At 49.0% G+C, this 129,560-nt stretch overlaps 1 protein-coding gene across 1 annotated transcript; it reads left to right on the top strand.

Annotated features, from left to right (window-relative positions):
* Positions 1-32,354: 32,354 nt before the first annotated feature.
* NOS1 (nitric oxide synthase 1) lies at positions 32,355-115,551 on the top strand. The gene is made up of 29 exons (XM_035017092.1): positions 32,355-33,397; positions 46,626-46,752; positions 63,475-63,603; positions 64,968-65,113; positions 66,325-66,487; positions 67,218-67,309; positions 70,049-70,190; positions 72,933-73,072; positions 74,935-75,109; positions 78,549-78,650; positions 80,143-80,337; positions 80,753-80,838; positions 83,093-83,237; positions 84,541-84,645; positions 85,210-85,268; positions 86,123-86,224; positions 87,940-88,056; positions 91,815-91,989; positions 95,193-95,331; positions 95,698-95,776; positions 102,154-102,347; positions 103,805-103,974; positions 107,070-107,280; positions 107,947-108,034; positions 109,785-109,906; positions 110,995-111,143; positions 112,394-112,588; positions 113,168-113,286; positions 114,296-115,551. Exons 1-29 carry the CDS (start codon positions 32,676-32,678, stop codon positions 114,309-114,311), a joined length of 4,404 nt encoding a protein of 1,467 aa, XP_034872983.1. The 5' UTR covers positions 32,355-32,675; the 3' UTR covers positions 114,312-115,551.
* Positions 115,552-129,560: the final 14,009 nt, after the last annotated feature.

Here is a 129,560-nt window from a genome sequence, read left to right as displayed (position 1 = left end):
TGGATGGATGGATGGATGGATGGATGGATGGATGGATGGATTGGTGGATGGATGGATAGCTGGATGGATAGATGGAAGGATGGGTGGATGTATGTATGGATTGGTGGGTGGGTGGATGGATGGATGGGTGGATGCTTGGATGGGTAGATGGGTAGGAGAATTAAAAATTGCAAGGCAATGCTTTTTAAGCTGTGTTCCTAGAAGTCATAAGGTTTCAGGGGTCCCCTTGAGGAGGAAAGAGGCGCCAGGGGTCTTGCCCCCTCCCCAGTGATTTCTCAGAAGCTCCTCCTTCACTTATTTTATATATTGGCTTCTGCATACAATTCTATTTGGAAATATAAATATGTATATATATATGTATATACATATACATATATATATATTACGACAGCTAAAACAAATTTGGAAATCACTGGTGTAGGAAAGTGATTCTCAAACTTAAAAATGTGTCAGAATCACTGGAGGTTTGTTGAAACCCAGATTGCCAGACCCCACCCCCAGAGTTGCTCATTCAATGGGGCTGGGGTCTAGAAAATCTGCATTTCTAACTAGTTCCCGGGTGCTGCTGATGCTGGTCTGGGGGCCACACTTTGAGAACCACTTACAGTTGTAGAGAAACTATCCTGATCCTACCATGCAATGAAATTCAATTATTGAGTGCCTGGGATGTACTAGCAAACTGCTAGGCATATTGAAGTCCATAAAAATGGATTCAGGCATGACCCTTACTTCTCAGAGATCTTCTAATCTCGAAGCAGAGACAAGAACCCCATATAAATTAATAATAATAATAATAATAATAATAATAATAATAATAATAATAATAATAAGATGAGGAGCTATCACTGAGCAAATACTATATGCCAAAGACCATGCTGAGGGCTTCACGTGCATTGTCTCAGTTAATGAGCACAATCCTAGGAGGTAAGGACTACCGTCATCCCCATTTTGACAGATGAGAAAGCTGAGGTTCAGAAAGGGTAATTAACTTGCCTAAGGTCACACAGCTAGAAAGTGGCAAAATCCAGGACTGACTCCAGAGCTTTTAAATCACACCATATCCTTGCACACTCCCCTCTGCCACACGATTAGAGAAGAGTGTAAGACAGTTTGCTTGAGTGTCAGATTAAATAAATCAAATGCCAAAACATATGAAGCTAATGGTGCTCTAGGCTGTCAGGCTGAGAAGAAGAAAGTGGGTTCTCTCATTAGGGTTTTAAAAGTCAGGGTGAGGCCAGCAGAATTGCTTTCTGGGGTTCAGGGTGGTATAGACTGCAAAGTGTTGCACACTAGCAGTCCGGACTTTGAGCTTGTCTGACTTGATCATTGCACTGAGTCCTTCAGAAGCCAGAAATCCTGCCTGGGGTGTTGGTTGCCCCAGCCCCTGGCACAGTGCCTGGTACATAGCCCATCAAAAAAGAGGGGATGGCAGATGATTAAATGCACAGTACAAGATGTCACAGAGAATTCCCAGACCAGTTGCTCTCAAGTTTGTTTTTCAAATGAAAGCTAAATGAGGAAGCCAGATATACAGACAAAGAACAGATCAACTCAGAATGGAGGGGGAGTCTAGGGGGTCCAGGGCACCCTTCCCCAGCCTTCTGCCTCCACCTACAGCCCCCAAGACACTGCTGTAGGACCCAAGGAGGTCCTAGGACAGAGAAGGAAGCTATGCTCCAGTCTAACCCCCTTAATTTTATAGATGGGAAAACAGAGACCCAGAGAGGGGAGGGGCCTGCCGCAGGTTGCACAGTGAATGGAGGACAGAGTCAGATGAGAAATCACTGCGGCCCTAGGTTGGTAGCTTTCCGGAATAATGAGCTGGAATTTCACCTGCTCCTCTCTCTACCACCTCCCCGTTACTGTCTCCCAGGGATTAGTCTCAGAATTTTCTTAACTCTTAGAAATAAGTTCCAGTGTATCATCTTTTCTGTGCATGTCTCTGGTATGGGGTGGGGAGGAGAATTGCAAGAGATTGCTGCTTTGATAGGGGAGGGGGGGGAGCTGTCATTGTTGCTGAGAAGCTGTGTCATTGAACTCCAAGTATCAGCAAGCTGAGGGTAAGGACCCAACCCAGCTCACCGGGGTGGTCTTACTGGCACGGAGTAGCCAACCTGAGACCAGCTTCAGTTTCCCCTGAGGAGCTTGCTAAAAATGCAGCCTCTTGGGTCCTCTCCCCCACACCAAGACCTACAGAATCAAAATCTATGGAGGCACAGTCCAGGAACTGGTATTCTCCCTCTCAGGCAATTCTTAGGCACCTAGAAGTTTAAGGGCCTCGGCTTTATGTTCTGATTAAGATCTCCCTTGCACTCAAACACTTCCACTCCCAGGCACTGAAAACCATGTCCTTGGTCAGAGTTCTTACACTGGTGGCTACCACCTGCTTCATTCCTAGTGAATGCCTTTAGGTGGGCCATGCTCTCCAGTTAGCCACAAGCCCCACTACTCCCTGATGTCTCAAAGCCAGCCCGCTTCATCTGTTCCCTGGAAGTCCTGCCTTCTCCCTGCCATTGCCTTCAAAATGCAAATACTTTGGTTCGTCACAGCCCAGTGGGACAGGCCATCAAACACTCCAGGTTTAGAGAATTCTAAGATACAGCACCTTGAGTTGAGATGGGGGAGTTCAAGAGGGCATCCTGTATTGGGGGTGCAGGAGAGAAGGAAAGGACTAAATCAGGAGTATGAACAGCAAGCTTAGGGCTCCTTCCGAGTTTGCAGTTGATTCTCTGGGGTGCTCAAGACCCCCCATATCCTAATGCCCCCCACCCTCATTTGATGTCTCCTCTATGGACACACATTGCAAGACTGGAGGGCAGCCACAAGATACAGACAGTCCCCAGGGAGGCCCAACACTCTCATCCCATTCAAGTCAGGGCAGCACAGAGGGGACCCAGGCCCAGAGGTCTCCAAAGCTGAGTAAATAGGAGCAGGAGGTACCTGATGAGTCTCAGGAAAACGGGAAAGCTACAGTGAAGGTTTAGCGCCATCTGTCGGTCATTCCGGGAACTGCATCTCTGCCGAGTACGCCGCGTAGAGCAAAGGGCACCTGCAAATTTGCCCTGCGGGGGTTTCTCAAGCAAGAAGTTGCCTCCTTTTTGCCCATTAAAGCACCCTGGAAGACCACTGGTTCAGTAGCTCCTGGCCTTTTCAAGGTCTCAGACTCCTTTTAAAAAAGACTACTGAATACTACAAACCCTCTACCCCAGAAAAGCACACCTGGACTCGATTTTGCATATAATTCCAGGGGCCATCTTCAGGTTCGGATTACTTTCTGAGACCCAGGGATGCCAAGGGGTTTGTCCAGGCTCACACAACCCATTCGTAGCAGAACCAGGTCTGGAAGCCAGATGTTCCAGCTTCAAATCTAGTGCTTCCTGTGCCCAGGCTGCCTCTTTAAGCCTTAAAGGGCTCCTCCCTCATTCTTCCCTTTAAGAATCATATGAATGTCTGCCAGGGGTGTTTAACAAGTCAGTAACCATCCCAGGGACTGTGGCACCTCCACCTCTCCCAGCGGTTCCAGGCTCTCAGACAACCCTTTTCCTTGCTCCTTGGCCCTGCTGCCCTGCCATCCCCCAGATGCCCCTAGGGCCACTACAGTGACCCACCCCTCTTAGGGACCGCCGAACTAGCATCTTGAGCTGGGAGCCAGGACAGGGATCTGATAAGTCATTGAAAGGCTGTTGCCCTTGGATCAATCACCAAACCTCCCTAGACATTGGCCGTCCCATGTGTAAAAGCCACGGCTGGGGACAGTCATCTCCATGGTCCCTTCCTGTGTGCTATCCCTTTCACTCTGTGCAAGACTGCCCCACAGGCATGATCCTTCATAAGCATATCTAAGTGACTTCCCTAGCCAGGCATTCCGGGACAGGGTCAAATTCTTTTCCAGAATCAGAGACCCTGGGTGGGTGGGGTGGAAGACTACTTACAGGAAGGGGGATCTATGTGCAATGGGAGCCGGGGGTGGGGGGTACACAGAGGAGGCACCCCTGGGGACCCTCAACTCAGGGGACCTTCAACTCAGGACAGAGAGGCAGACCAAGGGGCATTGCTGGGGAATGGAGGAGCGAGGGGGATTGTGAGTGGCAGATAAGGGGGTAGCCAGGAGGTGCACAGGGTTTGGTATACAGTTGATGGCTAATTAGGGAGCTACAGTCATTACAGAGCTGGGCCCCTGTAAGCTCTTCATTCATTTATTCAACAAACGTTAATTTGGTTTTTGGTTGGAGCAGAAGCTCTCAAACTTGAGTGTGGACCGGGATCTCCTGGAGAACTTGTATAAAGCACAGATTCCTGGGCCTCCACCTCAGTGTGTGATTCAGCAAGTCTGGGGCAGGGCCCCAGACCTGGTACTGCTAATGAATTCTGAGGGGATGCTGAAGCCTCTGGTCCAGGGAACATGCTTTGAGAAGCACTGACTTAGAGTAAGAGATGAGACAGACCCTCCCCCCCGCACTGCCCCCCACCACGCCCTTGTGGAGCTCCTAGCATGCAGCATTAAACAAGTAAATATCCTAAAGTGTGTTGCCTTAAGAAAGGGGAAGCCCAGGGCATTAGGGGAGCTCAGGGCAGGGGTTTCCCCAAAGAGGAGACATTTACACTGAGACCTAAAGGCTAAGTAGAACTGGCCCGGCAAAGCGGCAAAAGGCGGAGATTTTAGTTAAACACTTAGTAGCTGCCAGAACCCCTCTCACATTCCTCATCTATTCTTCCCAGTCAATGGGAGGGAGGCAGGATTGATCCCATTTTACAGATGAGGAAGCTGAGGCTCAGAGAGGCAGAAGACTAGCCCAAGATCACGCAGCGAGAAAGCAGCCCCAGCCTGTCTGCGCACAGGCCACCTCTCAGTAGCTGCCCCTCTGCAGCTTCTGCCCAACAACCCCCCCGCCTCCTCCCCTGGGGGAGCCACTGCCTAGACACAGCTGCAGAGTGGCCAGCCACACTCTGCCTCTCCCCCCTCTCCGCCCAAGCCCTTCAAGTGTTTTCGCTGCTGGGTGAATTCAACAGATGCCTTTCGATCGCAGCCTATTAAATTAGCCCCTCTCTGCAGCCAAAAGAAGATAATTATGTTTTCATTAGCCCTGGATAATGTATTACCCCCCTCAGTGGCAGCCACATCAGCAAACCTCCTCCTTCCCCCTCCTTCTCTTGGTTCCACTGGAGCACCGTGCTCCCCTAGGCCCACCTCTAAGCTGCTGCGTGGGGACTGGTTAGGGTCCAGGGTGGCAGAGAGGGGGGACAGAAGGCAGCCTCCCTTTGGCTGGGAGAGGCCTTTTGCACACCCACCATCCACACAGGGATGGAGAACGTGGGCCCCAGAGAAGATCCCAGAATAATTGTTCTCCTGTTGACCATTGATGGGGAGCTTGCTCTGAGCTGACCCCTGGATGTGTCTCAGCTGCTTGAATCCTACAGCAGTCAGGGAGAAGGGTGGCTTTACCGACATCTTCCTCTGAACACCAAGGGGGTCCCACTGGAATCAGAGTGAATGTCCAAGCAGCCTCGGAGAGGGGGCACCACACCTGGCTGGGAAGCTTTGGGGGACCATCATTCTGCATAGTCCTAGGGCCGCCACATGGCTGTGAGTCTCTGGTCTCAGCACCAGTCGCCAGTCGGTGAAGCCCCCTGGGGTCTATGCCCAGCACAAACAAGGGGAGCCCCCCAACACACACACCAGACACTCCCCTGCCACCAGAAAGACAGCTCTGACCTAGTGACTCTCTCCTCAAGGTGGCGGTGGGGAGGCAGGAAGGGCCTCACTTTAGGGTCAGTAGGACCTGAGTTCTAATAGTTGCTTTTACCACCAATTAACTGGGTGACCTGGAACAAGTCACTCTGCCCCTCAGAGCCTCTGCTTTCCCCCCTGTACGATGGGAACAAGAAAATGAATAATCTCTTACCATTTTTATGGTGATTCAATGAGAGCCCTATAAAACGCTTAGTTCAGACTGACAAAATGATTAAGTGCTCAATACAAGATAGCTGTTATTCTTTCTACTATGACCAGGATTGTCCTAGTCCCCCAACCTGATGGAAACAAGCAGAGTAAGGGAAGGGAAGTCTCTGTCTCTCTCTTTCTCCTTTTTCTCTCTCTCTTTTGCTCTCACACCCACACACAGGACCCCTCGTGATGACAGGCTCCTACCTTGGGCTCAGAGGCCCTGTCTTCCCCAATCTCTGTCTGGAGAGCTCCCATTTCCATGCTTTACTCTCAATTGCACCAGGATACCCGGTGGCGAGGACAGACTTGGGGGAGTGGGGTTTCTGTCTCCCTCTTCCCAAACCCAGGCCAACCCTGCCTCTTGCAGACACAGCTCAGCCTTGGCTCTGACCCCACGATCTTATGGCTGCCTATTCCCTACCAACCACCCTTCTCCCCAGATCAGAACAGCAGGTGCTCCAGGAGAGGGGATGCCCCGCCTGAGGCCTATTCTGGTCCCAGCACGCACACAGGCAGGTGAGGTAGCTGTTCTGAGCAGGTGAACGGCCAGCCCAGTGGAAAAGTGGCTTCCCTTCCCCTGGCTTCCTGATTTTCCCCAGTTGCCATGGTAATTGAGGGGAACAGCATTCTGAGTCTGACACCACTGAAACCCAGTGCTCAACTTTGAAATGGTTCAGGCAGGGGAAGCTGGAAGGACTCAGATGCAGCCCCACTTCCCTGGGATGCCCCATCCACCCTTTATGTCACCATTATTCTCAGCATTGTTATTATTTTTTCTGGCTACTGTTTACTAAGCATTTACTACACGCCGGGCACTATGCCAAGAGCTTCGCCAGCGTCATCCCATCGTACACATCTTCCCAACGACCCCAGACCCATTTCACCACTAGGGAAACTGAGGCTCCGGAACTTGCCCCATGCGGCACAGTTAGGAAGTGGCAGCAGAGCCCTGGGGCCCAGAGGGAATTCCTGGTGTCTTCCTTCCAGCATGCTGAAGAAAACACAGAACTCCATGCCCCCGCCAGCTTACTCTTTATTGAGTCCTCCCCTCCTCATCCCCCACACCTCTCTTCCTGCCCCCCAAGTCACACCCCTTTCTCCCGTGCTGGATGTGCAAGATGATCTGAAAAGCATTTATTAGTGACAAGTGGGAGGGAGGGTCCTCTTTGCCTCTTCTCTGCACAACTCAGAACCTGAATAGGCTTGTTTCCCTCTGCAAGGCTGGGGAGGAGGTCAGATTCAAGCCAACCAGGAGCCAAGTGCTCAGTGTGTCTGTATGTGTCTGTGTGTGTGTGTCTGTGTGTGTACGAAGTCTCCTCTCTTTCCTTGATTTTCCCCATTTCCCCAAGAGTGTGTGAGCAGCAGTAACAGTGAAATGCAAAATCCTTTGCAATCTGCCCAGGAAAAGACAGCTTTCGAGATGGGTTTATATGGTTACCCATATGTTAGAGCCCCTAAGAAAGGAAGGAAAGCTTGGATCTCTATCTTCTCCTCCCCCAGCCCAGCCCTAGGCCTCTCCCCACCTGCAGGTCTACCAGGCCACAGGTGAGCTGCGCCCCTCCCCGGCTGCCAGGCCTAAGAGTTGCTCCAGGGAAAACCAGAAGAAGGCAACATTTCCAGATCTGGCTGCCTGTCTCCCAAGAGCCAGGGCCAGAACTCAGGCTGCAACCTCCTTGAGGACTCCTGGGGGCTTCCGACCCTGCCCAGCGTGGGGGACTGCAGGGCCCACTGTCCCATTAAGGAATCCTCTTCCAACACTGATGTAGAGACGAAAGAACCATCCCTGCCTCCCATGGGGCCTTGTCTGCCCAGAGAGCTGCCCTGTGGCCACCACATTCAGCCCCCTCCAGGCTCCCAGAAATTGTCGTGGTGTATTTCCTGATAGGGGGAAAAAAAATGGAAATTAGGTTATATAAAAGATGTATGCTTTGGAGCCCAGAGCGGCTCTTTTAATGAGGGTTGCGACGTCTCCCTCCCCGCACCCATAAACCAGCCGGGTTGGACGTCACCGCTAATTCGTTTCAGCGATGATAGGATAAAGGAGGGACATTAAGAAATAAATTCCCCCTCACGACCCTCGCTGAGCTCACGGCTCAGTCCCTACATATTTATGCCGCGTTCCCAGCCGCCGGGCGAGGAGCCACTTAGCGCCGCGGCTCCTCGGAGGGGCGGCCAGGCGGCGAGCGGCGGCCGGGCGGACCCGGTGAGCCAGGGGCGCGCGCGGGGAAGCCCGCAGCCTCCGTCCCGAACTTGGGTTCGCTGGGGCGGAGGGAGGGGAGGGGACGCGGGAGGGGTGGGGGCTCGGCGAGAGGGGGCGGGGAAGGATCAGAGAGGCACAAAGCGGAGGGGAAGGGGAGGGACGCGCGCGGCTCCCATCCGGAGGTGAGTGGGTGCGACTGGCGCCCTCCAGCCGCGCGGGGCTGCGGACCCGCAGGATTCGGAACCCGGAGCGCGGCGGCCGCGGGCGCCCGGGAGGAGGAGGTGGAGGAGGAGGAGGAGGAGGAGGAGGCGGCGGCGGGCAGGCGAGCGGACGAGCGGACCAGCGGGCGGGCGGGCGGGTGCGCAGCGCGGAGAGGCAGCCCCGGCGCTGCCCGACTTGGCGGCAGGTGAGTTCTCGGCCCAGCCGTCCCGCGTCCCCTCCCTGTGCCCTGGGGCTCCCAGCTCCGGCGCCAGCCCCCGGTGCGCACCGGAGGCGCGGGGCTTGCCGCGCGTCCCAACTTGGTTCGGGCGACCCGGTTCTCCTCGCAGCGGGCGGCGCCAGGCTGGGGGCTCCGGGCCGGGGGTCGACGCGCCCGCCGCGCTCCAACTTTGCAGGGACCCGCGTCCCTCTCGAGCCGCGCGCTCGGCTCCGAGCTGCGCGCCCGCGGTAATGGCGGACCCCTTGGCACCGCTCGCTACCCACGGCGGGCGGCCCGCGGCTGGGGGCCGCGGGTCCCCGAGGATCGCCGCACCTGCCCAGCCTCAACTTTAAGCTTCCCTGCGTGCCCGGCCCCCCCCGGAGGCATGGCACCTGCGCGCCCGCGGTAATGGCGGACTCTTTGGCATTGCTAGCCACCCGCGGCGGGGGCCCGGAGGCTGGGAGGGCTCTGCTCTTGGGAAGCGTTGCTCCTGCCTGGCTTCCAACTTTGCGAGGATCCTCGTTGCGCTCCCGCGGTCATGGCGGGGCCGCCTGCGCCTCTTACTTCATCAGCCCGGGCGGGATTGGGGTGTCAGAGCGCCGGCTCCCAGACCTGGGAAAGTTGTGCCTCCCGCTCGAAAGAGGCTCTAGGGCTCCCGGCGCGGCCCCCGGACCGAGGAAGGGCGTGCTCCGCTGGGATTTGGGGCCAGGCAGTGCCCTGCGCGCGATGGCTTTGCTTCCAGGTGATCAAGGGTCAGGGCAGGGTCCCCGTGAAATCCAACTTCCAGGGCCACCCTAAGGACCCTTGGGCCCGAGGGTCCGGATAGGGCTCTCTGGACCGCGCCCTAGAACCATAAGACCCTCGCCTCCACCCCAGGAGCACTGCGGCCAGAGCGTCCCCCGGCTCTCCGCAAGCTGGAGACCGCGCTTTCTGGGGTGGGCACCCGGAGAAGAGGCACCCACTGAGAAGGCTGTAGAGCGAGGGCAGGGAGCTTTCGAGTGAGGTAGCGAGCTTGGGTTCTAATCCTAGACTTACCCTTTACTGGGTGTGTGGCCTCAGTTCTCTTGTCTGTAAAATGGGGAAAACGATTCCTTCCTCATGGGGCTGTCCTGGGGACATTAAAAAATTATGGATGTGAACGTAAGGTGTAGGGCAGGTGCTCAGTATGCGGGAAGTGTTGCTGAGATTTTATTATTGTAACATCCCGAACCAGATCCAGGAGGCTCAAGGATCAAGTGTTTCCTGCTAGTAGGAACTGGGGAGCCCCTTAAGGTCCCCAAGCTGTGGTGGGTTGCACTTACCGCTAGTGGAAATGAGTAGCCCAGGAAAAGATGCACAGGGCTCTTCCTGGCAGATGAGACACTCCCCCGCCAATCCCATAGTTTAGCTCAAATCCTTCACGGAAGACCCCTGAAGAATGGACAAGTGGCTGGGGAGGGAGCACCCCCCAAGGCCGGGGGGGGGGCGGTCCCTGAGCAGAGAAGTGGTGCTGGTGAGCCAGCCCAGGGCACACGGTAGACCAGGACCTTGGCCAGGACCTTGGAAGCGTGGAAGAAGGAACTGACCCCTCAGGCCAGTCCCACAGAGGAATGTGAAAAATCTCCCTTTCTTCTAGCCCTTTCTCTAATTGGCGTTGGGGCCAATGCTGCCCTTTTGCAGACTCAAGAGAACACTGATTTTCCCCATTGTTATTTTGAACTTAAAACAGGGAAGGGGCCTTTCGTGCCCCAGCTGGCAGGGTGGTGTCAATTCTTTTCTGCCCCTGGGCATCTCAGCAGACAGATTTGAGAAGCCTTGGCAAGAATCCTAAGGGAGGCATTCTGTCTCCCCACTTGCACCCCACTTAGGACACCACCCTAATCCTTATGACCAATCCAGAAGCCCCTGAAAGAGTGCACAGTTTTGCGCCATCTCCAAGGCACTGTCACACAAAAGGTTTCCCTGGAATGTGCCCGGAATGCTCCCCAAAACTCCCCACAGGTCACCAGTGCAGCAATCAGAATCCCATTTTGCAGATATGGAAGCAGAGACAGGTTAAGCCAAGCAACCTGCCCATAGTCGCCTCCCTGGTAAGTGGCACAGCTGGAGACCATAGTCCCAGGTTTGGGCTTTTTAACCTGAGGGGTTTTGCCCAGGTCTGGACACCTAGGCAGTGTAAGAAGGTCATGCTCCTGCCCTAGCCCCCACAGCCTCATTTCCTGATACATCTGCTCCCCCAGAGGCCACCCCAGTGGTCAAGGGCACGACTGTGTCTCCAGAAATTGTAATTTCCCCCCCAAAATCCCAGACGGCATAGGGAAAGTGCAAGCAGCAGGGTAGAGAGATCCGGGAAGGATCTTTGCTCGAGGCCACACCACTTGACCTCTTCGAGGTTTAGTTTCATTATCAGCAAAATGAGAACATAACTCCCACAGGGTTGTTTTGAAGATTTTCTTCATCAAGTATGTGAAAGATAGTCAGGAAACAATAGGTTTATGCCCAGATTGGTGACTGGGGAAGAAAGGGAACCCCAAGAAGGAAGTCTTCTGTGCCACAGTAGTGTAGATGTGGTTTCCAGACCTGTCTGCCCTGTGCTTTTCCTGCCTCTTCTTTGTTTTCCCCCAAAAGGCCAAAGCAAGCTGTCTGGGAGGCTGTCATCCACAGAGAAAGACCTTGCTGGAAAGGGTGAGAGGCTAGGAGTGGTGTGGTGGGGTAGTCTGCTCCCTGAGGGTCTCTGCATTTGAGTCTCAAGACGCTGTCCAAGGTACCAATTGGACAGTTGTCCCAAAACTTTCCTACTAGTGGGGATGCCGGTTTCCTAGGACATGGGAAGACCTAGGGGTTGGTTCACCTGGGTATTGTGAGCACACACAGGTTTGGCTGTGCTACCTTCTTGGGGGTATGTCTGGGGGTGTCTTATGACAAGACTCTGTATATTGCCCGTCATTCAGTTTCTGTGGGTCTCTGCATGTCTTGGTGAGCTTTGGAATGTGGTTGAGAGTTACTGGCAACAATCTGTACACATTAGAACTGGGGGCCTTTTCCTATTGGAAACTGGAATGTGCAGAAGTTGAATTTGGCATTTTGGGACCAATTTTCACCTGGCCTGTTTGAACAAAGGGGCATGCTTCCCACCACACAGGTCAGTGTGGGTTTGTATGTTTAACCACACAGTGGTTGCAATGACTGTAGACTTGACCATTTTTCTCATTCTCATATGTGATAGCACTTAGACATCATCTAATCCAGAAGATGCCAAACATCAGCCCGGTGGCCTATCTCCATCAGAACCCACCAAGGTGCTAGTTAAAAGCAGAGATGCCAAATCCCAACCCAGATCTAACAAGTCAGTGTTTCCAAGGGAGACCTGAAGTTCCTGTATTCTTAACAAGACTTCTCCAGCAGATTCTAATGCCCTCCACTCTTGTCCATCACTCACATTTTAGAGATGGAGAAACTGAGCTCAGAAAAGGTGAGTGCCTTGCTGAAAGTCACACAGCACTGTATTGACAAAGCTGGGCTAGAACCTCAGTGTCTTGACTCTTTGCCCAGGGCTCCATTATGATAACAACATGTTTACTCCAGGAGAGAGAAGCCCCATAGATTCCAAACTAAAAGGAATTTAATTACCTCTCTCTCTCTCCCAGTTATTGTCAGATTGTTCAGGAGGAACTGAGCAGGACCCCTTCCACTTTAACCTTGCTGCGCATCATCCCTGTGTCCCCGTGTAATGTTGGGCATTAGTCCCATTGGCTGATCCATCTGTCCTTAGAGAGGGAATTTCATTTAAAAGTGACCTATTGGTTAGAACTCTAGGCACCAAGTAACCACAGACACTAATAAACCCTGTCTAACTACCATTGATTTTACCAAAACAATTGGCTTGAGCTCTTTGACAGCCGAGTCAGCCCCCCCACCAACACTTGCAAGTCCTGCGTCTTTATGTCACTCACATGCCTGTTCCTCTGAGCAGTACCCAGCAATGCAGGAAAATTGAGTCTACTTGAATCTATTAAATAAAAATGATCCAACAACAGAAATTACCCCTAAGTCCCCAGTACAAGTGTAGCTAACGGGGTAAAACAGGCACAGGCGTATTTAGTGACGAGAAGCCGAAGACGAGCAGCAGTTATGTGTGGCTCTGCGGCAGACGTCAGCACGTTTGTCAAATGTGTAACGATGAGTGTCAAATGGCAGACTCAGTGCCGGACCCCAAGGGCAGATGCCCAGGGCAAGGCGGCGTGAGCCCTGCTCTGACCAAGCCTGCGGTCTGGCCGGGCAGTGGGCGCCAAACAAGCCTTGTTACCAGGTGTGGTGGTTGTGCGGACAGATAGCAGTGCAATGTGGCATCCGGTATGGATGACTGGGGATATCAGCGTCGGGCTTCTAGGAGGAGGCAGCATCGCCGCTGGGAGGCTTCTGATTTGTAGCAACCCGCCCCACTGCAGTGACAGGGTCTCCAGGGTCTCCAGTGCCAAACTGGGTCAAGTGCAGCCAGGTTGAAAGGCAGAGTGCCACACTGAGAATCAAAAGAGGATGTCCTCTGGGGAAGCATCTACACCAGGCCCTAGCACTTGTGGATTCTGCGACTCAGGGGTGAGTGAGTTAACCTCTCTGAACCGCAGGTGTCGTCATCCATAAGATGGGGTTTCTAACTACTGCATGGGGCTGGTCAGAGGACGCACACAGCGTGAGCTAGTATATATGGAACTCTGGAATGGGGACAGCATCAGGCTCGTGGTAATGGTCAGCACAAAGCAAAGAAATGCACAAAAGAGAGACCCCTCCATTTAGCCAGCTGATGTGGACCCTGCGTTTTGCCCTCACTCGGCCCCGATTTTCTCATCTGTGAAACGATTGTTAGCATTCAAAGGCAGCTCCATCTGGAAACCTGCAGATACGTTCTGTCTGGCTGGGACTCCTACAGGGTTTCATTTTGGTCTGGTTTTCCTTTTTTTTTTTTTTTAACCTTTAGGTCACAAACCCCCACCATTAAATATTGTTTATGTCACCTGCCCGGCCCTTGAAGACATTTTCCATTTACAACCCCTCAAAGAGCTTTTCCACTTTAACATTCTGTGGCTATCCAGACACACACATTTGTCCGATTCTCATCCATCAATTGGCATTCCTGATTTCTGCTGACAATCCCTGAAGAAAGCCTGCTCTGTGAGCACTGGAAACACAGGGCCGTCTGCAGGGGTCAGGTTCCCATTTCCAGCCTGGGCTGATTTTCCATGTCCTGTCCCCTCCCGTCACAAGATCACCTCTTCTCAGTTGGGGTTCCCAGGAAACACAGGTCTTCTTTTTGGCCACTCGAGCTGCTTTAGGAGTCTTGCCCTAAAGGCACCTAAAAGAAATTCCACAGATTATCAGGGGCGTCCCTAAAAGTGTCTCTGCTTCTGCTGGGAAATGTGGCCCACCAGCATTAAATAATACTCCGGAATCCCTTCCTTATTCAAGGAGAGCTAAATTGGGGATTTAAAAGGTGGGCCTTTCTGGAACCTGTTTCCAGGTTGAAATGAAGAAGGGAGCGTGGCAACTTTCAGATGCTGTGGGCGAGCAGTCGGTGCTTCTCAGCTAGAGGATTTCTTGATCATGAAAGAGAGTCTAGACAGCTGCTTTTTCATCGAACAAACAAGCCCTGAGCTCCCAGCACTGTGCCAGAACCCGTGAGAGAAGTTAGGGCATAAAGAAGCGGAAGACACTGTCCCTACCCTCCAGTAGCTCAGGTGTCCAAGAAAGGGGCCAACTTGCCATTAACTAGAACGCAATGGGTTACATGGTGTGGGCAGTCCATCCTATTTGGTCATTAAAATAGCCATGTGGATCTCATTGTACTGTATTTCATTACAGGAATTTTAAGCACAAAAATGGAACCCAGAGGGATAAATCAAAATACTACTCAATAGCAACTGACATATTTGGGCATGTTTTTTCCTTTGGATTTTTAAGGCAGTCTCATAACTCTGAATATTCAATATCCAGTAAGGAAAATGAAAGAAATTATGTTGATGTAACCAGAATGCAGGTAATGAAAAGAGTCAATAACATCTATGTACTAGTTTATTAAGATAAGTCTTAGCTGGAAAAACCTTCATTTGTCATTTCTTTCCTAGTATCACTGTAGTCACTAAAATAAAATCCTTTTGTTTCTCGCCAGGCAAGGTATAAAACAATGAGACAGGATGGATGTTTTGGGTTGATATTTTTATTGGTTTTGATTATTTTTTTTTAACAAGCATGCAAAATGCCTATGTGTAGGTAAATGTTTCCTTAACTACTGTCTTCAATGCACAGGATTTCTGGGAGGAGGGAGGGTACCTCCTTCAAGACTTGCCTTCCGAAATTATAGATTTCTTTCTGACTCTCCTGCCCGGTGATAGCTCAGTGGGCTTTTAGGATGCATTTGCATTTCAGAAACAACAAGAAGTCCTTGGGAGCCACATTCTGTAGTTAGAATGGGTGATTACATGGGATGAAATCATGTGGAGATTTTGTTTTGAGGAGGGGCTCTTTTTCAAAACAAAATGGCGTAAACAGACTGGCTTTTTTTTTTTTTTTTGGGGGGGGGTCTGGTTGCAAACTGGTGTCTAAGTCAAGCATTGTGCCCTGTGCACTTCATCTTGAGACTCTGATGACAAGAACCAGCCCCATGAAGCCAAAAATCTTCCTGCTCAAGAACCTCTTGACGGCCTCTTGCCATGTGGCAGATTGGCTTCTCTCTCCTGAGCAGTAGGGATTAGATTTACTACTTCAATTGCCGTTGTTTAAAACACAACATTAACTGAATATTTGGGGACATTTTGCAAAGGATGGTTAATTTCCTTAGGCACAACAATGGTACTGTGGGGTTTTGTGGGAGACTGTCTCTATTCTAAGATATGCATGTTTAAGAATTTAGGGCTGAAGCATCACAACATCTGCAACTTATTTTCAAATGGTTCAGCGAAAGAGAGTTACAGATAGTAGCATAGATAGATAGATGAAGTCAGAGAGAGGTGACAGATGGATGGGTAGATGGATAGATAGACAGAACAGACAGACAGATAGAACAAGCAGGGTGAATATGGCCAATGCCAAGAGTCGTCAACTCTAGTTGGAAGTTCATAGTTGTTATTGTACTATTCTTTTCAATTCGCTGTGCTTAAATATTTCATAATAAGTTGGGTGGCAAGAATAGCTTTAGGCTTTCCTCCGGGTTAAATTTTCCCAAGTTTCTTACGAGAATAACATTCAGCCTCCTGATCTCCGTCCCCCTCCCCACACACGCAAACGCACACACGCACACACACACATACACACGCTCATGAGCACTGCTTTTCCTGGAAGAAATAATCCTGCAGTTTAGCAGAATGTCACTGTTTTCCATGGCAGCCTTTCTTTACATTTTTCCCTCAGCATTTTAATTAGGGCTGTGAGTCACTGTGTTTTATGAAGGCTGGTGACAATGTCATTTACGGCTGCTTAGCATCCCAATCGAGCCTTCTTCTGCGGTGCTCATTACATCAGGGGCATTGAGCAGTGAGCAGGCGACACTTCTCTCTGTCAGCAACAGAACAGGCTCCGGGCCTCTTGAGGAATTCAGAAATGAGCTTGAGGTTCATCCCTGGAATATCTTCCTGGGTCCCGTTTTCCACTGCCGGGCTTTATAGCCCTGGTGTGGTTTGAATGCATCTCAGCTCCAGAAGGTGATCCAAAACTGAGGATTTGACATCCTTCTTGGAGACAGCAGGCTTTTCTCCCAGGCACAGGGGTCTGACTTGCCCTGACATCGGCTCATGGATGAGCGAGACTCCTCTGGATATGAGGTGACAGCAAGGAGGCAGGATTCTGGAGCCCATCCAAGCCTGATTCAAATCCAGCCACTGCTACTCATTCACCCTGTGACCTGGGGCAAGCTATTTCATCTCTCTTTAAACCTCCTTTCCCTCTTCTGTAAACATGAGGATAACTCCACTTCACTGGGTTATCGGGACCCTTACATACTTGGTGCCTATTGGGTGCTCCATACATTTATTCCTAAGAATGAGAATCACCGTTAGGATCATCCGTGTAGACGTGCTACACCCTTGACCATTGGGGTTGCTTCTGCTATTTCCTCGTCCCTAGACCCAAGGTGTAGTGGAGGTGAAAATTTGTCAGCCAGGGTCCAAGCAGGACATGGGAGACACCGTAGCTGTGATGCTTTGATTCCAAGATAGGGTAACGGAAACGTTATTTAAGGATACAGTTTAAGATGCCAACAAGGGAGAGTGAAGCATCCAGGGACAAGCAAGGGGAGCAGGGAGTGATGACCACCACAGGACTGATGGAGCAGGGGGAGGGAGCCTGTTACTGAAGCCCTCTGGGCTATAGGATGGGGTGTGGGGAGCTCTCAGCAGAAGCTGTGCTAGGAGGAATGCAGACCTCTCCAGACCACAGCACGGAGCCCCCTCTCTCTCCTCCTTCTCATCTCCTTTGTGCCTCCCATTGGCCAAACCCAATCAGAAGCCAGAGGACAAGGAGCCTATTGATATCCATAGAGGTTAGCCTCCTCCTGGGGCCCAGAGAAGTTCAGAGAATGGTGGAGAATGGACGTGGGGGCAGAGGATGGAGAATATCCATCCCCACACAGACAAGGAAAAGAGGAAGACCTCGCTGATTATCAGGAAGAAAACCAACCCCAACTCGTCAGCCCCGAGCAGAAACATGCTTCCCTCATCTGGGATGTGCTAGAGTGTCTCCAGTTTTCTGTAGGATCCTCATGAAAATCTCAAAACAAATCGGGCCTTTCGCTTTCATTTCAAACACCAAAACGCATCCCAAGGTACTTTGAGGAAATGGGAGTGAGCATTATAAAATCAAATGAACAATTTCAAGGCATTGCGACTTAACCAGCAAATTGTAGGGTAGAATCTCGGGTAAATAAAGCCTCCAGTCTACTGAGGAGATAAGGCTTATTGGAGAAGCTGCTGATGCAGGTTTGGTGTTCAGTCAACAAGTAACCAGTTTAGTGTCTGTTGAATGTCCACTCCGTGTGGCTCTGAGCACGTAGCTGGAGGTGATGGCCAGGTGTGTCATACCTGCCAGGTGCACACCTCGTGAAGCAGGGGTTCTTGGATGCCAAAGCAAGGCATTCTAGTGGTGCTATCCCAGGGACCTTAAAACTTCATTGCTGAGGAGTGGATCAAACTTGGAGGAACTTTCTTGGTGAAACCCATGTGATGGTGTAGAAAGACCCATGGAGTGGAAGACAGGAGGCTGATGGGGATGTCCAGCAATGATGATAGCATGGGCCAGCATTCTTCATACACCTGCTGAGGGCCAGGTGCTGTGCTAAGCGCTGGGCTCACCAAAGCACAGCTTCTCCAAAATAGTAAATTATGGTAAAACTCACATAGCATGAAATTTCTCATTTTCAAGTGTACAATTTAGTGGCATTGAGGACATTCATTGTGTTTTACAGCTGTCACCTCTATCCAGCTCCAAAACCTTCCATCACACCAGTGGGAAACCTTATCCCCACTAAAAATTGAAATCACGTGTTCAGGCAAAAACGTGTACACAAATGTTCACCTGTCATAGTCAACAGGTGGAAACAGCTCAAATGTCCACCAACAGATAAACACAATGTGGCTTGTCCATACAATAGAATAATATTCAGCCATACAAAGGAATGACTCACTGTTGCATGCCACAATGTGGATGATGCTTGAACACAGTATGCTAAGTGAGTGAACCCAGGCACACAAGGCCACATATTATAGGATTCCATTTATATGAAATGCCTGGAATGGGCAAATCCATAGAGACAGAAAGTGGTTGCCAGGCACTGAAGGGAGGGGGCAGAAAAGGCAGTAGGGAAAGAGTGCTTAACTTGTACCCATTTTTAAAAGCTTTTTATTTTAAAGGAGTTTTAGACTTACAGAAATGTTGCCAAATAGTGCAGTGAGTTTCTTTAGACCCCTTATCCAGCACCCCCTAATGTTAACGTCACGTCCAGTTTTAGTACAATTTAGTATTAACTAAACTACAGTTTATTTGAATTTCACTTTTCCCACGAATGACCATTTTCTGTTCCCAAATCTTATCCAGGATCCCGCACACTTTCAGTGCTCATTTCACCTTAGTTTCTTCTGATCTGTGACAGTCTGTCACACGGGCTTCTCTCATGAGTTTGACAATTGGGAAGATTACTGGTCGGTTACTTTGGAGAATGTCCCTCAATTTGAGTTTGTTCGGTGCTTTTCTAATGATTGGAACAAGATGGTATCCATTTTTTTTTAATTTGCTCATTAAATATTTGTTTTGATCCATAATAGAAAAACGTAGCTGACCGCTTTTGTACCGTGATTTCACGGATGTTATTCCTTAGGATGAGGCTATAGTAAGGATTTAAGGTAAAAAGTGAGTCAGCTCTAGGGAGAAATAGTAGCTAGATGATTGCCTAGGGTGAGACACAGGTACGGCACAAAGATATGAAGGTGGTTAAGACCGGTTGGGGAAACACAACACCATTTTATGTCATCTTCACAAGAGCCTTGCAAAGTAAATACTATTATTTGCCATTTTCCAGATGAGGAACCAGAGGCACAGAGATGCAAAATGTCTTGCCCAAGGCCAGCTAGTCAGTAAATGGCAGAGTCAGCATGTGCAGCCAGGACCTATAGTCTTGACCGTGACAACCCCCCGCAAGCGTTCCTTGCCACCTCTGTGATGTCAGCTTAGATGCTGCTCATGGTGGCGTCCTTCTCTTTGTGATTTTACTGTAGGGGGAAGTTTGCAGAGCTCTCTTCAGTAGGGCTGAATCAGAGGGAAAGGTGTCACTCAGAGCTGGGGGGGATATGTCTTTTTTTTTTCTTTTCTTTTTTTTATTCTTACGTTAATCCCCATACATTACATCATTAGTTTTAGATGAAGTGTTCCATGATTCATTGTTTATGCATAACACCCAGTGCTCCATGCAGAACATGCCCTCCTCAATACCCACCACCAGGCCAACCCATCCTCCCACCCCCCTCCCCTCTAGAACCCTCAGTTTGTTTTTCAGAGTCCATCATCTCTCATGGTTTGTCTACCCCTCCGATTTCCCCCGCTTCATTCTTCCCCTCCCGCTACCTTCTTCTTCTTCTTTTTTTTTTCTTAACATATATTGCATTATTTGTTTCAGAGGTACAGATCTGAGATTCAGCAGTCTTGCACAATTCACAGTGGGGGGGATATGTCTTGTAGGGGCTTAGCAGGTACACTGGTATAACGGAACAGGTCAGGTAACCCCAAGGTAGAGTCACTAAGGACAACAAACGGGGTCTTGGACTGTGTATTCCCTCTAAATGAAGAAGGGAAGCTGGTTTCCGTTCAGCTCTTGTTGGAATGAGTAGGCAGACTGGTTTGACATCAAAAGTGAAAGCTCCATTTACAGAGGAAGGTGTCACTCCGGGAAGGGTCTTTGTAAACGCACCAAGTTGAAGGAAGAAGTAGGTAAGGAGCTAAGGATGATGATTATGTGAAATGCCCTACCATTCTCGGTAGCTTTAACCCAGGGACAATGAGGCGGAATGAGCATCAGCCACAGGGCATAAGCTGGGACAGATGCAGAGGGCCCTCAGGAAGGTGGGCATCTGTCAAACACCTGGATCAACCAGGGTCACCTGTGGGAGGACCCAAGTCACTAAGCACATATGTCCTTCCACGGAGCAGCTTTTAAAGGTGACCTTCCTTGTTTCCCTTTAAAACTCACTACATAACAGGGGTCCCACAGGCAAATAAATACCTGCAGGTGCCTGTCAGGAAACACATGAGTGAGGGGGGCTGCATGGGGGCCCAGGGGAACTGGAGAACCCACGCCCTATCTAAGGAGGGGGCGCCACCACCCACTCCAGATGTTTGCTGACATTCAGGAATACAGACCCAGTCCTTGTGCTCCTTCCAGTGTTCCAAGAAAACCAGGAATTTGCATTTCACATGAAATTTCCAGTTTTTACATGGTGGTACCCAATTTGAAAAAAAAAAATGTTTTTAGCTGTGTTGACCAAATGAAACTCATGTGTCGTGCCTACGGGCTCTTGTTTGTAGCATCTAACCTGAGACTTTCTGAAGCAAGTGATATGCTGGGTCTAAAGCACTTTTGCACAGAACGGTTTCTAGTTTAGGTGAAAATGAAATTTCATTTGTGATGGCCATTTTTGCAGGTAGTTGGAAATCTGCAATTTTACTCAGTTCAGCCTAATATTATTGCTCCCTCAAAGCTTCATGGGACTGCAAAAAAAAGTAACACAAGCCTTTAGAGGCAAAGTGGACCAATGTTTCCCAAGTCATAATGTGCACACCAGTCACCTGGGGGTCTTCTGAAAATGCAGAGTCGAATTCGCAGGGCTGGGGTGGGGCCTGAGGCTCTGCATTCCTAACCAGCTCTCAGCTGATGTTGCTGGTCCGTGGACCACACCATGTATATCAGGCACTAGACCATGTCCATCACTGGTCATTTTACAAACTACACTGAGACCCTCCCTCTTTGCCTCTCCTTTTCCTGAATCCAGGTGTTCTTACCCAAATATGTGAGGTCTCATTTATTTGTTCTTTGATTTGTAATGGGCCATGTTATCACCTCCCTGCAGCTCCTCGACAGCAAGTGAGCTGATACCGACCCTGTCTTCCTGCATGGCAACCACCAGCCAGAATGGTGCTCTGGATGTGGCATGGATGCTCCAGTTCTCCACTCGTCCCCACTGCTTCCTCCCCACTCCCACCTGGGCTACTTCATTCAATAGCTATGGACTCAGAGATTGAGACTCTGATTTATTGAGCACCTACTATGCGCCGGGCACCTTGCTGTGCACTGAGGGCACAATAGTAAACAGAAAACCATGATCCCTGTCTTCAAGGAGCATAACAATGTCATAGTTCATTTAGGATGATATGGTTTTGGAACAAAGTCATTACTCAGTAAAAGCTGAGCAAATGAAGGAGTTGTGGCTGGGGTCCCTGATACTGTGATCCTTATTTTTATTTTATCTTTTATTTTAAAAACTACATTGATATTTATGGCTCTGTTAATCAATACTAAATAAGCATAATCAGGTTTTTATCCTAATTATGAATTTGACCTTTTAAATATTTACTTTGACAAGCAACTAGGTATGGGGTCTGTGGATCCCTACAGAGCTCTAGGATACCTGAAAATCCTGGCATTGCATGCCAGCTTTTGTGATGATTTTCCCCTCCCGTCACCTGTCATGGTGTCTTCACACCCCCGGTTATCAATCCTGGATAGGCAGCTAATAATTGGAGGAGGTTCATTAGGAAGGGCAGGATAAGGAGATACTGGACTGCTTGGGCTTATTTTGAATAATCAAGAAACAATATAACAGACATGAAAGGCATCTACCAAGAAGGCTTCACCTCACATCAAGAGATTAGCATTACCGTCAAATATAGGACCCTGAATAAATTTCCAAATTTCATGGGGGAAGCAAGGAACATGAGCCTGTAACTTGAGTTTGAGAAGAAATACAAGAGACCTGGATCCTGGCTCTGACTCCATCTCTAAGAACCTTTGGCAAATCCTTCCCTATCTGTAAGCCTTGAACTTCTCATCTGTAAAATGTAAGGTTGCTTACTGAGTTATGGAGTGCTTAGAAAATCATATTATGGACTATCTCCCCATATAAACATGCATATGCACACACACAAAATTGTGCACACAATTCCAGGATTGTCAGGAATCCCTGAGCCCTGCCAAGGGTCCATAGACTCCATATTGTAAACAATTGAAATAGAAAACCCTACGGTCCATTTCAGCCAGCAATTACTAACATCGTAAGTGGTGATCAGGCCAACTGAAATAAAAATACATAGTAGTATTTGAAAAGTGGCAACAGCAAAAACTTTGAACTGTCATTATTTGTAGGTGATAACAATTATCTGCTTAGAAAATCTGAGACTAAAATTTACTGGAGCTAATAAGAGTTCAGTAAGTAAAAAATAAAAAGCAAAGACTTTGAGCTCAGACACACTTGGTTTGAATCCCCATCATTGACAGTAGCTGGATAAACTTCTATGATATAATTAACCTCTTTGAGCCTCAGTTTCAACATCTGTAAAATGGGTATAATACAATCATGTCCTTCATATAGTTGTTGCAAGGATGCAATTAGATAGTTCAGTGAAGTGTTTGCATATATAAATGTTCAAAATATTAGGTTGAACTATAAGACAATGGTGAATTTGATCATTTGCAAACCTGCTAATTTAATAGTTCAACCTAATAAAAATTCAATGAAAGAAATTGCTGTGGATAGCTGATCATTTATTCAGCAAATATTTATTTTGTGCTTACCAAGTGCTAACATATTTTAAGAAGAGAGTGAATTATATCTTTCAAATCAAAGCAGACCTATGCTGCCTATGCAAATGTACATCAAGCCCATACCTGCCTTGGTGAGCTATTTTTCCTCCTGTCCTTTGCCCTTGTCCCCACATCCATGCTAATATAGAGCAGCTGCGAATGCATTTAGTCAATCTGAGAGTCTTGATCTTTTACTCAAGTTTAACCCATTTACATTTATTGTTTTTACTGATCTATCTGACATATGTGGTGTCATTCTCAGCATTGTCGTTTGTGTTTCCCATTTAATGTATTCTCTCTTCGCTGAAGTTCACTTGTAACTGATTCATACCTACATGGATGCTGTGATCTATTTGCAGGGAACTTTCAAGTTAAAGGAGCAGATATTATCACTCCTCCAATAAAATAACCATTCTTACTTCTTTTTTCTTTCCATGGGCACCTTTTGCCTAACGTGGCTTCCCTGCATCAGGGATACCCAAGGTTGCCAGGCATGAGAGGAGAAATTTGGTTGAGTCTCAAGTTAACACTGAGTGGCAATCTGAAGGGTACCATTCTTGATGTCCTCCTTGAAATAAAGACTCAACATTGTTACGACAGTTGACATTCACAGTTTACAGAGTGCTCTTTACAGCACCTGTCTTATTGAATCTTCACAAAAACCTTGGAAGTGGTTGTTATTACCTTTTCAATTCCGCAAAAAGAAATTGACATTCACAGTATTTAATGACTTGCCCAAAATCAAATGGCTGGGGAATGAGCCAAATCAAGTGTATATTTTCGGTAACCCCCCTTCATTCTCAAAATTATGGAAATAATGATACCAGGAAATGTTGGCTCTTGCAGTATACTAGACCACAGTTAAATTATCTATTACTACTCAGGAAGGACAGTTTTATCAAATTAGTTTCATTCGTTCTTATCCTTTCTTTTGCCCTGTTTTTACCCTGTCCTCCTATGCTCTCTTAGCCAGGAAATGGCATCATGATCCATCTACTTGTAGAAGCCAGAAGCTGGGAAGTCACCATGAACACCTCTTTCTCCTTTGCCCCTCCACCTGCTCAGTCACCACATCCTGTTGACTCAGCCTCCTAAATATCTCTTAAACCTACCCGCATCCCTACTTCCTCCCTTCACGATGCTAACCACTGTCATTTCTCATCTCTGGCCTGCAGCAGCCTCCTAACTGGGCTCCACATAGCCAGCCTTGCCTCCCCGCGCCCCCCCCCCCCCCGCATTTTCCAGGCAGCAGCCAGAGTGATCTTTCTAAAATCTAAATCTGACCACAGAACTTCTGTCCTCAAAACTCTTCAGTGCTTGTCATCGCTGTAAGAATAAAGTCCAAAATCTTTAACTTGGCTCTCAAGAGAGCTGCATGATCCAGCTTCTGAAGACCTCTCTGGCTTTATAAGACATTGGCTTCTCCTGCCACAGTGCAGAGGGCACAGGGGAGTGGCTCAAATGCCTGTTCTCTCCCTTCTCAGTGCCTTCTCTTCTCCACCCCTCCCTCCCACCATCCATCCTTTCAATCTGACTAACTCTATATTCTGACTTTTCCTCCAGGAAGCCTTCCCTGACCACCACAACCCAGACTGTTAGGCATCCTGTCCATACCCCTGTTAACACCCTGTATTTCCACTTTGTTCTACCTGCTGCACTTGTCACTAATATCTCTCTCTACCCTCCACCTTTCTGTCCCCCGCAGGCGGTAAGCTCTGAGGGCAGGGAAGCCTGTCTGTCTTATCCATCCCTGCATTTACAGTGCCCAGCTCCTTGCTGGCCCAGGTGGGAGCTGTATAAGTGTTCATAATGAGCAAATGGATGGTGTGAATGGGGAAAAAAGGAAGGAAGAGAGGAAGAGGAAGGGGAAAAAGGGAGGGGAGGAAGAAAGAGAAACGAGGGGAAGGTTAATTGGGGGTATGAAATATGCACTGTCTTTTTGCAATGATTCCTAAGAAGTGTTTCAGAGACCACTGGTAGTGTTTCGCTTTTACAGTAATGAGGCCATCCTCTTGGCTGTGATGTTGTTCACTTATCTGACCTGAGATCGTTCATTTTCCTTGAGGTGCAATCTAAAGCGACTTTAAAAAGAGTAGTTTCGTGGTGCCACACGTTTTACATAGATTATCCCATCAAATGTACTCCCACTTAATCATCCCATGTAATATATTGGTTTCTGCCTTTAAGGTAGAAACCATCATTGTTCCCATTTTACAGAGGACGAATCTGAGGCCAATAAGTAGTAGAAGTGGGTCACAAGCCCTTGTCTTTTGGCTCTAACACTCATGCCTTTAACCACCCCATGACACACCCAGCAATGGAGTATGTCTGGGTGGGGGGAAGAGAGGTGCATCTCTGGGGATTTTTGTACCACTGAGGGGTGATGGAAAGAATTTAATTACCTTAGCCCCAAACCCTGGAGTGTTCTGTCTATATGATGGATATAGTGCTCTCCAGCCAGCTGAACTCACTCATAAAAATGAGCTTTGCAAAATGAAGATAAAATGAAGACTCCATAATTCTGCAGATCTGTTCCAACATGGGGACAACAGCCCTATAGCTCTCTACTGATGATGGACTGGACCCATGACATCCCTATCCCACCCCAGAGGGGTTGACTCACCGCTCTCCCCCCCCCCCCTCGCCCCGTCCAAGGTCTAGGGTCTGAGTCTCTGGCTGTCTCTCTTGAGTTCCATGCTCCAACACACCAAATCCCACTCCTTTGGTGTTCTGAGGACTCGGTGACAGGCACCTACTCCACTGAAAAGTAAGACAAATCTGTGGGTCCACAGCTTTCTCTTGGTTCTTCAGCACAGAGTGCTTTAAGCAACATATGTTCACTTGATAGCATAGAAGACCAATAGAATAATGGCTGCTTGTATGATAATTATTAGTAATAGTAGTGGGAAGAGGGTTCTTCTGCTGAGCATGTATTGTGTAGTGTGTGGCATATTGTAAGAACTCAGAAAATATTAACTATTATTCCATCTTCACAGACACTCTGAAGAGATGCTGTTATCATCCCCATTTTATAGATGCAGGAACTACGACTCAGAGCAGTTAAGCAACTTGCCCACCATCACAAAGCCAAGTGGAGAAGCTAGAGTACACATTTGAGACAGTCTGACTTCAAAGACTGTGCTCTTTTTTTATATATATGATTAAAAAACATAGTAAAAGATGAATAAATAAGCATTACAAAGGAACATACAAAAAATAATAATATATAATAAATAAAAAGTAAGCTTTCCTCCCATCCCACCCTTAACCTTCCAGTCCCCTTTCCCAGAAGCAAGCACTGTTACCAGTATCTTAGATGTTTTTCCAGAGATACTCAGTACATCTCCAAACTTATATGAAAGTATGGATGAATACCTAGGATGGATATGTAACTATATTTGTATATCTGTGCTCTCCATCTTTTAAAATGTAAACAGTGTATCTTGAAGATCATTCCCCATTGGTCCTTTTAGATCTAATCCCCCCCTCATTTAATGCCTGCCCAGGAGTCCACTGTATGGATGTGCCATTGTTTATTTAATCTGTTGATATTCTGAACAACTCTGCAAGGAAGGGTCGTGTGTGTATCTGTGTGTAAGGATGTTCCTTCTAATTTATCTGCAGGAGAAAGTCCTAAAAATTGAATTGCCAGGACAAAGATCTGTGTATTTTAAATTGTAGGGTAGATACTGTCAAATTGCCATTCAAAGAGGTAATACAAAGCAGCAGTGTGAGAGAGCGAGGGTTTCCTGAAGCCTCACGACAAGGTGTACTACCAAACTGGAAACACCCGTGAATACTCATCCTGCTCACTCTGACTTATGCTCATGAGGTGTGAGCATTAGATCTGGGAAGATAAAGGTCATCATCAGCACACTGTAGCCATGAAACTGGGGGAGTTACATGTCTGGGGTACCCCGTGGGGCCAGGGCACCCCCTGTGTCTAGGATCCCCAAGACACAGAATGCCAACTTACCCCCCTGATTTGCAGAGGTTGGCGGGTTTGTAGCTATGACTTGCCAGCGTGGGAGAAAGCACGTCAGCTTGATTCCCTGGTGGTGTGATCTCTGGGGAAAGACTGCAAATTAGCAGTTCAGGAATGTAAGGAAGTTGGTTGCTTTGTCATGTTTTGTTGTTGTTGTTTTTTAAAGAGCACAGTTGGGTTACGGTGTGGGTCTTTTGTTTGCGTGGAGGGTGGCAGTATTTTGTTTTGTTTTTAAGACATGGAGACAGTAGCTCTCTACTGATGATGGCATAGAAGATCAGTAGAATAACGGCTGCTTGTATGATAATTATTAGTAATAGTAGTGGGAAGAGGATTTGTTTTTAAATATGATTGGAGGAAGATGCGAAACGGAGCTGTAACTCCATCGGAGATTTAGTGGGTGTGCAAACGGAAAACACCCAGGAGTTCACAGGCTGGGTGTTGTTTTTTCCTTCAATATTGTTCATTTAAAAGATAATATACATGTAATTAAAAACATAATTTAAATGATATTCAAATAGAAAAATAAGGTAGACAGTGCAAAGTATGTCTCCCTCCTATTTCTGACTTCTAATAGTCCTTGTCAGTTGCAGCCGATGATACCCATTCCTTCCAGAATATTCTCTGCATTTACACGTGCAGAATTTACATGTATCTTTATATCTTGGAGCTCATTTCATACCTCTGAGTAGAATCTGCCTCATTCTTTTTAACAAAACATTCATTGTATAAATGGATTAGACTTCAAATGACCTTTGGACAATGGGATGTTGTACGCTCTACTCTAGCCCGGGTGACATCCTACTATTACCTCTCTCTTCACATAGTTGTAGGTGGATTCTCTCCCCGTCCCCCACAATCCCCTCAAAAGTGGCAAGATCTTTGCTAACCCTCTGTGTCATCTTTCTGGTTTATTTAGAAAGAAGAATTATCTTCTGCCTGGTGAAGTTACCAGTAGATTCTCAAGGGGGCCTAAGGGACAGTGGGATACAGAGAGGAGGTCAGACTCTAGACCTACACTGTGCAATGGCAATACAATGAGGTCCACATGTGTGATTTTTAACTGTATAGTAGTCACTTTTTAAAAAAGAGTAAAAAAAAAAACCACAGGTGACATTAACTTTCATAACAATTTTGTTTAACCCACTATATCCAAAACATTATCAGTTCAACATGTAACCAATATTGAAAAATTATTGAGCTATTTTACGTTCTTTTTTTTTTTTCAAACTAGCCTTTGAAACCCCATGTGTGTTTTGCTCTTACAGCAGATCTCAGTGGAACCAGCCACAGTTCAGGGGTTTCAATGGCCGCATGTGGCTAGCCACTGCCCTACTGGAGAGCACAGCCCTAGACACCCCCACCTGTTGCTGATCCACGTGAATGAACCCCTGGCTTCTCCAGGCCTCTGTTTCCTCATTTTTGAATAGAAGTTGGGTTGGATGATCTCAAGAGCTCCCCTTCATCCTAATGTCCTCTGACTTTCAGTGCTAAAAATGGAAGGTCAAGGACAAGCCAAGCCAAGTAGGTCTTATATAGCAGCTTAACCTCACCATCTGTAAAATGGGGACAATCCACTGTCACCCTGATCAGAGTGAGGATGAAAAATATGGCAGCCAGTGAGGATGTGCTTTGGGGAGGAAGAGAAATGAGGCATGTTGTGGGGTTGGTATTAGGATTGGGATTGACCCCAGTGAGTGCTCAGAATCCACTCACTAGACCCAAGGTTGCTCCCTGGGTTCACTTCTCTGAACCCCACTCACCTCATCCATGGGTAATGTGGGGCTAGGAGTTTCTCCTAGATCCTGGAAGAGATCAAATAAGGCACCCATGTAGAGGGCTTGGTGCCATGCACACAGGAAACTCTCCGTTGCTAGAGACGGGCTGCCATCCCCACCGCTCTGGTTGCAGCCCAGAATGGGGAGTGGCTTGCCCAAGGTCGCAGGGTGAGATGGTAGCAGACGCTGGCCTCTTTTGGCTCCCTCCTTGTCGCTAGCAGCTGTCCCGAAAGTCAGCCACTCATTTCCTCATAGCAAGGTGAATGAGATAAATACACCCGAAACCGCTGAACTACTTGAATGAGGCCTGGGTCCAAGTATTGTTTCCATGGTATGTACACTGGTGTGCACGTATGTGATTTGTTTAAAATCACAGCTCCAAAGGGCGGAGGCTGGCTTGGCAGGATGTGCCGCCCAGCACCTGGCTCCCAATGTTCAGAGCCCCATGCCACGACCAGTGCCAGATTCCACCAGATTTCCAGCAAAGGGCCCCCTCGAGATGGCACATCAACTACCTTTGGCGAAACTAGGGTGGTGCAGAAAATTAAAATTAAAACCCAGGAAGCCCAAATCATTACATATTATATAACAATAACAGGAAGCCCTTTCTTCTGGGCTTTTGCTATGTGAGGTTGCTGAGTACCGTGCGTTCACCATTTTAATTAATCCTTCTGGTTACTCAGGGAAGTGGTCACTGCTTAACAACCCGCTTTTACAGATAAGGAAATGGAAGTTCCAAGAAAATAAAGAACTCACCTGGGAGCACACAGACAGAGCTAGAAGGGGCCTTAAAAATCTTCTCTGGGGCAGAAGGGTCACCAGCCACCCCCATTGACCCAGGAGCCTCCTGGACACTGGACATTCACAGACTGGGACAAATGGGTCTCCCTATAGTAGCTTAATTTATTCGTCTGTAAAATGGGGATATTCAAACCTGACCTTGGTGAGAGTGAGGACAAAAATATGGCAGCAGGGCGCCTGGGTGGCTCAGTTGGTTAAGCGACTGCCTTCGGCTCAGGTCATGATCCCGGAGTCCTGGGATCGAGTCCCATAGCGGGCTCCTTGCTCAGCAGGGGGTCTGCTTCTCCCTCTGACCCTCCCCCCTCTCATGTGCTCTCTCTTTCTCATTCTCTCTCTCAAATAAATAAATAAAATCTTTAAAAAAAAATATGGCAGCAGATGAGGATGTGCTCTGCGGAGGAAAAGGAGGGAGACAGAGTGTTGTGGGATTGTTATTAGGATCAAGGTAGACCCTGGTGAGTGGCCTCAGAATCTGTTGGCTGAGGCACAGGGCTTGTATCTCTCTCTCTCTCTCTCTTTCTCCCTCTCTCTCTCTCTCTCCCTCTCTCTCTCTCTCTCTTTCTCTCAGCAGACACTGAATATCCCTGCTTCTCCCAAGCCCAGCCTCTTTCCAGTTCCTTCCAAAGATCAAATTGCCTAAGGCCAAAGTGTGAGAAACAGCATCCCAGTTTCCCAAGCACCAGCCAACAGCCCTTCCTGATTTGAAAACCAACTGAGAAGGAGGAAAAGCTGAGCGTGACTAGGAAGGCTTGTGGATCACTTTATTCTTTTTCATTTTTCTTCAGCCAAGCCCAGGCTCTGTCCTTTTTAGGGTCTGGCCCAAGCCAGAAGTGGAAGGAAAGCCCTTGGAAGCCTTGCCTTCCCAAAAGCTCACCTGCAAGTCCCTTCTTTAATTAAAGAATGGAGTCCACTCAAGAGGGATCTAGAGGTCCCAGCTATCTCTGCCTCCAGCTAAACAACAGAATATCCTGGGTTCGGTACCCAGAAAAAATGGGGCTTGGGGAGTGTTAAGGAAGCAAAGGGGTCGGGGGAGGACCGATCCTCCCCAGTGAGGAAAGACACAGGGGTTCTGGATGGTTTTCTCCACAAACCGGACCCCCAGCAGCAAGATGCTGAAAGACACTCAGCCGGCCGACACACGGGCCACACACGCTTACACACACAGCAGAGAAATGACACAGCATGAGGGCAATGCATGAATACACAGAGAGAAACACTCATACACAGCGACGCCAGATGGAGAAGGCAGGCCAGGCCGGGCCTGGGTGTTCATTATTCCCTCACCCACACAGAGGGGCTGGCGGAGTTACATAATGCAAGCTGCAAAAGGGGGAGGCTCACTTACTAACCACCCCGCCTTGAGGGGATCCAGGAAGTGGCACCTCCTTCTTGGGGGGCGTCTGCACCCATCTCCTGCTCACAGAGGCAGTGGGAGCTTGTCAGCTGCCTCAGCCCCCGGATGACCCCGGGAGTTCGCTAAAAGGGAAATGAGGGAGTGAGTGTCACTTAGTTAATAGTGGCAAATGGGGGCTCCTTCCTTGCACTAAGCATGGTGAGGATGCGGGCAGGGAAGGGTGTTCGGGGTAGAGCTGGACCCTGGACTTGAACAGGGGGGTTAGAGCAAGATGGCGGGGTTCTCTGCTGCCTCCCACCTGCCCCCACTGCACCCACAACCCACAGATCACCTGCTCCAAGTCAGTCACATGCGACCCACGTCCATAGCTGCCCTCTGTGTTCGTCCCACACGTGTATATGCCTCGTCTGGGCCACAACATCCCCAGCTGGGCCCCCTGTGGCCCCTTGGCACCCCACCCATACCCCATTTCTCCAAGCCTGGGGGAGCCAGCGGGAGTTGAGAAAATAACCAGAATATGAGGTTTTTCCAACTGGAGTGTAAGCTTAAAAGCTTGGGCTCAAGAGTGGGGCAGACCTGAGCTCAAAGCCTCTCTTTGCCGTCATTTCTACGTGACTTTGGACAACTAACTAAACCCCTTCCCAGGCTTCTCATCTATTGAAGGGTAACCATGAGGATCAAAAGCAAGTATATATATATATATACGTGTGTGTGTATATATATATACACACACACACACACACACACATACATTAAGAGCATACTTGTTCAATAAGTGTCTTCTATGTTTAATCTTTTGGCATTTTTCTTCATTCAACAAATACTCATTGAGCACCTGCTGTGTGCTTATGATAACCCTGGGGTTTGTGTGGACCCATGTCTTCGGTATTTAATACACCACATTGGCTTTATAATGGTTTGTAATGTGGCCAAATCTGTCCTTTGGGGCCTGGAACTAGTCGATAGTTACAAAAATGGTCAGAAAGGGCAATTGACACCCTTGGTGGCATTCCCCTTCCAGTGGGTCTGTTGTGGGGACTCTGGGAGATCTGTGCTGGCTGAGCTCCTGACATGTGAATGGAAAATGTTTGTAAGACACAGAGAGCCAAAGGCCACGTGACAAGTTGAAATGGTGGCTTCTCAAGATGGGAGAGATAAGAGATGAGATTGTGCTTCTTGCCATTTGACTTCTAGGCTATCAGTGGTTTCCCCAGGGAGACCGTTGGTCTCGGGGTTCTTCGATCATGGGAGATGAAACCGGGCAATTTGCAGCTAACGGGGAAGTTACCCCCTCCCCTCGAGGAGGAAGGATTTCATTTCGAGGTTGGCTTCCAAACTCCAGGGTCTTGTGGCTAGAGTTCTCAGTTTGGCTGCATTTCCCACCTTGCTTTGGAAGGTGGCATTGGGCACTCCACATCAATCTCTCTTTTGTAACTTCACCCCCTCCCTTGTTCCTTCTCTCCAGCACAGGTCTGACGGGCTGGCGATGCCCAGAGAATAGTGTACAGGAGCTTGCGTCATCTCGAGACACATCTAGACACATCCACCAGACACTTCTCCACCCCAGTCGGCCTGACCTGTTGCTTAGGGACACGTCCCACTGCTTCTCCTGACGTCTGCCTGATCGACCATCACTTCCTAGAGAGAACAAGGAGGAAGGCAGACGCATGAAATCATGCCACCAATGGCCGGATGGCAGTGAGTGGGTGACGCCGAGTTGACGTCAAAGACGGAGAAGACGAACCCAAGAACAGCTCGCTCTTGAGACTCCCCGAGGCCCCAGCCCCCAGCTCTTCCTCTCAGCTCGGCGTGAAGCCTGGCTCCTCCTGGTGAAATCAGCTTGGCCTGACATATTTTAAGTCTTCGGACCCCTGGACACTAGACACCATGGAGAATCAGGTGTTCAATGTTCAGCAGATCCAACCCAACGTCATTTCTGTCCGCCTCTTCAAGCGCAAGGTTGGGGGCCTGGGCTTCCTGGTGAAGGAGCGGGTGAGCAAGCCACCCGTGATCATCTCCGACCTGATCCGAGGGGGTGCCGCGGAGCAGAGCGGCCTCATCCAGGCCGGCGACATCATCCTCGCCGTCAACGGCCAGCCCTTGGTGGATCTGAGCTATGACAGTGCCCTGGAGGTGCTCAGGGGCATTGCCTCTGAGACCCACGTGGTCCTCATTCTGAGGGGCCCTGAGGGCTTCACCACTCACCTGGAGACCACCTTCACTGGGGATGGGACCCCCAAGACCATCCGGGTGACACGGCCCCTGGGTCCCCCCACCGCAGCTGTCGATCTGTCTCACCAGTCATCGGCCAGCAAAGAGCACACACTGCCAGTGGACGGGACCCTGGGGCCTGGCAATGGGCCCCAGCATGCCCAAGACAGTGGGCAGGGAGCCAGCGCACTCTCGAATACCAACAGCCTGGCTCGCAGACCCCCTGGCCAGGACCCTACCAAGAAAAGCACCGGGGTGGCTCTCCAGGACAGCCAGAACAGTGAATTGCTCAAAGAGATAGAGCCTGTGCTGAGCCTTCTCACCAGTGGGAGCAAAGGGATCAATGGAGGGGGACCTTCCAAGGCAGAGACAAAGGATGCAGAAGTCCAGGTAGACAGGTAAGCTCTACAGATGCATGCGTGCATGCGTGCATATATGTGCTGAATGCAGACATGTTCTGCAGCTCGACATCAGACCCAGGAGACATCCTGAGCTGTTCCAGACACACACAATCACGTCCACTCGACCACTCTTGCCTCTTTCCCTTAAACCTGCAATTGTAAGAACGGAATGGGCGTAACTTGTAGCCTGTATCTCTAGCCATGAGAACCAGAGCTAAGAGTCATGGTAGCTGATGTCGTGTCTTCCAGCAACCCCTCAAGGTGGGTACTTTTGGGATCTACAATTCATGGGGCAGAAGACTGAGGCTAAGAGGGAAGGGGGCTCTCCCAAGTCATCCAGTGAGCGAGAGGTGCGTGTCCATGGTAGCCTTGGCATAGGGTGAATGCCAAGGTCCCGGGAAGAGATCGGGGATGAGCTGAGGCCTGAGTAACCCTCAGCCTAAACCAGCTGTCTCCTTGTGACAGCCACTTGGGAGCAAGGGAGGTTCTAAAGGAAGGGACTGGAATCAAAGTAGAGAACTGGCCCCAGCTCCCCCAAAACAGTGGTCTTGCTCATATTATATAGGAGCTAAAGCTAGAACATGAAGACCTGGGTCCCAGCCCCTCTGCATTTGCCAGATTGGCATTTTCTGATTCTGGAGAGGAAAAGAGCAGGCGATACAGTGGGTGATTCTAACTCCTTCTTTGGGGAGGAATTGGCAGCTGGGCTAGGGGGTCAGAGAGTAGTGGGTCCAGAGATATGAGAAGGAGGGAAGTTTCTCTCTGCCCCCTTCTGCTCTCATCTTAGATTAGCACTAACCCTACAGCTCTTACTTCTTATCCACCCCCCACTACAGAGGAGGCTCAGGTGTGGGGCCACCCCGAAACCCAGGTCAAGATTTCCCAACCCCCTCCCCAAAGACCCCTGAGTGTCTAGAGAGCCTTTAGAGGTCCCCATGATATCCCTCAGGGATCTGGATTAAAGCACCTCTCCACGCCCCTGCACTGATGCATTTAACAAATGTTCATTGAAGACCTACTGTGGCCAGGCACTGCTCTGGGCACCAGGGATGAAGCAATGAATGGAACAGACAAACCCTCTGACCTTGTGAGTGAATGAAATAGACAAGCCCCTTGACCTTGGGGAGCTTATGGTGTAGTGGGGAAGACGAAGAATAAATGAGATAAAGATGTTAAAATATGTGGGCCATCAGTGATATGTGCTAAGGAGATAAATGGAACAGGGAAAGGGTCAGGAGGTACTGGGGAGGGTGAATTTTAGAGAGAGAGGCTGGACAGGTCTCAAGGAAGGTGACATTGGAAGACCCTGAGGAAGGGGAAGAAGGGCACCTCAAAGCTTTATGGAGGAGGGACATTCCAGGCAGAGGGAATGGCAGGTGCCAAGGTCCTGAGGTAGGAGGGTGCCTGATGTGGTGGAGGAACTATATGGGTCCCAGTCTTCCTTCCTGATGAGTCAGCCCCCAAACTGCCCTTTGTGGGGGGGGGACCTCAGTCTGTGGCACCCCACCTCAGCCCACCATTGCTTCCTGGAGCTTTTCTAACTTTTCACACCTGGGCAAAAACCAAGCCAATTCCAGCAAGACCCCAAGAGGGAAGATGAGGCTGTGTCAGAAGCCCCCAGAGGTCCCCTGCTCCCCTTTGAGCTCCTGTCCCCCAACCTGCTCCCTTCTGTCTTCTGCGCATTCCTGGGGGCAGCTTGGAGTGTTCCCCGTACTTTTGGTCCCATCTCTGCAGGAGACAGAGAGTTTTGGCCCCATTACCCAGGACATGGTGTGACCCTCTTGGTGGGGCAAGTGGCTGGGAGCCCCTATCGTCCTGACCTTCCTTTCTGGAGCTGGAGGCCGGGATGGGTCCTCGGGGCTGTCCTGGCTTGCAGAGATTTGGGGCCCAGTTCACCCACGACTAGCATGGAGACCCCCACTCCAGGCACGAACCCAGTCCTCAGGGGAGCTGCCACCTCCCAGGACTCCCTAAGCAGCACACACTATAGAGATGACATAGTCTTGATGTAGCTTCTGGGAAGCCAGCAGCCTCCAAGTCTCATTCAGTGGCTTTAAATCCTAAAGCAGTTGTCGAGTCCAGATTCAATCATTGGTCTGGTTTTCCGGGAGACACCAGAAGTGCCTTCCTTCAAAGATTCCTGGGCATAACCCCTTCCTCAACAGCCCTTCTCCCAGGAATTGCAGCAGGACCCTGAGTAAGAGTGGCATTCCCTCCTGGGGGCTGGATCTAGTGTTCCGTACACTTGGTTCTGATTCTCAGCTGGGTGCGGGGCGGGCGTGGGGTCAGGAGCATAGGAATTCCATGGGGCTTTATTTCAGCCCTACCCCAGACCCAGGAGCCTGAATCTCCCTGTGTGATATGGACAAGTCCCTAGCAGGTCCCTCCCCCTCCCAGAAGCCAGGATGACCCTCTCCCAGCTGACAGGGTAGGACACACAAGCCCAGTGCAGGACACTAGGCTGGGGGGAGGTCATGAAATATGAAGGACTTGAACAGGAGCCCTCTTATCCGCCAGGCCTGAGGGGCCTCTCCAAACACCCAACTCAGAAAAGCAGCCTTCCTTTCCCCAAGGAGGAGGGGAGGGCACGCTGGTCTGACATGGGGTCTCCTCCGGCAGACCTATTCTCCCAAATTGGGAGGGTGCACCTGAGCTCTCGACCTGCCCTTATCCATGACAGCCTTCCCTCCAGTGACCAAAAGGAGCAGAAAACACTGCTTTGGAGGAGGTGCCGTTTGGGAGAAAGTGACTCAGGGCAAGTCCAGGGCTCCATGAACCCTGCTGAGGGAAACGGTTCTAAGGATGAGTATTCTCTAATACTAGTGCGTGTTCCCCTGGCTCAATCGCTCACACCTGTGCTGGACCCAGAACCCGCCCCTACCCTCCGCCACTTTAACAAATATTCTTAAATGCCCCCTTTACTAACCAGGAGCTAATTCGTGGATCATATAACCTACTCACGCTTTACATTTGTTAATAAATATAATGCCCTGACTATAAAATAAAGGAGACCAAGCATAAAAATAATTTACAGTAGGGGCGCCTGGGTGATATAGTCCCTTGGGGAGCTTATGGTGTAGGGTGAATTTTAGAGAGAGAGACTGGACAGGTCTCAAGGAAGGTGACATTGGAAGACCCTGAGGAAGGGGAAGAAGGGCACCTCGAAGCTTTATGGAGGAGGGACATTCCAGGCAGAGGGAATGGCAGGTGCCAAGGTCCTGAGGTAGGAGGGTGCCTGATGCGTCCGACTCTTGGTTTCGGCTCAGGTCATGATCTCAGGGTCGTGGGATCGAGCCCCGCATCAGGCTCCATGATCAGCGGGGAGTCTGCTTTGGTTTCTCTCTCCCTCTCCCTCTGCCCCAACCCCCTATGTGCGCTCTCTCTCTCAAATAAATAAATAAATCTTTAAAAGAAAAAAAGTAACTTACAGTATCAGAAGCTATGATGTAATATATCAGGGCTCGGATATCTGCCCCTACAGGTAGAATTAGCCCGCACGCAAGTGTCAAATGCAGATTTGGGGTGAGCGGGTGTCACAAGCATGTTGTTTAGGCAACTCAGACACCACCAGCAGCATCGCCTTACTGATGCGATGATGTGATTTTCCACAGTGGTGACCGGACTCCCAGTAAAACGATGTCCCGTCTTTACTTGCAAGTTGCAAGCACGGAAAATTCAGTATATTTTAAAGCCACGTTTATATGTAAAACCAAGTTGGGATCTTGGCTCAGGAATCTCAGCTTGGGTTGGATCTCGGTGGATGTCCAAAAGTTGCGTGGCAACCAGGCCCCTTCTTCCTAGTGTGGGTTTGTCCCGGGCATGACAGGATGTCGTTTTGGGGGTGGGGGTCAGAGCTGGCTTCTGGATGGCCAGGTGACGGTGAGGCCGGCCGCCCACCAGACTTGGAGCCCCACATCCTGGTCACAGGCAGCGGTCTGTGGCTTTTGGGGGTCCAAGCAGAGGCTGGGGCCATCCCTGGTTCTCAGCAGTGCCCTTGACTTTCCTGTTCTCTTGGCCTCATTTCCTTCCTTCCCTCTTTCCTCTTCTCCTGCTTCATCTAGTTCCTTTCCCTCGCAGGGCATCCTGGGTCCTGTCGTTCGGGGATGCTGGCCCTTCGCTGGGGGGAGACACGATGGTTAGTCTAGACGCAGCCTCACCCTGGATCCCAGGGGGAAGGTGGGCCTGGCGGGTGGTGGCAGCGTGTGGGGTGTGTAAGGAAGGGAAATCTGGGGGCTTCTGGGACCTTCTGCCCTTGGGAGCGGTCACTTTAAAATGCTGCGTGTCAGAGGATATCCAGGTTGTTCAGCTTGCTGCCCTGAAGGAGGGTTCTAAAGAGGCCAAGGTCCCTGGTCCAGCATCCATCTGGACCAGCCGGTCAGCCTCGCCCTGCACTGTGATCACTTCCCCTCCACCTGCAGGGTGCTCGGGTACTTACAGAGTACCTTCCCAACAGCCATGTCTTCAGAGCTGGGGTGAATTCCGCTCCCTAAGCGGGCTGTGTGGTTTGGGCCCCCTTATCGACAAGAAAACTGAAACTCCGAGAGGTGGAGCAGTTTGCCCAGAGTCACACAACACAGGCCATAGGGTGCTGTCTTGCTTCTACCTAGAAGTCTCTCTGTGGGCATCTACAGTTAAAGAGAAACCAGGCCAGAGAATGTGGTTGGAGGCACAGAAGTCAATTTCCACCCTAGAGAATGAGCTTAATTGGGGAGAGGAGCTCTTCCGTGACAAGCCTGTGTTTTATGATCATGTTGCGGGTCAGCATGTACTGAGCACTCCATGTGGGCCCGGCCCCATGCGAAGGTCTTGACATCGATGAATTCATTTGCTCCTCATAGCACCCCGTTTTCCTAATAAGCAAACCAAGGCTCAGAGAGGTGCAGTCACTTGTTCCAGGTCACACAGCTTGCAAGAGACAAAGCCAGGACTTGACCTCGAGCCCAAGCTCTTGGGCTCGAGACAGCACTGTTGGCCACCCCGTACTTGACCACTAGCCATCAAGTTGCTGAGGACATTGGAGTATTTTCTCGGTCTGGAAGGGAGAGAGCTATGAGACCTAGCACCCCTGGAGAACTGGTCTTAGACCGGCCAATGAGAGCATTGACTCCAGGACGGTCTGCAGTGGAGGAGCCCCTCTCTGGCTGCACTTGACTCATGGCTTTGAATCACTCTGTTGGCATTGACTCCAACAACCGCCTTCACGCTGAATGTCAGTGTGAGTTTTCATTCTCACCCTGACCGTTTGAACACGAGGGGCTTCCCCAGTCCATCCTTTCCTCGGGAAGGGAGAGAAGTCCTATTTATAGAGTTGTTACTCTTGCTTTGCCCTCTCCCATCTGTGTCCCCACCATTTTGTCAGGTGGGCTCCCAGCCCCTCATTCTGGGGAAGAGCTATGGAATAAGCCCACCCAGCCACCCGCTCACCCCAGACGGCCTGTAACCAGGGGGCTTCTCACCATCTTTCATTCAGCAAATATCTATTGAGCCTCTATTCTTCCCTGGATACTGTCCTCAGAACTGGACATCCACTGAGGAGCCTCTGCCATTATGGAGTCATAGGCAAGAAATGAATAATAAACAGGTAGACTCAGGCAATCGTTTTAAGTAGTGACACATGCATGAAAGAAATGAAATAGTGATTTGAAGAAACATGGCTTGGGGTTAGGTAAAAAAAAAAAAAAAAACTAGATCGGAGAGTCGGAGAAGGCCTCCCTAAAGAGGCAACATTTATACTGAGGCCAGAAGGTGCGAACCATGTGAAATCTAGGGAAGGGCATTCCTGGCAGAAGGCACAGCAGGAACAAAGGCCCTGAGGCAGGAACAAGGTTGGGATGTTCAAGGAATGGAAAGAAGGTCTGTGGGACGTGAGCGTAGTGAGTAGGAATAAAGAGCTAGGCAGTGACATCACACACGTGGGCCGGGCCACTAATCCCCCATCCCCCACACCATCCCTGCCCCCGCCACCAAATACTCACTGTCTCAGTCTCCCCTGCTCCTTGCTGCAGTAACAAAGACCACAAATGTGGTGGCCTAAAACAACACATATTTATTCTCTTACAGTTCCGGAGGTCTTAGGTCTGGAGGCTCTAGAGGTGAATCTGTTGCCTTACCTTTTGCAGCTGCTAGAGCTGCATTCCTTGCCTTTCTTGGCTGGTGGCCCCTTCCTGCCCCTTCAAAGCCAGCATGCAGCATCTTGCTTCCGGGCTCACAAGGCCTTCCTCTCTTATGGCAGATCTCCCTCTGCTTCCTTCTTAGAAGGACCCATGTGATGGCATTTAGGGCCCACCCAGTTAATCAAAGATAATCTCCCCATTTTCAAGATCCTTAACTTCATCACCCCTGCAAAGACCCTCTTTCCATGTAAGATAACATACATGGGTTCCATGGGTCAAGGCTTGATGTCTCTGGGGGCAGTTTTCATCCCACCACACACATCCAACAAGTCCCAGGGAGCAATACTATGGCCAGCTCCTGGACTGGCCATTATTATGCGGTCTCACTGGACTGGGTTCAGTGACCTTACTTCTAGTCCCTCCTTTGCCACTCACCAGCTACATATTTTAGGGAAGCCCCTAGACCTCTCTGGGCCTCAGCTTCCCCATCTGTAGAAATAGTATGTGAACCAGATAAGCCCTAAGATTCCTTCCAGAACTACCATTCAGGTTCCTCTCTAAGGTCAATAGTGAGCATGCTCATCACAGGCCAGGCAACTGACCAGTACCCCAAAAGTATACTGCTCCATTGGACCTCTCCAGAACATCATTCCAGGGGGAGGAGCTCAAACATCCTTTAGGTCACGGGTCACAAACTGGGGATTGAGGATCACACCCAGATCTCCTACGAGTTTTATTAGGAGGCCTACAGAGCTTTCTGAAAAATGATTTTGTGGCAAAATAGAGAAATAGAGAAATCAAGAGGTTTCACAATAAAACTGATTTCCAGCCTCTCAAAAATGAAGAGAATATCAGAAGAGCTATTAGCACCAAGTCTACTCGTGGGGAGACAGCCAGCCTAGGGAGCTGGGCGGGGCCTAGCATGGGCTCTCCACTTCCCCAGCATCCAAAATCAGCCAATCCGCTCAGCTTCAAGGAAGATGCTGTAAACACTGGAGTTTGAGGGTCCTGCCCAGTTTTTGTGATGTGAACAATTACAGTCCTGATTGTTGCTGAGCCCAGAGGCCCTCACCTCACTTCTCGGCTAGAGCATTGCGGTAAAATTGCAGCTCTCGAGAGCCTGCTTTTCTCTTTGGTCATCTTCCCCTACTCGAGCACGATGAGATCCAGAACAGAGCAGAGACCCCCAGACTCATTTTTCCACGCCCCTCAAGTCTTCCTGCTTTACCTTAGCTCCCAACATCCGAGACCAGGTGGAGGGCAGACGGGGATGAGAAGGGAGGGTCAGGGCGTAGTGTGGTATCTGAGGAGAGACGCAGCAGGCTTCCTGCCAGGATCAAGCTGCTCCTCAGTGGCTCCTTGCCTGGTTGGGGCGGAGCAGGTGGCCCCTACCTCCCAACTATACCCTACACACAGGCCTGGGCCACCTGCTCCCCATCCTGCGTACTCGCGGTTGGTTGGTGGCCAGCACTGGGCTGACCAGCAACTGTGCAAACTTCCTGTGGAGTTGGCCCAGGACCCCCACACCCCCTGCCTGAGGGTCCAAGGCCTGGCCCCCAGGAAGCCTCAGTTGGAAGGAGCTGGCAAAGGTTTTCAGAAGGTCTAGAGATGCCGAACTGACTGTTAGCTTGGGTATGATTGTCCCACTAGCGAAATGGAAGAAAAGGGGCTTTAGTTTAGTCCTTGCCAGAAAGCACAGAAAATGCTCGCCAAGTGGAAGGTAGAGCTCCATGCCTGGTCTTAGGAGGGGAAAGAAGAGAAGGAGCTGGGGGGACACTGACATTTCTAACCAGGAAGGAACCTTGCTGTTCACTGCTGGAGTCAGGCCCAGAGCCCTCCCAGGAAGACGAGTCTTCAAGGAAGTCCATGGACCACGTAGGGTGCTTTTGACAATGCAAATTCCAGGGTTCCCACCTAGACCCACTACTTCAGACTCTCTAGGGGGCAAGTTCAGGGGGATTTTAACAGGCCCCTCAGTTGATTTTGATGCCCCCTGAAGTGTGAGAACTGCCAAATGTGACCACACAATGGCTCTGGGGATCCTGGTCTACCTAGAATGCAAGCCCACTGGAGGGTGGCCTATCCAGGGGGCTGAGGATGCCTGAGAAGAGGTAGAAGCCACATAGTGAAGGCAGGTTCTTCAATCCCATCTGAGAACAAGGGGCAACTAGTGAATAAATCCTCGTAGACATAGAGATGGGCATAGAGCAAGGATGGGAGGGACTGTGGAGGAAGCATGAGATCGGGGTCTCAGCCACACCTAAGCCAGAGCTTCTCACTAAGGAGGAGTACATTTTGTTTCCTCCCCAAAGGGACATTGGACAATGTCTGGAGACATTTTGAATTGTCACAACTGGCAGGGACTGTGGAGGGGAGAAGCATGTTATTGGCATCTAATGGGTAGAGAGCAGGGATGCTGCTAAACATCCTACAGTGTCCAGGACAGCCCCCCGCAACAAAGAATGATCCAGCTCCCAAAATATCAATAGTTCCAGGTTGAGAAACCCTGATCTAAACTGAAACCACTCCAGGCAGCTGGGCAGGACCAACATTCATGAGTACTGACAAAGGAGAGTCACCCTCCAGGCTTCTAAGAAGTCAAGACAGACCCTATCCACCTCCATCTATGGGCTCCCAGTATATTTATTTAAATGAAGAAATGCTATATGAAAGTGACCAGGTTCTCATTCAACAGATAAATACATTCAACACCTCTACTTCATTTGGAGGGAAAGATCAATATCGAAATTTCAGGGTCTTCATCAATATGAGGTTCAACCAAATGGCTGCTCCACCACCCCCTTAAGCCCTGTTCTCAGTGACTCTCAGCTAGGGAACAAGAAGAAGGAAATATCTGACTTTCAGGCTTTCTTCACTACTCATTGGTGGTGTGACCTTTGACAAATTACCTAATCTCTCTGAGCTTCAGTTACCTTAGTTGTCAATGAAGACACACATGTTTAATTAGTTCTATGTGTTAGGCATTTATACACATGACCTCGTTTAACCCCCAGGAGAGGAGGGGTGTGAAGTGGGTGTTGAAGGTTGAGTAGGAGTTGGTTCCCAGCAGAGGGAAGATGAAAGGGCATGCCAGGGAGGTCAAGTATAAAGGTAGGTGAGGACAACAGGGTGCTCCTCGGGAGGAGGGAAGAGTGAAGATCAGGACTGAGAATGATGGGAAGTGGTAGTCTGGAAGGGAAGCAGAGAATTCCCAAAGTCCTGTGCGCTGTGAACATGACATGACATCTCAGAAAGGGTCTGAGTATCCCTGCCTGTGCCCTCCAGCCCCCAGAGAACGTGCTTTTTCTCGGCTAAGAGCTATGTACGCCTTCATTTCCCAGCCTTCGGAGACATTAAGGCTTTGAGGGGCACTGTCCAATGCTATAACCACCAGCCACATTTGGTTACTTAAACTTAATTAAAATTAGACAGAATTTCGGATTCGGTTTCTCATTGACCATGGGCACATTTCAAGTACTCAGTTGCCACATGGAACCAGTGGCTATAAAATTGGTCAACATAGATATAGGATGTTCTCATCATCACACAAAGTTCTATTAGACCATGCTGGCTTAGAGCAATCTTGGCTGTTTTATACAGAACCAGCATTTTTCCTTTTTCTGTTTCTGTCTTGTCTGATCAGCCCATAAACACATTAGTAGTAAGAGGAACAGCAGATGCCACGCAGCTAAGGGCTATAAACTTTACCTCATTTAACCATTGCTGCAACCCCATGAACTAGATATTACTAACCCTGCTTCAGAGATGAATAAATGGAGATTCAGAAAGCATAAGTATTCAAGATATCCAAGGTTGGCACAGCTTATAACCAGCAGAGCCAAGAGTTGAACCCAATGCCACCCAACCCATAGCCCACACTCTTAACCAGCAAGCTACCCTGCCCATAGGAACCCATCAAGCAGCTAGATCCCAGGGTGAGCAAATTCGCGGCAATAAGGCAGATATTTCTCTCAGAGCTGGTTATCACTGTCAGACTGGGAGCTGGGAATCTACTGAAATCTACTTCTGATTTTGCTCCTGGGTGAACAGAAGCAAAATAGCTCAACCTGGATGTTCCCCCTGGTCCCCTATTAAATATATTCTTTCCCAGCTCATCACACAGGACTCTTAAATAAGTTTGTGTTGACAAAACACTTCAGATGCATTATTTAAACAGAGGTGTTAAAACCTCTTAAAAAAGGAGGGGGGAGGGGGAGGATAAAAGCAGCTCTCCCTGAAGATTCACAACAGACATGCCATGTGAGCCATTTCGGAGTTGCCTAGGTAATTGTTCCCTGTAATTTTTGCAAACTGGCCTCATTCAGCAAGAGATGTTGGATTACTTGCTCTTTAGCCTCTGGCTTAGAGTAACTACTTTTTCCTGTCTCTGTTTAAAAAAGGAAGGATCTGGGCCAAGCATCAATCAGACCTAGTTTCAAATCCCAGCCCTTCTCTGTGCTTACTGTGGGACCCTGGGAAACTTACATAACCCCTCCGGGCTCAGTTTTTGCATCTGTAAAATAGGGCTTTTAATGTCTTTTGAGAGTAAATGAAGTCACTTCTGTGTCAGCACCTGGTATGTTACAGACGCTCGAAAAATATTAACCCCTCACCTCTGTTGAATCCCCATTTATAGTCGTGATATCACAGGATCAGGCGTTTCAGAGCTGAGAGGGAACTGAGTGGCATTTAGGGCAGACATCTCAACAGACAATCCCTCTGTTTATCATCACGTAGGTAAACCATTGGCTTGTGAAATGTCTAATCAAGAACCACTCCCTTGTGTTTTGGTGACATTTTCAAGAGGGTAAAACAGAATGACAGAATGTTCCCTCTGACAATTGCAGAACTCTCCACGCAGAAGAGTGGAGGTGGCTCTGACGCAGGCCACCAGTGCTTTATGACACAGCAGGGAGGGAGGTCTAGCTGGCCCTGAGGGAGCAGCCAGAGGGGCCACTCAGGGCCATGCCCTCAGAGCTGGAGCCCTGACTTCCAATTGATCCCAAATGATTATCAGCACCAGACTAGGGGTCGGGGAAAATGATGGGACCAGGATTATAAATCCCAAAAGCTGGGAATGTTAGAACAGAGGACTAGGTAAGGGTCAACCTCGACACCTGGGACTGAAACCAGGAGGGACCCCAGAGCAAGCCACGGTGCCCAAAGCTGGGGAACAGACAAATGCTATAGTCAGAGTAAAAGTGGATGGGAGGGTTAAAAAGAGGCCCGTTGTCATGAAGCAGGAGGGCAGAGCTCAGAGGGAGGAAAGACAAGTGAGGCGGGACTGGTCAGAAGGTCTGGATTTTGATGCAAAGTCAGTTCCATCACAGCCATGACTTCTCTCCATCTTAGAGGATGACCAGGCAGTGGAACCTAGCTGAGATTGTCTCCTCCTGAATCTGAGTTCAAGAGCAGAGAGCCAGGAAAGCTTTGCAGTTAAGAAAGCAGCATTTAGAGTCAGGAACAAGTCTGGGTTTGAATCCCAACTCCACTGTCCGTAGCTGTGTGACTTAGGCTAGTGATTTAACCTCTCTGAGCCTCAGTCTCCTTGTCTGATGATGATTATGAGGATTATGATTATAATAATGAAGATGCTAATGACGGCGACAGTGGAGGAGGATGGTGATGCTGGTAGTGATGGTGCTGATGATGAATAGGATAATGTAAGGAAACTGATGATGGTAATGATGAGAGTGATTATGGCCATGGTGATGGTGATAGTGATGGTTATGCTGATGAGGAGAAGCTGGATGGTGATGATCACAAGAATGATGGTGGTGGCAGTGGTGATAGCAATGGAAATTTGGGTGGTGATGGTGATGGTGGTGGTGGTGGTGGTGGCAGTGGTGATGATGGTGATCTTGGTGATGGTGGTGATGATGATGGTGATGGTGATGATAGTGATGTTGGTGGTGATGGTGATGATGGTGGTGATGATAGTGGTGTTGGTGGTGATGCTGGTGATGGTGATGATGGTGGTGGTGGTGGTGATGGTGGGGATGGTGGTGATGATAGTGATGTTGGTGGTGATGCTGGTGATGGTGATGATGGTGGTGATGGTGATGACGGTGATGCTGGTGGTGATGCTGGTGATGGTGATGATGGTGATGTTGGTGGTGATGCTGGTGATGGTGATGATGGTGGGGGTGGTGGTGATGATAGTGGTGTTGGTGGTGATGCTGGTGATGGTGATGATGGTGATGATGGTGGGGATGGTGGTGGTGGTGGTGATGGTGGTGATGGCAATGGTGATGGTGGTGATGATGATGGTGGGGGTGGTGGTGATGATAGTGATGTTGGTGGTGATGCTGGTAATGGTGATGGTGATGGTGGTGATGCTGGTGGTGGTGGTGGTGATGATGCTGATGAATGATGATAATGAGAGCCTCCACTTCAGAATGGCTGTGAAGAGTGGGCTGAAAAACTGTGACCCTGAGCATCTTAGTGTCTGTCTTGCTCACACCATCTATAAAATGTGGCTAATATTCATCCCTGCCTCATAGAGTTGTCACAAGGATTAAATTAAAACACTTGTAAAGTGCTTGACATATAATAAGTGCTTAATAAACACTAGCTATCATTTTTAATAGTCTTATTATTTTTGTTGCTCTGTTTCCCTCATTTTCAGAATCATTTCTGTTTCTCTTGGTATAGGTATCATTAGTCTCATTATCAGTGCTTATTCAGAATTAGGATGACTTATCACCCTGGCCCCTGGGACTTGTTTTCTCCCCTATCTGTCCTGCCTCCTACATCTTAAGTCGTCCAGTGGGTCTGCCGGGAGATGAGCCTTCTGTGTCCCTGGATCTTTGAAATGGGGAAGTGGGGAGGGAGGACCAAAGCCATGTCATGGCCATCTGGAAGTGATGTCCACAAAGGTGGGTGCATGCCCACCATCAGCACCGATGTCAGTGATGATGGGGCTGCCTTCCCACGTGTTGCTGGCGGTTCTGCTGAGCAGCAGGCTGGGCACCCACAGTGTGCTGGCTCCACATAGAGTCCTATGGGTGAACTGTGGAGGTGCTGTACAGACTTGGGACTTTTAGAACAGGGCCATCAGCCTGTCCCTCCTGATGTCCTATCTTTCTCACTTCCTCTACCTTGCCTTTCAGAGGTGTGGATGGCAAGTCACACAAACCACTGCCCCTCAGCGTGGAGAATGACCGAGTCTTCAGTGACCTGTGGGGGAAGGGCAATGTGCCTGTCATCCTCAACAACCCGTATTCAGAGAAGGAGCAGGTAAGTGGGTGGTACCAGCTTGGCTCCCACACTCCATGGCTCCCTGAACCTTCCCCGGTGTGAGGATGAGGGGAGGGATGCCAAATGTCAAACCATGTTGGGATGGAAATGAGCCACCACAGCTGGAGAGCTCAGGGGCATTGAGGCCAGGAGCATGCGTCCTGGGATCCGGATTTTGCCTTTGTTTTGCTTTGTTCATGATCTTGCCATTTTTCAAATTTCAATTCTGTTTCCACCAGCAAAGGCACTCCCATGCCATTCACATCGCAAATTTAGCAGGTAAAGATACATGGTAAAAAGGTTTCCTCTCTCACCTAATCCCAGCCACACAGTTTCCCTCCCCAGAGGCAAGCAATATTTATCGTTTTCTGGTCCTTTCAGCAATACTTTACACGTAGACTGACAAATACACACACACATTATTTTCACACAAATGAGAGCACTTTATACATATTGCTCTGCATCTTGCTTTTCACTTATCAGCATATCTTGGTGATTACCCCCCAATTCGTAGGGGAAGAGAGTCCTGGTTCTTTTTCACAGCTGTATAATATTCCATTTTATGGCTCTGCCAAACCTACTGAGCCGGTCCTCCATAATGGACCCTTAGGTCATTGCCAATATCTTGCTATGACATTGCTATAATGGATGACATTGCCTAAACGTCTCGCATGGCACATGGGCAGGGTTTTCAATAGCATAAATTCCTAGAAGTGAAATTGCTGACTCAACGATCATATGCATTTGTGATTGGGGCAGAAATTGAAAAATGGCTCATCATAAAGATTGCCCCGATCCTACCAGCTAAGCAGGAGAGTGGTGGTGTCCCCACAGCCTCACCAACCTAATGTATTATCAAACTTCTCAGTCTTTGCCAGTTTGCTGAGACGTGTTTTGACAGCTGAGTCAATATTGTTTCTGAGCATGGAGAGATTTGGCTAGAGATCAGGAGTGCCTCGTTCTCACCTGCTTGGGCAGCCCACAGTCCAGGCCAGTGAGACCCTATTAAAGCATATGAATTTCCCACCCATCCTCTGCACTGCAGTGAAGTACGGGAAGAATGATGAGTGGGAGGTCAGAACAGGGAGATGGCCCATGTCACTCGGCAAGGTCACCTTCTTCTCTCCACCTGCCTCTAGCTCTGGATGGCATGGGGCAGGTTGCCAGGTTCTGTCTTCTCATGCATCTGTATGGATGGCACCTTTTGCTACCAGCTCACCTGACCAAAGCCTCACTACGTAGCCTTCCATGGGGAGGATGGGACATTTCAGAGCCTCAGTGGGGATTGCTTTCCTTAGCTGCTGATAGCTGGCCAGGAAGATAAGGAAGGGCGTCAGGGATTCTGTGGTAGGTCAGACCCATGCTCCCCCCAGCTAGTTACTCACCCTCTTGCAATGGCATCTAGGGATGCTTGGAGGAGAAGCATCTATATAGATGTCTACTATGCTGTCCTCAGAACTCAGGGCAACACTATGAGCATGAGGGGGCTATTTTCCATTCATGATTAAATGAACAAATAAAGTTAACATTTGTCTTTGTATTTTCTTTCTTAACTGAAAGGAAAGAGGTATTGCCATAATTCAAATCCTCCCAAGACAAAAGAAGAACAGAAAGAGACAGCCTCAGGCTAGATCCAGGCTCTGGATGTGCTTTGTTAGGTCTGCACTATATTGCCCTAAGGGACAATTTGTATTTGTACTTTGAATTTACTGCCAATGTTTTGAAATTTTATATAAATATCATATTCACAGCTTCTCTTAAAAAATGTGGACACGCTGACCACCTCGAGCTTGTGCTCTTATGGGACAATAATCTGCACAGACTGAGTAGCAGCTGCTCCTGTAGACAGAGCATGGGCTTTCCAGTTTGCCACAATCCCCACCACTCCCTATTGTGTCCCTCCCCTTAAGACCATTGTCTTTTGTTACTTTTTATAACATTAGTGCTATTGATTTTCTTAGGATGAAAGGGAAATATTTTTCTATCCATGACTTTATTATAAGTGGCAGGTAGAGATAGACCAGGAGGTTTGTATGTTTCAGGAAACATGAGAAAGATTTCATGTTTTATAAAAAATGAAGAATATTCTTTTTTTAAATTTTTTTAAGAATATTCTTTTTTTTTTTAAGATTTTTTATTTATTTGTTTGACAGAGAGAGACATAGCAAGAGAGGGAACACAAGCAGGGGGAGTGGGGGAGGGAGAAGCAGGCTTCCCACCAAGCAGGGAGCCCCATGCGGGGCTCGATCCTAGGACCCTGGGATCATGACCTGAGCCAAAGGCAGGCGCTTAATGACTGAGCCACCCAGGTGCCCCAAGAATATTCTTTTTTAAAATTTTATTTTATTTTATTATGTTATGTTAGTCACCATACAGTACATCATTAGTTTCTGATGTAGTGATCCATGATTCATTGTTTTCTTTTCTTTTTTTTATTTGACAGACAGAGACATAGCGAGAGAGGGAACACAAACAGGGGGAGTGGGAGAGGGAGAAGCAGGCTTCCGGCTGAGCAGGGAGCCCGATGCAGGTCTCGACCCCAGGACGCTGGGATCATGACCTGAGCCAAAGGCAGATGCTTAATGACTGAGCCACCCAGGGGCCCCGATTCATTGTTTTCATATAACACCCAGTGTTCCATGCACTACGTGCCCTCCTTAATACCCATCACCGGGCTAACCCATCCCCCCACCCCCCTCCCTTCCAAAACCCTCAGTTTGTTTCTTGGAGTCCATAGTCTCTCATGGTTCGTCTCCCCCTCTGATTTCCCCCCCTTCATTTTTCCCTTCCCTTTCCCAGTGACCTCCATGCTATTCCTTATGTTCCACAAATAAGTGAAACCATATGATAATTGACTTTCTCTGCTTGACTTATTGCACTTAGCATAATCTCCTCCAGTCCCATCCATGTTGATGTAAAAGCTGGGTATTCATCCTTTCTGATGGCCGAGTAATATTCCATTGTATATATGGACCACATCTTCTTTGTCCATTCATCTGTTGAAGGGCATCTCAGCTCTTTCCACAGTTTGGCTACTGTGGACATTGCTGCTATGAACATTGGGGTGCATATGGCCCTTCTTTTCACTACATCTGTGTCTTTGGGGTAAATACCCAAAGTGCAATTGCTGGGTCATAGGGTAGCTCTATTTTTAATTTTAAAAAATGAATATTTTTGTGTGTTTAATATGCAGCTGAGTATTCTGTCTTGAAATTAGGCAGCCTGCTTTGCTAATTGACCTTACCTATCTACCTGTCCCCTCCAGGTATCAGAGTTTGTAACTGCTGGTTTGCAGTAACTCCTGAGACCTGACTCACAGAGACAAAGCAGAGGATGCCTTCACCCCACCAGAAAGACCCTTAAAGTCACTGCTGAATTCTAAGCAATGGCAGGATGATGGCCATTTCCTTTTATGCTGTCCACCTCAGTTAGACTGTGATGGCTTAGAAACCATAACCTTGAACTGCAAGCCTGAGGAGTGGGGCTCTCAATATTGGGAATGGGGCAGGAGTGATTAATAAGACCACTGGTCCCCTTTACAGAGATTCATGATGCAATGATCAGTGTCTTAGGTTGGACAGGCTGCGCTAATTCCGGAATTCCACAAACTGGGTGGCTTACAAACAACAGACATTTATTTCTCACAGTTCTGGAGGCTGGGAAGTCTAAGATCAAGGCACCAGTAATTCAGGGTCTGCTGAGAGCCCACTTCCTGGGTCATGGCAGGGGTAGTCTTGCTGTGTCCTCACATGGCAAAAGGGGCATCTCTCTGGGGTCTCTTTTATTTTTATTTTTTTTAAAGATTTTATTCATTTATTTGACAGAGACAGAGATAGTGAGAGCAGGAACACAAGCAGGGGGAGTGGGAGAGGGAGAAGCAGGCCTCCTGCCGAGCAGGGAGCCCAATGTGGGACTCCATCCCAGGACCCCGGGATCATGACCTGAGCCGAAGGCAGACGCTTAACGACTGAGCCACCCAGGCACCCCTCTGGGGTCTCTTTTAGAAGGTGATCTTATCACTTCCCCAAGGCCCCACCCCTAATACCCTTACTTTGGGGATTAGGTTTCAACATATGAATTTGGGGTGGGGGGGACTCAAACTTTCAGTCCATAGCCATCAGGGAGAGGTGCTGAGAACTTGCCTTAGGGCCCACTTAAAAATTGCTTGGAGAGGGAAAGAGGGTGCTGGGCAAAGGGGGAAAAAACCACATCTTCCTGAGGTTAAGACAGGAAGAATTGGGTGCTCCTGGACACGTGACATACAGATCGGCCGTGCTGGGATGTACATTCTCTCCTTTATCATCGGCAAATCCTCGGTGTCGTCTAGGACCAAAACCACCGGCCAGCAAGATCATCCTGGCTCAGCTGTCTGAGACTCAGTTTTCCAAATGTGTCTCGGAAATACAGCTGGACGAGGGTAGAGATCCAAGTGCCTGGTTATATTTGAGTCCCAGCCTCAGAGCTAAGGAAGCAGCCCTGTTACTTCCTGCTAGACATCTCCTTAGCCACGGTGCTGAGAAATGTTTCCCAGGCTGAGAAAATTAATAGAAAACGTAATGTTCTTCTTTCTGTCCTAAAAGACCAGCGTATATGCTTAGCCTATTCTCTCCATGCTCAAAGCCACTTTACCTGGAGCTCCCGGGATCAGCTTCCTTCCTCCCAGTTGTAACCCACATTTGCTGCTTTTTTAGGCATCTGCGGGGGGGTTAGCATTGTTAATAATACAAAGAGAGACCCAGCCACCACCTGCTTTCCTGAGTCAGGAAGAGATAGAAGGAGGTAAAAGAACAGCTGGTCCGCATTTTCCCCAAGGACTGGGCAAAAGGCAACAGAGTCCAAGTGAAGCAGGGTGGATACAGGCTAGACAAGAGAAAGAACTTCCTGATTCAGAAGACTGGGTAGCTCCCTGAAGGAATAGTGAGGTCTGCACCATCCTTCTTGATTCTCTCCTTTGTCCAGATTCAAGGAAAATCAGCCACAGAACCACCCTCTCTTCAATCAGTCTCTGGAGGCTGAGATGTTCATCTCTAGTAGTGATTTCTCTTGCTAACGGTCTGATTCAGCAGCAGGTATGGTCAGTGAGACTTGAAGTCCCTCATCACTAGAACACAGTGTGTGAATGACTATAATGCTAATCTTTTTTTTTTTTTTTAAAGATTTTACTTATTGGAGAGAGAGAGACAGAGAGAGAGAGCAGAAGCAGGGAGGCGAGGGAGAAGCAGGCTCCTCGCAGAGCAGGGAGCCCGATGCGGGGCTCGATCCCAGGACCCTGGGACCATGACCTGAGCCGAAGGCAGATGTTTAACCAACCTGTGTAATGTTCATCTTTAACATCTCTTTTCAAACTGTATCTGGCCTGGGCTGGTAGATAGAATAAATCAGCTCACCCATCACCAAATCTTCACCCAGCACCTGCCATGTGCATAGCTCTGGGGTAGAAGCGAAGATGAATAAACATCGCCCTCCCTGCCCTTAAGCCCTTCACAGAAGAATGTGGGGACACAGGGGGTACAGTGCGATTAATCCTAAAATACAAAGGGACCCAAAACACTGTGGAAACATAAATACCTCAGTAGGTATCAGGAAATGTTTAGCTGAAGAGGTAACATTTGAACTGGGTTTTGAAGATCATGTAGGAATTTGTCTAGTAGGAAAACGTATTAATAGTAAACGGAACTGCTGTGGTAGATATACTATATACTGCTTTTTTTTTTTCTTGCTAAGGATCATTATTGGACCTCTGAGGTTGTCTTTAGTGCTAATACCACCAGGGACACATACTGAATTTTGACACCATCCTAAAGGCCCTTGGCATAATAATCCTCTTTTTTTTCTTAAGATTTATTTATTTATTTATTTGACAGGGAGAGACAGCGAGCGAGGGAACACAAGCAGGGGGAGTGGGAGAGGGAAAAGCAGGCTTCCCGCAGAGCAGGGAGCCCGATGCGGGGCTCAATCCCAGGACCCTGGGATCGTGACCTGAGCTGAAGGCAGACGCTTAACGACTGAGCCACCCAGGCGCCCCAACATAATAATCCTCTTAAGTGAAAATGATATCCTATGTAAATGACTTGAGAAACTACTGTTGGTCCATTCTCCCTGCAAAACCTCAGCATTTGAATCAAACCGTTCTCTGCCTCCCTTCTTTTTTTTTAAGATTATTTATTTAGGGATGCCTGGGTGGCTCAGTCAGTTAAGCATCTGCCTTTGGCTCAGGTCATGATGTCATGATCCCAGGGTCTTCGGATTGAACCTGGGATTGAGTCTGCTTCTCCCTCTCCCTTTGTCCCTCCTCCCACTGTGGGCACTCTCTCTCTCTCTCTCAAATAAGCAAATAAATAAATTTTTTAAAAGATTTTATTTATTTATTTGAGGGGGAGGGAAAGAGAGAGTCTTAAGCAGACTCCATGCCCAGTGCAGAGCCCGATGCGGGGCTCAGTCTCTCGACCCTGAGATCATGACCTGAGTCAAAATCAAGAGTTGGATCCTTAACCGACTGAGCCACCCAGGTGCCCCTCTGCTTCCCTTCTTATTAAGCAACTATTTTCTTACCTGCCCAGTTTGCTTTCCTAAGGGAGGAAGGGGTGAATCATGTCTGGCTCCGGGGCAGAATATCTATTTTCAGATACTAATTAAGCATCAGTCCAATCTTTCGTGGATGCAAGGGAGGGTCTTGGGCCTGGGGGAGGTGGGGTTTCCAGTTGGGGCTCCCCGCTCTTATTCAGCCTGCTGCCCCTCTCTCCAGCCTCTCGCTGACACAGGTGATCAGGTAACCAGATAGATGACTGTTACATCAAAATCCCCCTCCCCACTGCCGCCACCTCATCCGGAGCCTGGCACTTCCTCACCCCTGGGAACATGGGGCTCACTGGCTGCTTTGAAAATGTCAAAATCTGTTGAGAAGCTTTTCTGTACTCCGAAGTAAGCGTCAGCATCATCCCAGTGCCTGGAGAGCCCCAAATTATGAGGCAAGTGGAGGGGGTGTGCTTGTGGGTCCCCAGCGATCAGAGGATCAGAGGCGGTCAGGGCGCCTCTCCACCCAGGCATGCGCCCCAGCTGGCCAGGGGGTGCTGGCTTTGCTGAAAGCCGAAAGTGGGCAGCCAGCCCCAGCCGGGCTGCGTCTCAATGAAGGCAAACCAGCGACAGTCCCTGCCTCTCAGCGACAACCTAGCCTGCTGCCTGGAAACCTGGTGTTAATGATGGCAGGGTAAAAATAACAATAATGCGGACCCCTGTACCCCCCTTGTGGGGGCGTGGCCGTTCGAACCCTCGGACTCCCCACCCGCAGCTCTGGGGGCCACTCCGGTTGGGCCTCGTCCTACTGGTGACTTTGGTCAGACGAGTTAGCATCTGCGCGGAGGCTCCGTTTCCTAACAGGCTCGTCCAGTTGTGGGGAGGTGAGGTGTGAAGCGACCGCGTCTATAACGATGGTAGCTGATACGTTGTTGAGCCATGTCGGGCACGGTGCTGAGCACTTCAGGTCCCTGGTCTCAGTGAACCCCCCACCCCAACCCAATGAAGTACTATTGCCCCCATTTTACAGATGACTAAACTGAGGCACAGAGGGTTAGCTTGAGGAAGGTCACATGACTAGTGAGTGGCAGAGCCCCAGAGCCCACTCTTAATTCTTAAAGGCCCGGCACAGAATAAGTGCTCTGAAAATGGGCATCATTACTATTATTGTTGTTGTTGCTGTTGTTTCATTTGGCTGATTATTATATGGCTCATTTAGGTATAGTTTTACTGCTAATTGTTATACGGCTAATGTGAGGCAGATAGGGCAGGGAACACCATCCCCATTCTACAGATGACATCCTTGGGGCCTGGAAAGGGAATGTGAGCAGCCGCTGAGTCTTGGGGACAGAGCCGCACCGCTCTCCCTCTGTGACTCCGTCGTCATCCTTGTCGATCATTCAGATCGAGGTAGCGTGCATCTTTCTGCTGCAGGGGGCCAGGCTCTGGGAGTGCACAGGGGCCAGGAGCCGGGTCTGCAGTGGAAAAGCCCAGCCTTTGAGGGTCTGAATCCCACGCCCAGCTCTGTTGCCTGTTAGCTGTTAATTTGAAGGTAGTCATGTCACCTCTCAGAACCTCTGTTTTCTCCTCTGAGAAATGGGTTACCATGAGGACTCCACGAGCCAGGAGATGTGCAGTGGCCTAGTCCCGGTCAGGCACCAAATAGGCATTTACTAAACGTTACTCACAATGGAAGGGGGTCAGATGCGATCACTGCCCTTGAGAAGTTCACCATCTGGACATTGTCTTTTCATCAAACGGTTGCCTTGACTTCCAGAAACTTCCACTTCTAAGGCGAGCTACACACACACACACACACACACACAGCAGTAATCACACTGTGACATTTGGGGTTTGGTAACGTCACATTCAGATGTTCCCTGCAGACCGCCCCCAGCTGGCTTTGGCAGATTCACTGGCTCCATCCAGGGTGACATCTTGGGGTGTCTGTCCCTGAACCTCTCTGAGCACTTTAAGGAAACTCCTGTGTTTTGAGATGAATCTGTCTGTTGAGAGGGTGCCCCAAATCGCTAGCTACAAACTCCTACTGAACTCATTATTGCCCTCAGCTCAGCTGGGCCAGCTCTCCCTTGGCTTGGTCCAGCTCATGATCAGAATACGACATCCGGGTTGGATTTTCCCAAAAGTGCTTCAGGAGGCCCCTCTTTCTCAGGTCACCCAGTGTTCCAAGGAAGCCCTCAAAGGGGACAAAAAAGCCTCAACAAAGATACTTCCTGGGAATTGATGTGGAACGGAGTCTCTCTCAGCCCCCAGTGGCAGCAGAATCCAAACCTTGCTGATATTTCGCTTCCCTCTACCCAAGCCATCACCTGCTGGTGACCCCCGGGGTCTTTATAGGTCACTTAGCCATGAGACCAGCCTTCCATATCCTGCTGCCGCAGGTGGGCAGAGCCAGGGCGGAGCCAGGAAGCCGGGCCTGAATTGATGAGGGTTTAGGTTCGGCCCTGCAGGAATTTCCACATATTTTGCTCTTTGTTTGTTTTAATAGTGAGTATATTCAAAGCAAGCTGTCCCGACTGTTTCCAGTGGGACCGTGATATCTGGTTCAGGAATCCATGATACCGCTCCACATGCTTATTCATGGCATCAAACCATATTCATGTTCTTTTCCTGGATAAGCCAAGTTAGGTCAAAGTCCTTTTTCCTCCATGCTGTGCAAACTGATACCCCTCGAAACAGAGATTCTCAGAGGTCAATAGGACTTTCATTTTCTGAGTGTCTCAGGATATCTTAAAAGGTAAAAAGTTCAGGGGCGCCTGGGTGGCTCAGTTGGTTAGGCGACTGCCTTCGGCTCAGGTCATGATCCTGGAGTCCGGGGATCGAGTCCCACGTCGGGCTCCCTGATCAGCGGGGAGTCTGCTTCTCTCTCTGACCCTCCCCCCTCTCATGCTCTCTATCTCATTCTCTCTCTCAAATAAATAAATAAAATCTTTTAAAAAAAAAAGGTAAAAAGTTCAAAACATAATCGCAAGCCTTGTGCATTTTAAATATTTACCTTTAGCAAGTTAATGGTTTTAATAAACACACGCACACAGTACAAATGTAACAGAATGGGGTTAGGCCACAAGATAATTACAGGATTTCTTTTAAGATCAATTCATAATGCACATATACATTTTGGTCTGGTAACGGGACCAAGTTCAAAGTTGTCTAATAACGGGGGCACCTGGGTGGCTCAGTTGGTTAAGCGACTGCCTTCGGCTCAGGTCATGATCCCAGCGTCCTGGGATCTAGCCCCACGTCAGGCTCCCTGCTCAGCGGGAAGCCTGCTTCTCCCTCTGACCCTCTCCCCTCTCATGCTGTTTCTCTCTCTCTCATAAATACATAAATAAATAAATAAATAAATAAATAAATAAATAAATAAATAAATAAAATATTTAAAAAAAAAAAAAAGACCCCTATCGGCAGAGGCCCTTGTCTGTGGATCCTAACTGTGATGGTCTGACTCTGGAACACCTCCTTCTGTAATTATCCGCCACAGAAAATAGCCTGTTGAATCGGGGGCAGAGAGAGGAGGGCAGAGAATCAGTGATTTCGAGCTTCCTTGGAGTTATTACACAGAATGAATCGCTTTAGAAATGATGCCTTGAATACACTACTAGGAAATTATACTTGAAGGTACTAAACACAGTTGGTTAAGTTTTATAAGTAGCAATTTTTTCATCACACAGATGGGTGCATACCTACTAGTTTACAGGTCTGCAGTCCGGGACCCTGATCTGCCACAGCTCACAACCGGGTTACGCTTGCTGCCCGCAGGGTGGGGCAGTGCTGCTTGAGGCCGTGGTGGAGGGCATGGTGTGTGGATCCGGCCCCTGGGGTGGCTGGCGTGGTGCCCAGCTCAGCCCCAGGACGCTGCCCTCATTTTAGGACAAGCCAAGCGGGACAGGTTGCTACAGGCCTAGAAGGGAGAAGCGGTCCCTGGCGCCAATAGTCAAAGAGTCAGAAGCTGCTTGCTTTGTACAGGATTGGGCTTTAGCTCCTGGATTATTTCCTGGGGCTGTTGTAACAAGGCATTACAGACTGTGTGGTTTAAACAACAGAAATGTTCTGGAGGCTGGAGATCTCCTGAAATCAAGGTGTTGGCCGGTTGGTTCCTTCTGAGGGCCGTGAGGGAGAATCCTCCCCAGGGCTCTCTCCTTGGCTTGTGGATGGCGTCCTTGTGTTCACACGGCCTTCTCGCTGTGTATCTGTCTCGAAATTTCCCCTTTTTATAAGGGCACCAGTCATCCCACTCAAAAGACCTCATTTTAACTTAAATGCCTCACTGAAGACTCCAAATAAGGCCATATTCTGAGGTGCTGGGGGTTAGGACACCAGCATATGAATCTGGGAGGGACACAGTTCGACCCATAACAGTTCGTAAAATGTGTCTCCCAAGGGCCCTCCCTCCCTGCTGTCAAGCTCTTGTCCCCATTCTATGGTGAGGCTCCTGACTGTGACAGCCCATAATTGGGGAAGTTGGGGAAGGGCAAGGTGCTTCGCTTCTGTTTCTAGATCTTCCAGATTCTGACGTCTTGTGTGTATCTTCCTACCTTAAAAGCCCCCCTCCCTCCACCTTCCTGTCACTTCCGCCCCTTACTCCCCAACTTCTGCTAGAAGGCTCGCCGTCCTCCCACTCACGAGGAAGCCTCCGAATCAGTGTTGACTTTGTCCCTTGCCCTCCCACCCTCTCCCACCCCCGGGCTGTCTGTTCTGCTTCTGGCACCGCACTCTCCGCTGCAGCTGGGCTCCACCCTCCCAGCTTCCCACCTGCATCGTGGCAACAACCCCCCCCCCACCCCCTGCCTGGGGCTCTCTGCCCTCACCCTCTCCCTCCCACAACCCCTGCAGTCATGTGTTCTAAACCTTAGCTCCCCCCTCCAGCAGGCAGTTTCAAGGGTCCCCCGTTCTCCACTAAATCAAGACAAAAGCCTTTGGCTTAGCATCCGAGGGACTCTACGATTTTGAAATGCATCTAGACCTGTGTTCGTCGGCTTGGGTTGCCATCACAAAATACCACAGGCTGGGTGGCTTAGACGTAGAAAGTTACTTCTCATAGTTCTGGAGGCAAGCAGACCAAGGTCAGGGCACCAGCACAATCACATCAGGCGAGGGCTTCCTTCCTGGCTTGGAGACGGCCACCTTCACTGTGTCCTTACTCTGCCTTTCTGTGTATGCGTGGAGGGAGAAAAAGAAAGACAGAGGTTTCTCTGCTTCTTCTTATAAGGCCACCAATCCCATCAGATTAGGTCCTACTCTTATGGCCTCTTTTTTTTTTTTTTAAAGATTTTATTTGTTTGTTTAAGAGAGAGAATGAGTGAGAGAGAGAGCACAAGGAGCGGGGGAGGAGCAGAGGGAGAGGGAGAAGCAGGCTCCCCGCTGAGCAGGGAGCCTGATGCAGGACTCGATAACAGGACTCCGGGATCATGACCTGAGCCAAAGGCAGACGCTTCACCCACTGAGCCACCCAGGTGCCCCTCTTTTTTTTTTTTTTTTTTAAAGATTTTATTTATTTGAGAGAGAGAGAGCATGAGAGGGGAGAGGGTCGGGAGGGTCAGAGGGAGAAGCAGACTCCCTGCCGAGCAGGGAGCCCGATGCGGGACTTGATCCAGGGACTCCAGGATCATGACCTGAGCCGAAGGCAGTCGCTTAACCAACTGAGCTACCCAGGCTCCCCCAGGCGCCCCTCTCATGGCCTCTTTTAATGTTAATTACTTCCTGAGGTCCTGTCTCCAGTAAGTTAGGGCTTTAACGTATGAATTCAGGAGGGACACAGTTCAGTCCGTCACAAACCTCAGGTATTTGTTGGGTATGTACTATATGCTGGACACTCGTCTAGGGGCTGGACACATCTGTATCTAAACATCTGTAGATATTACATATATATATATACAGATCTATAAGACACAGAGACATAGATATATATATACATGCAGATACATAGACACTCGCAAATTGCAGGCAGTGAAAAGTGCCTTGAAGAAGAATAAAGCGTGGGCACCTGGATGGCTCAGTCAGTTAAGCATCTGCCTTCAGCTCAGGTCATGATCCCCGGGTCCTGGGATCGAGTCCCGCATCAGGCTCCCTGCTCAGCGGGGAGTCTGCTTCTCCATCTACCCCTCCTCCCTGCTCATGATCTCTCTGTCTCTCACTCTCTCTCTCAAATAAATAAATAAAATCTTTAAAAAAAAAAAAGAACAAATGAGTGTGGCCGTGTGCCAATAAAACTTTATTTATGGACACTGAAATTTGAACTTCCTATAACTTGTATGTGTCATGAAACATTACTCTTCTTTTGATATTTTTATTCAACGGGCTAAGAATGGAAAAATCATTAACTTGTGGGCTGGATAAAAACAGGCAGCGGACCAGATTTGGCCCACGGGCTGCAGTTTGCAGATCCCTGCATGCAGGTGTACGAGGCTTCCCGCAGTTGTGGAATGAGAGTGGGAACCACTGTAGGGCCAAGAACACAAGTCCCTGGCACACAGTAGGTGCTCAGTAGGTATTTGTTGAAGGAGAGAGAGGAGGGAGAGGGCAGAAGGAAACAGGGTGTCAGGGTACCTACAAAGCTGAATTCCGGGCTCAGGGCTCTGGGCTGATAGGGCCTTGCCTCACTATCTCCTCTCTGGCTGCAAGACCATTGCCTTCCATTTCTTCAGGACCCCTGCCAGCTCCAGAAGCAAAGAGGTGTTGACAAAGCCTTTGAAATGCCCACAAGTTCAGAGCCTCCTGTCCCCATTTAGGAGCAATCCCAGGCAGCGCTCCCACAGAGCCCACCGAGATCTAGCCAGTGTCTCCCGCCACCTGAAAAGCTTCCACTGACCACCCCAGACACAAATCCAGAAAAGGATGCGTGTAAATGCTGCCCAAAGCCCACTTGTGCCCTGTCCCCAGCTTAATAAGTCACAAGTGCCCCTAATCTGCATTTTTAGCGAGAACATTTCCTCCCCACTCAGAAAAGTCATTTGCATCCCCCATGCAGGGCCCCTGACTGCTATATTAATCTCCCCATTTGTCCCCTCCTGAGTCATCTAATATTACTGCTGGCTAATTAAAACATCAAAGCCCCAAGTACAACAGCCCTGACAGGGGCCTCCTAATGCCTGGTTTCAAGTGTGCAGTTCAACGCAGCCCAGGGTGGAGAGGCACGGCTCAGGCCCGGGCCCCCAATTTCTTGGCTCGTAATGACCACCCATCACACATCTGGAACCTCAAAAGATGGCCTCTTTCATTATGCTTGTTACCTCACTCCCACCACACCCTGCCAACGAAGGCTGCTGGTTGTCCACCCACCAGCCACACCCCACACCTCCTCCTCCTGCCTCACGGTGCTCCCCACTGTGTCTGTTACCCCCCGTCTGGGATTCCAGCCACTCCCCAGCCTCTAGGGCATCCATGTGGATGATCAAGAGAGTTTGTAAACAGGCTGAGTGATGCTCAGTCTTTAGGGACTGATCGCTGGGGTGCCTCCCGCCTGGGCAAGGTCAGATTTTTTGGTTCTCATGGCTGCAGGCTGTTGGCATGGTCGGAGGAATTTGTCGCTACCAAGTCTTGCCCAAAGATGTGACATCCATCACCTGCATGTCTGCCGGAAGAGACCGTAGTGAAAACAAATCTTAAAGAAGCGTTGGGGCTGCCTGGCCAGGCCTTCAAAGGAAATGGAGCTGTCTGGGATGTGGCTTCATAAGGGGACAGAAGGAAAATAACTTGGAGCTTAGCAGGCAGAAAGTACAAATGGGAAAGAAGGGAAGAATTCTTCTACATCCTTCTGTTCCTGGTGTGGACGGACTGTAGTAATACTTATGGCAATGGCGGTCCTGATAGGACTAGCAGGTGTACCATAGATGACTCCATAGATTACAGTACTGAAACCTACTGGGGTGGACTAAAGCACCAGTAGCAGTAAGTGATGGCTAAGATTTAGGAGGTGATTGCATTCATCCAAGTGAAAGATGATGCTGGTCTGGCTGGCGTGCTGGTCAGTTAAATGGGGAGAATGAGGAGGGGGTGGATTCTAGAGCTCTTTAGAAGCTAAAATGGTAGGACTTGGGGACAGATCAGGTGCAGGGGGATAAAGAGAACGATGTCCAGGATAGCTCCCCACCGCCCCCTCCCCGTGGCTTGCCCAGGCAGATGGATGGTGATGCCCAGCACTGAGATGGGAACCACTGGGGGGATGACTGGATCTGGCCACAGCAGGGAGGTGTGGAAGATCATGAGTCATGGCACCTTCCATTTGTTCTCTGCTGTCACTTGCATGGTTCTGGAGGCTATGATATGCCTCTCACCTCAGGACCTTTGCATAAGCTGGTCTTTCTGCCTGCAAGACCTTGCTCTTCTCTCTTTGCCTGATTAACACCTACTTGTCCTTCAGGTCTCGATTAGAAGTCAAATGCTCTGGGTTAGGTGTCTCTTCTATTTGCTTCCACAATTCCTTATACACCTCCAGCATCCCATGTTATAGCACCCATTGCACTTGATTATAATGATCATACACCTGTCATCCCTCCCCCCGCTCCCACAATGCCCTGTGAACTCCATGAGGGCAGAAATCACATCTACCTAGTTTGTCACTGTAGCCCTGGCCCTAGCAACCTTGCTTGGAACATAGGAGATACTCAATAAACCCATGTTGAATGAATGAATGAATGGATGAATTATGTATAAGGGCCAAGAGGCAAGAGAGTCCAGTAGTTAAGGACATGGTTTGAAGGGCAGACTGCCAGGATTTGACTCCTGGCTCCAGTGTACTAACTCTGTGACCTTGGACAACTTAGTTAACCTCTCTGTGCCTCAGTTTCCTCATCTGTAAAATGGGCATGATAAGATTTTGCTTCGCATATAGTAAGTGCTTCTTGAATGCCGGTTTTCAATATTAGCCCTTCAGCATACTCTACGATTTCTCTCCTGGACTCAGCCCATTTCATTGTAATTCACAGCTTCCTCACCCGCCTGAGTTCCTCCAAGCCAATGAGATGAGGACTCTTCCTCCTGTCTGACTTCATCTCCTTACACTAACCACATTTTTCCACTCCAACCACACTGGCCTCCTTGCTGGTCCTTTGAACTTAACAAGCTTATCCCTACCTCAGGGCCTTTGCACTTGCCTTTTTCCCCTCATCATCATATATCCTTATCACCAACTGATATTCTAGTGGTTCATGTATGGGTTTACTTATGATTTATCTCCACTTCTCTCCCAGCAGTGTCCCAGCAGGGCCAGGGCACTCTCTGTCTTGTTTACTACAGTGTCCCCAGTGTCTAACAGTGTCTAGCACACAGTAGGTGCTCAATAAATACCAGTTGAGCATGTGAATGCCCTGCTGCAAGGTCACTATCCAGTGCTCCATTCTTTGGCATGAGTGTCACTCCACACTGGCTTGTCTTCCCTCTCTCACTCAGCTGACGCGGCAGAGTGTGCCCGCTGCCTCTCCCTTCCAGTTGCTGACTGACACCCATGCTTGTCTGATGCATAGGCAGGTAGACAATTATTCAGAAACACCCAAGACAGAATGTAATCCTTATTAATGAGGTCTAAAATGGATGGGCCAATGTTGGTGAGCCCAGGACTTATCCCCCACCACCAACTAGGCATTTAGTGTATGGAAGTGAAGACAAATGGGGGACTGGAGGTGTTCAACGCAGAGGGACCAGTCAGTGCAAAGGCCCTGACGCAGGGATACACTTGGCATTTTTGAGAGGCAGAAACCTGGCATTTGGGGGAAACAGTCTATGCTTTAGGACTTTCTAATTGGATCTTTCCTGTTTTCCCAGTACTTACCAGAAGTAGTGAATTTGGACAGTAACAGGAAAGCTCAGACATCCACAGGCCTGAAAGCTGGTACCATTCAGAGAAGCTGACAGCGTCCCTTGGTTATTTACTCATTCAACAAACATTCAGTGAGTCCCTGCTATATGCTAGGACCTGTGCTAGACACCAGAGAGGCCACCTTTGAGAGGGCCCTCCCTGTAGAACAGAACCCAAAAGGCTTTTCCAAGGTGTCTCCTTCAGCATAGGCAGAGGCACCAGGTTCCCTGGTTAGCATGTGTTACCCTGGGAGAATGAGTCCTTCACTCTGTGCAGATACTTGGTGACTCTGGCAGATTCTACGAAAAGCAACTTTTCTCCCCATCCCAGTGGACACAGTTTTCCAGTGTCCTCAGGACCCTGTCTAATGTCTCATCCTTCCTTCTCTCCTCCAGCCCCCTGCCTCGGGAAAACAGTCTCCCACAAAGAATGGCAGCCCCTCCAAGTGCCCCCGCTTCCTCAAGGTCAAGAACTGGGAGACCGACGTGGTCCTCACTGACACCCTTCACCTTAAGAGCACCCTGGTGAGTATCCCAGCAGGATATAGACCAACCTCACACTAACCATGTTTGGTGTTGGCTAAGTCTTTGTTGTGGGGACTGCCCTGTGCACTGTGTGGTGTTTAGCATCACTCCTGGCCTATACCCACGAGATATCTGTCACCCCCCCCAAAATTGTGACAACCAAAAATGTCTCCAGATATCACTCAGTGTCCCCTGGGTGGGAAATCCACTCCCATTTGAGAACTGCTGGTGGCTATTTATTCACTCATGGAAATACTTTTTATTTGTGTACCTTGAACCTAAAAGAACCCAAAAGTGGGAAATCCACTCCCACTTGAGAACTGCTGGTGGCTACTTATTCACTCAAGGAAATACTTTTATTTGTGTACCTGGAACCCAAAAGAACCCAAAAGCGGAGGAGTTGCTGGTTCTGAACACATTTTCTCTCTCACAGAGCACTGATGAAGTATTGACCAAGCCCTTCCTTGCTTTCACTGTATTTCAGCTAAACTTTTATGTCATTTTTTTTTAAAGATTTTATTTATTTATTTGACAGAGAGATAGAGAGCACAAGTAGGCAGAGAGAGAGGGAGAAGCAGACTCTCCACTGAGTGGGAGCCTGATGCGGGGCTCGATCCCAGGACCCCGGGATCATGACCTGAGCCGAAGGCAGCCGCTTAACTGACTGAGCCACCCAGGCGCCCCTTTTATGTCATATTTTTAACAGCCAGCCAATCAACATGTTGCTTTACATTTTTGTTGAAAATGAGCCTCTTGGAAGCACATTGTATCAGTTAACTATTGCTGTGTAACAAACATCCCTGAAACTCAGTGGCTTAAAAAAAACAACCACTTACTATTTTTCAAAAGTCCACAGATTGGCTCAGTGGTTCTACTGGTCTCAGTTGATCTCAAGCATCTGCAGTCATCTGAGGGGCCAGCTGTCACATCGCAAAGGGTGTGAATATAGGGCAGAGAAAATTGGGGCTATGTTTTTGCAGTCAATGTCCCAGAGATGTGTTCAAATGAGCTACTACAACCACCTACAAGTTCCTTCTAGATCAACATGGGATCAAAAAAAATACTTGGGGATTCAGTACCGATGAGTCTGATTCCCAGGGAATGCCAGTCAGAAAGGCCCTCTTCCCCTAGTTGAGTAGAGCAAACACTTTCAGAACCTGAAAACGCTGCCTGTCGATCCTCACCTTGACTGATGACCACCATCCTGTGATGGTCAAACCATCCAATGATTTGAAGCTGGTACTTGAGAAATCCTATTTGGGAATTAAAGGCCAGGTAAACTCCACAACGAGTGTCAGATCCAGGTCCACAGCCCCACCTGTGCTAAAACCAAGTGATCATCCAACTCTCTCTTTTCCCTCCAGGAAACAGGATGCACTGAGCACGTCTGTATGAGCTCCATTATGCTCCCTTCTCAGCAAATACGAAGGCCTGAAGATGTCCGCACAAAAGAACAGCTCTTCCCTCTCGCCAAAGAGTTCATTGATCAGTACTACTCATCAATTAAAAGGCAAGTGTGTGTTGACTCTGGGGACCCAGGGTGAATTACCGAGTACCGGGACAAGACATCAGCTCCAACTCTATGAAGGTTGAACCGAGACCTAAGCATGAGGGCTCTGCCCTCCAAACACACAGGTTGAGAACTGGTAGCCCAAGGGCCAAATCTGGCCCCCAGAAATGTCTCTGTTTGGCCTACAAAGTGTTGCTTAAATTGGAAACATCGCAAGCAATTCCGTGTCTAGGCATACTACCCTAAAGAAACTGTCACAATTGTTCACCAGAAGACGTACATAAAAATGCTCACTGAGACATTATTATAATAGGAAAAAAAATTAAAATCAAAGAGCCAACCGAAACCACCTCAGCTCCCTCAACAGGAGAATGTGTAAGTAAGCAGTGGTATTTTCCAAGTCATGGAATATTATACAGCTGCAGAAAACCCCAGGAAGAGTTGTCTTTAAAAATCAGATTTCCAGGGGGCCTTTAATAATGGGGGAGGGGGGAGTCACCAAAAGCCGGGCAGTGCACCTCCCCTTTTTTCAGTTATCAGTGGGTCGGGGTTGGGGGGTGGTTCTTGAGATCTTCTCCTAAAGATTAATGCCCACAGTGGTGCCATTCCAACAGCTGGGCTCCTTGCTCAGCGGGAAGCCTGCTTCTCCCTCTCCCTCTGCTGCTCCCCCTGCTTGTGCTCGCTCGCTCTCTCTCAAATAAATAAGTAAAATCTTTAAAAAAAAAAAATCTGATTTCCAGGACCACCTGGCTGGCTCAGCTGGTGAAGCACATGACTCTTGATCTCAGGGTTGTGAGTTCGAGCCCCACATTAGCTGTAGAGATTACTTAAAAATAAAATCTTTAAAAATAAATAAATAGATAAATAACATTAAAATAAACATCAGATTTCCAGTTTCTCTTGAAAGGAGACCTGGCTGCCCTGGGCCCCCATTCCTACAGGATGACAACTGGCAGGAGCAGAGTGTTAGCTGCCCGCCTTTGAACCGGGCACAAGCTCGCTGGCTGGCCACAGTCCCCACCCAGCCAGTTCATCACTACCGGACCTTTGTGGGCATTTGAGTTTGCCATCTGCTTATGCTTGAACTATTGTGGCCACATACCAACTCAGACTTGCTGTGGCTTCTGCCCTCCTGAATGGCTCGCTCCTTCCACCAACCTCTAATTCAGGAGAGAAGGTGACAATCCCATGTCCTGTCCTTCCTCACTCAGATTTGGCTCCAAAGCCCACACAGAGAGGCTGGAAGAGGTGAACAAAGAGATCGAAACCAACGGCACCTACCAGCTCAAAGACACTGAGCTCATCTATGGGGCGAAGCACGCCTGGCGGAATGCATCCCGCTGCGTTGGCAGGATCCAGTGGTCCAAGCTGCAGGTAGGCGGTAAGGCTCTTTGGTGGGTGGGGAGGGATGAGCCTTACAAAGGGTCAGCTCTCTCCAAGGGCATCCGGAAGGCATGGTGAGATATCAGATAGTGGTCATGGGGTCCCAGATTCTCAGATCATGACTGAATCTGCCTTACAGTCATGTCTCATTGAGCCAACACAGTGCTGTTTAAAAAGGAACTTGCATGTCTCTTGGTAAGGTTTATGCTCTCCAGTTTACCACAGACCCCACCACTCCCTTTTGTCTTCCACCTACTCTCTTTGCTTATTTATACTATCTGCCTACTCCCTGAAAGTATTCGATTCTCTGTCCCCTGGGGAGTAGTTTGAAGTTGGAAATAGATTAGTTATCAAGTTCAAGGGGGTTTTGTTTGATTGTTACTTGTTTTGTTCCCTAGTAACCTGATCCCTAGTAACCTAGCAGGAAATCCATCCAGCCCACTAAAGTCTCTCCTTTACTCATCATCCTGTAACCACATGCACCTACACACCGTGCCTGCTTTCAGGGGATTTTTCCTGGTTTGATAACTGTGGTTATGAGGATAGAAAAAAAAAAAAAAAACACTATAAAACCCAGCCTAGGTCTCATTAGTGGAGGGCTCTCTCCCCAAGTGGGGCAGCAGGTGGAGTGGGCTCCGGGTTCTCCCCGCCTGGGCAGGCCGCACTGGGGGAGCCGAGGAGGGGAGGAGAAGGCTCCGTTCTCACCAGGTACCCCTGGCAGGTGTTCGATGCCCGCGACTGCACCACGGCTCACGGGATGTTCAACTACATCTGCAACCACATCAAGTATGCCACCAACAAAGGGAACCTCAGGTGAGCCTGCCAGCTTGTGGGAGGGGAGTCTAATGTCCCCAGAGCATTGATCTTTAAGGTCTGGAGTTGGCTCACCTGCTGAGGAAATGCTCCCCCTTTCCTCTCGGGGAGAGGAGGCCTGGTTGCTTTTTTCTACCTGCCATGTCCCGTCTCTTCTGGGAGAAACAGACTCTTGCGTGGTTTGCAAAGCAACAGTGGCCAAAATCACGTTCAACCCACAGTTCAGTATCAGCCCGTGGAGGGGGGCAGGAAGGGGTGTGTCCCATTCCCAGGACTCGGAAAATCCCAGTGCCGACGGTGACCTGCTTGTACCAGCTCCTGTTGTGTGGCCTGGAGCTGCCTTAGAATTTTCCTGGGCTTCAAAGACATTGTCTCTTCCTGCCACTGTGGGCACAGCTCCTTCAGGTTCCACCAAGCCAAGCCACACCTTGGATTCCTCTTGCCCCGAACAAAGAACAAAGCCCCAGGGAGGAGGCCAAGGCAGGGAGGCACCGGTGTGGGCTGGTGGCTTCCATGCTGGCAAGTTGCCCCTGGAAGGAAACAGCTGGGGCCCTGCAGCCAGGCAGGTCTACTTGTCAATCCTCTGCCATCCATTGGTTCTGCCCCGGCATCTGGTCCCAGCTGCTGAGGACCAGCCCCACGGTGGGGCCGTGCGCGCCAATGTAGGGAGATTCATTCCCACAGACCCCAGGCTGCACTGAGCTCATCCCCATAGTGGCTTGCTTGCATTAAGTGTGGGTTTTCTTGGCTGTGTCCCTTCCTTGAGAAGGAAACACTGTTTCAGCTGAGCCCACCAGTAGGGAAGAGGCCTGTAATATAAGCCCAGAGCCTGCTTGGGGAATTGGTCTTTCCATCTTTTCCTAAAAGTCCTCACCCCTCGGAGAACATCAAGGAACCCTCCTGTATATCCTGAGCATCAAAGGAAGGCCCAGTCAAGGTCTCAGCCCTCCAGGAGCTTATGGGCTGTTCTGGTAGTTTCTAAATGGTGCTATTACAAGGCAATAATGGGGGAGGGGGGAGTCACCAAAAGCCGGGCAGTGCACCTCCCCTTTTTTCAGTTATCAGTGGGTCGGGGTGGGGGGGCGGTTCTTGAGATCTTCTCCTAAAGAAACTATTCAGCTGATTCTTTTGTGTTTTTTACAACCACACATCTGGACATGATAAGAAGGCCATCAGAGAATGTATACCGTACATAGAAATAATCTAAACGTAACAGAGGAAAGCAGGCATGGGAGAAGAAGGGAAGGAGAGAGATGTAAGGCATTCAATCTGCCATTCAGTGAAATTATGTTTAGGAGACTTAGATGTGGTCTGTTTTCTTCTGTTGGTCTCGGTTCCCGCACGTAGAATAAGCATTCCACCCGCTGTGTGTGAGTCTGGTGTTTCTAAACATGCTTTTTAAATATATATGTTACACACACACCCTTTATCTGGTGCTCAACCAAAGAAACGGCCATGTGTTTTACTGCGGAAGACAGTGCTGCCAGTTTGACCCATTCTGTGCTCATCTCCAATATGGCGCCTTTGCCATGAGCTTGTGGACAAGCTGTTGGCTCTCTGGCTCCTCCCTGCAGCCCTCGTTCTGGGCTCCCCCTGCCCCGTGCAGTGCACCAGCCCTGCAGTATTAAATATGATACAGTCTTGCGCACCCGGTGAGACCCACAGGTTCTCAGAAAGAGGGTGGCCCTGGGAACAGATGAGACAGGGGACGCTTTGTGGAGGAAGTGAATCTGAGTCGGGCCTTGAATTTGGGTACATGACAGCAGAGAGGGATTCCTGCCAACGTGGGCAGCAGGGCCAAGTTCCAGGGGCAGAATGTGTAGAGGAGAAGATCCGCAAGCAATGGGCTGGACCTGCCATGTGATCCTCATGCGGACACAAGCCGGGGTGGTGGCTCCCATAGCCTGGGATTGAGCCCAGGGATGGCACTGATGAGCGGGGTGGCCAGAGCTCCTGGTATGAGATCACATTGAACCACATTGTGAAGAAGTCATTCTCCTTTCCATTGTTTTCAACCTTCTGATGATGCTAAAGAGAAAGTCTCAGTTTGGTGAGAAGACATCCTTAACACCTCTCTAACGCTGCTGATCTCCCTGTTAGCAGAGGGAGCTGAGCCCCCAGCTAGGTGCCTTCAGCAAACCACAGAAACTTCCTGCAATGTATACACTCTCTAGTTGCCTCTTTAGGTAGGCGAGGCCAGTGGCGATCTCCAGTTTTCGTTTAAAGTGAATAAATGTGAGTACAAAGGAAGCACTAAGATTTCTTCTTAGCTGTAAGTGCGTAGACTTCTGTATGGTACTGGGAGTGGGCGCAGGTGGGGCGAGAAGTTAAGGATGGCAGTAAGAGCAAGACTGGAACTGGGAATCAGTGGTGGGCTCTTAGAGGGAAGGAGGATCCCATGTTGTTTCCCTGGAGGTCACCTGCTGCCAAAGAACCCCTGGGAAACTGGCCCAAGTCAAGAGGGTTTAAGAGTTTCCAGTTAGAGCAGCAATCTCTGTTCTTCAGTGGGCTGGCGTGGGGCCTCCCATCATCCACCCTTCCTCAGACCAGTGCTCCAGTGTGGGGACAGGGCATGGTTCCTCCCTTCCAACAGCGGCCCGTGGTCCCTTAAGGACCTTGGCACAGAGGTCATCCACCCTGAGCCTCACACACTGGGTGGCCTGGGTGACACCCTTTCCAATAGGTCCGCGAGGTGCAAGCCCCGCCCTGACACCGCACGTCCCCCTCTCTCCGCCACAGGTCAGCCATCACCATATTTCCACAGAGGACTGACGGCAAGCACGATTTCCGAGTCTGGAACTCTCAGCTCATCCGCTACGCCGGCTACAAGCAGCCCGACGGCACCATCCTCGGGGACCCAGCCAACGTGGAATTCACAGAGGTGTGTGCCCCCCTGGCCCTCGCCTGGGCTCTCAGTCCCCCAAACTGGCTTTATCCACAGTCATTTCTTACTTTAATGTTATCGTCATAGGGAAAGCAGCCAGAAGGGATACCATGGACTCTTCTCCGGACCTCCTGTTCCTTTTGGCTGCCCCCAGTCCAGCTGGTTCCATTCCAGCTGGCCATTTGGTCATCTGCAGCCATTACCTCCCCCAGCTCTCATGATAGGAACTGGTGTCCCACTTCACAGATGAGTAGACTGAGTCTCACCAGAGCCCAGTGAGTTATCCAAGGCCACCAAATGAGCACAGAGAAAGCTGGAAGTGCAGTCCAAATCTCCTGCCTCCCACCAGCAGGAGAGAAGCTGACAAGTATGCCTGCTCTGAGTTGGGTAATACCGCAGACTCCTATCATTCCTTCATCCAATTACCCAGTTCTAGCTATCCAGCCTCTCTTTGGATGGGCTTGTCTCTGCATTGTACCAAGACAACCACAGTTTCTGGCAGCCCGAGTCAGTTCCTAAAACCCACCAGGAAAGCATACACCACCATTTCCCCATCCGTGGGGATGCAGACAGGTAGCATAGGGAATGCACGGTGGCTTACAGCACCTTGCCCGTAGGAGACGCTGCGGGCAGACCCATGCCTAGAATGATCTCGGGCACACAGCCCGGCACCCCTCTTATTTATCACCCACTCATCCCCAGTCGAGGTTCATCTCTGTTCTTTCCTCAGACGCCACCCCTCAGGACAGAGCTGGCACGATCAAGCGTTGCTCCAGTCCCTCATTACTGCTGACTTCATCTGCATGTGGCTTTTCTTATTAGAATGTTATTATCAAGAAGGGGCTGTAACCAGGGCGACCAGGAGTTGCACTTGTGCTGATTTTGACTCAGCCAGACTCTCGGCTCCACTTGGCTGAGCGCTAACTGCATAGTTGGCTGACCTTGTCCTCCTGGCCTCTTCCTCCCCTTCTGTCTCCAGAAACCTCGCGAACAGCACGTGTTCTCCTAAGCCCCTGATTTCGTGCTTCCTCTCCCTACGGACACCACAGAAAGAATCACCCCAAACATAACCACGTAACCATATCTTTTTTTTTTTTTTAAGATTTTATTTATTTATTTGACAGAGAGAGACACAGCGAGAGAGGGAACACAAGCAGGGGGAGTGGGAAAGGGAGAAGCAGGCTTCCCGCAGAGCAGGGAGCCAGATGCGGGGCTCAATCCCAGGACCCTGGGATCATGACCTGAGCCGAAGGCAGACGCTTAACGACTGAGCCACCCAGGCGCCCCTTTATTTATTTATTTTTAAGATTTTATTTATTTATTAGAGAGACCGAGACAGTGAGAGAGGGAACACAAGCAGGGGGAGTGGGAGAGGGAGAAGCAGGCCTCCCGCAGAGCAGGGAGCCCGATGCGGGGCTCGATCCCAGGACCCTGTGATCATGACCTGAGCCGAAGGCAGACGCTTAACGACTGAGCCACCCAGGTGCCCTCGTAACCATATCTTTCGAAACCCTCTTGCTCTGTGCTGTCCAGTGTGGCAGCCTCCCGGCAACATGTGGCTAGTGAGCCCTGGAAAAATCCAAACTGAGGTGTGTCGTAAGTGTAAATATACACACTGGATCTCGAAGACTGAGAACAAAACAGAGAGTGGAAAGTACCTCATTAATAATTTTCATCTTGATTACATATTGAAATAATACTGTAGATAATGTTAGACTACCCTATTATGTTTATTAAAAATTAATACACCTATTGAGTTAATAAATGTATTAACATTTATGTTAAATATCTTTTATAGTAATATTAATAATGTATTTAATAATTTATCATTATGACATTAATGGTTAATACATTTAATTATATGTTCTGTATTGTATATTTGACATTTTCTTGGATAACTATATTACATATTTAACTTTAATGTTAAATATGTTGCTATCGATACTTTATTTAATATAATATTAATAATTTAATATCAATATAATAAATATAATTATGATTAGTAACTGATAATCAAATATTATTGAAATTAAAATATATTATTTAAAATGAACATATTATTTAAATTATTTCTCTCTCTCTCAAATAAATAAATAAAATCTTTAAAAAAATAAAAATTAAAAAAAATTTCAATGTAGCTACTAAAAAGTTTTCAATTACCTATTGGCTTGCTTTATATTTCAGTTGGACAGCTGCTCTAACAGATGCATTTATGCACAAATTCTAATAATTCCGCCCTCGTCAAATGTGGTAGGTTTTCTTTTTTTTTTTTTTTTTTTAAGATTTTTATTTATTTGACAGAGAGAGGGAACACAAGCAGGGGGAGTGGCAAAGGGAGAAGCAGGCTTCCCACGGAGCAGGGAGCCCAATGTGGGGCTGGATCCCAGGACCCTGGGATCATGACCTGAGCCGAAGGCAGACGCTTAACGACTGAGCCACTCAGGCGCCTCAGGTTTTCTTTCTATCTCAGGGTACCCGATGCACACAGTTCCAGAGTGAGTACCTAGGACGTGCCAGACCCTGTGCTCGAGGGTGTTATAGATAAAACAGTCAGATTCCGCGCTTGCCCTCCGGGAGTTCCCGGTGGACAAGAACAATGTGGCCCAGAGCCTCCAGAGGAAGGTGCTGCTGGCCGGCTTGCACTGGGATCTCTGCACCTTCTCCCACTGCCCCAGTGTCTGGAGGGTCTGGGGGACGGTAGCAGTGGTGGTGGCGTGACCTGGTCACTTCTGGTTGCAGATCTGCATGAAGCAGGGCTGGAAACCCCCAAGGGGCCGCTTCGATGTCCTGCCACTCCTGCTCCAGGCTAACGGCAACGACCCTGAGCTCTTCCAGATCCCTCCAGAGCTGGTGTTGGAAGTGCCCATCAGGCACCCCAAGTAAGAGGAACTGGCGGGGGGGGTGGCGGGGGCGGGATTCACCCAGTGCCCCTCTCTGCCTCTCCCTAAACCCCCTGGCTCTACTTCCAGCCCAGACAGAGGCTGAAAGGAGGTCTTGCTTTCTCGCTCACAGTGGACACCCCCCTCCAAGCAGTAAGTCCTCCTTGGCCAGCCAGGGGATGACCATCTCTCGGAACCATAATCTCCCTTCTCACCCCACTCCTACGCAATCAGCCAGGACCTGCCCTTTCTCCAGCCTTTGTCCAGCTTTCCAGAAAGGCAGAAGCACATCCCGTCTTGTCATGGGCACTCATTTTAAATAGAGCTATTTAAAACTACGTGACCTGATGTGGGTCAAGTCCAGAAGGAATCTGGAGCCAGGAAGGAACTGCAAGGGCTGGGCCAGCAGCACGAGCGGAATTCACGCTTTGAGAGTGAAGGAAATCCATAGTGAGACACTGACCTTGGCGGCAAAATGGGGTGGGGGGGCTCAACAATCCAGACAAGTATTATTTAATGCAATCTTTTTATCAAAATTAATTTGTATATCAAAAAATTTTATCAAAATTTAATTTAAAACTTTTTTACATGAAAATTTTAAATAAAGACGGGATCCAGTGCAGAGCTGAGATTCAGGTGAAGCATGCAAGGTGAGTCATGCACCTGCAAGGTGGGACCTGTCTTTCTTTAAAGTTTGGATGGTTTGTTTGCTGTGGATTTTTTTTTTTTTTTTTTGCATTGATTTTGTTTGGAAAACACGGAGTTAATTTAGAATATAACGTAAATAAAAATTGGTCCTGGTCTTAATTACTGGGTTTGTTGGAGCTCCCTTATATTTTGCACCCAAGGCTAGAGCCTTACTGACTTCACCCTCGTCCTAGCTCTGGAGAGGGAACAAGCGTCCTAAGGCCTCTGACACTACCCAGTATCTGAGAACTCACCCGGTCTTCCTGGTGAAACCTGGCCTACATTCATTAATGCGTTCCTTCAACATGGTTTATGATTCCTGCTCTGGGCCCGCCATTGTGCGAGCCTTCGTAGCTGAGTTGGTCTCTGCCTCCGTGGTGTTTTCGGTCCCAAGAAGGAGAACTTACACATGCTATTGCCCAAATAACCGCTTAATTCCAATAAAGTGCTACAAAAGAAATTTTATGGTGCCCAGAGTCATCAAGCCACCTGACCCAACCTAAATTGAGCATCAGGGAGGGCTTCCCAGAGTAAGCAACATTTTAGCTGAGAATTAAAGGTTGGGTAAGAGCTGGACAGACCACAGAAGGAAGAGAGAAGCTCCCAGGAGGAAGGAACTGCCATGCAAAGTCCCTGAGGTAGGAAGGAATTTGGCAAGACTCCGTTCCTCCTGGATTAACTTTCAGAGTGGGTTCGGGAGATCAATAGCAGCCCAGCGCAGTGGCTCCCAGGCTTGGGTGTTCCTCCACATCACCTGGGAGACACATTAAAAATGCATATCATCGGGGCGCCTGGGTGGCTCAGTTGGTTAAGCGACTGCCTTCGGCTCAGGTCATGATCCTGGAGTCCCAGGATCGAGTCCTGCATCGGGCTCCCTGCTCGGCAGGGAGTCTGCTTCTCCCTCTGACCCTCCGCCCCTCCTGCTCTCTCTCTCTCATTCTCTCTCTCAAATAAATAAATAAAATCTTTAAAAAAAAAAATGCATATCATCGGACCCGGGCTGTGGAGTCTGCAATCCCACAGGTCTGAAGTGGGGCCCAGGGGTCAGGTGCCGACATAGCGAGTCCCAGGAGGCTGCTGGCCTTTCCACACCCCCAGACTCCAGCTGCCCCCCTCACCAGTCTGGCTGAGAGACTCCTGCCCCGTGGTGAGCTGGGCCGTGTCGCTCTCCGTAGGTTTGAGTGGTTTAAGGATCTGGGCCTGAAGTGGTACGGCCTCCCTGCTGTGTCCAACATGCTGCTGGAGATTGGCGGCCTGGAGTTCAGCGCCTGCCCCTTCAGCGGCTGGTACATGGGCACGGAGATCGGCGTCCGTGACTACTGTGACAACTCTCGATACAACATCCTGGAGGTAAGGTCCCCCCCTGGCTGTCGTGATGGGCAGGCAGGAGGCAGAGGGGGCCGGCCCATCGGTCCTTCCCCACAGCCGAGCTTTGGGTCTTGGAAACTGGGAGAGGTTAGAACAGAGGCTGCACCGCTGGTGAAGGCCCCAGCCATCCCAGAGCATCCGTGGCGGGAACAGAGCATGTGCTACGGGCTAGGCACTGTGCCAACCACCGTGTATAGATGAGGTGCTCATTTCATCCCCAGCACAGCCTCTGGGTATGACAATCCCCGTTTCACAGATGAGGAAGCTGAGGCCTTTCAGAGGTTAAAGCGACAAGCTCAAGGTGACCCAGCTAGCGAGTGGCAGAGCGGGGATGTGAGCTCAGTCTGGCTTTACGGTCCAAGTTCCTAACCACCCGGCTACACGGCCTCTTATTAGAATGGTTTGAAAATGGCCCATGAACGGGCGCCTGGGTGGCTCAGTTGGTTAAGCGACTGCCTTCGGCTCAGGTCATGATCCTGGAGTCCCGGGATCGAGTCCCGCATCGGGCTCCCTGCTCAGCAGGGAGTCTGCTTCTCCCTCTCCCGCTCCCCCCTCTTGTGCTCTTTCTCTCTCTCACTCTCTCTCTCAAATAAATAAATAAAATCTTTAAAAAAAAAAAAAAAAGAAAAAGAAAATGACCCATGAACTCGGAGGGTTTCTTGCCTCTTTCCTGAAAAACAAGGGAGGAGGGTTGGCAGCCGTTTGCCCACGTATGCATTTCTCAGTGGAGGGTCTGATTCCCTCCTTGGCTGAGTCATCCTCATCTACTAAAGGCTGCTAGGGTGGAGTCTGGAGCTCAAATCTGGCAGATGCATCAGGATAGCTGTGGTCCTGCCAGCAACTGATTCCTAACAACTGTCTGTGTGGCGGGCTATGTTTCAAAAGGAGGCATGAGAAACAGAGAAGGCAAGCACTGGACCTATGTCACACAGTAAATAAGGCAAGATTAGAACTCAGAATCAAGCATTAGGTTTCTGTTGTTAATATCCATGGGTGTGGGGCGCCTGGGTGGCTCAGTCGGTTAAGCATCTACCTTCGGCTCCGGTCATGATCCCAGGGTCCTGGGATTCAGCGCCGTGTCGGGCTCCCTGTTCAATGGGGAGCCTGCTTCTCCTTCTCCCTCTGCCCCTCCCCCTGCTTGTGTCTGATCTCTTTCTATCTCTGTCAAATAAATAAGTCTTTAGAAATAATAATAATAAAATAAAACTCATGGGTGTTCACATGGATAGACCTTGAAGACATTATGCTAAGTGAGGTAAGTCAGACAGAGAAATTCAAATGATGTGTGATATCGCTTGTATGTGGAATGTAAAAAAACCAAACTCATAAAAAGAGAGTAGAATGCTGGTTACCAGGGGCTCGTGGGTGGGGGAGTTAGGGAGGAGATGTTTCAGGGTGCAAACTTGCAGCAAAAAGATAAATAAGTTCTGGAAATCTAATGCAGAGAAGAGTAATTATAGTCAACAATACTGAATTATAAACTTCAAAGTTGCTAAGAGACTAGATCTTAATTGTTCCCACCACGGAAAAAGAAATAATAATTATGTGACATGATAGAGGTGTTAACTAACAGTGGTAATCATATTGCAATATATAAATGTGTCAAACCAAGGCCTTAAATTTGTATACCTAAACTCAGACAACGTTATATGCCCACAATGTCTCAATTTCTTTAAAATCCCATGGGTATTAGCTTGGAAACGGAAGCCAGGGGTCCTCAGCCTTGCCACACACTGGACTTACCTAGGGAACCTTATTATGCCTGCGTCCCACTCACCAGGATTTGGATATAATTGCTCAGGGATAGAGCCTCAATTCCAGCATTTTTCAAAGCTCCCCAGAAGATTCTACTGGGTAGCCACTGATCTCTGCAAACTTCTGGCAGGAAAGGAAAAGACATTTCAGGCCATTTCCGTAGATGTGGCTCAAGTCACATTTGGAGATTTTTTTTTTTAATCATAGAGTCTTTTTTTTTTTTTTTCCTGCAACTGCTTTCCATTCTTGTAACCAAAGTAATGGTGTAGAAGTAACAAGAGCAGCATCATGGCTATACACACTTTCCTCTCTCATAAAATAACTCAAGTTTTGTATGTATTTATGTAGAGCAGGAAATTTCTTTCTTTCTGTGGGATGTGTCACTGCCAAAGGACCACAGCAGAACCTAACACCCCAGCCTCAAAGAATGAATTAATATGAGATCTGCTTTCGTGATCTCTGCTTACATTTCGATTGCAGGGAGTCCTCCCCAAGTAGCTTAAATGAGATGCGCTCCCGCACCAGCCCTCCCGGTCCAACCACTGTTCTGTATAAATGTTGACAGCTGGGCTGGGAAGCAGTTTACCCAAACCTGAGAAATTGTCGCCTCCTAGCTCCGTAATGAGACCTGGGCTCCCACAAGTGACTAGAATTGACAGATGAAGGAAAAGCAAGGCTCTAATTAAGGAATTTGCTGTTGGGTCTTCCCCACTCCTGACATCAGCCCCTGGTTCAGCTTGAACTGTAACATGTCAGGAGTTGGTTTGTTTCCAGTAGTTTTGTCAACACAGTTGGCTGGCTGGGGAGCTGCTCTCAGGTCTTGGATGTTATGCGTCTGCCTGGGCTCCAGCTCCAAGGCCAAATGGCTCTATGGACCTTGCTGAGCCTCAGTTTCCTTATCTGTCAGATAGACGCAGGCAGGTGTCCCCCTGAGCTCAAAGCACCCATGGTCTGGATCCCAAGTATGGCTACTCTAGGTGTGGAGCAGGATCGGTGGAGAGCCTTTCCTTCTAGAAAGCAGATGATGCCACTTCCAGACCCACTCTTCTGCTTAAAACCCTCCAAAGACCTTCTCCATGATATTTGGAATGAAATCCTGACTCCTAGGCTTATCCCAAATCCTGCATGATCCAGTCCTGCCTCTTTCTCCCACCAACTCCCCTGGCTCACTGCCCCCCACCCCTCAAATACACTGGTCTTCTTTCTGTATCTCAGATGGTGCAAGCCTGATCCCACCTCAGGGTCTTTGCACCTGCTGTTCTCTCTGCCTAGAACCTTCCCTCCGCAGACCTGCAGATATCTTGCTTCTTCTCATCATCTGGGTCTCACCTGATATGCCACTTCCACAGTCGGTCTTCCCTGACTATCCTGGCTCAATCTGGCCCCCCATCCCTCTTTATCTCCTTTCCTTGTCTTATTTTCTCCCTAGGAATTAGCACTTATCACAATATTAACTGTCTCTCTCCCCAACTAGAAGGTAAGCTTAAAAATAAAAGGGCCACCCAAGTCTCTCTGGTTTTCTGCTACCAGTGGATTCTCAATAGAAAAGTCTTTTGAGTGAGTTTGTCAGTCTGGCAATGAGTTGACTAATTAGTGAAGAAGTTAGCTAGCCCTGTCTCTCCAGAAGTGGCCTAGCCTGTGAGTCTGTGTTTCCTTCCTTTTTCAGGAAGTGGCCAAGAAGATGAACTTGGACATGAGGAAGACGTCCTCCCTGTGGAAGGACCAGGCGCTGGTGGAAATCAACATTGCTGTTCTCTACAGCTTCCAGGTAGCAGGGCACACATCCTGGTTGTCGAGTCTCCAGGGGGAGCTATAAAACCTTCCAGAGGCTTGGAGCAGAAGGTCAAGAGACTTTGCTACTGGGGGGGATCTGTCTGCCAGCAAGGTCTACTTCCCAGCATACATGCCTTGATCTCCACTTTGGATCTTAGGTGGAGACTGTTTGAGGAAGAGATGAATAGATGAGGGAGGGGCATTAGGACTTGTTGCTTATGATTTATTAGAATTGGGACGGCAGGCATCCTCTGTGTCTTGCCACCTCTTGGGGGTTCAGACTATCACATAACAGACACGAATACCCATCTTCATTATCAGAAGCATATCTCAGCCCACTCAATGCGTGGCTCTGTGGTAGGTGGTATTCCATTGGATGGCTGTAGAATTTATTATCTAAACCATGATAATTTGAGAGCAAAAGGAAAACACTGCTAATAATTATGCCAGGGTGGCAGGCATTAGCTGGTATTCTCCCGGGCAGAAGTCTATAGAAGACTATAGAATAGAGATCCCTCTGTAATAGAGACCAGCTCTATCCTCTGGGCGTTGAGAGTCTGGGAAGCTAGGCCCTCCTAGACATCCATGGAAGGCACATGCAGTAGAATGAATGGTTCAAGTCATGGATAGACATGAATACGGACCATGGGCTCCCATGTCAGGCGTAGGGAGAATGGACACATGGAGGAATATCCCAGGGCAGAGACAGGTTGAGATGGAATGAGGGGGAAGGAAGTCCCCTCTTCTCTCTCAAGTGTGGAGGAGTGAGGTATTCGGGAGTCGCTGAGAAGGATGGAGCATAGTGTGGTGGACTGGAGGACTGGCATGAAGACCGGCGAGCCAGAGATAGGAGAGATGTGAGTGGGATTAGTGATTGAGGAAGGAAGATGCAGAAAGGGGCAAGGGTTTGTGGGCAGAGAGGGAAAGCACTGTTTAGACAAGGTGTGAATCCGGACCAGCCGACCAGCACGGGCCCTGGGGGCTGGTTACCCAGATATGCAGTCCACCCACCTCTACAGCAATTTCTGTGTTTTAATTTAAAAAAAAACTCCTCCTGAGTACTTAAAAATTTTTATTTTAAGAGGATTTTATATCAGCACCATAAATGGAGGGTCAGCATTAGTTGTCATAAATAGAAGGTAATTATAATATTAAATAAATTAATAAACAAATAAACACAAGGAAAACAATACAGAGTTGTTAAATTCTAGCTCAATGCTGCCTGAGGTTCCTCTCTCTGGTGAAAAAGAGGGGGAGAGGGAGGAAGGAGAGAGGAAAATTGGCAAGAAAGGCGTTGAAAATGGGTTAGCACCAAAAGGAGACTCTCCCCTGGGTATAATTGAGAGGGAAATGCAGAGAATCACTTTACACCACCTAACATCATCTCCGGGACCACCCTCTGGGAAACGCTGCTCGATGGGGAATAGAGTCCTGAAATACCCCAGTTTCTTTTCCTTCCTGACTCCCTGTCCCCTCTCCTCCCACAGAGTGACAAAGTGACCATCGTTGACCACCACTCTGCCACCGAGTCCTTCATTAAGCACATGGAGAATGAATACCGCTGCCGGGGGGGCTGCCCCGCAGATTGGGTGTGGATTGTGCCCCCCATGTCTGGCAGTATCACCCCGGTCTTCCACCAGGAGATGCTCAACTACCGGCTCACCCCCTCCTTCGAATACCAGGTCCTGCCCCTCCCTGTCTCTTTGGTGCTAAATCTTCAATATTTGGGATGCATGTTTTGCTTCAAGCATGTCTGAATTCAAACTTACTCTTTGGGCACTCAAGTGCTCCATAGCCGACGTGGCTGGCGGCTACCCTCTTGGCCAGCACAGCTCTAGCTCAAAGACTAATGGGGTCCCCCAGGAGAGTGTTTGAGAGGGATTAAGGGCTGAGTGGAAAGGTCTAGCAGGACAATGCAGGGAGACTGGACCAGCCACTCTGTGCAAGGACCCCTGTGGTCACCCCCAGCAGAATCAGTCCCTGCAAGGGCTGAGGGTTAGACAAAGCTGGGCAGCCACGAGCACCCAGGAAGTCCTGAGCATCCCCCAAGAGGAGCCAGACTTCCTCACTACAGTGACCATAGTCCTCTCTTCCCAGCCTGAGCCTTGGAACACCCACGTCTGGAAGGGTACCAATGGGACCCCCACAAAGCGGCGAGCCATCGGCTTCAAGAAGCTGGCAGAGTAAGTCTCCTGAAGTCGGTGGGGGATAGAAGTGCCTCCAAGCTCAGAGAGCCCCAGGCAGAGGAGGCTGGGAAGATGCTTGTGCCTCTGACCCCTCATGTGTTGCGATGTGACTTCTCCATCTTCTCTTACCCCCTCCTGCCTTCTTTGCCTCGGGGTCTGAGATGTGGAGGTTGCTTCAGCTTTTTTCTTTCCCAACCTCACGTTCCTCACCTTGGTGTCCTAAATTCTTGTCTTGGAGGCAATGGCATGTTGGTAAACCAGCTCTCCTAAAAATAATAACAATGGTACTGTTAATAATAACAGATTTGTAACATTTGCCGATTTCCGTGGTATAAACACTCCCACTGTGGCCAATTTCAAGCTACTTACAGGAAGTCACTGAACCCAGAGGTGGGAGGAACTGGGACGAGCCAACTCAAGAGGGCTCTCACCCAGGGCTGAATTCTAACAACACTCATTCATTCATTCATTTGGCCAACAAATGAATACTGAGGGCCTACCTTGTGCCAGGCACTGTGCTAGGCTCCAGCGATGCCTGATGAGCCAGATCAGTGTTGTTCCTGTCAAAGCTCACAGCCATTCATTTTCCAAGAATCACCCAAATACAGTAAACATTGCAAGTGCCATCGAGGAGTGATTCATGGTGCCGTAAACAGAGCTGACCGAGTTTGGGAGGTCAGAGAGGGCTTCCTTCAGAAGATGACAATTGGGCTAAAGAATGAGATGAATAGACTTAACTGAGCAAAGGAGGGAGGGAAAGAGGTTATGGGCCAAGCCACTGAAGAGTAATGATTCTTGAAGAATGTGTGGCCAACCAAGGGACCCGCTGACGAGTCAGGTGGGGCTGACCGAGATGATCTAATGGAGATAACCTTTTGGCAGAGGAGCTGAGTGTGCACTGAGCATCTCTTCCATCCACACCCTCCGGTCCAGAACTCTCTGGGTACAATCCCTAGAGGGACAACAGATGCCATCCATGCCACAAACCCCAGAAGCCAGGCACTGGTGGGTCCTGCAGGGACTCCAAACCTAGGTCCTTGTTCCATTAACATGGCTCATGCCACCTCTCTCCTTCCACCTAACCCCCTCTTCCAGCCACACAAGAACACATCAGCAACCATCCTTTCCCTAATAAGAGAATCACAGATATTCTCGGGGAGGGCAGCCTTGGGCTTCAGTTCAGTTCAACTGTTTCGGGGAGAAAAGGGAGGAAGAAATCTAAAACATTAATTGCACTATTAAGTGTGGGGTGGAAACAATGGTAGTTAATTATAGATGCTTTTTTATGCTCCGATCACTCAAAGGGAATCCTCCAGACACCTTTTATTCTTTTCTGTTTCTCCCCCTGAGCTCCGAGTGCTCCTGCAGCGTGGGTGGTTTCCCTGATTCTCAAAAATGAATTTACCACCAATAATCCCCAGGTGGGAGTAATTAGCAATTTGTCTTCTCTGAGGTCCCTCGTTAGACCAGGGATGCTGGCTCAGAAGGTGAGCCCAGGCATTCCTGGGCCTCTGCCTGTCTGCCACCGCCACGCCCTCATCGACAGGAAGGAAGGAACCCTGGTTCTGAATTTTCCGTTTAGCTGGAAAGAGCCTAGACTTGATATTTAAACTCTCCAGGGATTCGGAGAGAACAGCATCTTTAAAATTCATTCCCTCTTTTGATGGATATTTATTTAGTGCCTATTAGCTATCAGGCTCTGTGCAATACCCTGAAGATGAAGCCTGATTTAGTCCTTCCTTCGTGGATTTATGAACCTCTAAGATTCCTTCTAACTCAATACCTGGTGATTTGTTAATGATATTCTCTCTCACACACACACACACACATACACACTAGAACATAAGCTCCATGACAGCTAATTGTCTATGTTCTTCAGCTCCTGTAACCATACCTGGCACATGATTCAGCACTCAACAAACGTTTGATGAATGAATGAATGAATGATCATCTTTGGTGGCCATGCTTGGCAAACCAAGGTTCTCAAGACCGGGATTGGTCAACCAAGCAACAAACTAACAAAACTAACCAACCATGTTAGCTCATGACTAGTTGCTCTGGAGGGATTTAATAAAGGGGTCAATATGGTGCTAAATTCAGGCTTTTAGTGTCCCTGAAACCATCAGAGATCAAGAGAGTAAGTTCTCTCCCACTACATTTCAAGGATCATGGTTCTTGCCCAAAAGCCCCAGTCTGGCATCTTCCCTCCTTTCTACATTTCCCATTTTCCTCTCCATCCTCTTCTCCCCAGAGCTGTCAAGTTCTCGGCCAAGCTCATGGGGCAGGCAATGGCCAAGAGGGTCAAGGCAACCATCCTTTATGCTACAGAGACAGGCAAGTCGCAGGCCTATGCTAAAACCTTGTGCGAGATCTTCAAACACGCCTTCGATGCCAAGGTGGGTATGGGGCAATGCCAGATCCCTGCTTCTTCGTGGTAAATATACAGTTGGGAAGGGGAGAGAGGGGAGTCAACAGAGAAGAACCTTTGAGAATGGATGGAAGCACACCCCAAGGTGCCCATCGGCATGCATATGCATATTCATATAAATTGCAGAGGACTTTGATGCCCCTCTTCCCATGACCTTCCAGGAGAGTCCAGGAATCACAAAATGAAACCCCATCTCAGAGCCAAATCTTAAAGGGTTTTTGAGAAAACATTCTGGGGTCAGTTTGGGAAGCCCTGCATTAAACATAGTTCAGTATCAGAGCCTTCAACTTGCAAGTCCATACAGTTGAACAATATGGGAGTCAGGGGTGCTGAAAATCTGCATATATCTTTTGACTCCTCCAAACTTAACTACTAATAGCCTATTGTTGACCAGAAGCCTTACTGATAACACGAACAGTTGATTAACACATATTTTGTATGTTGTATGTATTATATACTGTATTCAAGCAGTAAAGGAAGCTAGAGAAAGGAAAATGTTAAGAAAACCAGAAGGAAGAGAAAATGCATTGACAGTACTATACTCTATTTATTGGGGAAAAATCCATGAATAAGTGGACCCACGCAGTTCAAAGCCATGTTGTTCAAGGTCCACTGTATTCTAATCTCCAAATGAGAAGGGGTTGGAATATAAGCATGTTTGTTCATGGCTCACTTATTTTCAAGGAGCCTCTCAGGAGACTGGGCTTCCCCAGAACCTACTTGGAGAAATGTTGTTCAAGAGATGCAAAGATATAGGACAATAATCTTCTTTATGACAAGGGTCTCAAACTTAGTTGGCCCAGGTCCCATGCTGGTGGAGGGAGGATTAGCAAGGAGGCTGAGCAGACCTGGTCAGAGGAGTTGGATGTGCACTGGCCATTCCCAGCCTAAATGTGGTCAAGAAGATTCCAAGATCAGTTGGTTATAAGCCCAAGGATCTCCATCAAGATCCCTCTCTATTAGCGGGCCAACCCCTTTCACCATCGCCCCCAGGTTCTTGATGGTCCTTCAGGCCACTGTGACCATAGAAAGGTCCCACACTGCCAAAAACTTTTAGTTCTACCCACTTGAGCCCACTGAAATAGTAACACTCAGAACTTTTGGTTCTCCTTCCAAAGGAGATGGCTCAAGATGACTCATGTTTTTCCTCTGTCTCTCTTCTTCTCCTTCCCCCATCACTTTTTTGTTCTCTCTTAACTCTTCTCCTTGTCACCTTCTCCCTTCCTCTCCCTCTCCCCCCACCCGCCGTTCCTTCACCCTCGCCCACCTAGGTGATGTCCATGGAAGAATATGACATTGTACATCTGGAACATGAAACTCTGGTCCTGGTGGTTACCAGCACTTTTGGCAATGGAGACCCCCCTGAGAATGGGGAGGTAAGATGAGCTTTCACCTGTTCTAGCATGTTCTCCACTGGGGGGAAGAAGGAGGGATAGCAGTTACACCTGCCAGTCAGCAGCAAATCCTCCCAGAGCGTCAAAAGCCCATGACTTCGATTTGGATCCAAGTTCCACAAAGACTGGACAATTCCAAGACCTCAGTGTCTTCGTGTCTGCTGATTAGCCAATCCTTGGTGAAAATGCTGTTGCCCGAGTGAGCTCCTGCTTTGGGATGGATGCTCCCATCAGGACCTTGGCATCCCCTGCTCCAGATGAGAGAAGTGGGGACAATATTTTTATAAAGAGAAAGCCACAGTGGGGATTTGTGGGCTGGGGGTGGCAGGACCACACCTGTAGTCGCTTAATCAGGGGGTCCTTCCACACGCACCTGCAGCTCAAGCGCTGCTGCCCACCCCGAACCCCTGACCATATCTAGCATCCTGACCCCCAGAGGCATCAGGCTCCACTTGTGCCAGCCAGGACCCCAGACGCTCAGTGCCCGACCCTGTTCCGGTTCCTAAATCTCTGCTTCACATTTCACTCATCTCTTTTGGCTTCCAGAAATTCGGCTGTGCTTTGATGGAAATGAGGCACCCCAACTCTATGCACGAAGAAAGGAAGTAAGTGAATGTCCAGGGTCACATTACACACTTGGGGAGTAACTGAAAATTGTCTTTTGGCATCTGGGGTTCACATTCGAGTGCTGGCTGGTTTTTGTGACCTAAGGTCCACTTGTGAGCAATGTTAACTGGTAGATATCTGGGGTCCACTGGGGCTGATGTTTTGGCTCCTTGGGTGACTTCACTGCCCTGTGCCTCAGTTTCTTTTTCCATCAAATAGGGCTGGTTATACCTGCCTTAACTTCTTAACTTGTAAGAACCAAGGGAGAAAATAGATGTAAGCATCTTGTGAGAACTCAGGAGCCCCTAAGTGTAAACACCAGTTCTTATTATCTCTCCTTTTTGGAAACCTACATTCGAAATCAGTGAAAATGAACTTCTTTCCCTAGAACCGTTCCATCGGACGCTCATGGTGGAATTCTAGCTAATATAGAGTTTGAGTTCAGAAGATAAAATACCTTATAAAGCAAAAAAAAAAAAAACTGCCTGTAGCCAAAAGATGTTCATGGTGAAACTGCGTCCCAATGCAGGGTTGGGTTCTAAAGATATTTCGTAAGGTGACCTGTAATCATGAGTACCCTTGCAAAGCTCGTAAGTCTCACATAAAGCAGATTATGTGGTCCTTAGGGCGTGTGCATGCTGAGCTGTCTTTTGGGGAGACTGACACTTCTCCTTAGCAAAGCACCTGTTGCCCTGCTCACATACGTTCCATATCCAAGGGGTAGCTGCGTCCCTCCTGCCCAGCTATCTTTGTCCTCGCTCTCCCTGCCCCTCTCCTTCCCAGGTGACCACCACAGGCTCCCCCTCACCTCTCCTTCAGGGAGAGAGAGGGCACCATCCGTTCTCCCCTCTAGGTACCCGGAACGCTTGCGTTTCTTTCCCCGTAAAGGGCCTCCCCTCCCCCAAGGTGACCCAGGAGTCCGCCGTCTGGCTGCAGCCCGTGACAGCCAGCAGAGGTAGAGTGTGTGTGCGTGTGTGCATGTGCATGCGTGCCCATCTGTGTGCACACATGTTCATGCACGTGTGTGCACATATATATGCCCCGTGTTCATGGACGCATGCGGGTGTGTGTGCCCAGTGCGCAAGCATCCAAGGCCACATCTGGGTCTCAAGGAGACCTGAGTCCTAAACCAGGCTGTACCGCTAACTCACCAAGCAACCTTGAGCAAGGCATTTGACCTCTCTGGACCTCAGTCTTTCTCATCTGCCAAATGGGGAGAAACTGTCTCTGCCCCAACCACCCCTGGGAGTTGTTGAGAGGATCAAAGGATAAAAACAAAGAGGAAAGCATTTGGAAAAGCCTCAAACCTCATACAAATACATGTGCTGTTATTTTTAACCCACAAGCATTAACCATCCCTCCCACACTAACAACACAGCCGCCCCCTGATATGTTGCATGACTTATTTGCAGAAATGACTCAATGTGAGACTATTTTGGGGCAGAAAATACACTTACATATATTTAGAACTTTTCCTGATGCTGGAACGAAAACTTTGAAGAACGTCCAGCTCAGAAGCCCTGCCTGCCAGAATGAGCAATGCCTTTTTTTGTCTTTTGCACTCAGATTTGTCTGTTGAGTCGTTTGTTTTGGTTTGGGTGTTGGTCTTTTGTTTGTGGGGAGTTGTTTTGTTTTGCTTTCTGGTCTTGGGATTTTGTTTTGTTTTATGTTTTGTTTTTTTGCTTTGCCTGAGAATAATACTTCCCACTTTTGGAGGAGAACAGGGAAACTGGATCTTTCTTTGAAGTCTCAAAGCTCCCGAGCCTCTCGTGCTGAGGTTTCCGTCCCAGTGACATCTTCCTTCCCCTTCAAAAGAGTTTAATAAGAAATTCAATCTCTTTTCGTGCCACGTCTCAGTGCTGAACATTTTCCACTATTTCCTTGAAATGGGAAATGTGACAGCTCCTTGAAATGTGCAAGGTCCATAACCTGATGGAGAGAGTATTGAATGGGAGTTGTCCGGCACAATCCAATAAAACTTTCTAGGGTGGTGTAAACGTTCTATAGCTCTGCTATCCAGTATGGCAGCCACTAGACCCATGTGGCTCCTGAGCACTTGACACATGGCTAGTGCAAGTGAGGAACAGAATTTTTAACTGTATTTCTTTCAAATCCATTTAACTTTACATTTCAGTAGATACACAGAGCTACCATAGTGGACAGCAAAGTTAGTTCCTGGCTATTCAGAGTGAGGTCTGGGGACCGGCAGCATTGGCACCTCTTGGGTACTTCTTAGAAATGCAGAACCTCAGACCCTGCCTGGAACTGCTGCATCGGAATCTGCGCTCTTTAACAGCATCCCAGGATGATTCATGTGCTCTTTACAATTTGGGAAGCAAGGAAGTGTGGTCTAATGGTTAGGGGATGGTCTGTTCTATTTGTGACTTTTTGCCCACTAAATCATTTTGACCATCTTGCTCTCAAGATTCCTGAGTCGAGTGAGGTCAGAAACATTTTAAATACAAGTGGTGTCATGTGCAGATGGCTAGCTATCATCATGATGGATGAAGATAAGTTGATCCATTCTGGAAGAGTCAATAGAAGCCTTATGGTCTCAACATGCAAGAGAAAGTCCTAGAAACGGGACTGGTCATTTGAAGATCCTTTGGGGTATTGAGCTCAAGAGGGGGTTCCAAGCCAGAGCTCACAGGCTCTCTTCTGTTTTGGCAGGAGCTACAAGGTCCGATTCAATAGCGTTTCCTCATATTCTGACTCCCATAAATCATCGGGCGATGGGCCAGACCTCAGAGACAACTTTGAGAGTGCCGGACCCCTGGCAAACGTGAGGTGAGCAGGGGCTGGGGGCATCAGGGAAGACATCTTGGTGAACTGGATTCAGTTGCAAAGTGGGCTCTTTGTTAGGGGGTCTCCCTTCTATTCCCATCCATCTCATGAATAACCAGCTGCACTGTCATTGTCTGGAGACTACCTCCTCCCTGTTAAAGCACACTAGCTGGGCTGTCCTGTGACCTCTTCCTAAACACACTCTCAGAGCTCCATTGCCCAAATCTCACCCCATCTTCAGCATATCATGTGTGCTGAAGGAAGTTAATCCCTAGAAATTACTCAATGAGCTACCCTTCCCGGTGAAATGTTTTACACCTTATAGAAGCTTCTGGAGACACCCTGCTCTCAACCCTGGATGCTCATGCCCCAGTGGCTCTCAACCCTGGATGCACATCAAAATCATCTGGAGATGTTTGCAATATACCAATAACCAAGCCCCATTTCCAGAGATTCTGATGTAATTGGTCTAGAATTAGGCCCAAGTATTGCCTTTTATTTTCTTAATTTCCTCAAGTGACTCTAATGTATAGTCAGATTCAGAAAATATTGGCCCAATCCCATGTTTACCAAAGCACAGTGGTCACATACCAAGGGTCATTTTAGGTAGAACATGGACAGATATTTTATATTTCAACAGTTGTGAATTCAATTTAGTGAGCACTTAGAAAGAAAGAAAACTGGATGTCACATCCTTGGTTTTGCCGATGTTAGTCAACACAAGGCTAACGTAAGCCGAGTATCCGGGCCTGGCCACAAATCTTCCTGACCTTTGCCAACCGAACCTTCTCGTACCTGCTCACAGCAATGCTTGGTAGCTGATTCACATCACAGGGGTCCTAGATATTGAAGTTTTATGTCCAGGGGTGCCCTTTTTAATAGACTTTATTTTTTTAGAGCAGCTTTAGGTTCCCAGCAAAACTGAGACGAAGATACAGAGATTTCCCTTATACTCCCTTCCCAGCCCCCAACAAAAACAGCCTCCCCCACCACCACCATCTCCATCCAGAATGGTACATTTGTACAGTGGATGAACCTACACTGACACATCATTATCACACAAAGTGCATAATTTATATTAGGGTTCACCCTTAGTGTTATTCATTCTGTGGGGTTTGACATCAGTGCATTGTTTCAGCTTGACATTGAACATCAGTTTTATACTTTGAGAGCCAGACCCATTTTTTCTGTATTAAATCTATCATGGCTTAGGGCAGACATTGGCAGGCTACAGCTAGCAGGTGCATTCAGCCCGGCCACTCTGTACTCTTGCACAACCCGTGAGCTGGGGAATGGTTTTTATAGTTGAACATTTGCAATTCACTTGATGATAGGAGACATTACCGTTGAATCCCAATTCAGCAAAATGCTATTCCCCCCCCACAAAAAAAAAAAAGGAATTCTAGCCTCATAAGTAGACATAGTACTAAAACATTATCCTCAATAACTGTAATAATAATTTTTAAAAATTTTTATTTTGTCAACAAAAATGTGCAGGAATTTGTTTTCTGTCTGTTATGTAAGTGTGTACATAATAGCTTCGATTTTGCTTCTTGGCCTAGAAACGTAAAAATATTTACTCTCTAGCCCCACATATAAGAAGTTTGCCAGTTCCTGGTTTGGAGGCTTACAACAGGAAGTTTGAAATCATGAGGTGAAGATCGTGGTGGAAACGTGAGTCTAGGAAGTAACTGGGCTGCAGGCCTTCAGGTGTACCAGAAAAGATACTAATGAATGAATCACCTGAGCCATTTGTTAGTGAAAACAAGTGGGTTTGATAAGCTAGCGAGTACAAATTAAAAGCAAGTTAAACAGTAGTAATAAGGAAACAATAGTATCAATGGAAGTCATGTACTGCAGATGCCGTGAACATAAATATTGCGTGTTTGAGGAACAGTGCTGTAACCACAAGTCACGACTGGTGCTTGGAATTTCGGATCTCCATTGGGCTGAAGCTAAGGGGCAGGGCTTGAGGCAAAAGTGCTCCTTCCCAGCCCCCTCCAACCAGTCCACTCCTGGTTACCACCTCTCCTACTTGTCACACCACTGCCCTTGGAGGAAAAGGAGAGGAATCCAGCTCTAGGAAGATCACGGGTGAAGGAGTGATGGGGGGAAACACTGCCTAATCCCACATACTTTCCTTGGAAAGACTCTACAAGCCCAGAGGAAAGAAGGACAGGAAAGGAGAAGAGGCTCAGTGAGAAAGCATGTGTGTAGGTGTCCAAGGACAGATGTTAACCTCAGCTAACCCTCACTTGATCTTATGAGATGCCTGGACCCATCTCAAGTGCATTCTCCAATGACAGAGAGAGTGGGAGTCCCTTCCCAGCTCTCCCTCCACCTTCCGCTCATCCCCCATCTCAATCTTTGGCCAACTTGACCCCTTCATCCTAAACAAAGAAGATGCAGAACCAGAGCCAGCGTGGAAGAGCTTATCCAGCTCCATGCCTGGGCTTGTCTGAGATGACAGTCTACAGCAGAAAACTCTGACCTAGGAAAGTGGGGTGCGGTGCTCCTGTCCCACTTACCAACCTGTCGCTCCGGTCCCAGTGAGGTTGAGACCCACAGCCAGGACCGAGCCCTGAAAGTGTGACATAAAGTGTCTCTAGGACAGTGAACTAGCAAGAGTGGCCATCTGAGACACAGTCCTTCCCTTCTCGTACTCAATCAAGGCAGCCCACCTTAACAGAGAGGAAAATCTCATTAACTTGACCCCCACTGATTCAAACGCCCATGTTTTTTTGGTGGTATCTAGGCAAAGAGGGTTTGCAAAGCAAATTAATTTCATAGACATCGCAAGGGGTGGAGTCAGCATATTTATAAATCTTTCATCCCCTTTTAGAAGAACCTGTTTACCCACCAACATTTGATGTGGGTTTTGTTTTAAGTTTTTGTTTTTAATTCCAATTAACATACAGTGAACATTTGATGTATTAATGACAAGTTCTTCTGATCTCCTTGTTAATATAGGTCCCCAAGGACAGCTGTGTTATGATTTTCATTATCTTTATACTTAAAACTCATCTGGTTGTGTCAGTGATAGAATTCAAGTCTTCCAAAAAAAGTAGACTAATTTCTCTGGCTTAGAAAGGGACACACAAGAAACAAGCCAATGGTTCTGGGTCATCGCTATCCCTAACTCATCCCAGGACCACTGGGAATTTTCTCCTGAGGATGGTCACACCTAACAGAGACCAGAAGGAAAGGAGAAGAGGGCTCCCAGATTTTAAAATGGCTTTCCCCAGGTGGGCTCAGGGCTATCTGACCACCATGGGCTAAACACGGTCCTTCTAGAGATAACCAGATGTCTAGGTCTGCTCAGGCCTCCATAACAAAATACCAGAGTGGGTGACTTCAACAACAGATATTTATTTTCTCACAGTTCTAGAGGCTGGAAGTCCAAGATCAAAGTGCCAGTAGGATTGGTTCCTGGTGAGGCCTCTCTTCCTGGCTTGCAGATAGATGACCGCCTTCTTGCTGTGCCCTCACATAGCCTCTCCTCTCTGCACCGTCAGAGTGAGAAAGTGATGTCGGTGTCTTCTTCTTTTTCTAAGAACATAAATTCAATTGGACTAGGGCCCAATCTTATGACACCATTTAACCTGTTACCACCTTAAAGGTGCCATCTCCAAATACAGCCACGTTGGGGGTTAGGATTTCAGCATATGAATTTGGTGGGGGGGACATAGAATCCATAATACCAGACACCTCCTCATGCCCCACAGTCCTCTAGCATGGACCTTTTGTTGTCTCCTTGGCAGGTTCTCTGTCTTTGGCCTTGGCTCCCGGGCTTACCCTCATTTCTGCGCCTTTGGACATGCTGTGGACACCCTCTTGGAGGAGCTGGGAGGAGAGAGGATCCTGAAGATGAGGGAAGGGGATGAGCTTTGTGGGCAAGAAGAGGCTTTCAGGACCTGGGCCAAGAAGGTCTTTAAGGTAACCACCGGCCCAGATCTCAGAGACCTAAGGGGAGAAGTCACGCCCCCCAAGATCTCCAAAGACAGAGTACCTACACCATCAGAAATAGAACAAACTTGAGAGAACCCCTGGTATTTCCCCCATGTATCCAGCCAGGATACAGCTTTCAACAGCTCAGATGAGTTTGGGTGGTCTTAAAACACACATTCTCCACCCAGAATCTAACCCCCTGCATTATGGATAGGGAATTGTCTACAAAAAAAAAAATTGTAGTCTTGGGATTTCAGAGCTGGGAGGAATTCGTCCCTCCCTCACATTTAGTAGACAAGTAGACCAAAAACATAAAGTTGGTTAGCCACACCAGGGGTCTGTGCCTCGCCCTGGAACTCAGGTCTCCAATTTGTCTACTTGGACAAGCTTCTCCCTCTTGTGCTAGATCTTCACTGACCAATACAGAAGCCGCTAGCCCCATGTGCTATTTAAATGCCAATGTAAATGAATTCACATTCAAAAGGATGAATGAATAAGTGAATATGGTATATCTAGATAATGGAATATGATTCAGTCATGAAAAGAATGAAACATTGATACCTGCTATACCATGGATGAGCCTTGCAAACCTGCAGAGTGAAAGAGGCCAGGCACAAAACGTCTATGCTTCCATTTATAGGAAATGTCCAGGACAGGCGAATCCATACAGAGATTAGATTCGTGGTTGCCCGGGGCCTGGAGGAGTGGAAAATGGGAATGCTGGCTAATGGGTACAAGGCTTCTTCTGAGAGGATGAGAATGTTCCAGAACTGGATAGCATTGGTGGTTGCACAACTCTCTCAACACACTAAAAGCCATGGAACTGTACATTTTAAAATGATGAATTTTATGTTGCATGAAAAATATCTGTGTATATATACATAGAAATAATTAAATGTTTAATTATAGTATAGAATATTGTATATTATAATGACAGAAATATTATATATCACATAATTGCATAAATATATTTATCTTACATAAAATAATTACATGTACATTTTATATACCATCATGGATGTATAAAATTTTAATCATTTTTAATTAGATTTTTAATTCTATTTAGTAGCTATATTAAATAGATTCTATTTAAAGATCTCATTCCTTGGCTGCATATTTCACGTACTCAGTAGCCATAAGAAGCTAGTGGTCACCCCAGGAGACAGCACAGAACAGTCCCATTATGATAGAACATGCCATTGGACGGCACGATTCTAGACATAATGTCACAGGAGAATAATGAATAATGGCCTTCTATCTGCATGTGGGACATGATTCGATTGGCCATCCTGGGAATAACAAAAAGCCGTGAATGCTGACCCCCCACCTTCACCTCCTCCTTCCTCCACCCCAGAATGCATTCTCTCGAGCAGCTACAGGAGAAAGGACAATATACAACCTCCTGCTACTCAGTTGGCACTTTCCACTTCTGCAATGCACATAGGCAGAAAAAGGGGAAACTGAGGCCCCTGAGCTATCTGGATATCTGTGGGGGGAGGCTGTGTCTACAAGACTGTTTCTTGCATTTCTTCCTAGACAAGGAAAATTGTGATAACTTGGCTTTTGTTCCCTTGAGATCACTATGGTTCTTGACTTCAATCAGCCCACTTTGATTGAGCACCCCAGAAGCAGGGCCTGTTACAAACCACTGTATCCTTTAGCTATCACCAACCCCTCCAGTCCTCCCACCAACTTCCCAGTCCTGGCAACCACTGACTGGACTCTCTGTCTCTGTAGATTTGCCTCTTCTGGACATTTCATATGAATGAAATCATATAGTATGTGGTCTTTTGAAATTGGCTCATTTCACATCTTTTTAAGGTTCATCCACATTGTAGTATATATCAGTACTTCATTGCTTTTTATGGCCAAATAATATTCTGTTGCATGTGTATATCATATTTTGTTTATCCATTCATCAGTTGATGGATGTTTAGATTGTCTGAAAATCAACACAAGGCCAAAAAATGGGTAAAGCTACCCTTAAAAAGCTCTTGAATTGGGGTACCTGGGGCAGTCTGGGAAGGAAAGAAGCATTTGACTCTTAGTTTGGGCTCAGGTCATGATCTCAGGGTCATGGGATTGAGCCCCACATCAGGCTCTGTGCTCAGCACAGAGTCTGCTTAAGATTCTCTCTCTCTCCCTCTCCCTCTGCCCCTCCCCCCCTTGCTCACATGCTCACTCTCTCTTAAAAAACAAAACAAAAAAAACCACTCTTGAATTATCCATGGCTTTTATCCCAAAAACCTGAATTCCAAATGGTAATTCTTAGGATTACTAAAGTCAGAGAACTTAGGAACTTGGCAAAAAAGAAAGAAAGAAAGAAAAGAAAAATTCATAGGCAGGTGTTCAAACATTCAGTATGTTCTGCTTTTAATGTAATTGTTTAAATCTTTAGAGGAAGAGAGATAGGAAGTTCTAAAGTGTTTATTTTCTTTTTTAAAGATTTTTATTTATTTGAGAGTGCATGTGTGAGAGAGAGAGAGCACAAGTGGAGGGAGGGCCAGAGGGAGAGAGAGAAGCAGACTCCCCACTGACCAGGGAACCTGACACAGGGCTCAATCCCAGGGCTCAATCCCTGAGATCATGACCTGAGCCAAAGGCAGACGCTTAACCGACTGAGCCACCCAGGCACCCCTAAGGTGTTTATTTTCTTGCTTAATGTTAGGCCTCTACAAATGGTGGTTTTAGGAATAAATGACATAAGAGTTACATACTAAATAGAGGTTAAATCCTAAAGTCATTAATTAGTAAATCTGATATATTCAGCACATCAAAGGCATTCAAAAAGTATAGGATGGATTAGTGGATGAGTGGCTGGCAGGTAGGTGGTAGGATGGATAGATGGGTGGATGGGTGGGTGAGTGGAAGGAAGGAAGGAAACAAAGAAAGGTTTAGATGGAGGGATGGAAGGATGGATGACAGATGGAAGGAAGGAGGGGGAAGGAAAGAAGGGAGGGAGGGAGGGAGGAAAGGAAGGAAGGGTGGGTAGATGGAGGGATAGAAATGAAGGAAGGAAGGAGGGAGGGAAGGAGGGAAGGGAGAAGGGAAGGAGGGCAGGTGGTGGACGGATGAAGGGACAGATGGGTGGATGAGTGCATGGATGGAGGGATACACGCCATGACTGGGAGCTGTCGGCGGAGAGCCCCTCTTGGTGGACGGGGTCACCCAGAGCCCTGCTTGCGCCACAGGCAGCCTGCGATGTGTTCTGCGTGGGAGATGATGTCAACATCGAGAAGGCCAACAACTCCCTCATCAGCAATGACCGCAGCTGGAAAAGGAACAAGTTCCGTCTCACCTACATGGCCGAAGCTCCAGAGCTTACGCAAGGTACCCCCCACCCTCCTGGGGGGGCTGGGGCGGGGGGGCTGCAGGACGGCAGGGGGAGGGGAAAGGTGCCCCGAGGAGCTGGGTGTCGTGGCTTCCATCTCCTTTCAGCGCGGTGCTCCGAAAACAAATGCGCGTCCTGCAGGGTGGCGCGTTACCCTGAAACCTTCTTCTCAGCTCAGCTCAGCCAGATTTGCTTTTGCTTCTACATTATCCACCGCCCCCCTACCCCCCCATGTCTTCTCTTTCATCTCTTCACTTCACCCCCAGAGGACAGTGGGAGCGTGAGGAGACGGTCAGGAGAAGCTGGAGGCTCTGGGTTGGCCGTGCTTTAACCCCATCTCAGGGAGACTGTTGTTCTCACCGCAGGTCTCTCCAATGTCCACAAAAAGCGGGTCTCAGCTGCTCGACTCCTCAGCCGTCAAAACCTTCAGAGCCCTAAATCCAGGTAGGAGCACCTTGGTTGGCTCGGGGTTCCCCACCTGTGCTCCAGATGCACCCCCCCCACCATCAGGGAGGAGCCCTGGTTGACTCGGGGGGACTGGCTTCCCATGAACATCCCAAGTGCCATTGAGGTGCCCTTGTTGCTCTGTAGCATCAAGGTTTTCCTGCTGTCCCTTTGCCAAGCTCCCACCTAGAGGGACCAAGAGAGGAGATGCCAATGATCATCGTGGAAAACAGAAAGGGAACGGTTTTATGAGGAATTTTTAATATAGACCACACCCTTGTCGAACTGCTAATGTGCATTGTACTGGAGCATCCTAGTCAGAGAACATTTCCTCCTTGTGGGTGATTCTTCTCTAGAGTCCTGAAAACGGGCTACCCAGATGCTGCTTAAATTCCCTTGCGGTGGGGCGCCTGGGTGGCTCAGTTGGTTAGGCGACTGCCTTCGGCTCAGGTCATGATCCTAGAGTCCCGGGATCGAGTCCCGCATCGGGCTCCCTGCTTGGCAGGGAGTCTGCTTCTCCCTCTGACCCTCCCCCCTCTCATGCTCTCTGTCTCTTATTCTCTCTGTCTCAAATAAATAAATAAAATCTTTAAAAAAAAAAAATTCCCTTGGGGTGACGGGAGGTTCATTACCTCACCAAACAGCCCACTCTGTGTTTCAAAGTCCTAATTGTTAGAAAGTATCTTACTATGGCTATAACCAAAGGGCATCTTCCTAGCACTCCATACTGATCTCAGCTATATTCTGGTCATACCCAAAACAAACTGCGTTCTTCCAAGTGAGAGACCTGCTAAGAGCCAAGGACATTGACCAATCTCTCCTGGGTTTTGATTCCTTCAGATCGTGCTTCCTCACACCCAGTTTCCCACGCCTTTCGTTTTAGTAGAAGGACACACTGTCCTGCTGGCAGCGTCATCCCCAGGCCCGGTCACAGCACAGGGGAGACCTATCATAGCTGCCACATGCCCTAGGTTCATCACATCCAGCCTCCAGCGTGAGCAGGACGCATGGACCATCCAACATCACGGGCTTTGTCCTGGGGGTCATGCCGTTCTCCCATTAAGCTTACATCCTTGCTGCTCTTTTCAAAGTGAGTGACCCAGGCCTGTCCGTCCTTCAACTCGTGTGAATAGGATTTTTGGCCTTAATGAAGTCCTTTGCCTTGATCCCCAAGGAATGGCACCTTTTTCACTTTCCGGTTACAGCCCATGCCGATCTTTTGAAATCTCGATTCTTTGTGTACAGAGTGGGCTCACGAGCTGGACAGCCCTGGGTTCTGTCCCCAGCTCTGCTGCTCACCAGCCATGTGACCGGGCCAGTCACTCAGGTCCTCCAAGCCCGTCTCCTTGTGCAGAATGAGAACATTGACTCTGCAGATTGCTGACGTTTCTCTAGAGCTTTCTGTGTGCCACGCCCAGTTTTGAGTCCTCTCTGTGCGGGATCTCCCAGAACTCTTGGCCAGCCCAGGAAGTTGGGACTATTATCATCGGCATTTTTTTTTTAATTTTTCTAAAGATTTATTTATTTATTTGAGGCAGGGAGGGGCAGAAGGAGAGAGAGAGAGAGAGAATCTCAAGCACACTCCCCACTGAGTGTGGAGCCGGACGCGGGGCTTGATCCCACAACCATGACCTGAGCTGAAATCCAGAGTCGGACGCTCAACTGCCTGAGTCACCCAGGCGCCCCATCATCGATGTTTTAAATATGAAAAGTGACAAGTAGATAATGCAAGTGACTTTTTCGAGGTCACATAGACTTGGTTCTCCAACTCCAAAGTGAGCATGCCGAAAGGCTACCCAGGTGTCCTCAAGAGCATTGCAAGGCTGTTGTATCAAAGACGAGGTGCACAAAACAACTAACATATCATACCTTCCCATTACTCTTCCTTATCCATCCCAGCTTCAAACACCTGCAAATTTAGTATGCATGCTTTCTACATGGACTTCAGACCTCTAATAGAGTTATCAGCAGGATGAAGCCCCCAAGCTCTCATGTACTCACTTAGATCCTCAAACATTAAAGAAATGGGTTGGGAAATGAATCCCTTTGAATAGTTAAATGCAACATTTGGAGAATAGGGATCTCTGATACACAGAGGGACCCTGTGTTTGAAATATGCACCCTTACTTCCCATTTCTGCCCTGTGGAAAGGGATGACTTCAGTAGCATGGAAGAGAAGAGACTAAGAATCCATTGGAAATTTCCTTTAGCAACAAACTGTGAAAGACCAAATCACAAAAATTACTCCCTAAACCATGGTACATAAAAAGCAAGGTCCTTTGCAAATGTTCTTTTTTTTTTTTTTTTAATGTTTTATTTATTTATTCATGAGACTCAGAGAGAGAGAGAGAGAGGCAGAGGCAGAGGGAGAAGCAGGCTCCCCGCCTAGCAGGGAGCCCAATGCGGGACTCAATCCCAGGACCCTAGGATCATGACCTGAGCCGAAGGCAGACGCTTAACTATCTGAGCCACCCAGGCGCCCCCTTTGCAAATGTTCTGATGCTAAGTTGGACCAAAGTCCCAGAATAACCCCCCCTCCCCTCTGGAAAGGGTAGCTGACTCTATGCTGAGTGACTTACAAGAGACTGAATATTTCAGCAAGGTTAGGAACTAGAAGCTAGTATTAGAATCAGTCATGAGGGGCACCTGGGTGGCTCAGTTGGTTGAGCGACTACCTTCGGCTCAGGTCATGATCCTGGAGTCCCGGGATCGAGTCCCGCATCGGGCTCCCTGCTTGGCAGGGGGTCTGCTTCTCCCTCTGACCCTCCCCCCTCTCATGCTCTCTCTCTCTATCTCATTCTCTCTCAGATAAATAAATAAAATCTTAAAAATAAATAAATAAAATAAAAAAAAAAGAATCAGTCGTGAATTAGCACAAAAAGGATCAAATTGTATGTAGGTATCTCTCTCTTTAGAAGCACACTCTGGAGCATGACCTATTTTCAGGCTTACTACCATCTCCAGCTTTATAAGTTGTTGGTTTGTTTTAAGGGATAATCGAGTAAAAAAAGCATGATACTCTCTCCCATTTTCCCCTGCCCAAGTCGGCCCAAAGTCAGGCTGTTTGAGCCAGGAAGCCATAAGTGAGATATCACAAATTATTCCTCGCCTCCCAGACCCTTAATTGCAAGCAAAGTGCTTAGGAGGAAGTAAAGAGCCTTCTGAGGGTGATCCTTGCACATCTAAAGAGAAAAGTGACCACAGTTACTGTCTGGCCAGGAAATACATTTTCTAGGTACACCAATTAGCAAACAATACAGAAGGGAGTATAATGGAGCTGTAACGGGTAATGGGTGCGGTGATCAGTGATCATAAGTCCTACAGGTCCGAAGGAGGGGAAGCGCATGGTAGGCTTTAGAATGGGAATGAGAACAGAGGAGGGACATCTAGGCAGAGGCTAGCAGGAGCAAAGGTGCAGAAGGGTGGCTGAGTGCTGGGGCATCACAGAGAGTGGTGGGATATTACAATAGACAGTTCTTGGTGGGGGAGCTCTTGATTCTCATCTCTCTTTGGATGAAATTGCTTCTCTCTGGCCTTCCCCATTTCAACAGAGAACATCAACATTTGGCTTAAGCCAAAAACTCCAGCATCTTCCTTGCCTCCTCTCCCTCTCTTACACTGCATGTCTGGCCCTCAGCTGGTCCTCCGGGACTTGACTTTCAACTTCATCTCAGACCTACAGCTGCCGCCTTGAGCAAAGCCATGTTCATCCATGGTATGAGTGACTACAGTAGACCCTAGCTTGTCTCCTTGTTTCTTGGCTTTTCTCTCCAAGAGCCGTTTCCAAATAGCAGCCAGACCAGTCTTGGAAAAACGTAAATTGAATCCTATCACTCCATAGCTTTACACCCTCTAGTGGCTTCCCACTGGATTGAGGAGACCTCCAAACTTCTTGCCATGACAGGTCATGATGAAGCCCTCATGATATAGCCTCTGCCCAGCAGTCTACTCTCCTCCCTCCCCCCACATCTGTGTTTACCACTCTCCAAACACTCCAGCCTTCTTTCCCTTCTCCAAATATGCCACACCTTTTCCTACCCTAGGGCCTTTGCACATGCGAACACTCTTCCCAAACAGATCTTTGCATGTCCCCTTTTTCTCATTGTTCAGATCTCTGTTCAAATATCACGTCACCACAGAGGCCTCCCTGACCATCCTATCTGACGATCACTCAGCCCACTGCCCCCAGCCCATCACCACCTACCCTTCTCAATGGCCATATGTGTCCCAAGCTTTAAAAAAAAAAAAAAAGCTTACAAAATCCTATACTTACAAACCCCCAGCAGAACTGAGACAACTGGTCTCCAGGTTGGGGGGGAATCTGCTTCCCGGACAAGGCTTCAAAGACCAGCCCATCAGGATGCCCTGAGGCCACGCAGCCATTCAGTGCTGGGGGTCTCAGCAAGCCATGTCTGACCAGAGGCATGTAACATCCCCCTGGTTAAATTCCCAGCACGGGCAGAACCTGGGCCACCTAGCTAATCTGTCAGCTGCCTCCCCATTCCTGCCCCTTGTCTGCCTGACCACCTTGTGTCACGTTCAAGAGGACTTACTTGGGGGAAATGGCTGTGAGCATGAGCCAGCTCAGCAAGTTCAGGTCCTCCGCATTTCTATTTTGTACCGGCCAGAAGAACGGAGGCAAATATACTTCTGAAAGAAATCGTGATGATCTGGGAGAAAGTGGGAATTGATTTGGGGGCCTTTCAAAGGCTTCCTGTGGTTGGTGCAGGAGGCTCCGAAATTAGCAGCCCCACAGCGCCCCCTGCTGGCTGTCAGCCTCTGCTAATTCCAACCCTGGAGCTGGCAGAAGGTGATGGTGTCTCTGCTCTCCAGGAACCAGGAATCCGTATGAGCTCAGAGCAGAATCAGCCGTGCAAGTCTGTATAATTGACAAGATTAGTGCCCCAGAGATAGCAAAATCTGTCCAGGAAAGGAGAATGGGACCCCAGGCCCTGACACCACCATTCACAATCTCAGCCACCAATTTTCCCCACCATACGAAGGACAGGGGTGACTTGCTTCGAGAAAATACTTGCGAAAAAGTAAATGTGCCAGCACAACTATTTTTAATAACGGTGGCTATTTGCAGCACAAAAGGGTTGTTGGGTGTGCCAGAGACTCCTTTATATAGCGAGTCCCATTGATCTATTCAAGTGTTGATTTACATACCATGGAGAATGTAGAAACTTCATGTTGAATAAGAACCAGTTGGCAATGAAGAAAAGCAGATCTGAAATGCCAACGGAACCCAAAGAGGACAAAGAATCTGATTTACCAAAGTGTAATCAGCCCCCAAGTTCTCAGGTATTGTGTAAAATGCGGTAGGTCTGTACTAAAACCTTTTAAAGGACCAAAATGATCGTAGTCTGAGAATTCATTCTTGGGGCCCTCCCTTAGCATGGGCCTTCTGCCCTTAAAATACAAAAACCAATGGAAAAGGAGAGGATCTGGCAGGAAATAAATCAATTTCTCCGTGCGTTCTCTCCTTGGATCTCTCACATTTATATTGGTGGATTTGTGCACAACCAAGACCAAATGTTTTTCTCTTTATAATATGGGAAGCCCCCCGCACACCCACACTTACAAAAAGGGGGGGCAGAGCTTAGGATTCCCAGGAGAGATGGCGTGACACAGACTGGGGACTCCACTGCTTGGCTCCAATGGGGTCGTGATTCCTGGGAGAACCCCAGTTGGTACTGAGAACAGAGTCTGTTCTGGCAACTGGTTAACCCTGGGAGTCTGAGGTTCCTTCATCTAATAAATATTTCTTGAGTACCAACTATGTGCTGTGTGCTGTCCTCCTTGCCAGGAATAGGGCAGTGGACAAAACAGATTCCTTGCCCTCTTGAATTTGAAATTGTCCTGGAGGCTGGGGGTGGGGAGGGGCGGCAGGCAGGGGAGGGCAGACCACAAACCACAGGATGATATAAACACCACAAGAAGGCAGAGGCCGGTAAGTGCTATGGAGAAAGGTAGGTTCGGGAAGATAGAAAAGCAAGGAATCTGATGACTGAACCCTGAGGTGCTCTAATGGCCAGAGTTTGGGAAGATGAGAAGGAACTGCCAAATGAGAGAAGATTGGGAGAGCGTGGGGTGCTAGAACCCAGGAGAAGGGAGTTGAGAAGGAGGACGTGAGCAGCCCTGTCCAGTGCTGGTTCCATAAGCAAGATGAGCGCTCAGGACTTGGCATTGGATTTGCACTGAGGAGCTCGTGGGTGACCTGCTAAAAACCATGGTTGGAACGATGGGGGCACAGGGCTCATTGGCCTCGGCCCCACGGAGAATGAAAGGAGGGGGGTTGCAGCCACAAAAAGAGACAAAGAAAGGAGGCAGTAGCTGGTGACTCTTATCCGACTGTTCCCCACCTTTCCCTCCAGCCGATCAACCATCTTCGTGCGTCTGCACACCAACGGGAATCAGGAGCTGCAATACCAGCCTGGGGACCACCTGGGTGTCTTCCCTGGCAACCGCGAGGACCTCGTGAACGCCCTGATCGAGCGGCTGGAGGACGCACCTCCGGTCAACCAGCTGGTGAAGGTGGAGCTGCTAGAGGAGCGAAACACGGCTTTGGGTAACTACGGCAGGGTGGGGGCCCCCCACCTGGCCCCTCCTGAGAACCCTCCCCTTCTCCGGGGAGTCCCAGAAGCAGTGGGTGTCTGGGGTAGAGGAGACCCATCCTTCTTCCCAATCACCAATCCAGGCGGAAGAGTGGGTCTCTGTCTCCTCCAGCATATGAGACTGAAGACTCCTCCTTTCTCGTGGCTGAACCACCATGGCCCAACTGGCTGAGCCAATGTCCACGATGCCAGGACATCCATAGCTCATCCTTGGGGGAAGGGGCTTTTGCCTTCCTTCATCACCCCCGCCTCACTGCCCACCGAATAAACAGCAGCTGTTGTGTGCCCCTCCCTCCTCTTAAAATCAAGAGGCACTAGATGGCGCACTCAAGGTTGAACCATCATTAGATCCGGTTCCGGTCTGTCTCAGTGACCATCCTTGACCATTCTGTTGAAGAACTTGCAAAGGCAAATGGGTCTCAGGGCTTCATTTCAGGAGGCACAGGTGAGCTCAGGCTCAGGAACCAGGAACCACGGTGACCTTACTTGACAGCCCAGAATATGATGACATAGCCCCTTTACAAAGGAGCTAGAGCGTACGGTCAGAGCAGAATGTGAAAATAGCATGTGGTCAAAGCCCGACTGAAAAGTCCTTTGGGCGATACCACTTTGGAGAGACAACACTGTAGATTAATAAATCCAACCCAGCCGGTTCTTCTTCGTGTGGGAGCAGCACTTTTTATCTTGGGTTGAGCCCCTGATAAAGTAGACGCCATGCTTAGGGCTATATGCTATGGAAAATTACACAGAAACCATACAGTGTAGTAGTTAGAACAAGGTCTGGGGCAGGACTGCCTGACTTCACGCTTATGAGCTGTGTGACCTTGGGCAAATTCCTTGACCTCTCTGTGCTTCCCTTTTTCTCAGTTGCAAAATGGGGATAATAATAGCACCCACCACCTAGGGTTGTTGTGAGGACTAAGTGAGTTAATAATAATAAAGTGCTGAGAATAGCACTTGGCATATAGAAAGTGCTAGCAAAGTGTTAGGCATGTTTGTCATTTTAAACACCGGAATCCCACTTAGAGGTTTGAGAGGCCAACACCATGAGAGGTCAGACAGGACCAAAATAAGACTCCTAGCTTGTGCTCAGTGGGGGGCTCACTGCGTAGAATGCCAGAGGACGGACAGTCTCGTGCTATTTTAATACTGGTTTATTTTTTAATTTTTGAACTAATTTGCTCAGTTGATTTTGGATATGCTCCTTGCATGCATGAGGCGATCACAGGGTCCCCAGAACCCTGGGTCTAGATGTGGGACATGGAAGGTGACAAGCCAAGGGATTGCTTGGCTCACCCGGCCCCAACCTCTGCCCCAGGAGAAAATCTGGCCTTCCTGACTTAGACCGAAGCCCTTGGAGTGCAGACTCTCCTTCCCCCATCCACCCCTCACGTCCATTGTACCTCCATAGGAGTCATCAGTAACTGGACAGATGAGCACCGCCTCCCGCCCTGCACCATCTTCCAGGCCTTCAAGTACTACCTGGACATCACCACGCCGCCAACGCCACTGCAGCTGCAGCAGTTTGCCTCTCTGGCCACCAGCGAGAAAGAGAAGCAGCGTCTGCTGGTCCTCAGCAAGGTGGGTCCCTGGCCTCCTGCAACCCCAACGGTACCTTTCACCTCCGAGTCGGAGAGTTATGTAGCTATTACAACAGTTGTCCAGCAGATGGCAGGGTGGAGCAAGAGTTGCCGATTTCAGTTTGCAGATGGTCACCATATTGGCTAGTCCATTTTGGCTTGTCCTCACCATCCCCACTCATTCTAACTAAGGTCTGACAGAACGAGGGTAGCCCTGTTGAATCTCAGAGCTCTCTGGCCCAGTAGAAATTGCTCTTCTAACTCTTGTTCCTCCTTCCTTTGGAACTCTTGAGTTTCCATTAGCTCCATCTGAGCCCATGCTTAGAAAGAAAAGAAAGAGAGAAGAATCCCACAGTACCCTGTTTTAGAGAGAGGTCTTTCCAAACACCGAGGACCTATTGGTGGGACTTGCAAGATAGAGGAGGCCCTATGATGGTAAAATGCATGAAACATTTCTACCATCCTTGCTTTGAAACCTAAGACTTGCTTGCCCCAAGCACCTGCAAAATCTTACTCAGTAATGGGGCTCCTGGGTGGTTCAGTCAGTTAAATGTCTGCCTTCGGCTCAGGTCATGATCTCAGGGTCCTGGGATCGAGCCCCGCATCAGGCTCCTTGCTCCGTGCAGAGTCTGCTTCTCCCTCTCCCTCTGCCTGCCTCTCTGCCTACTTGTGCTCTCTCTATATATCTCTGTCAAATAAATAAAATAAAATCTTTTAAAAAAAATCTTACTCAGTAAGAATCCTACCCAGGAGGACTACCCAGACTTCTCCCAGTGGGGGCTCCTCCCCACTAAGCAAGCCATCAGCAAAGGATGGCTTAGCTTTCTTCTGCTGTCCAGGAGAGGGACGTATGATGGGCAGATAGGAAGAGGCTAATTCAAAGAATGTATATTACAGCTGGCCTTTGAACAACGTGGGGACTGGGGTGCTGACCCCCTGTGCAGTAGAAAATCCACATATAACTTTTGACTCCCCCAAAACTTAACCACTAATTTAGCTTACAGTTGACCGGCAGCCTTACCGATAACATAAACAGTTGATTAACACATATTTTGTATGTTTTATGTATTATATACTGTATTCTTACCATAAAGTAAGCTAGAGAAAAGAAAATCATAAGGAAGAGAAAATTCATTTACAGTCCTCTATTATATTCATCGAAAAAAAATCTGCATATAAGTGGACCTGCACAGTTCAAACCCATGTTGGTGGAGGGTCGGCTATATTTAGAAATGAGAAAACAGACATGAAAAGGAACACTTAGAGAGTTGTAAGTGGTTCACTCCGGGGAGTTGGAAACAGATTGGAGAAGTAGAGCATTAATCTTCATCGTAAACTTCGCAGAATTGTTTAACTTTGCACACGATGTACATGTATAACTTTAAAATTTTAATTAATGGGGGAGGGGCTGCTTTAAGAGGGACCAGAGATTGCACTGTTTGCATCGGATGATTTCAAGTAGAATTTGATAAACTGTACGTATTAGCCCATTTCTTCTGAAGAGCACAAACTCCAAGGTGGGATTAAATAAGCGAGGATTTTTATTAAGGGAAACACCTGTGTGAGGGGAAAAATGGGCAAGAGTCCGATAAGGCTGGGAGGGCCGTCAGACCTCTAACAAGTCTGACTCTGAGTGACGGAGAGGGAAGGAAGTGTGAATGGAAGCATCTGGAACTGCAGCCGCAGCCTTAGGAAGGACCAACACAGGTGATCCATGTCTGTTTCCCGTGGATGTCCATTTCAGAGAGCAGTTCCTGAGGCTCTTGGCAGATTGCACCCCTGCAGCTCAAGGTCAGTGAGGCTGGAGGTCCGGGAGGCACGTTCTCAAGGATGCCATACCCTATCAATAAAGCAAGGATGATCTTTAGGGACGTGGAGGAAAGCTTGGTTATAAGGTGCACTTATAATAGACTTCACTCCTCAAAATCTGAGCCTCCTATAAGCAGTCAGGGACTGCCCAGAGCAGCTTCTGAGATGTAGGAAAACCTAATTCCAGAGCCCCAGAGAGTTCCTCTGTTTCCTGGTAGCAGCTGGGCTTTGCTGTCCACAAGCCCCCACATGTGGTCCTCCACACCCTAACATGTTCCTTTGGGGCTGTCATTCACCATCTTGAACTTGACCTATGCTCCCTGCCGATGCATCTCCAGCCCTGCAAACTCACAGGTCACAGATCTACATTCCATACCAGCAAATCATGACACTCTCCACAGTGCTTTTCTCTTGAGCTTTGCATATGGCAGGACTATATGGTTAGGAGCACAGATGCTGGGGCCACACTGCCTGGAGCAGGGGTCAGCAGTCTTTTTCCATGAAGAGCCTGGTAGTAAATATTTTAGGCTCACGGTCCATGAGGTCTGTCTCACAACCATTAAACTCCACCATGATAGCCCAACAGCATAGACAGTACCTAAGAGAGTCGGCATGGCCAGGTTCCAGTCATATCTTATTTATGGGACAGAAACTCAAATTTCATATCACATTCTCATGTCATGAAATCATATCCTTCTTTTGATCCTTTCCCCCAACAATTTAAACATATAAAAACAGCTCTTAGCTCATGAGCCCTACAGACGCATAGTAAGCCACATTGACCTTTTCGGCTGAAGTTTGCCACCCCCGACCTAGATTCAAAACCCAGAATCACTGCCTCCAAGCCAAAGAGCTTCTGTGTTGGTCAGTTTCCCCCACTATAAAATAGGGACAACAGTCATATGTATTTCATAAGGTCGTCGTAAGAATTAAGACCTGGCGCGGAGTAATTACTGTGTGAGTGTTAGGTATCCTTATCACTCCTGACCTCCTTCCCCAGATGTTCTTTTTTTTTTTTTTAAGATTTTATTTATTTATTTGAGAGAGAGAGAATGAGAGACAGAGAGCAGGAGAGGGAGGAGGGTCAGAGGGAGAAGCAAACTCCCTGCTGAGCAGGGAGCCCGATGTGGGACTCAATCCCGGGACTCCAGGATCATGACCTGAGCTGAAGGCAGTCGCTTAACCAACTGAGCCACCCAGGTGCCCATCCCCAGATGTTCTGATGCCCTCCCTGGAAATGTGTACCCAGAGCAGGGTGCAAGTTCTGCATCCCTCTCCTTGGCACAGGGTTTGCAGGAGTACGAAGAATGGAAGTGGGGCAAGAACCCCACCATCGTGGAGGTGCTGGAGGAGTTCCCATCCATCCAGATGCCCTCTACCCTGCTCCTGACCCAGCTGTCCCTGCTGCAGCCCCGTTACTACTCCATCAGCTCCTCCCCAGACATGTACCCCGACGAGGTGCACCTCACCGTGGCCGTTGTCTCCTACCGCACCCGAGGTAGGCAAAGGCCCCAGGAGAGCCCCCTGGGTCTGCATTGGTTCCCCAGGGGCCTCTGCACGGCTGCCAAATCCCAAATCCCCAAGAGGAGACCCACCCCGAGGCCAGGAACTGGGGAAGAAGCAGGGCAGGCAGACTGTCCCCTTAGGCAGAGTCAGGAAGGAGGGAAGATGTGCACTTGAAAGCTTCCTCTGCTCCCAAAGCCTGAGAGCGCTTTTACTGCCTTCATCCTCTCATCCCTCCCCAACCAAGGCAGCAACTGGATCAAGCCACCCTCACCCATCCCTCGGAGGGGGGAGCTCTCTGCTGCATGAAGTCCCCTAGTTGTAGGTCAGTCAGATATCCTAGCGTTTGTCTCCCGTAATTTCCCTCCTTGATAAAGCAGTTAAAATGCATGGTGCCTGAGAGAGCTCCAAGACCGGGATCCTGGAAGGCCACCAGGAGCACAGTGACTGAGACCTTTCCGAGTTAGACCCACCCTAACCCACGGGAACCCTGGGCAGCTTCATTATACCATACCCTCTTCCCCTTCAGAGGATCCAGACAGGGAATTCCAAGGCAGAAACTTGGCGTGGGGTCGTGAGCTTCACTGGAGGGAGGGGGAGGCCAGGGACGGGGAACCCTGGGGGCAGTAGGCGCACCAGACCACCTTGCTTATTCTGCCAGATGGAGAAGGACCAATTCACCACGGTGTGTGCTCCTCCTGGCTTAACCAGATACAGGCTGACGAAGTGGTCCCGTGTTTCGTGAGAGGGTGAGTGGCAAATGAAGAGAAATGAGCAGTTGTCCCAAAGCTGCATACTCATGTCCTGAGCTGGTCTGGGTGGACCAGCCTCAAGGGTTCTGGAGAAATGGCTGAGTCAGACGGAACCGAGATCAACACTCAGTATCACTCCGAGCTGTTAAGTAAATGGGATCTTGGGATAGGCAACACAGCAGCAGCTAAGCAAGCCCCACCTCCCTAGTCAAAGTCAGGTCAATGCAATGAATATTTATCAAGTGCATGTACTGTGCTAGATGCTGGGGTTACAGTAGACAACCCAGCAAATGCAGTCTCAGCTTTCCTGAAATCTGCAGACTGGCGGAAAGTCTGGCGGAAATTCTCTCCACTATCTACCAACCATCCTATCTGTTCCCAATATTTCGGAGATGGGGAAGATCTAAACCTTCCTCCCATCAGTCAGAGCTGTTTCTCTCGAACTCAGCTGTGTGGGGTTTTTTTAAGATTTTTATTTATTGGGACGCCTGGGTGGCTCAGTTGGCTAAGCATCTGCCTTCGGCTCAGGACACGATCCGGGGGTCCTGGGATCGAGCCCCACATCAGGCTCCCTGCCTGGGAACCTGCTTCTCCCTCTCCCTCTGCCTGCTGCTGTGCCTTCTTGTGCTCCCCCCCCCCTCTCTCTCTCTCTGTCTCAAATAAATTTAAAAGATTTTATTTATTGGAGACAGAGAGAGAACACAAGCGGGGGGTGGCAGAGGGAAGAGGGAGAAGCAGACTCCCCAGCTGAGCAGGGAGCCCGATGCGGGACTCGATCCCAGGACCCCAAGATCACAACCTGAGCCAAAGGCAGACATTTAACCAACTGAGCCACCCAGGCACCCCCCCAAACTCAGTTTTAAAGGACGTTCCTGCCTACAATTAACAGTACTGTATCGTGCACTTAAAAATTTTGTGAAGAGGGTAGATTTCATTGAAGTGTTCTTACCACCATCAGATAAAAACTACAACTTAAACATTTTTCACAGTGAGGGCCATACCTGAGCTGGTAAGGTTCCTGCTTTGTCAGCCAGTGACTTCTGTACCTGAACAGTGGTCTTGACCAGTGATTTTTCTCAGCTCTTGAGAGTGGAGTGTTCATAGGATGGTCCATATACCATGACCATCAGAATCCCAGTGGTGCTTCGAAAGTACCGTATCCTGAGCCCAGACTTGCTGCACTGCCCAAGGCTCTGCTGTTAACGCCACTGGGTGATTCTTCTGTACACGGAAGTCTGTTCCCTGCTTTTAGGAGATCTCGCTGGTGCCTACACGGAACCGTGGTTCTCAGCAGAGGCTGATTTTCCCCCTCAGGCCGCCTGTGGCAAAGGCTGCGGAGATTTTTGTCACGGCTGGAGGGTGCTCCTGGCATCTAGGAGGTAGAGGCGAGGGGTGCCACTCAATATCCTACAATGCACAGGACACCCCCCATGGCAGAGAAGTATGCAGCCCCAACTGTCAGCAGTGCCAAGGTCCGGAAAGCCTGAGTTAAAACGATGCCCTTGGTGGCTTAGTTCAGCAATGAGGAAAACTGGGAATTGGAGTGGTAGCCAGACCCTGAGGAGCTCCTGTGTGGGGAACTCCCCAAAGCTGTGGGACCTCCCACTCTGATAAGAGGCACCCGACCCCAGCTGGAGAGCGCAATCCCACTGTATCACCAAGACGGCCATCTGGTCTACCCAAGGCCCAGCCACCCTTGATCAGATCTGAGTGCAGCAAGCCTTCTGATTCTCTCTCTCTGGTCCAGAGCACCCAGCTTCCACCTGCCCCGAAACCCCCAAGTGCCCTGCATCCTCGTTGGCCCAGGCACCGGCATCGCCCCTTTCCGAAGTTTCTGGCAGCAACGGCAATTTGACATCCAACACAAAGGTGGGTCACAATTCAGCAGCCAGGTGATGTTCACCCCGCCCGGACCTGGGCAGACCCACCTGTGGCTCAGCCACCCAGAGGAATGACAGAGTTCTCTCTCTACTGCATTACTCCCTGGGGGAGGGGGAGGGGGTCATGGTACTGCCCTGACCCATAGGTGAGGTTCATGGTTATACTTCAAAGGACCTGTCCCGACCAGTCTCCCACACAGCTTGTTCTAGGGCGTGAAATTCCATCCCTGGAAGACATTTCTGTGTTACGCCAGGACCCATCTGAAACCTGAAGCAGCCCTAGGAGAGTAAATATTAAGCCTTGTCAAGTGTCTGTACGTTTGGGGGATTGTCCCAAAGGCTGTTATTCAAGAGCAGGCTTTGCTGTGTGAGAGACCCAACAGATCAGCTCCAGGAGGAGAGAGAAAGAAACCCACAGCTGTGGCATGCATTAACCAGGGATTTGTTGAGCATCTAATAAATGCCAAGCACTGTTTTAGGTGCCAAGGGACAGCATTGAACAAGACAGAGAAACAGCTTAAAAAAAAAAAAAAAGCCGCCCCCATGGACCGGTCATTCTGGTGGAATAGCTAACATTGATAAAGGATTCACTGTATATTCACTGAGCTCAAATGTTTTACATCTCAGAGTAACCGTAGGAGGTAGATGCTATTATTACTTCCATTTTGTACCTGCAGAAATGGGCACACAGAAAGTTAAGTTGCTCATCATCGCACAGAGCTGGGATTTGAACCCAGGTAGTGCAGCTCCACAGACTGGGCTTTCGGCACAACCCAGTAGCAGGGGATGCTAAGTAGCCAGGGGGGCAGAAGGAAGGATTGAGACCTAGAGAAAGGAGGTGTGCTAAAATCGGAACACATTTCACCTACGTCCCTCGGTGTGCGCAGGTGCGTGCGTCTGGATACATGGGTGTACTTGTGAGCAAGTACATACACCCCACCTGTCCCAGTGTTCATGTGCTTCTATCCATGTGGCATGCACGAAGGTTCCCAGTACCCCCTCCCCTGGCACCACCAGCCACCCCCCCCAAATTGGGCATCAGAGCCGTGAGTGACGTGAGATCTTCCTGGTCCCCAGGAATGAGCCCCTGCCCCATGGTCCTGGTGTTCGGGTGCCGGCAATCCAAGATAGACCACATCTACAGGGAGGAGACTCTACAAGCCAAGAACAAGGGGGTCTTCAGAGAACTGTACACGGCCTACTCCCGGGAGCCAGACAAACCAAAGGTAACCCCCGGCCCGTGCACAGTCCCTACACCCCAGCCCTAGATACACACACACACACACACACACACACTTGTACACACATGCATATCCCACCCCCACTCACCTCCTCACCTGCTCTGAATTCTCCTCCGGGACATTGCTCTGTATTTCAGGAAGCAGGAGCAAAAAAATATCAGTTTAAAATATTTAACAGCCCATATTGTAGGATGCCACTTATGTGAAATATCCAGAACAGCTGAATCCTTAGAGACAGAGAGCAGATCTGGGGTTACCAGGGGCTCTGGGGGCAGGGGAATGGGGAGTCCCTGCTCGTGGGTACAGAATTTCCTTTTGGGGTGATGAATAAGTTCTAGAACCAGATAGGGTGATGGTTGCACAAGACAGTGGTGCACGAGATGCCACTGAATTGTTCACTTTAAAATGGTTAAGTGATATGTTTCGCATATTTTACCAAAATAAAAATATTTTTTAAATATGAATTAAAAAAAAAACAAACACCTAACAGTCCATAAGAGGTGCTACCAGTCAGAATGGACACAGGCCACAGGACTGGAGCGTGCTCCTCCTGGATGTTGGGGAGATCCAGAGGGTCTCAGGAGAGGGGCCGGGACAGCTGGGGTGGGGTGGGCACTCGGAGGGTGGGCAGTGGCCGTCTGACAGCTGGGGTGGAAGTACACCAGTGTTTTTACAAGCAGGACAGCCGTGCCAGGACATAGCAGCTTCGTGTCCGCCTCGCCCCGGGACAGTTTCCTAGACAAGTGGAAGGCATCCCGAACAAATAAGGCAAATGCCCAGGAGGCTATGGTGGACATCCCTGTAGCCACCCCACTTTCTCTTAGCCCACCTTCTACTCCAGCTCCTCCTGCAGCAGCTGGTTTTGTGCAGGTGTGAGCTGACAGCCCCTCACCTCTCCCATCTCTTGCTGTCTGCCCTGGGGCTTCTCTGGCACCCCAGGATAGGATGTACCCCGCACCTAGTAGAGTACAGGGGGGGCCACTGGCCATTGGACAGGGAGCAGGTAGATCGGGACCCACCCTGTGCTCCCCTGGGGTTATGGCTCTGGGCTGTGTTCTGCATGACCTTCTAGAGGGTCCTCAGCACAGCTGAGCTCCAACACGGGGAGCAGCTCATTCGCACACCCTCGGATCGGCTTTCCTTCTCTTACTCACTCCTCCCGCTCCCCTGGGTCACCTGTATCAGGCTCTGCCCAGGACCCAGCTCCTTCTCACGGGTCTTCCTGCCCCCTGCAGAAGTACGTGCAGGACATCCTGCAAGAGCATTTGGCAGAATCAGTGTACCGAGCCCTGAAGGAGCAAGGGGGCCACATCTATGTCTGTGGGGACGTCACCATGGCTGCCGATGTCCTCAAAGCCATCCAGCGCATCATGACCCAGCAGGGGAAACTCTCAGCGGAGGATGCAGGCGTGTTCATCAGCAGGCTGAGGGTGAGTGACAGGCTGGCTTCTTGGATCCCTTTGTCAGCAACTGGTTCCTGTCTCCTCTTCCTCACCCCACCTGTCTCAATGATTAGAGGGGCCATGATGACATCCCCGCCTGCTCCCATTTTCCCACTTATGGTTCAGGGTAGAGGATACCTGTGGTCCCAAACCATAGTTGAGAGAGAAGGAGGAGGACTGGGTGTTGCGTGTGCAGGTGCGTGTATTAAATATGGGTGGGGGCTGTGGTGTGTGAAAATAACAAGCGGGTGGATCACTGGGTAGCTGGACAGAAACCTTCCGAAACTGACTCTTCCTGCCCCCAGAACCAAGCTGCAGCACTGTCCTGTGCAGTTGTCTAGGTTGAACACTGCATAAAAAGTTTTGTCCAAGGTGTGCCAGTTCAGATGTGAACTGAAATGTTCTTTGCCACCTGGGCTAGGAGGTCAGAGGTCCTCCAGGGGGCACTGGGTTACATCTTGTTTGTTTAGAACCCATCTTTTTAAGGGACATTCCATTTCAGGTTGTCAGCATGCCTGTCCCTCTCCTGCCTTTGGCTGGCATTTGAGGGCTTTTTCTGTCCCCCAGGATGACAACCGGTACCATGAGGATATTTTCGGGGTCACCCTGCGAACGTATGAAGTGACCAACCGCCTTAGATCTGAATCCATTGCCTTCATTGAGGAGAGCAAAAAAGACACCGATGAGTAAGCAGGCTCCTTCCCAGGGGCTCGAGGGGTGGGCAGAACCCTCTTTTCCCAGTCCTAATGGCTGGAGGATGTCTGGCTTCGTTTGCCCTGGTTTTCCCACAGTGGAGAGTGGGCTACAAATGCAAATTCCCAGGCCACCCCAGACCTGCTGACTCTGAAACTCTGGAGTGAGAGCCGAGGTTTATGTTTTTAAGGCGCCCTCCAGAGATTCTGAGGCCCCTCCAAGTGTGGGAACCCTGGTTTTGCATGCCCACGTCTGCCTGGGGCGCCCCCTAGTGGAATAACGGCTCCAGCCTCCGGGAAGCTGTATTCGCCGCCGCAGCTCCCTCCCTTTTATCCAACACCTCCCACACCCCCCAGATTACCCAGAGCGTTCTCATCCACGCAGATCCCAACTGGTATTATTTTGACAATCTCACTGGTTCTCTCAAAATTGCTGGGAAAAGTGTGAGGCACCACAAGACTGGATTGAGTCTCACTAGTTAAACCTCACCTTAAGGCCGGGACCTCTCAACCACGACGGTAATGGCACTCACCCCATGCCCCCCCCCCACAGAGTACCTCCAAACCACCGCTTTGTGCCTTTTATGTTAAATTAGGTAGGAATTGGGTTGTCTCATTTTCGGCAGCATAGGGAAGACACCCCATTTCTTAAGCAGCCTCATTTTTTCCCCGTACATACAAAACATATTTTGTGTCCAGTAGGCTCACTGTATTGCCTTTAAGATTCCAACTCCTTCGGCGTGTCGGGAAGCCCCTTTCGTTGTCCCTCTTCCTGGCCGTTTGTGTCGGTGAGCAAGCACTCATCCATTCCTTCGTTAGCTCGTCCGTGCATTCAAGACGAGCCCCAGCTAGGGGCCAGGTGCTGTCCTAGGCGGGGAGCCTGCCGAGGAAGGGGCAGTGAAGCCCCTGTGCCCAGAGTTTGGTGGCTTCTCTGTGGCTCCATAAGGAAACAGTGCAGTTTGGCCTCCCTGGCACTAACTCCCTTCCCCCTGTCTTCCCACAGGGTTTTCAGCTCCTAACTGGATCCTCTTGCCCAGACGGATGGCAGGGGGGCCATCCCATGTGCCCCGGTGGGGCAGCTGCAGGTTTTATAAGCGTGGACACTGCTGAACCTTCCCTCCGGGACCCCGCGTGGCCCCCGCTGTCCCTCTCGTCCTGTCGCTGTGGTTTTTCCTCTTCTGGGTCCTCGCCCCTCGGTGGTTTCCTTGGCCCTCTTGGGTTTTCTCCTTGAGTTGTCCTGCTGCAATGCAATGCCTTTATAATCCACAGTGGCTCTTACAGAACTGTTTCCCCCTCTCTCTCTTCCCGACAAGGGCAGATCACCAGTGCATGACATCACTGGAATGTGGCAGTTGCTCTGGGGTCCCCCTGGAGAGGCTGCAGGGACCAGACAGGAGGGTCTGAGCCAGTCTCTCTGCTGCTGAAGCCCCCCCTTCTCCTTTTTTATGATGATGTCCTGGTGGGGTGTGTGTGTGTGTGCACGTGCGTGCATGTGTGGGACAGGCCTGGGTCTCCATCTGTCCTCTTGCCTGGACAAGCGTGTGGCCTGCAGACTTTCAGTGCCAAGAACCGTACCCTGGTTCTCCACGCGTCCATAATTTTCTGTCTGTGCTCATGTCCCTGAAACCCTTGGAGCTGTTCTCGTTGTCCTGGTCACAAAGGGCAGGGGAGAAGCGAGTGTGCTGATTAAGGGGGAAGGCTCCGTCAAAAAGGGGCTCACGGAATTGGTCGCGTTTAGATTCTGGTACCAGTTAGCGGAGCCCTCCCTGGGAAACTAACCCATCTCGTGGATTAAGCACACCTCCTCACCAACCCTACCCCCCGCCCCACCCCAGACGGGATCACCTGATTTGGCCCTCCCTGGACCATCGCACCCACAAGACGGGGAGGTAATGTCCCAGGGAGTATGCGGGAAATAAGAATCTTCCCATCTTGACCCCCCGGTGACTTTGGGCAAGTTACTTGTCCACGGTTCCCCCTTGTAATGTTATGAAGCAAAAAAAGGATGCATAGATCAGCCTTTAAAGTGGTAGAGACTGGAAACAGTATCAAGGAAGAATATCGCTATTTTTTGTATTGCCCCAAATGGGGCTGGCCCTTCCACCCTAGGAAGGAAATAACAGAAGGCCGGTAAATTGGGTAGGTTGGAGAGGAAAGCCATAATGAGGCGCCCTCATGCTCCTGGCCTTCTAAAAGTGATCCCCCAAGTTTCCAGCCTGATAAAATAATTTTGACAAATGAACCTTGACTCCTATCAAAAATGGGCAGTGCAGTCTTCAGTGGGAATCAGGGTCAGTACACTCCCCCCCCACCCCGCTTCCCCCCCACAGCAGGCAACCTACTGTGCCCACCCAGTCAGGATGAATGGGCTGGGAGGGCCCCCCCTCTCCCCAGAAGTGCTCAAAATCAGGGGCAGGCCTGGAGAGAGCCAAGAAATTGCTAGAGGGGCCTGCCCTGGGCCCCCCCACCCAGGTTGGAGGGGAAGCCTTCTGCAAGTGGGTTCTTCTGTTTTGTTGTGTTATGCTTTGTCATCCAGAGAGACAGCATCACCTTTCTGTACGGCACAATGGGTATTTCTTGATGCTCCGTTTGGGGGGCTGCCAAAGAGAAAGTACCCTGGCCCTCTCTGGAAGGGCCTTAGTTCACGGGCTGCCAAAGAGGTGTCCCCAGGAAGGGGATTCTTAAAGGCAAAAGGCAAACTGGACCTCACTTTTCTCCACCCTCCACGGCAGCCCCCCTCCCTCTGGGGTCCCATCTCCCCTGAGTGCAGAGCTGGGCTGCCTCCAGTTACCACCTCCCCACCTTCCTTTAATCCTGTGTCCTTTGGCTGGGGCTTCCACGGCAAGGAGACCAAGCACAAGCCCTTGGCGGGCTACCCCCTTCCCCACCCCCCCCCAGCCCCCCAGCCCCACCCTGTCCAACCTGGAGCTCCAGAGGCCCATTGTATACACAGTTCTGGCTCCTAGCAGCTTTCCCCCCAGGGGCTTTCTTTCAACCCTTTGAGCCCTTTGGAGATACTTGCTAAGACATCCCTGCTCCCCAGACCCTGAATTGTACTGTCCGACCTCATCCAAGGAGGAACTCATCGGCGCTTTCCTCTCCAGACCAAGCTCTGCGTGTGAGTGCTTTTCCACCCCCGAATACGTGCTTGTGTGCACTTCCTGTGTGCTGGGCACCTCCTTCATGCACCCCTGCCCCTCCAGTAGCAGGCTTGCTGATGTATCAGGGAGTCCAAAGCAGTGATTATAGACTCGGGATGCATCTTTCTTCCCAAGAAGGATTTTTGTTTTTAAAGGAAACACCTTTCAACACCCAACGCAAGCTGCTGCAGGACTCCCCGCTCGAAGACCGGAGACTGGTCCAATGTATTTCTCTCATTTGCCAGAACCCCTGTTACGAAAAGCCTCCCTGTAAGGAGCCTGTCAAGAGGCAGAGTGTGGAGTCCTGGTTTAGGGTTTAGCTCTGATCCAGGGTGGGTAAATGCTGCCCTCTTGTGGTGGTTTTAATTTCAGTCCCAGCAGCCAAATCTAGGCGCAAAATTTGGCTCCAGGATAAGTGAGCAGGAAAATAGGATTGATTGGGCATTTGGGGGTTACCTAGATTACAGACCTTTCTGTCCCTCTCCCCCTTGAACTGGCCTGCAGTGACTCCAACTCAATTTAACAAAAGTGAGTTTGGCCAGGAGGAAGGACACATCCCCCTCTACAGGAGAGCTGACATGGTCATGCCCCCCGTTCGTCACTGTGAATCCAAAGCCAGCACCTTGTGTTAGGAAAGGAGCAGAGGTAATTTAACTCCCTGAGCGGAGGAGTATTTTCCCGCTTGGTTTCTACGGAGTGAGACAGCCAGGTATCCTTCCGTTCAGGGAAATGCTTCAGACCCACCAAAATGGAGTCTTTGGAAGCAGCCCTGAGTCCAGACGCTAACTCTGACCTTTCCGAGTCTACATGTCCACTTACATAGCAAAGGGGGCTAAATGAGATAATGCCCATAAAATAGCCAGTTATACTCCCTGCCCCATTGAAGCTTTCAAATTTTCCTTTTCCACTTCACCAATACCTGTATGCGGAAGGCACAGTGGAGAGTACGAAGCAAAGAACAGTTTCTGTTTGTAGACAGTGAGATCTCGTATGTAGACACACAATTAGAATCGACATAAATGTCTGAGGTTTGAGAAATGGGTGGATTCCACCTGCAGGTCTGAGGAGATAAGATTTCCAGGAAGTAGGAAGAGAGGGAGGAAAGGCACAGGCAGGAGTATGTTGCAGTAAATGGGGGCTGGCTTCAGGCACAGTTTTGGAAGGCTTGAAGGTGATGAGCCAGATGCTGGGAAGGTGAGCAGGGACCCGCTCTTTGGGACAGGTGAGCGCATGTCAAGGAATTTAGATTATTTGGCAGGCAGCAGGGTATCCCTAGGAACGTTTTTCACATGGGAAAAATAAGGTCATTGGAGTTGTGCTTAGAAAAGAATGTTCTGGCTGTAGCACAGAGTATGGACAGCTGGTCTGTTGAACCGGCCGTAGAATGTTGCAATAACCAAGGCTGGAATGAGGGAAGAGTCAGGTGTAATGATAAAGCCACTCCAGGGGTTAAATCAGTAGGACCTGGAGACTTATCTGTTGGGGAGAAGAACAGATGAGAAAGTTAAGAGTCTTACCTTTAGGCTGAGAAAGGAGTCTCATGAGAAAAAAAAACAGCCTCGAGGGAAAGATGAGTTTGCAGTTGCTGACATGATAGCCAGCTTCTCCCCCAGCCAGCAGGGTGCATCCTTCCAAGGTCCAGCCAGGCCTAGATGCAAGGAAAGAAAACCGACCCCGGGCCAATTAGACATTGGCCTTAGAACATAGGATTTTCTTGCCAAGCACATTCTCAGCAGCCACCTGCTTTGGACTTCCAAAAGGAGGTCAGGTTTTGCCCTAAGTCCAAAACAAGTGAGATTTTTCTGACCCAGATGGCAGGCAAACCAACAGTCCCTCTGCCAGGATGTGCAAGCCAGATGTCTGGGCCCATTCACCCCTCAAGCGCTGGCCATTCATGCCATCGGGAAAACTATGGGGTTAAGATTTTGTGTGAAGCCAACCGTTAACTTGTATATTTGCATCTCCACTGCCCTGACTTCCAGCATGTCACCATGCCCACCTTACCCCCAAAGCCTTCTGTCTGAATTGGCAAGTTAATCTGAGACTTCCTGCAGGTGACAAGGAGAAAAAAATATTCATCTGGGCATCCTATATGACTTGTCCATACTCCTTGACGTCTCCCAACCCTTGTCAAGTTTCCTGCATCTAAATGTCCTGTTTGACTCAAGAATTAAAAGCCAGGGGCTGGGATGGGGGAAGATGGATCTGAGAGTCACTGCCCCCACCCCCCACCCCCCCGAACTCAACACAGATGGTCACCATGAACCTGAATCTGACCTTTTGGGGCTGACACCAGCCTAGTCTCTCCTCTTTCTGTCATATGCACCCTGTCCTCGATCCACCGCCGGTCCCCACCTGGTGGCAAAAGCCGCCTCTCCCCAAACACTGATGAGTCTCAGACCTGCATGAGGACCTAGGTAAACTCTCACCCCTGGAACATGGGTCTTGAGTCTATTCTCTGTTACTACTTGTCAGAGCCACGTGCAATCATGCAAGGGAGGAGGTCTGGGGTAAATACACCTTTGTTTATGATTCTGTTCTGTCCTGGAAGACCTGAACAGTTCTGAACAAGCAAGTTGTGTCCGTCCAGTCAGGACAGAGACCGTTCTTAACGAGGTGGCCCTGGCAGGCAAGAGCAAACCTGCCTTGAGATGCAGCTTTCCCATAGTCTTCTAGAAAATGACTCCAGGACATCCAAGTGCCCAGACTTGACACTGGTCCAGACATCGTAGGCAGGTGCCCTCCGCCCACCAGAAGCAGTAGCCGTCCCTCCCCACCCCACCCCCACCAAATGTGACATCGGATATTGCCAGATGTCCCCTGAGGGCAAAAGAATATCTCCTGGCTGCTCCAGGCCCTTCAATCATGGTCCTTCTGGAGTCAGCAGAGGATGGCTTTGTTTCCATTATCTGAGACTCAAAGGATTTGGGGCGGGGGGGATGATGATAAAGTGGTTTCACGAATTCCCTCCCAAGACAGAAAGGATGACAGTTCCATTTTGATAAGATGCTGTGCCCTTGGCATCACTCTGATTACTACCCACCGAGGCCCGATGCCATGCACCCTGCCTCTGCCCTGTCTTCCTTGTGTTGTGCTGTCTTGTGATCGCAGGACCCACTCCAGGCTCAGCAGTGGTTTCCTGGAAGGCAGAGAGAGAGAGAGAGAGAGAGAGAGAGAGAGAATGCAGTTGGCCGTCTCCTCCTTGCTGTACCAGTGCGTTTCCATTCGGGGTTGAGGAGCTGGGGAGGTGGGCAGAGTGGGTGTCACATGTCACCACACATACACACACACACTGTCAGAAACTCGGACGTCCCCCTACCTCTGAGCTCTCGATGCTGCTAATGTCCGCCCAGTGTCCCGTGCGCTCCGGCACCTTCCTCCAAGGACTGACGCCCGCCCCACGCTCCTCGCGAGGTTGTCCAAGCTGTGTTCACTGCATGCTCTCCTTCTGCATTGTCCTCATCTTCTAACTTGATGGAATTCAACAAAAGTCTACTTATGCCTGTTTGCATTATGGTTAAAATATTAAAAAGTGGAGTTGACTTCCTGGGCTGTGGTCTCTCGTTTGATTTGCTTGGAATTTCTCCCACCTCTGCCCGCTATGGCCCGCCAGGTGCCCCCAGGAAGCCCACCCTGAGACAGGGAGCAGAGATTGATCGGGTAGTGGTCTTGGGAAGGGGAGAGGGGGGAGGGGGAACAGTCCACCTGATGGAAGGGAAAGCCTGAGCCGCCATATTGTCGCAACAGAAATTTCAGCCAACCCCAAGGGGAATTCTGAAGGTGACCTTCCGGAGCTGTCCATGATTTGGGGCCAGAAGACCAGGTTTCATACCCCTCCATCAGTCAGTCCTAGACCAGCCCGCTCTCTGCAGTAGAAGCCACCCCCAAAGGGCCGATTGCTGAGGATGCTCCCACCAGCTGGGGAACAGTTCCTGAGTCCTGGAGCAGATCCAGGTGGAGCATCTCCGCTTCCTCTCCACCCTGCCTGCAACACCTTTGTTCCCATCGTGGCTGCATCCATTGAGTGGGCCCCAAAGAAACTGTACCACCTTCACCCCCAGCCCTGCTTCCCTGTATACACAACCCTGAGGACCCTAAAACCTAATTCCTAGCTGGCTTCAGACCCAGTTCCAAAAGGAAGGGGCCACGGGGCGCCTGGGTGGCTCAGTCGGTTAAGCGTCTGCCTTCAGCTCGGGTCATGATCCCAGGGTCCTGGGATTGAGCCCCGCATCGGGCTCCCTGCTCAGCAGGAAGCCTGCTTCTCCCTCTCCCACTCCCCCTGCTTGTGTTCCCTCTCTCACTGTGTCTCTCTCTGTCAAATAAATAAATAAAATCTTTAAAAAAAAAAACAACAAAAAAAAAACAAATGGAAGGGGCCTCAAAAGCACTAAAAGGACAGATGAAGAGGAGCTGACCCCAAATGCCCTGACAGGGTGGTGAGTACAAAAGGATAAACTAGAGGGTGGGAGCCCCCAAGGCTTTGTCATGCCCTTCTGGACATGGCCATTTGGATGCTGTGACCATTTTGACATTCACGCCTATTTCCTGGCCAAAAAGCACAAACCGCCAGATAGCCTTTTAAATTACAAAATAATTTACCCAACTTCAGACATTCCCCACATACCATTCCTGCCTCCTCCACCCCATCCCTGAGCCTCAGGCCCAAGTTCAAATTTGAGATGCGGGTCAGAGATGGGGTAGGACCAGAGAACCCCGTCAGTATCCAGCTCTACCCTGCCCCACAGAAATTAACTAAAATAACAGCTAAGAGTGATTAAATGCCAGTCTTCATGGGAATACTTGGACATGTATAATTACTCTCTCTGATTTAAAACTTGGGAAACTGAGGCACAAGGAGATCAGGCAGTCTATGCAAGGTGAACATAACTAGTACATGTTAGAGGTAGAATTCAAACTCGGACTGGTCAGCTTGAGAATCTGCATTCTTCATCACCTCCCAGTGCTACTGCTAAGAGCCCCAGGCTGTTGAAGTTCAAGTCCTGGCTCTGCCACTTTGTAGCTGTGCAACATTGGATGAATTAACCTCTCTGTATCTTTCTTTCTTCACTGTCAGGTCTGCTGTGATTGTTTCAACTTCGTTGCATTGCAATAGGATTAAATGAATTAATGTATTCGACACACATAGAACAGGATAGGATAAGATAGACTAGAATAGAATAATCCTATGTATGAGTAAATAAACTAACATCCAGCTTTGAATGTTCTCAGCTTTTTTCTCCTACTGAAGCTTAAACGGCTCCCTCTTGATGTAATTTGCCATTTGCTGTTCAGCCCTGGGATCCTTAAGCCCCCTCAGACCACCTGTCATCACAGAAGACACTAATTTAAAAGCCAATTCCTGGGCTTCTCCCTCTACCTGCCCATTAGCGCTCGCTGGGGATAAGGTTTGACTTCGGAATTTTTAACCAGCACCGCCCCCACCCTCACCCACCCCCACCTGCACTGGAGTTTTGACAGGCCCAGCCTCCAGAGGTGGCTGGCAACAATTTAACATTTATATGCATCCTGACTGGGCTGGCTGCGTTGCCTGGCAACCAGGTGGAGGGGGGCAATCCCAGTTTACACCAAAACAGAACCTTCCCAACCACAAATCCAAAGGAGAAGGGGGGGGGGAAACAAGTGGGGGAAGGGGAAGAATGGATTCTCTAGCGACTGCAAGTCAATATAGAATATGGGCCTCACAGTCAGTTAAATAGTAAAAATGCACTTTTTTCCCCCTTCATTGTACCCTTGGCAAAATCGCAGAGAGAACAAAACCAGGGGGAAAATTTACAATCGGTGGATCAATACAGAGCTTGGAACCCACATCACTAAAAGGAAATCACTTTAGCAATGGCCTCTGGAGGAAAATAAGATTAAGTTAATCAAATAGCAGACAATTAGGCCTGAGTAATTAGTAAAGTGATTTAAAAAAAAACAACAACAAATCTTTTTGTACTGCTTGACTTGGGGATGGGGGGAAAGGAGGGGACTGGTGTCCTGGTCTCTCTGCCTCTCAGTTTTTTCCTCCTCTTGAACTCGGAGCTGATATTAGAAGCCTCGCTCTCCTAGCTTTTCCTTATGGTCTCCAAAAATTTGAGATCTTCAAGAGTTATGAGCCTTTCCTCTGCTCCCATTTCTGGTCTCACAGGGAAGCGGTGGGGAAAAGACACGAAGCACAGGAAAGCCTCTGAGTCCCACCATAAATTCAAGGTGTAGTATCTGTGGCCTCGATTAAACAGTATGCAGTAGTTGAATCAGTTTGGGTTTGAAGGCTTTGAAAGGAGTCGCTAAGGGAAATGCAGTTATTAGCAGAAAAGCTGCAGGCCAATCTGTGGGGAGAGAGACACCTGTTCCTTTTTCCTCCAAGCTGGTGGCTTCGCCTTCCTTGAAAAACACACACTGCCCCCAAACTGCCCTCTTGAAACATCTCTTTTAACCGTCATGCATTTTCTACAAGGCATTCGGTGCCACCAGGGAGCAGGGGAGGAGGGCTAACCCCTCCAGCCAGCATTCAGCGCATGCTCTGGCCAGAGGCAGGCAGCCTTCTCAATCTCCGTGTCCTCCACCGATCCACGCAAAGCTTTGTCTGGGGGTCCCCCCACCCCGATGGTTCTAAAGGCAGCTTTTACTTTCCTCCTGCCTAGGCTTTATTTCTGCAACTCCCCTTACCTGGAAAGCCCACCCTGCTCTTCCACCAATGCCGATCCCACTTCTCTTGCTGAGGGTTGGATGCAAAATCGTCTTTTCAGCTGTCTGTACCAATCACTTGGCATATTGGGGGTATTGCTTTGCAATAGTATGCGCATGTTTTATCTGCCTCTATATATTTGTTACCTCTTGCCACTGAACTCTGAGTACCAACCAACAACATCATCTCCCTGGCACACTGCATTACTATAGCAGAGGTTGGGGTCATGTGGCTGTGAGCAACAGTTCTGCTGATTAGCTTTGTAAAACCCATCAGAGACTTCTGATACCCAGAGCAGGGAGATCGTAAGTTTGCTTTGTTTTAAGCCTGAACGTTGTGGTAATTTGTTACAGCAGCAATGGAAAACTGATACAAAATGAGCATTTAATATGCATTAGTTTCTGATTCCCCCCTGCTCTAGGGGAGAATAGGTTTCCTTGCCTCTTCCAGCTTGTAGAAGCTGCCCGCATTCTTTGGCTTATGACCAGCATCACTCCCCTCTGCCTTCATTGTCAACCTCCTCTCTCTGCCTCTGACCCTCCTGTCCCCCTCTCCTAAGGACCTCTGTGATTACATTGGGCTCACCCAGGTTGTCTAGGAAAATTTCCCCATCTCAAGATTCCTAACCTAATTAAAACTGCAAAGTCCCTTTTGCCATGTAAGGTAATTGTGGTACTGTGATTTAGAATAAAAAATATATATTTGGTCTTCACCCCCATTTCTGGCACAAAGTTCCTAAAATCCTTGGAATTTCCTAAGTGATAAGAGGGATAAATTCTCGTTGTTCCTTTCACCACACCTGAGTTTATGTGAATGAATTGACTTATGAAAAGCACCTGAGGATGGGGACTGGTTGCCAGGGAAACCAACCACATGATCAAAGGGTTGGAACTTTCCCTCCCTTTCCTTCCCACCCTTCCTGACCTGCAGGGAGGTGGAATCAATCACCAGTAGCCGATAAGTCAATCAATCATGCCTTTGTAATGGGAGCCTCCAAAAAAACCCAAAAGGACGGGATTCGGAAGTATCCAGGTTGGTGAACACGTGGAGATTTGGGGAGAGTAGCATGCTCAAAAAGCATTGGAAGCTCTGAGGCCTCTTCCCCAAAGCTTGCCTTATGCATCTCATCCATCTGGCTGGTCCTGAGTTACATCCTTTTGTAATAAGCCGGTGATCAAGGAAGTAAAATGTTTCTGAGTTCTGTGAGTCATTCTAGCAAATTAATCAAACTGGTGAAGAGGTCGGGGGAACTTCTGATTTATAGCCAATCAGAACCACAGGTAACAACCTCTGCTTCTAAGTATCGGCTAAAGTGGGAGAGAGGGGGACAGTCTTATCAGTCTGAGCCTTGAACCCGTGGGGTCTCCAAGTAGACAATGTCAGAATTGGGTTGAATTGTAGGACACCCAACTAGTGTTGGAGGATTGCTTGGTGGTGTTGGAAGAAAACACACACCTCATAGTACAATCAGAGGCTCCAGAGATGTGAGAACATGAACGTGTTTGGGGGCCATTACTCAGCCTGCCTTAGTCTGCACTCTAGCCCTAAAGATTCACGCCCACCCTCCCACCCCCGCCCCGTGCAATTTACAACCAGCTGAGCTGACTTGCATTTACGGGATTAATCCCTTATTCACTAGAAATATAATGAGGACCTACTACGTGTTGGGCCCTTTTGTAGACATTGGACGTCAACCAAGAGGTCTCACATTCTGTTGGAAGGCGAGAGACGGTAATTTTTTTGAAGGAGTATGTCATAATGATAAATGGTGATAAGTAACTTTGGAGAAAAACAGCAGAGTGACGGAGAGTTTACAGAAGGTGGTTGGGGAAGGTCTCATCAGCCCCGTGACTGAGGCGGCCTAAGGGAGCAAGCCCAGCATGCTTGGGGGGGTAGGGGGTGCTCTTTGGTCTGAAGAAGTGTCTGTAGGATAGGGTGACACCCTCTCACATACCTTAGCCGTACATTCAGTAAATATCTGAGCAAAATCGGACAGAGGCCCTGCTGTCATGAAGGTCATCATTTTAGAAGAAGAGATGTGTTTCCCGTGGAGCTAATGAAGCTTAACTCCAGGGCCCCCTCACTTGGAAAGACCCTTTCAAGGCCCCTTCTTTTCTCATTCTACCCAAATGTGCCCCTGTTCATTTTTTTTTTTAAGATTTTATTGATTTATTTGACAGAGAGAGAGGGAACACAAGCAGGGGGAGTGGGAGAGGGAGAAGGAGAAGCAGGCTTCCCGCCGAACAGGGAGCCCGATGCGGGACTCGATCCCAGGACCCTGGGATCATGACCTGAGCCGAAGGCAGACGCTTAACGACTGAGCCACCCAGGCGCCCCAACCCCTGTTCATTTTTGAGTTCATCTTGATGCCTTCCTTTTCTAAAATAGGGCCTCCAAACAGTATAAACTTCAGGCCCCACGGAAGCTGGATCTGCCCATGCCGGTGAGTGAACCCAATAGTTCACACAATAGTTCACACAATAGTACAGTGTGTGTACTATGACAATTTGGGAGTGTGTAATGAATGGAAGGGGACCCCTTGAGGGCACAGTCCCCCCAGTGTGTGTTTCTGCGGACACGGTGCTTGAGTTGGGACATCTAAACTTGAGTTAGGAACTGGGAAGCCGGCCCTCCAGGAAAAAAAAAAAGAACGGAATTAACAAAGGCCCTCAGGTGGGACGGAGTCTGGGGAGATGGATCAGAAGAGAAAGAGTTTGTATACGTATTTTGAAGGCATTGAAGATGGTGAGGGCTGTGGGAATGGTCTCTCTAGTTAGGTCGTAGAGATCTCTTGGGAGAGGAATATTGAAACCCTCTAGCCAAAGATAACCAGACCTACACCATATGCGATGATCCACAAAGATGGGTTTATTCGCTTGCTGGGGCAGGGAGGGGGCACCCGGGGCCAGAGGGGATTAGGCTGGGATTTGGACTTGTGTTAGGTAATTTTAAGGAGGAGGTAGGGCTGTGGGGATTGGCTCTCTGTTCAATACAGTCGGCAGTTTGGGAAGAGGGTACTACGGGGTAAATTGTTCAGAAATTTCCCTGTTGCCCAAGCAGAAAGAGACTCCTTCCCTTTTTCCCTTCTTAGAGCATTTCCTTGAGAAACTGTGTGCGTGTAAATCTTTCCTCTGTCTCTTTGATATGTATGTAAATCTTTTGCTGTTTTTTTAATATGGTAGACTGTATGTAACAGAAAATTTACTGTTTAGCTATTTTTAAGTATACAATCCGATGGTATAAAGGACAATGGTGGGGGCGCCTGGGTGGCTCAGTCAGTTGAGCCTCCGACTCTTGGTTTCAGCTCAGGTCATGACCTCGGAGTCAGGAGCTTGAGCCCCGCATTGGGCTCCATGCTCAGAGGGGAGTCTGCTCCAGATTCTCTGCCCCTCCCTCTGCCCCTCCCCCCGCCCCCCGCATACTTTCTCTCTCTCTCTCTCTCTCAAATAAGTAAATAAATCTTAAAAGAAATATAAAGGACAATGGTTTATAACTGTCGCCAGTATCTATTTCCAGAACATCCAGAACATTTTCTTTTTCTTTTTCTTTTTTTTTCAAGATTTTATTTATTTATTTAACAGAGACACAGCGAGAGAGGGAACACAAGCAGGGGGAGTGGGAGAGGGAGAACAGGCTTCCCACAGAGCAGGGAGCCTGATGTGGGGCTCGATCCCAGGACTCTGGGATCATGACCTGAGCCAAAGGCAGATGCTTAACGACTGAGCCACCCAGGCGCCCCCAGAACATTTTCTATCACCCGGAACAGAAACTCTATTACCATTAAGCAGTAACTCCCCATTGCCTCCTCCCTCCCAGGCCCGCCCATTAATCTACTTTCTAACTCTATGAATTTGCCTATTCTCGATGTTTCACATAAGTGGGATCATACAATATTTGTCCCTTGTGGCTGGCTTCTTTCACTTAGCATCATGTTTTCTTTTTTTTTTTTTTAAGATTTTATTTATTTATTTATTTGAGAGAGAGAGAGAGTGAGAGAGAAAGAGAGCGTGAGCAGGGGGAGGGGCGGAGGGAGAAGCAGAGTCCCTGCTGAGCAGAGAACCCGATATGGGACTCCATCCCAGGACCCTGGGATCATGACTGAGCTGAAGGCAGGTGCTTAACTGACTGAGCCACCCAGGCGTCCCCACAGATCTTTTTTAAGGGCTCATCAAGCCTCTTGCCAGTAGCACATCCCAGGAATGTTTTTTCCTTAGGGGCCTGAGGAGCCTCTTTGAAATGCAAATATCAAGGAAGATAGTGTCCCTAACTCCCTGGGACCGTGGGGGTTTAGCCTAAGCAACTTGTTCCAAGCTGTAACCACCTGCTTATCGTAAAGATGAGAAGTTTTATTATTTCCTTGAGACAAAGGCAATTATCCAGCACAATGTGTACCCCGATTACCAAGTGAGTTTAGGATGAACTAGGAAAGATGTGTCGGGTCTTTCTACCCAAGGACAAGTTAGCCTTAATCTTGAGAGCATGTTTGGGAGGCAGTACTTGGCTATATATGAAAAGCGTGGGATTTCTCTCCGTTTTGTAATCTCATTAGCAGATGACCCACGCTGTGCCTCAGGTCTAGTTTGCTTATTCACTATTAAAACCACTCTTTTCTAGAATTGTGGAGAGGCTTTTCTGGATTGGCAGGAGATTTTAATTTTTTTCTCCTGACGGTATCTTCGTCATCTTTGATCAGAAATGGGAGAAAGGAGGGGCACGTGGGTGGCTCAGTTGGTTAAGCAACCTGCTCTTGATCTCAGCTCAGATCTTGATCTCAGGGTGGTGGGATTGAGCCCTGCATCGGGCTCTGTGCTGGCTGGGGATAATACTTAAAAAAAAGGGGTGGGGGTGAGAAGGAGGGCCTGGGTGGCATTGATAAGAAAACAATAGTTGTTCATGGGAACAGCTTGCCAATCCCCTGTGCAGCTGTGGGGTCTGCCTTCTACCTAATGGGCTGAAAACTTTGGTTACCAAAGTCTGAGTGTCATTGGGGCTGATTTTCACATTCTCTGGGCCAGGGTGAAAGCCAGGGGAATATTTAGGGGCCATGCTGGGACATGGACTGGGACCATGGCTAAGGAAACAGAGAGAGAGACAGATTGATAACTATTAAGAGTGACCTTTTAGAGAAGAAAATTGTTTCCTTATCCCCCCCCCCCCAAAAAAAAAGAGTTTTCTCAAAGAAACTGAAGCAGAGAGAACATAACCTCTGTTTGGGCATTCGAGTATGGAGAGTGCTTCCCAGCACACTTAAGATCCCAACCCTCTTTCCAGGCCCTGTAGGATCTGACAGAGTTAAGTACGTGCTGTGCTTGAGAGCATGGAATCTGGAGCCACCACCTCATTCCAATTCAGAGCTGCCCAGCTGAGACCTTCCCCACTTCCTGGTCCACAAAATCAAGAGCACAAAAACAAGGTTGTTTTACACCCACTAAGTATTGGGTTTGTCATGCGGCAATAGTAACTGACATATATGCATGGTTTCATTTAATAGGAAGATCTGTTGTTATCCCCATTTTATAGAGGAGGAAACCAAGGCACAGAGGAATTAACCTCTATTGGTCATTCAGATGGAGATGGTGAGGGAGAAAGAGGTGCCAAGGATGGCCACAACTTCTAGTTTTGCAGAAATGGATGGATGGGTGGCCTTTCCTAAGGCAGGAACCACTGGGGGAGGGCAAGGAGAAGTTGCTGGAGGATGTGTGTTTTCTCCTGGACACATTGAGTTTTAGGGACCCAAAGGGAACGTCGGGTGAGCAGTTAGCTAAGCGAGTCTAGATCTCAGAGGAGTGAACTGGGCTGCAGAGAGAGTTGTGGGCATCAACCCAGAGATCAAGAAGAGTCCCATGCTCTCCTGACTAAGCCCACCAGGTGCTCCTAAAATTAAACATTTTAAGATGAACTATTCAGTGGCATTTAGTACATTCACAATGTTGTGCAACTACCACCTCCATCTAGTTCCAAAATATTGCCATCTCTCCAAAATAAAACCTGTACCCATGAAGCAGTATTTCCCCATCCCCCCACGACACACTTTTATCCAGCACCTTCCCTGTGTCCGGCTCTGTTCTATGCACTTTATCTCCATGTACTCACTGAATTCTCATGACAATCCCAGGAGGCCAGCATTCTTATTATTATCCCCATTTTACAGATGAGAAACTGTCCCTCAGAAAGTCTGACCTGCTCTAGCTTAACAGCTGGTTGGATAATGCAAATAAAAGACAATTATTGAGGATCTGCTATGTATGGGGCCTGAGCCAAGTCACGGGGCACCCACCCGTGAATCAAATACAGTCCTGATGCTGAAGTTGCTTCTGATCCAGCAGGAAAGACGAAGGTTGGACAGTTATAAATTAATTCAGTAAGTAACGACAAGACTGAAAAATGCTGGGAAGGAATCCTATGTGGGACAGTGGGACTGAGGTGAGGGAAGGGAG

This window comes from Mirounga leonina, unplaced genomic scaffold (genome assembly GCF_011800145.1).
Source record: "Mirounga leonina isolate KUSES-001 unplaced genomic scaffold, KU_Mleo_1.0 Mir_171, whole genome shotgun sequence".
NCBI classification, from domain to species: Eukaryota; Metazoa; Chordata; class Mammalia; order Carnivora; family Phocidae; genus Mirounga; species Mirounga leonina.
This window is presented reverse-complemented; position numbering and strand designations above follow the sequence as displayed.

Bases quoted from the DNA above. Each gene is read 5' to 3' on its own strand.
- NOS1 (XM_035017092.1), top strand. From the start codon at position 32,676: ATGGAGAATCAGGTGTTCAATGTTCAGCAGATCCAACCCAACGTCATT. The intron at 63,604-64,967 runs GTGAGTATCCCA...TTTTCCCTCCAG, and splicing joins TTCACCTTAAGAGCACCCTG to GAAACAGGATGCACTGAGCA. The intron at 95,777-102,153 runs GTAGGAGCACCT...CTTTCCCTCCAG, and splicing joins CTTCAGAGCCCTAAATCCAG to CCGATCAACCATCTTCGTGC.